At 41.2% G+C, this 144179-nt stretch overlaps 1 long non-coding RNA gene across 1 annotated transcript; it reads right to left on the bottom strand.

The window, feature by feature from the left end:
* Positions 1-34917: 34917 nt before the first annotated feature.
* Positions 34918-116222, bottom strand: LOC309387710. Its single transcript, XR_014174647.1, has 3 exons — positions 116187-116222; positions 106634-106790; positions 34918-34974 (listed from the first exon to the last, which is right to left on the bottom strand). It is a non-coding gene; the product is annotated as an uncharacterized lncRNA (long non-coding RNA).
* Positions 116223-144179: the final 27957 nt, after the last annotated feature.

Here is a 144179-nt window from a genome sequence, read left to right as displayed (position 1 = left end):
AGAATATTCTTCCCCAAAGCTAGTTATGCCCTCGTTCTGGTGTTCCAAGGGGAGAGAGGGGAGAGGGGAGGGAGGGAGGGAGGGAGGGAGAGAGAGAGAGAGAGAGAGAGAGAGAGAGGGAGAGAGAGAGAGAGAGATGGATGATTGAATTTTGGGCAACTGGCAACTGGCTCACCTTTATGGCAGTTGTAGTATTTTGTGGTCATATGACTGTGATTTAAAACATTTGTCCCAGTCTTCAGCAAAATATTCCCAAAGTTTGAAAGCATGCAAATGTGAGTAGATAAATAAGTACCCCTTCAGTAGGAAGATAGCAACATTCCATGCACCTCAGGGTATAATCATGTTGGCTGCATGACCAGGGAAATGTCTTTGGACAAATTCTGGGCTTGTTAAATGAGTTGATGTGCTTTCTTGGTATTTCATATGCTCTGGCAATCCTTACAGCTTTCTCAAGATTTAAGTCTTCTTCCTGCAGCAGTTTTTCCTGGACTTCCTTAGACTTACTGCCCATCAAAATACGGTCTTTAATCATATCTCCAGCATCATAAAAAGCACAGTCTTTGGCAAGCAAGCGCAGCTGGGTTCCCCAATCATCCACAGATTCACCTCCACACTGGTTTCTCTCATAAAACAGTTTTCTCTGCACTGTGGAGTTTTTTCTCGGGTTACAGTATGCTTCAAATTTTGCAAACAGTACCTCTGTTTTCTTTTTGTCCTCTGCAGTGATCTCCCCACTTGCTTGCCAGGCTCTGCACACATCGCGTCCTTTCTGTCCCACACATATTAGAAAGTGTGCTGCTTTTTGCTGATTAGTCCATTTGTCTGCATCAGGTCCTGAAACACAAGCTCTATCAGTTCCTTCCACCTTAACCAGTTTTCAGATATATTCCCTGATTCCAAATCCAGGGAAGGGGTGTTCTTTGTGTTGCTGTTTGCTGCCATGACTCTTCTCACCCCACTTCTGATACCATGTGATGACCTTGGCATAAAATATGGGCCTTCAAGACAATATTTTCAAGACATGGAGTGTGTGAAGAACTGGTGTCTGATAATGGGCCACAATTCTCATGTGCCGAATTCCAGTGCTTCCTGCGTGAATGGGGAATCAAGCACAAACCCACAAGCCCTTATCACCCACAGGCCAATGGCCTAGCAGAGAAATTAACGCGCATCATGTAAAATGTGCTTACAAGGGATCAGAAAGGGTTTTACAATTGTTTGTGATAGAAACGCAAGCCCCAGCCATGCTAGGTCTCAAAACAAATAAAGATATTGGACTTGTGAAGATCATAATGACTGTGGATGGTGGGCATAGAGGTCTGACGGAAGCTGACATTAAACGTGAGTACTGTGATCTATTCAAGGGCCTGGGGTGTCTCCCAGGCATAAGCCATATACGTATAAAGGAGGGTGCACAGCCTGTCATCCATGTGCCAAGGTAAATACCTCTAACTCTTGTGGATAAAGTCAGACAGGAGCTCACTAGGATGGAGAAGTTGGGAGTAGTAAAGAAGGTCACTGAACCATCGGAATGGGTCAGTTCTATGTTTGTGACGGAGAAGAAGAACACAGGTGCAATTCGTATATGCATCGATCCACATGATTTGAACAAAGTAATAATGAGAGAATACTACAAACTCCCCACCATAGAGGATAAAGCACACAAGCTAGTAGGAGCAACAGTGTTCAGTGTACTAGATACCCAGTCTGGTTACTGGCAATTGCGTCTTGACGAAGCTAGCAGTTATCTCACTACTTTCAATTCTCCTACGGGTCGATGGCACTTCACAAGGGTGCCTTTCGGCATAGCATCGGCACAGGAGATATTTCAAAAGAAATCACATGAACTAATTGCTGGTCTACAGGGTGTTGAAGTAATAGTTGATGATTTGTTGGTCTATGGAAAGGATCAAGTAGAGCATGACAGAAACCTTACTGCTTTGCTCAATCGATGTCATGAAAGAAATCTTAAACTCAATCCATATAAAATGCAAATTGGGGTAGGAGAAGTGACATATTTTGGACACCTACTAACCAAAGAGGGTTTGAAGCCTGATCCAAAGAAGATCACAGCAGTTCTTAACATGAAGGCCCCAGCCTCCAGTAAGGAACTGGAGACATCATTGGGCATTTTCAACTATCTATCTAGATTCTCTAAGGGCCTCGCACAACAGACAGCACCGTTATGTGCATTGCTGCAGAAGGATGCCATTTGGTGTTGGGATGCAAACATGGAAAGGACTTTTGACAAAGTGAAGAAACTGATCACTAAATATCCCAGGCCAATACTGAGATACTTTGATGTAAATGCTGACACTGTGCTTCAAGTGGATGCATCCCAGTTTGGGTTAGGTGCTGTACTGACTCAACAAGAACATCCGGTGGCTTATACTTCATGTGCACTGACCACGACACAAGCCAATTATGCTCAAATTGAGAAAGAGATGTTGGCCATTGTGAATAGATGTGAGAAGTTTCACCAGTACATATATGGCCGTCCAGTAGTTGTAGAAACCGACCACAAGCCGTTGGAGTACATACTACAAAAACCGCTAGCTTCTACACCTCCACGCTTGCAGCGAATGATTATGAAATTACAGCAGTATGATCTCACAGTGAAGTATAAGCCTGGGAAGGAAATTCCAATGGCAGATTGCCTGTCAAGAGTGTTTCCAGAAGGACATGAAGCCAGGGATGAACCTGAGTTGGAAGAGCAGGTACATACAATACTAGTCAACATGCCAATATCAGATGTACGGCTGGAGAAAATAAAGGCAGACAGCAAGGAGCTTGAACCAGAGCTCGTCTTTATTCAGTGGCAGCCATCTGTAAACTAACTTCTGCCCTAGATGACATCATTAAAAAGGTTAATTGTTTCCTAGCCTTCTTAAAGAGCTAAGCATAGCAATTGCACTTAAAATATAACATAAAGCATAAACATCATTACTGTGTGTGTGTGTGTGTGTTGAATTTCATTGGATCTTCTGCAAGAGGGGCCACTACTAAAGCCCTGTCCCATTTTTGCATGCAACCTGTGTGCAATACACATACAAAAAGCAGGGAGACTTTGGTCACAGCTGCCATCTTGAGGTTTTTCGACACAGACACCTTCATGGACATTCCTGGTTATGATTATTCTGTTTCTGTGGGTAATGAATTGCTATGTAAACAAACACGTTTTTAAAAAGTCATGATAATTTATGTAGTTACTTACCAAGCACGTCTAAATTAGATTGAAGTAACCAAACAATTTTTACAATTTCCAAGGCACGTGAAAACTTTTGAACCCCTAATGTTTGGAAATTGAAAGCTGAAAAATTTGACACATCCTAAAAGGGCAACAGGCAAAGCATTTATTTGTAAGTAGACTTCAAAAGAAGAGAGATTCAGTATCAGCAATGAGTGCTTAAGGCAAAAAGACTAATAATAATAACAACAAAATACACTTGTGTACTGCAACTGTCCCGCTGTAGTTTCTCAATTCAAAGCTGTAATTAAAGAAAAAGACAATAAAGGTTGACAGCTAGAACACTTCCAAAAGAAATATTCAGTCTAGGGGAAACTGAAAAAGGTGCTCAATTTTTTTTAAAAAAAAATTCCTCCTGGCATTTTCTATGTCAAATTTTGGGCTTGTTAAATGGGTTGCTCATATTAGTGTGTGTGTGTGTGTGTATGTGTGTGTGTGTGCATATGCACGTACACTTTTGACAACACAAAGAGCTCCAAAAGAAGAAAAGATATTAATGATCCAAATAGTTAAGAAAACAACAGCGCTTGAAAAAGAAAGTAATTGTAACTTTTTACACAACAGAATCAAAATGATATTACTGTAAGATGTGAGAAAGAAAGCAGAAAGATGAGTCCAGGGATATTCATAATAATTTAAGTAGGTATGATGTTCAGATTCAGAAAAAAAAAACACTTGCCATTAGCAGAATAGTGCTGAACAATTCATAACCTGAGGACAAATTTCCTAAATATTTCCTGGGTTTTCCAATCCATGCTGATATGTGTACTTGTATGTAATCCTGGGCATGTCTATAGTTTTTAAAACCTAGATTTGCTATTCATTGTTTATTCTGGTGGTAGTTGAGTGTTCTTTGGGCTTGCTTGCTAATATTATCCTTCCCAAAGTTACTTGATTGGGAAGCAGAAAAAATCCCTCCATCACCCCTTCACCAAATAAAATCATATCCTATCATTCCTGCCAACACTCCAAATATTATTTTGCATACAGGGATCTACTTTTGTCTAGTGGTTTACAAAAAGGTTTACAAGAAAATATGTTCTGGGGAGTAGTAGGAAAAAAAAAAACCAAAATGCTCTTGACATAGCAGTTCTCATAAGTAGTAACTTTACATTCAAAAGTCTCTCAGAGAGGAAGTGAAGGAATAAAGGAACCTTAGTCTTAAAGATGAGATAAAGAGAGGGGGAGGGGAGGGGAGGGAGGGAGAGAGAGAGAAAGAGAGAGGGAGAGAACTAATGACCAATGGTACAAAAACCTTAAAACCGACAGTGAAGACACTCAAGAGGTAAATAGGTTCTGCCGTTTAGGATCCAAACTCAACAGTTAAGGAAATATTACAATACAATACAATACAATACAATAGTAGAGTTGGAAGGGACCTTGGAGGCCTTCTAGTCCAACCCCCTGCCTAGGCAGGAAACCCTATACTGTTTCAGACAAATGGCTATCCAACATCTTCTTAAAGACTTCCAGTGTTGGGACATTCACAACTTCTGGAGGCAAGCTGTTCCACTGATTAATTGTTCTCACTGTCAGGAAATTTCTCCTCAGTTCTAAGTTGCTTCTCTCCTTGATTAGTTTCCACCCATTGCTTCTTGTTCTACCCTCAGGTGCCTTGGAGAATAGTTTGACTCCCTCTTCTTTGTGGCAACGCCTGAGATATTGGAACAATGCTATCATGTCTCCCCTAGTCCTTCTTTCTCTTAAGCTAGACATACCTAGTTCCTGCAACCGTTCTTCATATGTTTTAGTCTCCGGTCCCCTAATCATCTTTGTTGCTCTTCTCTGCACTCTTTCTAGAGTCTCCACATCTTTTTTACATCGTGGCAACCAGAACTGAATGCAGTATTCCAAGAGTGGCCTTACCAAGGCATTATAAAGTGGTATTAACATTTCACGTGATCTTGATTCTATCCCTCTGTTGATGCAGCCTAGAACTGTGTTGGTTTTTTTGGCAGCTGCTGCACACTGCTGGCTCATACCACTTGGTAGAGCAGCCATGAAAGCCTTGGACAATTTCGCTATGTCTACAACCATCAGAATTGTGCAAGCACTGGTATTTCTTGTGATATTTTATGGAAGTGAAAGAAGGACTCTGAAGGAGTTAAGAAGATAAAAAGAAGATAAAGAAGATAAAAAGCCCTGTGGAATGACCTCCCTCCGGATATTAGGAATACCTCTGACCTCCGCTCCTTTCGTATTAAGCTTAAGACCCACCTATTCCAAGTAGCTGGCCTGGCTCAACTTTGATCTAACCATATCGCTCCTGACGGGTTTTTAATTGGGTATTTTAATTATATTTAATTATTTAGGGGTTTTTTAATCACTGTATTCTAATTGTTTTTTATTCATCAGCCGACCTCCTCCTTGTGTATGTCTCGGTATATGTCTCTGTTATATGTTTGTTTTGTCCACATATTTATTTCATATGTTTCATTGTACGCCGCCCCGAGTCCTTCGGGAGAGGGTGCGGCTAAGAAATAAATTTTTATTTATTTATTTATTTATTTATTTATTTATTTATTTATTTATTTATTTATTATTAGAATATGGATGCATCTGAACTTTGGAATTGGAGAAGATTCTTGAGAATACATCTTAGCCTTAAAGATGAGAGAAGGAGAAGGAGAAGGAGGGAGAGTGAGAGGGAGGGAGAGAGAGAGAGAGAGAGAGAAACTATCTTCTTAGGCTGCAGTATAGTGCACAGGTTTCCAGTATCAAATAACTTGCCATGGCCAATTTGCCACGGCCATGTTGCCATGGCTGTCTCATAGCAGCCATCTCGCTGTGGCCAATTCACCAATTCACTCTGGAGTAGCATGGCTTCTAAATCTTAGAAAGAAATAATAAATATAAATAAATAAATAAATAAAATCCTAGCCATCTGTCTGTCTGTCTGTTTCACATGGTCCCTGGCAAGCCAGCCTATGGCAGACAAAAAATATCTGGGAAGCTCTAAGGCAAATAATTGGATTTTGTTTTATGACTGGATACATTAACTAAAGCATCTTTAAATGTCAGGTCTACAGGTGATGCTAGATAATTCACATTTGAAATTCTAAAATGTATTCATTTTTCTCGCAGGTTGCTCAACTCAATTTGCATTGGCTGTCTTTTCAAAGGATCCCCAAGCTCTGATAAACGGAGAAGAGGAACTGCATTTGCCTCACTTAGAAGCTTTGATAAAATATACCATGTTTTCCCGAAAATAAGACAGGGTCTTATTTTCTTTTGCCCCCTGAAATAAGTGCTTGATCTTATTTTCGGGGAGATCTTATTATTTTTGAGGTGCAGGAGGTGGTGATCATGGTCACCTCAGGGCTGTTGCTGTGTTGCAATATTTCCAGGGAGGGCTTATTTTCAGGGAAGGGCTTATTTTAGCGCATGCACTCAAAAGCCCGATTGGGCTTATTTATTATTAGCGTTTATATACCGCCCCCTCTCCCGAAAGGGACTCGGGGAGTCCCTTTCGGGAGAGGGGGCGGTATATAAACGCTAATAATTATCTGGGGAGGTCTTATTTTCAGGGAAACAGGACAGCCTACGATCTAGCAAAGGGTAGGTACTTTTTAAAACATGCCTTCAGTAGGAAAATGCAAATCATGTATTAATTTAACAAATTAATTGTTGTTTGGATTGTGCCTTTGTTTTTTATCAACCTGGTTGAGCGTTTCTCCCAAAGTATCAGATCTGAGTTAATTTTCAGCTAATTCAGCTAATCCAGGGGTCAGCAACCTGCAGCTCTGGAGCCACATGTGGCTCTTTCATCCCTCTGCTGCAGCTCCCTGTCACCAGTCAGCTCCACAATTGATAGGGCTTTTGGTAGATAGAAGAAAAGGACATTGTGCTAGCAGATGACTCAATGATGGGGGTACTGGACTTCTGGTCGGCTCCAGAATTGAACAGGCGGCTTCTGGTTAGGACCTTTGTGGCTCTTTGAGTGTTTAAGGTTGCTGACCACTGAGCTAATCTATATGGAATTATATTGATGATGGTGGTAGGGAGATTCTTTGGAACAAGACTTAATGTTGCTTTGAGGGTTAAAGTTTTTTCCAGGGAAGCAGAAACCTGTTGCCTTTCATTATATTGCATTATATGGGAGAATATAGGAAATAGTATAAAATGAATCAAAGTATTTTTATTCAAAATAATTTCATTTATATAAAATAAATTATATGTCACAATTTCTTTGTTAATGTGTTGGGGGGGAGGGAAGAACTGTAAGAAATATAAAGAACATTGCAAAAAAAAATGGAAATGATTCCATTCATTGTACAAAATTCCTCAGAAAGTCAATTTGTCCTTCCACAGTAGTCCTTATTGTCAGGGTTCCAAGTAACACCCCTAACAAAAGAAGACTCTGAGACTTGAGTTTCCTCAAAGTTCCATTTTATTAGAGATGTCATAGTGGAACATCTGGGAAAACCCGAATCTGAAAGTTTCCAGGTGAAAATCCAAGTCCCTGCCCAGCACCCACATGTCTATCCAATGATCCAATCAGGCAAAGCGCACACTCAGCGAACCAGTTGTTACACTGGTTGAATCCACCACTGCTGGAGATGCTTCCCAATCATCTTATTGCAGCTGCTGGGCAAGGTGTCTGAGAAAAGAATGTTATTTTGACTATACATCTCCTGTACTTCATATAATCCCTCCTCCCATTTTCCCACAGTAGAAAATAATAAATAATAATAAATTTAAATTTATTAGCCGCTCCCTTTCCAGACAGGACTCGGGGCGGCGTACAATGGAGTGTATAAAACATAAAACATGTATACAAACACATAAACATACATATATACAGGACATACATGCACGGAGGAGGTAACAAATTACATCACATTGGACAATTAAAAGTCACCATTAAAATACCCCAATTGTAAAAACACAATTTAAATTTAAAAATTTAAAAGAACTGTCAGGAGGAGTAAGAAAAATTTACGGTTGAGCCAGGCCAGATAATTGAAAGAGGTGGGTCTTCAACTGTACACGGAAGGAGCGGAGATCGGAAGTAGACCTGATGTCACGGGGGAGGTCATTCCATAGGGCTGGGCCCATCACAGAGAAGGCTCTGCTCTTGGGTGTCGCCCCCCGACACTGTTTGGCGGACGGCACCCGAAGGAGTCCCTCTCTGTGTGAGCGGATTGGTCGTAGGGATGTATGGGGCAGGATGCGATCCTGCATGTAACTAGGTCCTGTGCCATGAAGCGCTTTAAAGATCATAATCAAAACCTTGAAACGCACTCGGAAGACTACAGGAAGCCAGTGCAGCTCGCGCAGGAGAGGTGTTACAGGGGAGTATCTAGTCCTCCCCATAATCACCCGCGCGGCCGCGTTCTGGACCAACTGCAGTCTCCGAGTGCATCTCAAGGGAAGCCCCATGTAGAGAGCATTGCAGTAGTCCAGGCGAGACGTCACTAGCGCATCGGTGACTGTGCGTAGGGCATCCCGGTCCAATAAGGGGCGCAATTGGCACATCAGGCGAACCTGATGGAACGCCCCCCTTGCCACGGCTGTTACATGGTCATCCATGGACAGCCGGGCATCTAGGAGGACGCCCAAATTGCGCACCTGTTCCATGGGGGCCAGTTGCACGCCCCCAATGGCCAGAGATGGAAGCAACTGGTTGAACCGGGAGGCCGGAAGCCACAGCCACTCCGTCTTGGAAGGGTTGAGTTTTAGTCGGTTGTCATCCATCCAGACCCGTACGGCCTCCAAACACCGGGACATCATTTCGACGGCCTCATTGGGGTGGTTCAGGGTGGAAATGTATAGCTGAGTATCATCAGCATACAGATGATATCCCACCCCAAAACCACGGATGATCTCGCCCAGCGGTTTCATGTAAGTGTTGAACAGGAGAGGCGAGAGCACCGACCCCTGAGGCACCCCACATGTGAGTGGCCTCCGGGTCGATCTCTGCTCCCCTGCCAACACACGTTGCGTCCGGTCAGAGAGGTAGGAGCCAAACCACCGTAGAACGGTGCCCCTGACTCCCAGCCCCTCTAGCCGGTGCAACAGGATACCATGGTCGATGGTATCGAACGCCGCCGAGAGATCTAATAGGACCAGGATAGAGGAACAGCCCCTATCTCTGGCCCTCCAGAGATCATCAACCAATGCGACCAAGGCCGTCTCCGTGCTGTGCCCGGGTCGGAAGCCAGACTGGCGCGGGTCTAGATAATCATTCTCCTCCAGGTGACGTGGGAACTGTTGTGCTACCACACTCTCTACAACCTTCGCTAAAAAAGGAAGGTTGGAGACTGGACGATAATTGACTAGGTCCATTGGGTCCAGGGAAGGCTTCTTGAGCAGGGGCCTCACCACCGCCTCTTTCAAGGCGGTCGGTAGAAGCCCCTCGCCCAACGAAGCGTTCACTAGGCCCAGGAGCCAGTCGCGTGTAACCTCCCAGGATGCCAGTACAAGCCAGGAGGGACACGGGTCCAATAAACATGTGGTAGGTCGCAGACGTCCACGCAACCTGTCCAAATCCTCGATGGCAACCGAGTCAAATTCTTCCCAAAGCGGTCCCTCAAGACTTGCCGCGGGCGTCTCAGCTGGACTACTGAAAGGGGCCCATCCCTTCCGGATTTGAGCGACTTTGTCCTGTAGATATTTCCCAAACTCCTCTGCTCTGCCCTGTAAAGGGGCTTCCCGCGATCTCTCAAACAAGAGAGAGCGAGTCACCCGAAACAGGGCGGCAGGGCGGTTATCTGCGGACGCAATAAGAGCGGCACAATATTGACGTTTGGCTGCTCTTAATGCCACAAGGTACGTCCTCAAATAGGCTCGTGCCTGTGCTCGGTCAAATTCAGAACAGGAGGATCTCCAACGACTCTCTAGGCGTCTCTTGTGGCGTTTCATCACCCTTAGCTCCTCGGTGAACCAAGGGGCCAGGGTGGTTCGTCGCCGCAGGAGAGGCCGCAAAGGCGCCACCCGGTCTAGGGCCCCGGTAGTCGCACTATTCCATGCATCTACCTAGTCCTCCACTCGGGGGCGGGTCAGGTCCACAGGAGGTGGCCCAAGCTCCGTCTGGAACCTATCTGGTTCCATCAGGCGCTTGGGGCGGAACCATCTAATACCTTCCGGTTCCGCCTCCCCGCAGCGGGGTGTAGCACCGGGGAAGTCAAGCCGGAGAAGTGAGTGATCTGACCATGACAGGGGAGTAATAATTGGATCCCCTATTCCCAGATCACTCGTCCACTGGCCAGAGACAATGACAAGGTCCAACGTGTGGCCTCCCTCGTGAGTAGGGCCCTGAATTAACTGGGTCAGGTCCATGGCTGTCATGGAAGCCATGAACTCCCGAACCCCCTCAGACGCTTCTCCCATCGACGGCAGATTAAAATCCCCCATCACTAAAAGTTTGGGGGTCTCAACCGCCACCGATGAGATCAGCTCGAGGAGTTCAGGCAGGGCCACTGGTGTATAGCGAGGAGCCAGTTATACTATCAGCAGGCCCAACTGCCTCCCTGGGCCCCATCTCACGACGAGGGACTCACACCCGGATGTCTGTGGCACAGTGAACTCTCTCGGCTCCAAGTCTTCCCGGATAATCACTGCTACCCCACCGCCCCTTCCCTGGGCCCGAGGCTGGTGAAATGCTCGATAACCTGGTGGGCACATTTCCACGAGGGGTAAACCTCCCTCGTGGCCCAACCAGGTCTCGGTTATTCCTGCGAGGTCCGGCTCCCCCTCCAAAATTAGATCGTGGATGAGGGGGGGCCTTATTGACAACGGACCTCGCGTTGCATAACAGCAGTCTCAGGCCTTGGGTCTGTAGATCCTGACCACCTAGTATGCAGGGGTTGGTACAAACGACCGGCAATGACCAAAAACCCCGGTCTCCCAACCGACTACGCGCTCTTAATCTGTCCTCGCACCTGCCCCTCCCCACGACCGTTGGTATCAGGGAGCCCTGCGCAGGAATGCTATCTTCCCTCTCCTCCCCCACTCCGCTCCCTCCTCCTTCGACCACACCTAGGTGCCTGGCTCCCCCATCCCTCCTGACCTGTTCCCCCCCCCATCCCTATAACCCCTTACAACTTTTAAAAAACATTTAATTAAAAAACCCCTCAACGTGCGCTTGTGACAGGCCTGAAGGCCCAATGTAAAAGTTGGCTTCCAGGTCTGACACTTATCTGTTGTTGTTTTTAAAAACTTCAAATTTAATAAAACAATGCCATAGTTTAAACAAGTTGATTGTGTTTTTGTTTTCCTTCACTCTCATTTCTTTATTCATATACAATATTTAACATTTGTTTATATTGGCATTCTTCTAAAAGATGTACAGTTGTTTCTTAATTTCTAGCAATATCATGAGTTCCACCCACATATATTATCTTTAGAATATCTTTACAAGTTATGTTCACATTTTGTACATCAAGTACACACTAATGCTTCTTTTAAACTATACAACAGATTCTGTGTTAAATTCCTAAAAAAATGCAAGCTATAAATTTCTTTACCACTATATTCTCACCACATAGGGAAGAGTTTCTAATGTAGTAAATTCCTTCTGACAAAATATGCAGAGTGTAGGAATATGACATGCTTTACTCTGTTTTCCCTATATTTTGCAAGTTGCTTGGTAGTACGTCTTGCTAGATTGTTTTCGAATACTAATGGATGGTTATGTACAGAGGTAAGAGATGTAACCCTATATTTTAAACCATATTCTTGGCTCTGCAAAACATCATAAAATGCTCATTTCATAGAAGGAAACCATAGAAGGCAAAATGATGATGTTCAATACTTTTCCCGCTGCCTAACTGGTTCTTCACCATTCCTTGAACTGACAGAAAACTATACTATTACTTCAGGCACCTGATTTCCTTCCAAGCTAAAAGATGAGAAATTCAGAAAGATATTACGCACCTTCAGGCTATCCTTGGATAGTGCTGGAATAAGGAAGAAAATATATTTTTAAAATACTGGAACAGCTAAAAATGACGTAAGCCTTGCCCCTCTTGTGGGATGAAAGCAATTGTTGTTTTTCTCTTGGTTAGGTGCAAATTGGGAAATATCTTTTTAAAAAATATATATTTTTATTGTTTTTACATTTAAAACAGTGCAGTACCACGAAGTCGAAGTGACCATGCAATCACATTATATACAAATAGTCTTATCCATTAACTATTAGTCTACTTAATACATTATCTGTCCTTCTATCCAGTCACATTATTTACAGTTTGTTCCAGTCTTGTCACCTTGTCTTATACCAATAATAAAATCTGTTCCAGACTTCAAAGTATTCCGATTCCCCTTTATTTTTAAGTTCAAGAGTGAGCCTATCTGCTTCCGCACAGGCCAAAATTTTCCTGAATATATCTAACTCTGATAGTGTATTTTCTTTTTTCCATTACTGCGCATAAGTTATACATGCCACAGTTAGTACATGTATAATTAGATCTTTCTTATACCCCTCCAGTTTTATGCCTAGGATAGAAATTTCTGGTTTGAACAAAATTTGATCTCCCACCATTTGTTCCAACCATGATTGAATCATTTTCCAGTATCTTTTTGCCTCATTGCATGTCCACCACATATGATAAAAAGTGCCTGGTGGTTGTTTTGCACTTCCAACAATTGGGGGCCAAATTTTTAAACATTTTGGAGAGCCATGCTGGGAGGAGATGCCATCTGTAGAACATCTTATAGAGATTTTTTTTATACACCGTGGCCATTGCTAGTTTCCGATTAAGTATCCAAAGTTTTTCCCATTCAGCCAATTCCACATTATAACCAAATTTTTTTGCCCAGGCGACCATAGTTTCTTTGACATGTTCTTCTTCAAGTTTATATTCCAACAAAAATCTATACAGCACTTTGATCTACCTGTCTTCTGTCTCTATCAGAAGCTTATCTAATATTGTGTAATCTTTGGCAATACCTTCCTTTTTCCTATCCTGTGCAAACCTTGATTGTATCTGTAAATAAGACCACCATTCTAGCTGTACCCCTTGTGATGCCAATTCTAGTCTAGTTTTTATCTCCCTCTGTCTGTTCAATAACTCTTTGTATGTAACACATTTTTTCATGTTGATTAAATTTGGATGTATGTATGTTTCCATCGTAGATAGCCAAATGGGGGTTTCAGCATAGTGGTTGTGTTTAATTTTGTTCCATACTAATAACAGGGGCTGTCTGATGTACTGTCTGTAAAAATATTTATGTGCAGATCCTTTTTCATACCATAGGAAGGCATGCCATCCTGCTTGAAGGTCATGACCTTCCAATTTGAGTAATCTTTTATTTCTCAACATTATCCATTCTTTTAACCATGTTAGAGTGGCCGCAGTGTAATAAAGTTCCCAACCTGGTACGCCAAGTCCTTCTTTTTCCTTAGTATATTGCATAGCTTTGAGTTTTATTCTTGGCGTTTTGCCCTGCCATATAAATTTAGAAACTGGTTGATTCACAATCTTTAAAAAAAAACCTTTTTTCTAATTTAATGCGAATGTTCTGAAACAGAAAAAGAAATTTTGGCAGTACATTCATCTTTATGACTGTGATCCTACCCATCAGGGACAATTGTAGGTTTTTCCACCTTTCTAAGTCTTTCTTAGTTTTATTGACCAAATTAATATAGTTGTCTTGTTTGATGGACACACACCTCACTGATAAATGTATACCTAGATATTTCACTTTTTTTGATAATTTGAATACCCAATTTCTTCGTTAACTCCTCTTTCAATTCGGATGTCATATTTTTAACCAACATTTTAGTCTTTGTCATATGTATCTTTAGACCTGCTATTTTCCCATACTCTGTCATATAAATATAAATACAAATATGGGGAATATGTCAATTCCTCAATAAGTTTCATACCAGACTTTAGAGGATCTTCTAACACGAAAATTAAATCGTCCACGAAAGCCTGTAACTTAAATTGTTCCTTTTAAATTTCTAATCCCTTTATCTGTTCCTCTTTACGCACATTCCTAGCTAAAACTTCTAGGGTTAATATGAACAGCAGCAGGGATAGGGGACAACCTTGTCTTGTACCTTTCATTATTGCTATACTTCGCATTAATTCACTGTTAATTATTACTTTGGCTCTTTGATTTGTATATATTGCTCTAATCGTGTTTATAAACTTACCCCTTGCCCCTCTTGTGGGATGAAAGAAATTGTTGCTTTCTCTTGGTTAGGTGCAAATTGGGAAACATCTTTAGAGCATAAGTCACTTGAAGATTCCAAATCCAGTTAGTGAAATCCATGTTTCTCCTCCAACAACACAGAGCTGTCTCTGATATACAGAGTATTTGCTCTGATTTTCCCTTCCCTTCCCTTCTCTTCCCCATATTTGTATTTGTATTTATTAGTTTGTCAAATGTGTACAAGATAGCAGGTATAGATATAAACATGAATATGAATGAAAGAAATGAATACAAATAAATGGGGACAGTAGACATGCTGGTTCGCTTATGCCAGGGGTGTCCAAACTTGGCAACTTTAAGACTTGTGGACTTCAACTCCCAGAATTCCCCAGCCAGCCATGCTGGAATTCTGGGAGTTGAAGTCCACAAGTCTTAAAGTTGCCAAGTTTGGACACCCCTGGCTTATGCGCTTTATGAACCTCTTAGGAATGGGGTGAGGTCTACGGTTGACAGTTTAAGGTTGAAGCTGTAAGGGTTAGACATTCTGGGGAAAGAAATGAAAGTGAAAAGCAAAGACTGAAAGCCATACTTTGCATTACAACATCACTCAACATAGATATGTGTGATGCACTTATTCATATATACATACACACAAACCCACACTGGATAAAGTAGAAGACCTCAATAGGCCAAGAGAGATCCACAGGAACACCACACATAAAAAGGAAAAAAAGAAGCATATCTATTTACACCCAACTCTTCATCAACCCACATAATCCTATCCTTTCCCATTTACTTTCCTATGTTTAGGTATTTCTTTTGAACTCTCATTGGGGAATCAGTACAAAGCAGCAAATATGTGCTTGGGGTAATCCTCTTTTCTGCTTATTAATCGTTTTCTAAACAAGTTCTTCCTATAGTATTGTTGCCCACAATAGGAATCCTTAGTTTCACATGCAAACAATGTTTAGTCAAGAGATTTCTTGGGTACTTAGCTGTATGTTGCTGAAATTTAAGAAATAATCATATTTTTTTTCAGTTCCTTTGGGGGACAAGCAACTAAACATGTAAACAATCTCATAAAATAAACTGAAGCTGGTTCTTGCAAATCTGCTATCTCTTCCCAACTCTGCATATTAAGTGTTAGCCGTGCACAATCTAGTTGCAATCATTGTGATTTTTATGGTTGGATTATGGTTTCTCTTGGACACTAGTTGTACACTCCATCATTTTAAAAGATAAATCCTCCCTCAACTTAAGCTCCATTCCTAATGATTTCATAGACAAGTCAATCAGATCATTTTGGCAGCAATATTAAAGTGGTTTGCAATTGACTTCTTTAATTATCCAGGCTGGCCTAAAGTTCGGTGATTTCGTATCCTCCCACGTACAGTATTAATCACATTTGATCCTCATTAGCTTTTTCATGATTGGCCATGTCAGATGGATACTGCCACCTGCTGTCTAATATACTACCTAAGAAGATTTGTTCTCTAATACCTATTTGCTCAAAAAGTCATTTCCTAATCTCCTTGTTTTGTTTTGTTTTGTTTTGTTTTGATATTTTGTTTTGTTACAATTTTCTCTTTAACAAGGTGGCTATTTGAAAAATAGAATAAAAATGACAGCATTAAGGCTACAATCCTGTACTCTCTTATCTGAGAATAAACTACTCTAAAATCAGTGAGAGACTTACTTCTGTGTTTAAATGTATAGGGATGTATTAGAAGTATTTATATCTATGTCTCTTTAAGCTTTTCCCCCCTCATCCTAAAATATCCTAAGCTTCTATAGCAGGGGTGTCAAACCCAATTTCATTGAGGGCCACATCAGGGTTGTGTTTGACCTCGGGGGGCAGTGGGGTGTGTGGCCAGGATGGACATGGCCAGTTTGATGTCACTCATGTCGGGGGCGCCTGTGGTGACCTGAACACTCTGCAAGCAAAAATGGGCTCCCAAGTTCTGTTTTCAGCTGCGACAGCCTCCTGCAACCTGCTGCCAGTAAAAACAGAGCTCAGTAAGGCCGTATGACGCCATCCCAAGCTCCCTTTTCATTGGCGGAGGTACCAAGGGCCAGTCCATCACTGTTTCTAGAGCAGCTGTGCAGGCTAGATCTAAGCACCCCACTGGCCAGATCAGGCCCCCAGGTCTTGAGTTTGACATTCCAGTTCTATAGGATCGATTGGACCATTTTCCTCAGCCTTTTTTTAAGTTTATTTCTCACTGACACACTCAGCATTTTGTTCCTCTTAGAACATGCATTCAGAAGTCTACCAAACTTGTCTTTTTTAATCTTCTTATAGCCTTGATTCATTCATGTGCTCATAGACTTGGAGTTTAAGTTCCTTGTAGAATGTAGTACCATGGGCAATAAAAATTTCATTGTTGTGCTGTATAGTGTCAGGGAAGGAGAAGGGAGATTTTTATTTCATTGTCTCCAAACCTTAATATTCATTTCCTATTTAATATTATGCATGATGGACTCAAGGACTTCAGTACTATCTTTTGCCCAAGAGAAAATATTCACTGAAGAACATGCAATGTCCAAACCTTTGATATGAATTTTTTTTCCATCCTGGGACATTATGAACACTGGAAAATAGAGTCCTTGCTTTAGGACTGTCTGGCTAGTTTCAGGAGAAATTTCAGGAACTGGGCCATTTGTTTATGGAGGAATCAGGCCACCAACAGCATTCTGCCAACAAAGTCATCAGAAAAGGAAACAGCAGCAGAACTAACAGGACAATTATCATAATCCTCAGCGAATAAATTATCATTTTTGGCCACAGGGCCTCTACATGTTTTTCCATCCCTTTTGAAGGGAATGTGTTAATACAAACAAAAATATTTTGTCAGTCAGTAGCATTTGCAGCAGCATAACCAGAGCACAAAGTGATATTGATGAGAATTTGAAGGGATGGGAGAAGAGTTTTATTTTTCTAAAATCTCCCCAGATAAATCTGCCCTATCTCAACATTTATCAGTTCCTCTGCCTTATTGTCTAGTTAGAATGGAAATGATGAGGATTTTATTCTCATACACTTGATGGCAGAGATGACAATGTCAACTGACGCCAGCATTCATTAAGCCTAAAAATGCTGCCCTAGGGTAAGCAACAGTGAGACCAATCAAATTCAGAATTTAATATTTCCTGCTTCTGAGAGAATGAAAAGAGAAAGAAAGAGAGTTAAAATTAGAATGCTGCCACATACAACAAGAAAATAAAACCAGGACAGAAAACATATATAGACTTGAGTAAATAGGGTTTAGAAAATGAGGGACAAATGGTTTGATTCTAAGTGACATTTTCCAATGTTAAGATGAAGATTTCTGGTTTTATTATACAGACAGACAATGTAATATAACACACAAACCAGCAATTGCCTGCTATGCCTCATAGACATATCTGCTCCCAAATCATTCAACAAGTGAGCTCTGTTTTTAGCCTTTTCATTCTAATTGTTTCGCACACAGACTAGCCAATTTTTCTTCCTGCCATCGCTTGCATTAATCTTGGCTCTTTCCTTCAGATTTCCAGCAGTATTTCCAGAGTGCTTCTGAGAAGTCACATTTGTCCTCTCCACCCCCACCCCTCCCCCCCGGCCTAAGAATCATTTTTACTGTTTCTAGCATCTTGCTTGCAAAATGTATATTGGAAAGATTGGGATGAGTTTTGATTTGCTTCCTGCTGGCAGACAGAATTGAAAAGAAAGAGTCTACCTTTGATTTTAGTACAGTTCCACATTTTCTTAAAAACCGATACCAGATCAATTATTGATTGCTAAAAAAAATTCTCAGCCCATCTCATAGCAGGTTAATCTCATCAGAGCATGTGCTATCTGTCTGTCCCTCTGTCTGTCTGTCCTTCTGTTCATCCATCTGTCCGTCCAACCTATGTAGGGTCTCATCAAAACAGCATCTTCCATGCTGACTAAAACTGAGAGGAAATCAGATGGGACATGTCCCACCTTTATCTTTACTGCACATCTGAGACAGGTCCATTCAGTGTCAGCATCTTCACTGGGTTTTTTGCCCCCACAGTAACATGCCATCATGTTCTTCGAGCTTGATTTAGGATCACTTCTGATAACATATTTGGATTTTGGGTATGATATGTACAGGGACTGAAGCCATCTTTTTGCAAGTATATGGTGAAAATAAATTTCAAAAAGGCTACAACTGGAAGCAGGGTCTATGACAATTCACCACAGCTAACTCACCATAGCCAACTCACCACAGTCAATTTGCAATGGTCAACTTGCCACAGGACAACTCGCTGCAACAAGAGTTACACTAATATCAAACAAATGGTGGAATAGGGTCATTTTAAAAAAAGGATGCAAAAGGAGGGACAGAATGAAATGTGAATGACAAAAATGTAAGTAAATATTTCTTTATTTAAAATAAAGAAATACAGAACTTCCGGTGGCGCTGCTGGCCTTGGAGGACGCTCCCTCGGGAACGCCAGCCCTGTGTTTGAGTAACAAGCTGCTAGGATAGCATAAATCAGCTGTCCAGCGGTTTGACCCCCCCCCCTCAGGAAAAAAGGGGGAGGTGAGCTGTCTGGCATAGGGTAGAGGCCCCCAGCAGCCCCAAAAGCAATTCTGTAGCATGAAGGGTGTGAACTCCCCAGGAAGTCTGACAATCTCCTCATCTCGGGATGCTTCTGCCTTTGCAGAAACAAAAGACAGCATCCACCCCTGCTGTTTCAACGCTTATTCTACATCTGAACAAGACGCAGGAGGACCAAACCAGGAGGTCAATATATCGCAAGTACAAGCCTTAACTCCCGTAGGTTATATCTCCTTCTGTAAACTTAAAGGGAACCCTTAAAAAATGGCGCCGGAATAATAAAGGGTGTGGTGAAAACGAAAGTGAAGTGGAAAGCTGATTAGCACTTGTTAAGTGCTTGTTAGTGCTGCTGGAAGACTTGAGAGAATAGGTGGATTTCCTGGACTGAACAAATAGGTTCCTTAAAAGCTTGATTTGAATACTTTGAAATAGCTTCAAAGCAGGCAAAATTCAATGTTTCAAAAAGTGCTGGTAGTTCGCCAGCACAGTCACAAAAGTTGCAGTATTTACTACCTCCGGTGGAAACACAAACACAAACCCTGACACTGGAGGCTCTACAAAATAATTTACAAAATGCATTAAAAGGACAGGCAGTTGTCTTGGAGGGGAAAATTGCAAGTGCCTTTAAAGATGTCTCTGATGAAATATCTGGAATTAAGGATTTAATCCAAACACGTAACCAAGAGATAAGGGAGGATATAGTTGAGGCATTTAAAGGATTATTTTGTTACGTAACATCTCTCGATGAGAAGGTGGAAGAAATTAATGAGTCTAATATAAAGTTGGACAATAAACTTATGGAGGCACAAAGTAAAATTGATAAGTCGGAGGCAGAGCTTACAATGATACAATATAGAACAATGGAATTTGCCTTGAGGATAAGGGGTTTGAAAAAACATAACCAAGAAAATTTAAGAGAGATTTTTGCAGACGCTTTCGCTCAATTAACTGGGGAATCAAAGGTCTAATGTGCCTCTCAAATCGACAAAATTTACCACGTTAATTCATGGATTGCCAGACAAAGACAACTGCCAAGAGATATTGTAATCTATTTTGTCACCAGGAAAATTAGGAATGAAATATTGCAAGCAACCTATAAAAACAAACTGCAAGTGGCAGGTCAAGGTGTGATAGTATTGAAGGAAATACCCCCAAAAATGTTGAGATCTAGAAAGGACTATGCATTTCTAGTGGATGAACTTAGAAAGCACCAGATTCAATACAGATGGGAGACCCCAGCCGGATTGGTGGTGAACTACCTGGGAGAAAGACATCGTCTCAACTCTGTCTGGAAGGCAAAAGATTTTTATAGCATAGTATTAAAGGCAGGATGCCCCCCATCTCCAGGTCCCAAAAAAAGAAAAGAGACAGAGGACCCCAGGCAGCAAGATAATCAGGCACAAACTAGGGTTGTGAATTTATTGCAGGAAACAGAAGAAATTATGGAACAGAGACAAACTCGTACGGCTACTAAACGTAAAGAACAAGAATTAAAGTCTCAACAAGCCCAGATGATAGTCCAAGATAATATAAACACGAGCACAGAAACAGTGGGAGGAGCTAGACCGAAGGTGAAATCCCAGCAAGATTTCCAGGCAGCTCTTAGAAAGCTCCAGCGTGCTGAAGATGACAATTAAATTTCTAACTTAGAACGTCAATGGCTTAAACTCACCACAAAAAAGGAAAAAAAATATTTCACTATTTGAAACAATTTAAAAATGATGTCATTTGCTTACAAAAAACACACATTAGAACACAGGATCAGAAATACTTGATGAACACAAGACTAGGATCGCATTTCGTAGCATCTACTCTGGAGAAGAAAAACGGAATAGTCATATATTTAAGAAAAAACTTAAAGGCTGAATTAATTGAAGCAGATCCTCAGGGTAAATATATTGCAATTGAACTACTAATAGAAGGAAAGAAAATACTCTTAACAGGAGTATATGCTCCCAATCAACAACAAGAAAATTTTTATAAGTTGCTTCACACTAAATTAACACAATGGGGTTATAGATCCTGCGTTTTACTGGGCGATTGGAATGGAGTACTGGATCCCGTTCAAGACAAGAAGAGGCTTTTGCAAAATACCCAAACATGAACAAGATTATCTAAATCCTTTTTTGATATGATGGATGACTTTGAACTGAGAGATATCTGGAGAGAATGGAATGTTAAAGAACGGGATTTCACTTTCTTTTCTGATAGGCACCAATCATTTTCCATAATTGATTTTATACTAATTACAATGACTTTTTTTCCAGGGTGAAGAAGACTAAGATATGCCTGAGAACTTTAACAGATCACAACCCGGTTTGGATGGAATTTGAATATGGAGTCCGACCTAGGAGGTCTTGGAGATTAAATGAAAATCTATTTAGATATGAGAAAAATGTTACGGAATGTAAAAAAACTATTGAAAGAATATTTTGCTTTTAATATGCATAAGGGGATATCTATGGAAATGGTTTGGGACGCAAGTAAAGCATACATGAGAAGTGTTCTAATAAATTTGAATAATATTTATAGGCGCAGACAAAGGGAGAAACAAAGGGAATTAGAGGAAGAGATTAAAAAAAAGAGCAGGAGTTAATGTCTAAACCAGATGATAAGAAGACAAAAGAGGTAATTACTTTATTGTGAGGGCAGATTAACTTGTTAATGTCGGACCAGATAGCCACTAATCTTCTATATGCTAAACATAACACTTTTTGCAATGCCAATAAACCAGGTAGATGGTTAGCATATATGTTAAATAAAAAACAAAGATCTCGTAATATAGAGAAAGTAGAATACAAAGGGAAAGAAGTTTTTCAACAGGATATGATTAAAAAGACTTTTTTAGAATTTTACACCAGATTGTATGCTGGTGACAAAATACAAGGGTCAGACATAGACAGATATTTGGAGAAAGAGAAAATTCCTATACTTACAGATGAGCAAAGGGGAAGATTGAATCAACTTGTAACTACAGAGGAAATCTATATTTAGGAATTTATATTACAACTTCAAATGACAAATTATATAAGTACAATTATGAACCATTATGGCATAAAATACAGATAGAAATGAATAAATGGGAAAAAACTACAATTGTCTTTGTTGGGAATGATAGCAGAAGTTAAAATGAATGTTTTGCCCAAGTTTCTATTCTTCTTTCAAATGATACCAATACTTTAAAAAGATGCAAATTTGGAAGAATGGCAGAAAGGTATTAACAACTTTGTTTGGCAGGAAAGAAACCGAGAATAAAACTTAAAATAATGCAAATTATATTGAATATTGAGGGTTATGATCTGGTATATGGCTGGCATGCTTATCTAATATATGACAAGAAGGCCAACAAGATTTTTAAAAGTCATATTTTAAGGAATGCTTTATTGCGTGTCTGGAAAAAATATCAATATAGGTTAAATGACAAGATACCTATGTGGGGGGTGCCCAGACATGCTATAGAGAACATAAGTATAGAACAAAAACAAGATGTAACTACATATGCAGAACTTCTTAGTATGGATAGAGGTGTACCACAGCTAAAATCTTTGAATGTATTAAGAGAGGAAAGGGTAATTCAAACCTGGTTTCAGTATGGTCAGTTACAGGCTAGATGGAAAAAAGACCAGAAATCTGGTATTATCCAAAATGAGGATAATTTAATAAAACAAATTAGAGACCAGGGTCAAATGCACATAAAAAGGTTGTATAATGTATTGATAGAAATAGACTCAGAAACAGAATTAGTTAAAGATTGTATGATAAAATGGGCACAAAATTTTGAAGAACCAATAATGATGGAAACATGGGAAGAGATTTAAGTAAGAAATGTAAAATTTACACAAGCTCAGAACTTGAGAGAGAATTTTTACAAGATGCTGTACAGATGGCATTTAGATCCAAAAAGGCTAGCCTGTATGTATCCGAATCTACAATCTAAATGTTGGAGATGTGACTGTGTTGGTGCCATGTATTACCATATTTGGTGGACTTGTAAAAAAGTTAAAACATTTTGGATAAAAATATGGTGGGTTACTCAAAATATTTTGAAAAAGAGGATAAAGTTCACGCCCCAGTTGTTCCTGTTAGGTATAGTTTCAGATTGTACTGTTATAGAGACTAATTTGATTTTGAACCTAACAACGGCAGCAAGATTGTTGGTGGTGCAATATTGGAAGAAGGAAGAGTTGCCCACTATCCAAGAATGGACGTTAAAAGTAGTAAACTTAGCAGAGATGGCCAAAATCTCAGCGTATCTGAAGGACTATTCAGATGAGAAGTATAAGCTGGACTGGAGAAGATGGATTGACTATATTCAAAACAAATACCGGACTAAAAAATTTCAGTTATCTTATGAATGAAGGCGTAAGGAATGTTACAATTTATTTAAAGCACAAGAATAGTAACATGTTAAAATTAGTTAGCTTATGTTAGCGTATGGTTGTTAAATGTTTATACCCTGTATTTTGCTCTGGGAGGTCGGGGGGAGGGAGGGACGAGGGGTAGGGATGGGGGAAGAGGGAAGGGTAAGGGGATTAATAATTGTAAAACTTATTAAAAATTTAATTAAAATAAAAAAAATAAAGAAATATAAATTGTCCTGCAGCCAGTTGTCCCATGGTGAATTGGCCACAATGAGTTGGCCTTGGTGAGTTTGTCACAGCAAGGTGGCTTTGACAAGTTGTCCCATTCCACTGGAAGCATATCAGCACCGGTTATTTAAGCTGCCCTCCATAACTCTGAGTACAAAAAAAGTATGTTAAGACTGAAACCCTTTGCCAAGGGTTCAGTCCAAATAGTAAGATATTGCATCCTTTCACTAGATAATTTCCCTATTCTTGTACCCTTTGATCTTTCCATTAAAAAAAATTGCCAGTCACTTTCCTTCTTGTGGATAAACTATCCCAGACATATATCCATGCATGTATGTGCAGTCTTTCTCTCTTTCTGTCATACAGGCACAAATACACACACACACAGAGAGAAGTTGTTTGTGTATGTGAGACATATGCACAAATATACAAACATAAATTGAGTATAGATGCATACAACATCAACATCAAGCAATAGCAATGGCAGTTATATATAGCTTTACATTGCTTTGTTACGGCCCTCTCTAAGCGGTTTACAGAGTCAGCATATTGCCCCCAACAATCTGGGTCCTCGTTTTACCCACCTCAGAAGAACAAAGGGTTGAGTCAACTTTGAGCCTGGTGAGATTTGAACTGCCAAATTGCAGGCAGCTGGCAGTCAGCTGAAGTAGCAGCAGTACTGCACTCTAACCACTGCACCACCATGGCTCATACATGCCTGCAGGTTCAACAAGCTGTTTAAAAAAAACAGTCTTAATGCTCTATTGCTTTCTAATGTTATTTGAAGCTTCTTTTACCATGAATGCTATGATCGCAAAATGGTTATAACTCTTGCTTTGCTAACAGAAAGGTTTGAACGTAATCTTATTATTTCTCTGAGCTACTGCTTTTTCACTCTGCTTTTTAACAAAGAAGTCCAACACTGCATAATTTCACTGTTTGTCCAGTCGCTCAAAGTATAATGGTTTTACTCTCAGTTACCCAATCATTCAAATAATACATGTACAATTTGAAGTTAGCTAGCAACCAGATGACTGGGAGTTCTACTCCTGCTAAGACACAGTTGGCAAAGTGATTTTGGGTCAGTCACTTTCTTCTAGCCCAAGATAGAAGGTCATGGCAAAACAATTCCAAATCACATTGTCAAAAACCAAAAATGTTTCAAAGGTGCATGTGCGCACAAGCACACATATAAACATACCATTAATTTATTTGAGGAAGCATTCCTGCCTCTGAGAAGCAGCCAATGAACTGCTGAGGTTGGTCTCCAACAAGCTGCTATTAGAAATCTAGCGCTTGAGGCAACAAATCATGGAAAAGTGTACTTTGGAAATAGAGAAGTAAAATGCTTCCTGAGGTTTCCTAATTGTAGCTGGGTAATTAACAAATGGTGATGCCATCTGTTTCTGCACTTTTATTACCAGTCTATTCTAGCGACAGAACAATTGGGCAGTGCTGATAAACTCTAAGTACCATAACTTGTCACAGACATGCATTATAGTCATTGACATTTACCAGTATTTACTTTTGCTATTGAGAATTGTTGATTGGAATATAATGCCTGATAATATTCAACTACAATTATTAACATTTAGAACATTCAATTTTGTCTACATCAAGTGCTTCATTCATCCAGATGTTGGACTCCCTCCTATTTTCATTTTCGTTGGAGATAGTAAAGTCGTTGGAACTGTTTCGTGAGGAATAAATAACCTGTAGGAAAGAGCAATTCTTCCAGTACAGGTAGTCCTTGAGTTACAAAAGCTCATTTAGTGACCATTCAACGTTACAACGGCACCGAAAAAAGTGACTTATGACCATTTTTCACACTTATGACCATTGCAACATTTCCATGGTCGTGTGGCCAAAATTCAGATGCTTGACAACTGACTCATACTTATGATGGCTGCAGGGTTCTAGGGCCTGTTATCCCTTTTTCCGATCTTCTGAAAAGCAGTGAAAAGTTAAGATTCACTTAACAACCGTGTTACTAATTTAAGAACTGCAGGGATTCACTTAACAAATGTGGTGGGGAAAGTTGTAAAATGGGACAAAACTCACTTAACAAATTTATCACTTAGCAACATAAATTTTGGGCTCAATTGTGGTTGTAACTTGAGGACTACCTGTACTTAACTTCTGTTGTATCTATAACAACGCAGCTTTTGTCTCACTCCTTGCTTTAAAAAAAAAAAAGCAAACTGAGACCGTCAAATTAGGAAACAAAGAGACCCAACAGACCTATATACGTACTAGCATCTGGTGTTCTAAAAATACTTTCTTGCTACATTCAAGGTATGCTGGAGTAATAATAAATACTTTTTATTAAACGGCACTGGCTCTTTAAAGCAGAATGCAGCAAATAAAATAGAGTCAGAATTCATACCAAAGCCTTGGAAAGAAATGCCATTTCACATCAGTTCATACTTCTGTTACATTAGCCGGGGACACTCAGCTGCTACGTATTTGATGACTTGAAACTGAATGTGTAAATGTTCTTCAATTAAAAGTATGGTGCTGTTTCACATATAAGTTCAAATAATGAGCCATCCTTGGATTCACACTTAACAACTCTCATTGATTTCTAAATACCAAATGAAGAGGAACTTTGAATTAATCTTTGGATTGACTTTCTATAAATGTGGTTCATATTCTCCAAATCCATAACTGGAATTTATTTGATATTAAAAACACTTGACTTCAATTGGAGTAATAAACTACTAGGTAATTTTTATCTGAAATTTATTGTTGAAAGTCTTCTAGGATAAATAACACATTGTATCATAGCCTGGCAAATTGAGATGAGCTTAGCCTTAACACTAGGCTAAAAGAGTTGTTGTGGCCAGCCAGTGGCCAGCAGAGCTGGTGACAGATTCGGACAGTGAGGAGTTTAGGGAGGAACATGGGCCAGTCCTGGAGTCTGGGGAAGGCTCTGAGGAGTGTCCTGTGTCAGAGGCAGAGATGGGGCCAGTGGTATCTGACATTTATCAGCTACCTTCGGAGTCGGAGATAAGTGGGGCAGAAGAACAGCTGGAGCCTGTTCCAGATGTGCACATGCACAGAGCTGTCAGGAGAAGGGAACAATTAAGGAGCAGGGGTTGACTCGAGAGTAAAAGCGCAAGTGGATGCTGAATGGCCCCTCCCATAGGAAATAAATAGGAGCAAAAGGGGAGTGGTGTCTGCAGAAGATTTATTAATGTGAAGATTTGCTTCTCTGAATCTGTGTGTCACAGAAACTCCTTGCCAAGTATTCCATTGTGCAGCATTGCGCCTATAAGTTGTCAGCCTGGCAACTATCCAAGGACTGATAAGGTCTGTTGTTGCAATTCACCCTTGAAAGACTGTTTTCTGGGTCTTTGCTGGATGTGAAGGCTAGGAATTCACATTAGCCAACTAAAAAGGGCTATTTTCAGGATAAGGAGTCTGTTTTGTGATTTGGTGAAGCCTAGGTCAGAACAAGAGTTTGGCAAGGATGTGACCTGGTGTGCCATTTGAAACCATTTCCTGTTTTTTTCCTTATTCAGAAACAAAGAATGGTCTCTAAAAATTGGGATCACATCTTCCTGAGGGAAAGCTTTATATATTCTTTTCCCCTCTGATATTTGAGATGTACGCACACAATTACTCCCACAGTAGTTGACATCAGTTGCATAGACATTATAAAGAGTTGACACCAAACCAATATGATTCCTATGCTGACTGAATGGCTGATAATTCTGTGTGTGGTCTTAGTTGAAGTGGAATAAATAAAATGTCTTGCTTTCTTTCTTTATTTTTTATTAGATTTAGAAGGCCACACAACTCCAATGAGTCCAGACAGTTTAGAAAATTAAAAAAAGAAAAAATAATAATAATAAAAAGAGAAAAGGGCACATTGGTCCAGACAAAATGTCCCAGCTAAAGTTCCCATCAAATCATCATTTTTAATGCAAGAGAAGGAAAATATTGTTAAATGGACAATTATATTGTTTTCAATTAATCCACTTAAAATTTAACAACATGCTACGATAATTACTTTTAGGCTTAAGCAAAAAGTATTTGTCCTGGTCTTGCATACTTTTTTGACATGTCATTCACCCAAAGGGCCAACAGTTTAAAAACAAATAACTGTGAATTAAGGAGAAATATTCTTGAAGAATTATTGCAAAGTAAAAAAAAAAAAAAAACTTCTTGTTTCAAAGTATAAACTATTGATGGAAATAGCAGAATATGTCTGAATGTTAGAAGAAATTTGCTAGTTACTCATCAGAGGTACTCATCAGAGGAACATAGGTGTCATGGATGGTAAGTAAACCTCTTCTTGAGGTATGCAAACTTGATGGTCATTTGTTATGTTTGCAAGATTCTTGTCCAGGGTAAAAAGTAAGGCACAAACACTTCTAAAGAAATTCCAGGAGGCCAGCTTTTTCCATCACCCAATAGGATTCAGATGTGAAATTTACTAAGGTGGATTAGTGGATTTATTCCCTCTATGGTTTGACCAAGTGGAACTTGTAGAGGTGAAGATGGTAGGAAAGCTTCCCCTATTTCTTCATCCAAAAAAAGATAGCAATTCAAAAAGCTAGTGAAAAATACACTAAACAAATAGCTCCAGGCTGCTTGTTTTAACTTAGTATCTTTTAATTTATATGACTTACAATACAATAGCAGAGTTGGAAGGGACCTTGGAGGTCTTCTAGTCCAACCCCCTGCCTAGGCAGGAAACCCTATACCGTTTCAGACAGATGGCTATCCAACATCTTCTTAAAGACTTCCGGTGTTGGGACATTCACAACTTCTGGAGGCAAGCTGTTCCACTGATTAATTGTTCTCACTGTCAGGAAATGTCTCCTCAGTTCTAAGTTGCTTCTCTCCTTGATTAGTTTCCACCCATGGCTTCTTGTTCTACCCTCAAGTGCCTTGGAAAATAGTTTGACTCCCTCTTCTTTGTGTCAACCTCTGAGATATTGGAACACTGCTATCATGTCTCCCCTAGTCCTTCTTTCTCTTAAGCTAAACATACCCAGTTCCTGCAACCATTCTCCATATGCTTTAGTCTCCAGTCTCCTAATCATCTTTGGTGCTCTTCTCTGCACTCTTTCTAGAATCTCCACATCTTTTCTACATCGTGGTGACCAAAACTGAATGCAGTATTCCAAGTGTGGCCTTACCAAGGCATTATAAAGTGGTATTAACACTTCACGTGATCTTGATTCTATCCCTCTTTTTTTTTGCAGTCTAGAACTGTGTTGGCTTTTTTGGCAGCTGCTGCACACTGCTGGCTCATATTTAAATGATTGTCCACTAGGACTCCAAGATCCCTTTCACAGTTACTACTATTGAGCAAGGTACCACCTATACTGTATCTGTGCATTTCGTTTTTGTTGCCTAAATGTAGAACCTTACTCTTTTCACCATTGAATTTCATTTTATTAGATAGTGCCCAATGTTCAAGTTTGTCAAGATCCTTCTGTATCTTAAGCCTATCTTCTGGAGTATTGGCTATTCCTGCCAGCTTGGTGTCATCCGCAAATATGATGAGTTCCCCATTTATTCCTTCATCCAAATCATTGATGAAGATGTTGAAGAGTACTGGGCCCAAAACAGAGCCTTGGGGTACTCCACTGCATACTTCCCTCCATGAAGATGCAGTTCCATTGAGGACTGACTGTACACCGCCCCGAGTCCCTTCGGGGAGAGGGAGCAGTTTATAAATGTAAATAAAGTAAAGTAAAGTAAAGACTACACGTTGAGTGCGGTTGGTCAGCCAGTTACGAATCCATCTGGTGATGATGCTGTCTAACACACATTCTTCTACTTTATCTAGTAGTAGGTTATGGTCTACCTTATCAAAAGCCTTACTGAAGTCCAAGTAAACTATATTGATGGCATTCCTCTGGTGCACTAATTTTGTCACATTATCAAAGAATGCAATAAACTTAATCTGGCATGACAAACCCATGTTGGCTTTTGGCTATTACTTTGTTTACTTCTAGGTGTTCGCTAATTCATTGCTTGATTATCTTTTCCAGAATCTTTCCTGGTATTGAGGTCAGGCTGATAGGTCTGTAGTTTCCTGGATCTGTTTTTTCTTTTTTTTTTTAAAGATGGGAACCACATCAGCTCTTTTCCAGTCCTCTGGTAGTTCCCCGGTGCTCCAGGATCTCTGAAAGATATAGTTCAGTGGTTCTGAGGTCTTGTCTGCCAGTTCCCTCAGAACCCTGTAATCCCGGTGTAATCCATCCGGTCCTGGTGATTTGAATTCGTCTAGGATAGACAGGTGCTCACTTACCATTTTCTTCCCTACTTCAACTTGTGTTCCTAATCTGATTTTTGTGGTGCTGTTTTTGATAGGTTGGACAGTTTTATCCCTTTGTGTAAAGAAAGATGCAAAACATGAGCTAAATAGTTCTGCTTTCTTCCTGTTGCTTGTCACCTTCCTGCCACTTTCTCCCAGCAATGGACCAATTGTTTCCTTGATTTTTTTTTCTTGTTTTTAACATGTTGGAAGAAGCTTTTTTTGTTATTTTTTTATTTTGTGTGGCAAGCCTTTCTTCATTGTGAGCCTTAGCTTTCCTCACTTCATCTTTACATGCTCGGGCTATTTGCTGATATTCTGCCATAGTTATGTTTCCCCCCTTTCCACTTTTTATACTTATCTTTTTTGTCTTTCAGTTTGTCAGATAGTTCTTTATGCAGCCATGCTGGTTTCTTTTGGGAGCTGTTATTTTTCTTCCTCATTGGTATTGTGCTAAACTGGGCTTTTGTAATGTCATTTTTCAAAATTTCCCAAGCTTCTTGAGTTGTTTTCCCCTTGAGGATTCTCATCCATGGATTTTTTTCCCAAGCTCTCTCTAAGTTTATTGAAATTAGCTCTCTTAAAGTCCAAGACTCTATTTTCACTTTGTTCTACTACTTGTGTTTGCATAATGTTGAATTCCAATATTGCATGGTCACTTGTCCCTTGGGTTCCTGTGGCTTCAACACCTTCTATCATTTCCTCTCTGTTAGTGAGAATTATATACTTGTCTTTTCCTTCTTTACTCAAGACCTAGTTTCCAAGCCAGCTAAGACCTCTTTCCCTTTGTCAGGAGATGAGCTGGTGTGCAAAACACTAGATTGTTAGTATATTTTTTCTCCTTTCTTTCTTTCTTTCTTTCTTTCTTTCTTTCTTTCTTTCTTTCTTTCTTTCTTCCTTCCTTTCTTCCTTCCTTCCTTCCTTCCTTCCTTCCTTCCTTCCTTCAACTTGTCAGTTTTGAAAAGAGCTACCATCTTGAGGCAGAAATTCCCAGTTCAACAAAACAGCAAAGACATTATGGAATTTCACACTAACAGAAGTCAAATGATGATGTTATTTAATCACCAAGGGACTCCTTCTGCACTGTGCACAAACATAAAGTCTACTAATCATATAAGGCTTTGTCTATTTTTGAAATGCTAACTTTATATAAACCCCACCAGTGTGCCATGCATGAACTTTCTCTAATAGGTTAATAAAGCTCTTAAATTGGGGGAAAGTGTTTTGGGGAGTGTGGGAAGTGCACCAATGGTGCCGACCAGAGAACTAGTTCAGGGGCATGGCAGGCCTGGGTTGCTGCCAGTTCCAGGGACCCATGCCGCCATACTATTGCTGGTTCAGCTGAACTGGGCCAAACCAGTAGGAACCTACCTCTGGTCAGGGGTCAGCAACCTGTGGCTCTGTAGCGGCATGTGGCTCTTTCATCCCTCTGCTGTGACTCTCTGTCATTGGTCATCCCCACAGTTAGGGCTTTTGGTTAGGACAGGTAGAGGAAAAAGGATGCCATGCTAGGAGGAGACTCTATGGTGAGGAAGAACCAGACTTCTGGTCAGCAGAGGAAAAAGGATGCCATTCTAGGAGGAGACTCTATTGTGGGGGAACTGGAGTTCTGGTTGGCTCCAGAATTAAACAGAGGGCTTTTGGTTAGGACCTTTATGGATCTTTGAGCATTTAAGGTGCCGACCACTGCTATGGGTAGATCATGTCAACAACCTGGGCAAATATGACTATAGACATTAGAAAAGCAAACTCCATCTTCAGGTGAGGGAGAGGAGGAAGATCCTGCAAGCAACCCAGCCTTCAATATATGCATAAATAGGCAGGGCATATAATGATCTGATTCCTATCAGAAGCATGATTAGAAATGCTAGTTTAGGTTAAGGGCCTGTTCCCAGTGTGTGAAAAGAATGCCAACTGAGTACGTATGTCTTTGTCTCGGTTTTCAAACCAAAACTCATTTGTATCTGTATTGCTATTTGAATCCATTTCCTGTCCTAATTAATAGCTGGCTAAGTGGAAGTCCCCAAAATCCCTGCCTTTGTTTCAGCACAGGCATTTCCAAAGTTTTCTTTCAAGGCACCATGAGGACAAAACACCAGCCAAAGGCAGCAAAGAGCCAATTGAATAGGTCTTGCTTTCAGATCCAGCCAGAGAATTTAAAGAGACAGGTTGAAAAAGAATTGCAACCTTGTTGGCTATTACCATTAGTGTTAAACATAAGGAGGCTGTTTTCATAGTTCTGAAGACACTGGTAGCACTCTGAGTTTGCTCTGCCATGAATGTGCCTCCCAGAGCAGATGCCAATAACCTAGAAAAATGAGTTTTCCCTATTTTCTTTAGAAGAACCCCTGGTCTCAGATTTGGGTGGCTTGCTCAACAGTGCTGCAGTAACATCATTCCTATTCAAAGTCAGATCAAATACCATTCTGGATCCATTCATCAGTGTTCCCACTGACCTAACTCTTTCTTTCTTTCTTTCTTTCTTTCTTTCTTTCTTTCTTTCTTTCTTTCTTTCTTTCTTTCTTTCTTTCTTTCTCTTTTTCTTTCTCTCTCCCTTTCTCTCTCTCTCTTTCTCTTTTTTCCTTTTTCTTTTTCTTTGTTTCTTCTTTCCTTCCTTCCTTCCTTCCTTCCTTCCTATACCTGTTGTATGATTTTACTCTGCCTTCTGTTCTTTGAACAGTCCTTCCTATACAGAGCAAGGAAAAATAAGAAAGATGGAAATCTCCAGATTTAAAAATATGTGACATTATTCTTCAAAATACGGAAGGAAAACAAAACAACAGGTCAGTTGTTTAAGGATTCATTACAAAATTGTGTCTCAGTTCAGGTCTCCTGCTTCCTACCGACGATCCCAAATCGTTTCTGATACTTTTTTTATTTTTAAAAGGCTACATAAACCCTGCTTTTTAAATTTATCTACACAGTGTTCCCAATTTTCATTCTGCCCATTGCTTGTCTTGCCTGGCTGAGCTGTAGATGTTGCTATGTTCCAATGGGAAAAGATGTATAAAATATTACCATAACCCCTCCGTAGGACAGGCAAAGGCCTTTCTTTGCATTTGGATCTTCTACAAGAACCTTCAGCTGGGGGTGGTGGGGTGGAGGGGAGAAGATAAAGTTTGCTATTGTTAGCTCACAAGTGGCTCAGACTTCCTGGCAACTGAAATGAATTACTCACCTCCTTTATGCAGGGCTTCAGAAACAGTTCACTGTTTTGTAACAAAAAAGGCATTCAGGCAAGGGAAGATGGCCTCACTGGGCTCTGAAAAGCTAGCTTTAAGACAGTGAATGGACATTGGAGCCTCCCAGCTGAATGACCACTGTGGGAAAAAGGGAATTATGTCAGCCCAGATGCATTTCCATCTATTTGTCCCACTTTTCATTACATTTGTTCTCTCTCTCTCTCTCTCTTTCTCCCTTCTCTATACTCCTTTCCTGTCCTTTTAAGCAATTTTACAAAAGTTTAGATCCACTCAAATCAACCCCAATGGCTCATTTTCACATTATTGCCATGGTAACATACACTTTTTTTTCTTAAGAAAAAAAGACAAAGAATAAGAAAAAAGCTTTTTTTAAAGGCAAAAGTTAATTTGGCACAGTGAGTTGTTGCTGAGCAGAATGAAGAACATCAGGAATGAATCGGCAGCAAAAAAATCTCCGTGTCTGTATTGATATGGAGGGAAAAAGATATAGGAAAGGAAGGGGTTTTTTTTTTCCCTGCCAAGAAATCAGAACAATTCATTTTCAGAAATGAGTGAATGGTGCTTTGGGAAACATGATCAATTAAAGTTTAAGGGGAAAAGGTTTTGAATGCTTCTCTGTGTAAAGAGAGGAAAGGAAAGGGGAAAAAATGAGTTATTCCACCCACTACGCAAGAGAAACACACAATCTATGAAATAGGAGCCCAAGAAGTGAAAAGCAGGGATAGTCCCCATTCAAATACAGTACGTTATCTGATTCATTGATTGGTGTATGGTACATACTTTCCAACTTTCACCATATTCTTAGGTCATCAATATTGTATTAAGACGTTTCAGGACATCACTGGTTGGACATTGCCCAGGAGGAACTGAAAGAAGCATTCATTACAACTTTTTTTACTTTGTGTAAATGATACAATAGGCCTTTCAAACATGCCTGCCAGTCTTGTCTCCCCACCCCACCCCTATTCCCCTTGCTAAGAATAACCCTAATGTTTTCTTCCTGCCTTTCATGAAATGTTTGCTATTCACCCTGGTAAACATTAGCAGCTCCGGCTAAGGCAATCCCATGGCAGCATGGTGACATGGCAATTTTATGCAAAGTTCTATTCAGTTGATCTCAGAGTTATGAAGAAACCTATGCTGAATAAATATATTGTCCCATGGGGCAAGCTGATGCAAGTAGAGGGCCTTGGACAAAGGCCACATGCTGGTATTCTGTTCCCTGAACTGGAGGACCCTGTATGTGGCTTCAGGCATGATTAGATAAAATTTTAGCATACATCTATCTGCAGTATAGGGACATGGTGGCTCAGTAGCTAAGATGCTCAGATCAGAAGGTCAGCAGTTCAGCGGTTTGAATCCCTAGCGCTGTGTAATGGAGTGAGTTCACGTTACTTGTCCCAGCTTCTGCCAACCTAGCAATTTGAAAGCCTGTAAAAAATGCAAGTAGAAAAATATGAACCACTTTGGTGGGAAGGTAACAGTGCTCTGTGTGCCTTTGGCATTGAGTCATGCCGGTCACATGATCACAGAGACATCTTCAGACAGCACTGGCTCTTCGGCTTTGAAACAGAGATGAACAGTGCCCTTAGAACCGGAAAATGACGAGCATGCATATGCGGGGGAACCTTTACCCTTATCTGCAGTATATATGACTAAATCTCTTGTTGGAAAACCTGTTCTATAAATAAACTGCTTTTTCAAGTTACTTATCTGTTTTAAGTGAGATGAAGAAACTATTTTGTCTCTCAAGGCAAGGATGGAAAATCTCTCAAGCTTGTTTCCGATCCATGATTCTCATCTTTAAATTTACATTTTCAACTAGCCTACTTAGCTAAGTTAATTCTGGTCAGTATTGTTGTTTTCATTCATGTTAAAAAAATGGAAAAAGAGCAAGGGTGCTCTTTAGATCGAGGCTTCTTCTCTCAGCTGTTTTAGGAAGAGTATTCACACCTTTGAACTTTTGTGTTGGAGAAGACTCCTGATGATATCATGGATAGCCAAGAAAACAAACAAATGGATTATTGAACAAATCAACCCAATCACCCATGGAACAAATGATCAGGCTCAATGTATTCTACTTCAGACACATTATGAAAAAACCCAGCTCTCTGGGATAGGCTCTATTACAAGAAAGGGAAGGGAAGGAAAAGGAAGGGAAGGGATATGCAGCAAGGTACATGGGTTTTGTTTCATTTACTTAATTAAATTTATTTCCCGCCAATATCATTATTGAGCAAGCTCCAATGCCAATGAGGGCACCATTGGTAGACTTGAAAGAACAGGTTAGGGAGACTACCTACATATAGTCCTTGCTTCACAACCACTTCAAGTTGTGACCTATCCAGCTCTTCGTCAGTTATACAATAGTGATCCAAATGCTTGACAGCCAGTCCAGATCTATGAGCTGTGCAACAACCATGTGTCACACGATTGTGATTTCCAAACTCCCTTGCTGGCTTCCCACAAGCAGTCAATGGGGAAGGAAGCCAGCAAGAAGACATGTTCATGTGAAGGCCTCATTTAACCACCCATGGCGATTCATTTAACAATGGCACCTGGGGACTGCTGGGATTGCTATTGCTAAGTAATGCAGTCATGTGATATTACACTTTATGACCAACTGCTTAGCAACAGAAATTCCAGAGCCAATTACTGTCATTAAACAAGGGCTACCTGCACATAGTTGCTAGCTGAAAATGACTTGAGGACATGTAAACAATCATATGCACCCATTCACAAATTCCTCCAGAACTTTTATTCATATTTATGGATGGTGTGAAATTATTATTATTATTTATTATTTATTTATTTGTGCTTCTAGACCGCCCCCTCTCCCAGAAGGGACTCGGGGCGGTGTACAGTCCATAGAGAATATCACAAAATACAATAAAAAATTAAATATGTACAGTTTGGAGGAGGTTAAAATGCAATTAAAAGAACTGTACAAAGCTAAATAAATATATATTTTTTAAAATCCCTAAAACAGACACAACAGATTAAAAAACCCTAAGATAACCAGATAATAATACATTTGCCAGGAGGGACAGTTGTAATTATGCCAGGCCTGCTAATCGGAACAGGTGAGTCTTCAATTTTTGCCGGAAGGAGCGGAGGTCAGAAGTGGTTCTAATGTCGGGGGGGAGGTCATTCCAGAGGGTTGGGCCCATCACAGAGAAGGCCCTACTCCTTGGTGTCGCCCGTTGGCATTGCCTAGTGGACGGCACCAGGAGAAGTCCCTCCCTGTGTGAGCGAATTGGCCGCAGGGATGTATGTGGGAGGATGCGATCCCGCAAGTAACTAGGTCCCGTGCCATGGAGCGCTTTAAAGATGGTAATCAGCACCTTGAAACGCACCCGAAAAACCACAGGTAGCCAGTGCAGCTCGCGCAGGAGAGGTGTTACGTGGGAGTACCTCGTACTCCCCATCACAGCCCGCGCGGCTGCGTTCTGAACCAACTGCAGTCTCCGGGCGCGTCCCAAGGGCAGCCCCATGTAGAGAGCGTTGCAGTAATCCAGGCGGGACGTCACCAGCGCATGAGTGACTGTGCGTAGGGCATCCCGGTCCAGTAGGGGGCGCAATTGGCGCACCAGGCGAACCTGGTGGAACGCCCCCCTCGCCACGGCTGCCACATGGTCATCCATTGACAGCCGGGCATCAAGGAGGACGCCCAAATTGCGCGCCCGTTCCACAGGGGGCAATTGTTCGCCCCCTATGGCCAGCGATGGAATCAGCTGGCTGAACCGAGGTGCCGGTAGCCACAGCCACTCGGTCTTGGAGGGGTTGAGTTTAAGTCTGTTGTCCCCCATCCAGACCCCGACGGCTTCCAAGCACCGGGACATCACTTCAACAGCCTCGTTGGGGTGGTTTGGGGTTGAAATATACAGCTGAGTATCATCAGCGTAGAGGTGATACTCAACCCCAAAACCACGGATGATCTCACCCAGCGGCTTCACATATGTGTTGAACAGGAGAGGCGAGAGGACTGACCCCTGTGGCACTCCACAAGTGAGTGGCCTCGGGGTCGACCTCTGTCCCCCTGTCAACACACATTGCCTCCGGTCGGAGAGGTAGGAGCCGAACCACCGCAAAACGGTACCTCCGACTCCTATCCCCTCCAACCGGCGCAATAGGATACCATGGTCGATGGTATCAAAAGCCGCCGAGAGGTCTAATAGGACCAGGATAGAGGAACAACCTCTATCTCTGGCCCTCCAGAGATCATCGACCAACGCGACCAAGGCTGTCTCTGTGCTGTGCCCAGGTCGGAAGCCGGACTGGCGTGAGTCTAGATACTCCGATTTGTCAAGGTGTTGTGGAAACTGCTGCGCCACCACATTCTCGACAACCTTCGCTAAAAACGGAAGGTTGGAGACTGGACGATAGTTAGCTAGCTCCATTGGGTCGAGTGCAGGCCTCTTAAGTAAGGGTCTCACCACCGCCTCCTTCAAGGCGGCTGGTAAGGATCCCTCACCCAATGAGGCATTCACCAGGCCCAGAAGCCAGCCTCGGGTCACTTCCCAAGATGCCAGTACCAACCAGGAGGGACACGGGTCCATTAAACATGTGGTGGGTCGCAGCCGTCCACGCAACCTATCCAAATCCTCGGGGGCAACAGAATCAAACTCCTCCCAGGATGGTCTCACAAGACTCACTGTTGGCGGCCCGTCCGGTCCACTGAGGGGGGCCCATCCACTCTGGATCTGAGTGACTTTATCCTGCAGATATTCCCCAAACTCCTCTGCTCTGCCCTGCAAGGGTGCCCCCTGCGTCCTCTGTGACAAGAGGGAGCGGGTCACCCTAAACAGGGCGGCAGGGCGGTTATCCGCGGACGCAATAAGAGCAGCGCAATATCTACGTTTGGCCGCCCTTAATGCCACAAGGTAGGTCCGTAAATAGGCTCTTACCTGTGTTCGATCAGATTCGGAGCGTGAGGACCTCCACCTGCTCTCTAGACGTCTCCTATGGCGCTTCATCACCCTCAGCTCCTCGGTATACCAAGGAGCCCGGGTGGGTCGCTGCCGCAGGAGAGGTCGCAAAGGCGCAACCCGGTCCAAGGCCCCAGCCGCCGCCTTATTCCAGGCGGCCGCTAGGTCCTCCGACCGAGCGCGGGTCAGGGCTACAGGTAATGGCCCAAGCTCCATCTGGAACCTATCCGGCTCCATCAGGTGCTTGGGGCGGTACCAGCTTGGACCATCTGGTCCCGCCTCCTCGCGGTGGGGGGTAGCGCCAGGGAAGTCCAGCCGGAGACATGAGTGATCCGACCATGACAGGGGTGTAACAACAAAGTCCCCTATACCCAGATCACTCGTCCACTGCTCAGATACAAAAACAAGGTCCAATGTGTGTGGCCACCTTCGTGTGTGGGGCCCTGAATTAACTGGGTCAGGCCCTTGGCTGTCATGGAAGCCATGAACTCCCGAGCCACCTCAGACGCTGCTCCCGTCGACGGCAGGTTGAAATCCCCCATAACCACAAGCCTGGGGATCTCAACCGCCGTCTCCGAGATCAGCTCGAGGAGCTCGGGCAGGGCCGCTGATGTATAGCGAGGAGCCAAGTATACAATCAGCAAACCCAACTGCCTCCCTGGGCCCCATTTCACACCAAGGGACTCACACCCGGATATCTGAGGAACAGTGAACTCCCTTGGCTCTAGACCTTCCCGTATAACTACCGCCACCCCACCACCCTTACCCAGGGCCCGAGGCTGATGGAATGCGCGGAAACCTGGTGGGCACATTTCCACGAGGGGTAAACCACCCTCGTGGCCCAACCAGGTCTCCGTTATCCCTGCAAGGTCCAGCTCCCCCTCAGAGATCAGCTCATTAATGAGGGGGGCCTTGTTGGTTACGGACCTTGCATTGCAAAGCATCAGCCATAGGCCCGGGCTCTGTAGTTCCTGGCCACCTAGGTTGCGGGGGTTGGTACAAACGACCGGGCGTAGCCAACAGCCACGGTCTCCCAACCGACCTTGTAATCTTCTTTTGTCCTCGCATCCCCCCCTCCCCGCGACCGTTGTAATCAAGCAACCCTCTATTGGAATAACTTGTTCCCTCTCCCCCCCCACTCCGCTCACTTCCCTCCTGGACTCACCTGGCACTGGCTTCCCTCCTGGCCTGGTTATCCCCCCCTCCCTTCCCAGAACCCCCTAAAAACAATATAAAACATTTAGCTAAAAAGCCCCTCAGCTTCCTCTTCTTCCACCTCTCGGGGTTCACAAACCCGTCATCAAGGCTGGCCCCTGAGAGAGCCAAGGGCCATACCTGCGAAAGAGGGGCCTCCCGCAGGCGGAGCAGATCAGACCTCGAATAAATTAAAACGTTGTAATAGTCCCAGTAGGGTAGGGGTGCAGATGATGCAAAGTTAGTAATTAATAGAGTCTCGGTGGAATGGAGGGTAGAAAGTTAATAAATAGAAGAGTCTCAATGGAGGGTAGGGGATATTCCAGTGTCCAGGTGGTACTTGGTACTTGGAGGCAGGGGGGGGGGCAAGAAATGATTAAATATCCCAGGTGGTAGGGGGAAGGCAAAGGTAGCAAAAATAGTGGAGGGTAGATGAAAGTTCAGCTTAGCTGTTTCCAGGTGGATACAGCCCCCCCCCCGATGGATGGGGGGGCCTGGAGGTGTATGGGAGCAGCCAGGAATGATAAAATAACCCAGGAGTCCCTGGCTGCGGCTCCCTCCCTTCGTCTGCCGCCGCAGGCATCTCCCTTTGATCCTCCGACTGTCTCTGCCTCTGGCTGCTTCCCAGCCCTTCTCACCTATCAGCTGATTATTCCAATGTCCTGTTGCATCCCGTTGCTCCCCCTTAAGCCCTTTGATGTCTCTGGGTCTCTGGGGGCCTCCGGAGCCTCTCACCCCCTCTTCCTTACTCCTCTTCTGGCATTTCTGGCTTTTCGGCTTCTCCTTTCGGCGTTTTCGGCGCCAGCGCCGTCTGCGCAATCGCACCACGCCATCGCCATTGCTCTCTCCTTGCTGTTTACAGCCCTCCGAGCCTCTTTCCTCTCCGCTCTTCACCGACCACCCTGTCGGGCTAATATCAGCCTGAAACATGCCTGGGTGGTCGGGCTGTCCAACTCTCGACCCCCTTCGATGGTATGGGGGCCGGCAGCAGTCCCTACCCGGTCGGGAGCTCCATGGTGTTCCTGGAGCTCAGAGGACGACCGCCATTCGTAGGAAGCTCCTCCTCCGTCTTATTAATAAAAAAAATTAATTGGGTGACTTTGTGACAATTACTTGCTAGGAAGTCAAAATGCATCTCTCATCCCATAATGGTCCAGTATGTTGGATTATGGTGCATAATCTTCAATCTTGCAGCAGACTGATTTAGGCTAAATAGTACCCATACCGTGAGTTCATATCAAACCTTCAAAGAGGCCATTTTAATCCAGACTTTAATATGAATCATTTAAACCATGTTTGTTAACCACCTAATAACCGATGGGATAACAATAAATAAATTTAGCATCTCAATACTGGCTTTAAAAGGATCAATTTCCATTTTAGGGTATTAAAGATTCAAAAGCACCCTACATCTCAAAGATATTTTTTTTAAAATTTAAAATTAAAATTAAGCCAAATAGCTTCCATTTGGCGAGTTCCCAGTACACTGGTTCATAAAACCTGAAGCAATAAAATATCCCCACCCTCAATGGTAGCCTAATTATCACTCCCTATTAAGCTACCTTGTACTTCAATCAAACCAAGTAGAAAGCACCAGGGAATGTAGTCTTAAAAGAAAAAAAAGAAGGAAAGGAGAATGGGGATAATCACATGGACAGGTCTTTAAATGTCAGCACTCTTATTTTAGGTGATAACGTCAGCACTGAGGGAAAATTTGACAGCAGTAACCTTGATAGCACTATGGAAAAGCTTGCTAAGGAATTTACAGAAGGCCTGATCTGCTTGGCCAAGAATTAGGCAGCCCAATTTCAATCTTGTTATTCTTCAAAGATGTAGATAAAGATGATAGAGTTACAGATGTATAGATATAGATATCTGCATCAGACATGTAATTATAAGTCAATTAAGTGCTTAAAATGTACACTGCTTTCTATTTTACTTTCATCCCGTGTTTCTCAAACTTGCTGGCTGGGAGTTGAAGTACTAACCCATCTCAGAGTGGCAGTTGAGAACTACTTTAATCCAATGAAATTGTTCAAGTTGTCCAATACAGACCAGGCCCGCCATGTGTAAGGAGGAATAAAACACTCATCCTTCCCCAGTACAGGTAGTCCTCAACTTGCAATCGCAACTGAGCTCCAAATTTCTGTTGTTAAATGAGACATTTGTTAAGTGAGTTTTGCCCCATTTTACGACTTTCTTGCCACCATTGTTAAGTGAATCACTGCAGTTGATAAGTTAGTGACCTGGTTGTTAATTGAATCTGGTGTCCCTTTTGACTTTGCTTGCCAAAGGCTGCAAAATGTGATCACATGACCTTGGGACACAGCAACAGTCCTAAGTATGAACCAGTTGCCAAGCATCTGGATTTTGATCACATGATCATGGGGAGGCAGCAATGGTTGTAATTGTGAAAAACCGTCATAAACCCCCCTTTTCAGTGCCATTGTAACTTTGAATGGTCACTAAATGAACTGTTGTAAGTCAAGGACTACCTGCATTTTAAAACTCTATTCTGTCCCCCATGAATTGCAAGTGGCTTCCATCCAAGTGGGTGGCAGGGGACTACAACCAAAGAATTGCAGCTTATGTTTTTTTCTTGTATGATGATCCTGGTCAGACTGAACCACTGTGCAAACATAAACAAAATAGAACATAGAATGGTACAAAACAATATGAATTTTACATATCAACTTCGTATTCAGTTACTAAAATGAACAATAATGAGCATCCTAACAGAACACTGATATTAAATCTCTGATGTAATTTCCTCTTTTCTTAGATGTCCTCCTATATTCCTAATCCTGCAGCATGAGAATATACAATCTAAAATGATCCCTGCGTTCAAGAAAATGACATTTGTTTAAGTAACCAAAAATGTTTGGCATGAAAATACCAAAGGCATGTTATTTTTATTCTACTCCCTGCCTCCCATACGCTCTTCTTGCCTTCGTATTTTCAGAATTTCAGCCCTTCTTTGCATTCATAAACATGGTCCCAAGGTCCCCAATTCTCATAAGCTTTTGGTCCCCCAGAGACCTCAAAATGTTCTCAGCAAATGGCCATTTTGAATTTGACAGAAAGGGGCAATTGTTAAAGACGGAATCAGAGAGAATCAACACATTAATTATGCATAATTTAAACCGTTTAAATAAATTGTAATTAAAATCGATGCAATTAAATGAATTTAAATGAAATGTTATTTTTACCCTACTGTGCCGCAAATGCTGAGAATGGCTTCCGGTCCATGCAAAGTTGCCCTACAGAAGATTCCTGTTTCGCTTTAAAAAAACAAAACAAAAATCAAACACTTCTTTGGCATTTGCTTGTTTCCTTCTTTCTTTCTTTCAACTGTTGCCATGTTCAAAACGTTATTGCTGCTTGAATCGGAGGAGATCAAGGCCATGAGACAGCTGCTAGACAGCAGCATTTGGCAACTTAGCAATCATTTGACAGCTGTACAAAGGCTGTAGAAGGGAGAGCAAATGCAAAAGTCAAACACCGTTTCTCCATTAGGACAGAGTATCTGGACAATTTTTTTTTGCAAAGCACATGGAACAGCTGACAAACACCCTGGACCTAACTAGTAATTACTTTCAAGTTTCTGACCTTCTCTACTACTGCAAAGGTCTAACTGAGCCTTTGTCACACAACAAACCATTCATTATGTTAGTCATGTTCAAACAGCTTCCAGGAAAGATGACACAGCCCTGGGAAAGACATTTGTATTGTCCCATGGTGTCCAGAGGATTTTCTGAGCTCTTTGTCATCATTCATAACTCTCAGTATCTTCTCTGCCATTCCCTTGGCCCCTTCACTAAATGTTTTTAAAATGTTCCTAACAAGTATTTTGCTCCGTCCATTGTTATTTCAAAATAAACTTGCTTGAGCTTATTGTCACATACATATAGATGTTCACAAATATATATAACCAGTTATATAATGCAGATAACCACTATTGCCAGAATATGTTTTTAGTGAAAAGACACTTGCTTCCATAACCTCTCTAGGATATAATTATTCTGATAAATTGACATATTCAGGATCATCCAACTAACAATGCAGGGGGGGGGATTCTACTGGTTCGGATTGGTTTGGGTGAACCTGTAGCTCTGAAGAGTAGCTGGGCGCAAACCAGTTCGCTCCCATGAGCAAGTGGTCCTGCCCACCCGCCCCTGCACTTTAGCTACCTTTATCTTCTCAGCTGTGTCGTGTAGATTGCCGCAACTCAGCTGTTTTCCTTCCAAAGCAGCAATCCGGAAGGTAAGTATACTCTGAACTGTGCATGCACCCAAAGTGTACATTAAGTAAACCGGTAGGATCCCACCTTAGCCAATGGCTAAGAAATTTGTTATACCTCACTTTTAAAATGGCAACATAATTGTTTTGAATTTAGATTTTATGGGATGGATTGCAGCTCAAAACATACAAACTTATAAAATGCACCGGTTAGAGTAAAGGCATGCTCTGAAAAAGAAAGCCCACAAAAAGGTTATACAACAATGTGTAAATTAGAAGAACAGCAAAAGTAATGCATTGTTAGACATTAAGAATCAAATGCCAAACTTATGTTTAATATCAAATATCAAGCACATATGTTCTGATAAGATGATTGAGGGTGTGTGTGTGTGTCCATAATAGCTTTTAGATGCTGGAGAAATAATTTCCAGTTAGATAGCATTAGAGATATACACATTATATAGAAAATTAAGTCTCTTTAGAATGCTTAACAAGGTGCATGATTATTTCAGTTCAAAATATATTAAAGGCGTATATTAAACAAAATAATTCTAAGCCTCCTTTTTTAATGTCTTCATTTCTCTGTATATATAAGGCTGGGAGTGATTTAGAAGAATTTGTGTCATGCATTCTGAATCGGTATAATCACAAGAATTGTGATTTCTTTTTTGAATGTATAGATCATTTCAGTGCCTGAACATATGTAGCCTACTGAATGTTGCAAAGTGAGAATAGATTGCCATTATTTTTGGCATACCTTTTTACTATACTCCTTGGTTCTAGCTGCTAGTACAACATTGAGCAAATAAGTATTTCTTTTTTTTTAAACAAAATTTTATTGGTTTTTAAAAAAATAAACAAGGAAAGGGGTAGTGGAACAGGTTACAAATTTTGGCAGTTACATTATGCAGGAGACGCCCCCCCATTCTCATAACTTTCATTTATTAATACATTAGATTATTACTACTTAGTACTTTTGTCAGCATATAAACTTTTATCTTCAAATAATTTCAATCATTTTATACCAAACAGATTTTCTTGTTCATTTTTGTGATCTGAGTTTTCTCGATGTTGCCCCTTCTCCCCCCTCCAGCAGAGCTCCGGCCCCTCCCATGTCCTGTATGTCCGGTGTAGTATCATCAGGTTTGTCTAGGGGGACTTTATTTTTTTTCCATGAAGGCCTGAGCCTCTGTGGTTGTATTTATTCTAACTCTCGTGTCCTCCCAGAATATTAGCATACCTTCCAGCATCAGCCATCTAAACCACACCCCTTTCTGGTATAATTTCTTCTCTAATAGCGAATAGTTTTTCTTTTATCTCTCACTTTCTTAGGGATCTGTTTCAGAATGGCTATTTCTCTATCCTGGTATTTTAGTGCTTGCCCCCTTTGTGCACTCAGAATCTCATCTCTTGTGGTCTTTCTAAGAAATTTAATGTGTACCTCCCTTGGAACGTTGTGTGTTCTGGCATATGCTGAGTTTACTCTATAGACCAGATCCATGTCCCACCCCATCTGTTGCTTGTCTTTTTTAATATATTCAGCCAATAGATTTGTCATAATATCCCTTAGATCTTCATCATCAGCCTCAATCACATTTTGAAATCTAAGAAAAAGGGACATCCTCTCAAATTCCATTTTTATCTGGTGGTTCTCAAGTTCTTGGTTCCCTTTCTGCACACTCCTCACCTCCCCCCTCATCTCAGCCGTTCCCTCCTCCAAAAGTTCCAGTCTCTGTGAATTTTGGATCGCCCGGTCTTGGTTCTCTCTAAGCTGCTCGTTCATTTCTTTCAATTGGTTTTTTAAATCCTCCTGCCCCTTTAAGAGTTGTTCAAACATCTGTTGAAAGTCCACCTCAGAAGGCTTAGGCTGGAGCAAAGAGGTTAAAGTCTGTTGTCCACTGGGGCTGGATGTTGAAGAAGTTGGGGCGGAGACAGCAAATCCCGGCTTCCCCGGGGGGTGGTCTTTTGGATGGCATTGTAATAAGCAAAGAGATAACAATACAGAGAGGAAACAATTAGGGAGGAAAACCGCCAAGAGAGGTTACGAGGCAGAGAGTCCAAGCAGATAGGAACATTTTCTGAATTCAGCTCCTGGCAATAAAGCAATAGGGTCCTTTGTTCCAAGCCCAGGGTACAATGTAGGAAGAGATTTATCTGAGTGTCACGGAGACAAAGACAAGATGCCGGCAGTTTCTGTGGGTGGAGTCAAATTTCAATGTCTGTGAAGACGACGGAAGTGTGTCATCTTGCCCTGCCAGCTCCCGGATCCGTGGGCAACAAGCCAAAAGTTTTCAAAGTTTTCAAAGTAAAACAGATCATCACCTCATTTTCACAATTGCAGTAAAAAATCTGCCTTTCCTATGAGCGTGATTTCATTGCTGGGCTCCCCCCCTCCTCTGGGGGCAGGGAGCAAAACAGTTTAAAGCCGCTTGTCCAAGGGGGGGGGAATCCCCCTCCCTTCAATCACACTTCCCAAAAGCAAGTTGAAAGTTAGTTCTAAAAGGCTGACAGTCTTTTTTTTTCTTTAGTCAAGAAAGGGAACGGGGGGGAATTTCCACCTCACCGCACAGCAGCTGCGTCCTTCAGATCTTGATTTTCTTCCAGCTGCCACATTGCGAAGACGCCGCGGCGCCTCCCCTCTTGCCTCCCATTGCCTAGGGCAATGCGGGGAGCCCCCCGGCCGCCGCCGACACAGGGGGTCCCCCGCTACGCTGCCCCCTCAGCAGGAGCCCCTCCAGGGTGTCCTGTGCCCCCCGGATTAAGGGAGAGCCCACCAGGAGTGCGCAGGGCGAGCAGAACCTGCCCGTCGCGATCCGCAGCCGGAACCGGAAGTCGAGCAAATAAGTATTTCTGCTGCCGTTCCTCCATTAACATGGCTAAAAAAGCAGAGTTGTCTTCCTGTCATTCAAAGCTAATCAAAGTTTAACTATGGAGCCAAGATAAAAAAAATCCAAGGAAAAAACAATAAGTTTCTACTACTACACTTTGAGGTTAGATCATCTTCCCTTTAAATGCGTCTGAAAAATATTGAGAATCATGTATGTCAGGCCTATGTTTACCTAAGCACTTCTAAATATAACACAATTTAGCTACTCTAGTGCATGGGTGTCAAACTCACGGTGCATATTGCTGTCACATGATATTTTGCGATGTTTTTCTCCATGGAGCTGGGGTGGGAGTGGCCTGTGCATGATGCATCCGGCCTACGGGCCACTAGTTTGACACTCCTGCTGTAGTGCCTTTCAGGTGTGTAGCAATATAGTTCTTATGGACTAAGTTAGGTCAAAGTAATGGAATTGAAGCTTAATGTGTTTGATGGATAACAAGCAGATCAGCATTGAATTACAAATAATTAACAAGGATTTATAATGTCTATTGGTATTAGACCCTCCTGGACACAATATTTCTTTGATGAGGATCCTTTGGCTAATAAGCCTAGGGTACTATAATTTAATACAGTAGGTATGTTTGCTACTTTGTATTCATTTTATAGAATATGTTCCTAATTTGAAATTACTATGCATTGTAATCTGGAAAGTGGATCCTAACTACCCATGATTTCACCAATAATCATAATCTGAATGAGAGCTATGGTTCTCTCTGGTATATCAGAGATGTTAGATCTGGGCAACGAGAGACAGACTGCGGACACGAAGTGACTTAACAGCTCTTTATTAGTAATAATAGTGATCCAGCTTGTTTGGTAGTCGGAGGGTTCCCCTTTTATAGGGATTGGGCACGCCCCTCGACCAATCAGAGGGATACCTGTTTCCCGCTGTAGGAGCGGACCGGAGGGAAGACTTATCCCGATATATGTTAATATCTAACACCCCTCCCCTCCTAGATGGGACGTTACGGTAGGTGACATAGTCCTTTAGGTAGGTGGGTGTTTGTCTTGCTCGGGAGGAACGTCGTAGTTCAGGTTGGGTTGAAGTGTTTGCAGGACCGGGTGCATGTTGGTTCGAAGTAGTTGCAGGATCGGGTGCTTTTCCTTTTTCCCGTTCTGGAGGTCTTTCGCTTTCGTTGCTTGGGCATTCAGGAGCTAGTTCGGCTGCGTTGACTGGGGGTTCTTCAGCTGCGTGCGTGTTGTCCTGTTCCACGCTTAACTCGCCGGTGTCGTTGTTCCCTGTGATGGAGTTTTCCTGCGGTTGGCTCTCTGTAGACAGGAAACTTTCGTCTTCATCCCTAATGTTGGAGTGTGCAAGGCGACCTCGAAGTTGATCGATGTGCCTTTTCCAATTTCGCCCATCTTCTAGCTCCAGCAAATACGATCGAGGACCCGTGATGCCAATGACCTTTGCCGGCATCCACAATGTCCCCCCTGTGTAGTTGTGAGCATATACTGAGTCCCCTACTCTGAAAAACCGGACCTTACTTGTAGAGTCTGGGGGAGCCGTGGCAGAGTAATTCGGGTGGAGCCGGTCCAGGTGAGACCGTAGGCGGCGACCCATGAGTAGTTCAGCGGGGCTCCTACCCGTCGTTGCGCTCGGGGTAATGTGTTGAATGAGGAGGTAATGGTCAATGCGTGTTTGCCAGTCACCTGGACCCATCCTCGCGAGGGCCTCTTTCGCGAATCGCACCATTCTCTCTGCCTGACCGTTGGATGCTGGATGGAATGGCGCGATGAGGGCATGCCTGATTCCCAACCCCGCTAAAAATGTTTCAAACTGCATGGCCGTGAATTGGGGCCTGTTATCGGATACTAAAAGATCTGGTAGACCATGAGTGGCGAAGAGCCGCCGAAGAACCTTTATGACTGCCTCTGCCGTGGTTGACGTCATTAAGACTACATCTAGCCATTTAGAATAAGCATCTACAACTATGAGGAAGGTTTGACCCTGGAATGGCCCTGCAAAATCAATGTGTATACGTGACCAGGGTGCCTTGGGCTTCTCCCATTCTGTGGCGGGCGCTTCCGGGGGTGCTGGTCTCGACTCCTGGCATGGGTCGCAAGTGGCCACCCACTCCTCTATTTCTTTGTCCATGTTTGGCCACCACACGTAACTTCTCGCTAACGCTTTCATTCTCACAATCCCCGGATGACCCATATGTAAAGCATCTAATACATTTTTACGTAAAGCATGCGGAATAACAACTCGATCCCCCCACAACAAACATCCTTGTAGTACTGAGAGCTCGTCCCGTTTCGACCAAAACATTTTGAATTCCGGGCCCACATTTCCCTTTGGCCACCCCCTCCAAACCCAAGTTTGAACTTGTTTTATTAAATTGTCTTTAGAGGAGAACCTTGCAACATCGTAGGAAGAAACCGGTCCCGAATCCAAACAGTCAATGAGCAATACCGGTACTTCTGGAGTGGGGTCTGGCAGAATGTCAGGTAATGGGCAACGGCTGAGTGCGTCTGCGTGTCCAAGAGTGGAGCCCGGTCGATGTATCAATTTGTATGAATATGCAGCCAGGAAAACAGTCCACCTGGTCATGCGAGGAGAAAGGGAGACCGGAGTGGGGCGGTTTCCCGCCAAAAGTCCCAACAGCGGTTTATGATCTGTGATCAGTTCAAAATCGCGGCCGTAGAGGTATTCGTGGAAACGCTTTACTCCCGCGACGGCAGCCAGCGCTTCCCTGTCCATTTGGCTGTAATTTCTTTCGGCCGATGAAAGAGTTCTGGAGTAGAACGCGATGGGTGCTTCTTTTCCGTCGGGCATCCTGTGGCTGAGGACTGCTCCAACTCCGAAAGGTGATGCGTCGCAGGTCAATACCAGCGGTAGGGTCTGGCTGTATTGAACAAGCAATGAGTCAGTGGTGAGTAGACGCTTTACTCCGGCGAAAGCTGCAGCTTCGGATCGTCCCCATTTCCATGGTGCGTTCCTCTGGAGTAGACGGTGTAGTGGCTCAGCAACGGTCGCTTTCTGCCTCAGAAAAACGCTGTAGAAGTTAAGTAATCCGAGGAAGGCCTGTAACTCGGTCTGATTTCGTGGTGTGGGGGCGTCCTGGATCGCCTTAATTTTCTTTGAAGTGGGGTGTATTCCCTGACCATCGATTCTATAACCCAGGAATTCTACGCTAGGCACGTTAATTTGGCATTTTTCTTTTTTAAGGCGGAGGCCCTTTTCTCTGATTCTGGCCAAAACAGATCTGACTCTTTTGTTTAATTGCTCCTCATTTGCAGCGGACACCAAGATGTCGTCAAAATAGGGGACGACTCCTGGTATCCCTTGCAAAAGTCGTTCCATGACGCTCTGGAACAATCCTGGGGCAATGCTTACGCCAAATTGTAGCCGGTTGCATTTGAATGCTCCTCTATGCGTCACTATAGTTTGGGCCTCCGCTGTGGCGCTATCCACTGGCAGTTGCTGGTAAGCTTGTGCCATGTCTAACTTTGCAAATATCTTTCCTGGCCCCAACGAGTGCAATAAGTGCTGTACTACAGGCACAGGATATGCGCTCTGTTGTAGCGCGACATTAATTGTGCATTTATAGTCCGCGCAGATGCGGACTGATCCGTCTGGTTTGACTGGGGTCACGATGGGCGTTTCCCAGCGCGCGTGATCTACCGGCTCAAGGATTCCTTGCTCCACTAATTTATCTATTTCTTTATCTATTTTTGGGCGGAGTGCAAAAGGCACTCGTCTTGGTTTAAGTCGGATTGGCGCCACTTTGGGGTCTAAATTGAATGATATTGGTTTACCCACATACTTACCAAGACCGGGGCTGAACACATCCTCGAACTCCTTAAAAATCTGTTCAGCGCTGCTGTTTCTTACGGCGTTGATCCCGGTGACTTCTAACCCCAGGGCTTCAAACCAATCAAGCCCCAGAAGGTTCTGCAATGGCGCGCTGGCGATGGTCACGGGCAGCTGGGCTTCGATGTCCTTGAAACGGATGTGGAATGTGCCTTGGCCCACGATGGGGACTTGGTTCCCCTGGTAGTCTCGTAGCAGGACGTCTGGAGCGTGTAGTTGGCTCTTTCTGAGGCTAGGGATAGCCTGTTTCATGGATGCCCATGAAATGATCGTCAGGGTCGATCCTGTGTCGACTTCTAGCTCGCAGGGTGAGCCCTCCAAGAGGACTGTGACTCTCAGCCTTTTGGGCCGCTTAGGGCGGACCTGATGTATTGTGGTGAGATACGTTCGCAACTCCTCTCTCTGGGTCAACTCTATCTCATCGTCAACATCCTGCAAATACTCTCGTTGAGCGTCTTGATAGAACGCTCTTTCAGCTCTTTGTGTGTATTCTCTCTGGGGATACGCTCGCTCACTTCCTTGTGAGTAATCTCTCTGGGAATACGTTCGTTCAGCTCTTTGGAAATTTTCTCTCTGGGTAAACACTTGTGGATTTCTCTCTGGGCGCCCTTTTTGATTTCGCCAAGCCCCTGGGTTGGGCTTCTGTTGGCGGTACATGGGTGGCTGCCGTGAGGCAGGGACTCCGCTCCGGCACACTCGTGCGATGTGCCCAAGTTTGTTGCAATGCGAACAAACAACGTTCCTGAACCTACAAGTAGACCTGGGGTGATTCCCTCCGCAACTTGCGCAGGGCGGCAAACGGGATCCGGGTCTCCCCCCAGGCCTCAAGTGACTGCTCTGCATCAGGTGACTGTCCTCGAACTCGGGATTCTCGTAGTCTGGGCTTGCGTCCTCGTAGTGCACTCTGGTTTGCCTCGGTGCTGGCTGGTTTACGCTGGCCCCTCGTTGTATGGTCACCGATGATTTCTCCGCTGATTCTGACGCTCTTGCTTCGTTTAACGCTGTCTGTAGGGTTAAACCCGGGTTTGCCAACAGCTTCTTTTGCAACGAAATGTCTCTTATCCCACAGATGAGCCACTCTAAGATGTGCTCTTCCAAATCCCTGTATTCGCAGTGAGCTGCTGCTTTTCGTAGGGCTGCAACATATTGATTGACGGATTCTCCCACCTTCTGGGTCCTCATGTTGAATTCCTTTCGGCAGACATGGCGGGAAGGTTTTGGCGCGTAATGAGTTTGCAGAGTTTGTTGCAACGTCGTCCACGATACTGCCTGTATTGGAGTAGGCGCAGTGAGGTCTCTGGCCGTATTGAAGACTTCCTTTCCGCAGTAGCCGAGGAAGATGTTTTTCTTCCTTGCATCGGTGATCCCCGTGTATTCGTTTGCTTCGAGGAAACACTCGAAACGAATCATGAAAGCTTCCCATTCGTCGTTTTCTGGGTCGAAAGGAGCGGGGGGAGCATGCATCGCCATCTTCTCAGTTTGAATTTGCCGCGCTGCGGTGATCTGAGATGGCTGTCGGAATTGCTGCCGAATTCCTGGGCTGGATCAAATCCGGAGATTCTGGAGGTAGCGTTCTTCGTCCTATCTGTCTCTCGATCCCACCTTCGTCGCCAATGTTAGATCTGGGCAACGAGAGACAGACTGCGGACACGAAGTGACTTAACAGCTCTTTATTAGTAATAATAGTGATCCAGCTTGTTTGGTAGTCGGAGGGTTCCCCTTTTATAGGGATTGGGCACGCCCCTCGACCAATCAGAGGGATACCTGTTTCCCGCTGTAGGAGCGGACCGGAGGGAAGACTTATCCCGATATATGTTAATATCTAACAAGAGAAGAAAAAAGCCAGATATATTTCCTCCAGAATGAATCAAGATGAATGTTAACATGTTGATTTGAAATCCATGAACTAGGATATGGGGTTGAATCCCATGATAATACTGCACAAGACTGCCCAATTTTGTTCTGTTTAGGGTGTTTTTTCTCCACCTTTCTTTTATGCCATGCAAACTGCAAATTGGTGACAGCATAACAGCTTTGTGGTTTGCTGTCATGATGAACAATAGTGGGAAAACATTTCATAGATGAGTCTCCTTCACATGCAGTCAGAAGTTAGGCATACCAGGAATAACTTTACTACATGATCTCCTGTGTATGTTGATTTAGTGGCCTAGAGACTCCAAGCCTATGCAAGCCAAAGTGTCTTATTGAAAATGCATCTAATGAAAACTGAAAAGAAAAGGACTTGCTTGTGGGTAAATATAAGTTGCCAAGGGAAATGTGGGAAATAAAGCTGGAATGACAAATGAAAGATGACCATGAAGATGGGGGCAAGTTGAAATGTCAGTATTTGGGAAAGTAATGGAAAGGAGAAAGCTTTTCTGTATTTAATCTCAGGTAAAGGGGGGGGTCTTTTTAAATGAATGTGTTTCTTCTTTTTCCTAAATTAAGATCTGTGCCCTTTAGTTATTTTCTTGTAATGCACTTCTATCCAAATTGATAATCAATATTGGGGCTCAGCTTTATTGCCCTAGAAAAATGCCTCTCTTTTTATTCCCATTTGGGGAAAAAAACATTGCAAAGAAGGTGAAAAAGAAACAATGTGGAGTATCAATTTAATACAGTGGCTTTTCCCCATCAAAACTTTATAGGCTTCATCAGCATTGCCCTGGTCTTCGTAAACTGCAGCGTACTGTATAATAGGAAAGTTTCAATAAGCAATTTGCATTTCTCTTATAGAGAGGCTGCAAGTTATGGCGCTCACAACAAAGACATTTATATTTTTATAAGTATAAATGTTCCTAACTATTGCATTTATATCTGAAGAATTTATACGTAAGCTCTTCAGGAGAGCTGGTAATGCATCCCACTGTATTTTCCCTGTCATTCCCTAGAAAATTAAATCCAAACCCAATAATCAAGATCTTTTTAAAGTGCATATAAAACTTCACATAGGCAGCCCTTACCATTCACTTCATAGTTACAAGCTGGGAGACAGAAGCACACAGTTGCAGAAAGGCTTCCAGAAGTATTGTGGTGATTCACATGTTTTTAAAAACATAATGTAGATGTTTCCCCAGAAATCATGAAATTCTGGAAGGCTGAAGGTTAGATTATCATGATCCAAATCATTAAGGAATCAAGGTTTTCTGGAGGCTAGCAAAGTAATACTATTTTTCACTAATCACTCATATTAAATTTATTTATTTATTAGTTTATTTATATATTTATTAGTTTGTCAAACATGTACAAGATAGCAGGTATAAGTATGCACATGGACATGAACAAAGGAAATGAATACAGATAAATGGGGATAGCAGGACAGGGATGGAAGGCACGCTGGTGTGCTTATGCAAGCCCCCTTTACGGACCTCTTAGGAATGGGGTGAGGTCCACAGTAGACAGTTTGAAGTTGAAGCTGTGAGGGTTTGAGGATGTAACAACGGAGTCAGGTAAAGCATTCCATGCATTGACCACTCTGTTGCTGAAGTTGTATTTTCTGCAATCGAGTTTGGAGCAGTTTACCTTGAGTTTGTATCGATCGTGGTTGAACCTGAAGTAGTCGTTGACAGGTAGGACATTGTAGCAGACAATTTTGTGTACTATGCTTAGGTCCGACTGCAGGTGGCGCAGTTCCAGATTGTCGGAGCCTAACATTTTGAGCCTGCTGGCATAAGGGATTCTGTTGTGAGCAGAGGAGTGGAGTACTCTTCTCATGAAATACCTCTGGACCTGTTCAATTGTATTAATGTCTGATATACAGTGTGTAGATGAGCTGTATTCAAGAATTGGTCTGGCAAAGGTTTTGTATGCCCTAGTTAGCAGTACTATGTTGCCAGAGAAGAAGCTTCACAAAATTAGGTTAACAACATAATGCCTTTTTGGCAATGCTGTTAACAGTGAGCTCTGAGGCTTGGATTAATTGCTATCCAGTTTGGTCTAATAGTGAAGGGAGCACATTAGAAGCTAGGAGATCATGAGTTCTAGTTCTGCCTTACACCAGAGGTGGTGAGTAACTCTGAGTGGTTCACCCTTTCTTACCCCGGGAAGCAGGCAATGTCAAACTACTTCCGAAAACATTGCTAAGAAAGCCTAGGGAAGCGCCTTGTAGTCACCAGATGTCAGTGTTGACTTGTGATTCTTCTTTACCTCTAGAAACTCTTTTCTGCTCAAGTTGACCCCAGAACCAGGGCCGGATTTTCCTATAGGCTAACTAGGCTTCAGCCTAGGGCCTCAAGATCAAGAGGGGCCTTTTATTTTTATATATTATCCGTGCCACATTTTTTATAAAGATTAGTACCAATTACAACATGTTTCATTTAATATATTGATATATATCACAGTAATGATGTATTTTATTATCTCTCATGTAATTTACAAACTTAAAAATGGGAGGTGAAAGGGCCCCATAAGTGGAATAGCCTAGGGCAGGGGTGGCGAACACGCGGCTCGCGAGCCGCATGCGGCTCCCGGCCAAAATAAATGAGGCTCTTTGCCTCTTATCATTATTTAGTATACTGTGGCTCGGATCGCGCGCTCCCTTTCGGAAGCTGGGGAGGTCCTTTGCAGGCAGCTAGAACGGGCCGCCTGCAAAGGACTTCCCCAGACTTGCTTTGAGGAGCACGGGGCGACTGAGGCTAGTTGTGAAGCCCCAAAGCCCCCACCGCAACCGGAAGAACTGCTGCCACCTCCTCCTCATCCTCCTCTAATAGGCAGCACTGCCGGATTTGCCGCCCGGCGCTGCGGCTGAGATGAAGCCGCCAAAGCTCCAGCCGGCATCTCCGCGCGTGGCAGCGGCGCCTCCCCTCCGCTCGGAGCAGCTGAGCTCAGTCAGCGCTGGGTTACCCCTGCCCCCTCCTCCTCCGCCGTGCTTTTGAGGAGCCATGAGGCTGCAGGAGCCAGTAGGAAGGCCGGGGGGGGGAGCAGGGGAAAAAAAGCCTCATGGCTCCTCAAAAGCACGGAGGAGGGGGAGGGGGCAGAGGTAACCTAGCGCTGAGCTCAAGAGCAAATCTGGTGATTCTGTTGGAGGAGGAGGAGGAGGAGGTAGCAGCAGTTATTCTGGTGGCAACTCGTACTCGTCGGCATCTTCAGCAGAAGCCCTGCCCACAATGAAGAAAGCAAAGATGGAGCAGATCCACGCAGATGACATCGCTGCAACATGACTGGAGGAGGAATTCTGGGAGTTGAAGTCCACAAGTGTTAAAGCTGTCAGGTTTGAAGACCCCTGGGGTTTTTTTTCCCTAAAGGGTTAGGGGTGCAAGGGTCTTGTAACTTGACAGCTTTAAGAGTTGCGTGCTTCAAATGCCAGAGTTTCTGAGCCAACATTTTGGTTGTTAAGCAGGAGCGTTGTTAAGTGATACTGATATTATATAACACTTTGAATTAAGCGGGTACCTTGAAGAAACATAACTTTGAGTTTCAAATAATACTGATTTCGTTGTTGTCTTAGGTGGCATCTGTGAAAAAAATTCGGGTGCTCAGGCATGAAAATGTGCCGCTCAAACACTATACTTTTCTGCTCACATCGAAAAAAAATTAGAGGGAACATTGCTTCCGGGTCTGTTTTGGCAGGTCACTGCGTGGTGTGGCTCTCTGACTCTCACAGTTTAAAATTTTGGCTCTTTTTGTCGAACTTGTTCGCCACCCCTGGCCTAGGGCCTCTTTTCATCTAAATCCGGCCCTGTCCAGAACCAACCATTTTTCACACAGTGATTAACTGTCAAAAAAGCATTTCAAATTTATATTGTGTGGAGGGGGGGTGAAAAGGGGGGAAATTTGTTTGTACAAAACTCTTTTAATAAAAAAAAGCATTTCAAGTGGATCACAGTTTGCAGTGTGTGTGTGTGCGTGCGTGTGTGTGTGTGTGTTGCACTAATTGCATGATGAAAAAGATTTCCCTATTTACACTTTCAAATGCAAACTGTAGAATCTAGGTTACAAAGAGGCAGACGATGTCACACCCATGATTTTCCTTATGACCCACAAACACTCTCAAAATCTTATTTTATAGCAAGGTTGCCGTCATTTCCTGATCTGAATAGAATTTTATACAGGCAAACCCTAGTGTTGGGATTTGATGTGGCAGGTTTGTTGTTGATGCTACAATGCATTTATTTTACTTTATTGTAATTACAATGGATTATGATTATAATTATTCGATTATAATTAACAATAAAATATTAAAAGACAGTTCTGAAATTCATTTTTTTTAGTACCGGTTCTGTGGGCATGGCATGGTGGGCATGGCAGGGGAAGGATATTGCAAAATTTACTAAACATTGAGAATGGAGTATAAATCTTGAAACACTCTTTTTTATGACAGTTGTTTTCCACATAGCAAAAAGGCAGATCTGACAATGCACCATCTTCAAATGGTCTTTCCTCCATACCTTAATAACCATTTAAGTGCCTACTAGCTAGGTTCTGAGAACAGCAATGTTCACAATGAGCTCAAGGACATTGTCAGGCCTGCAGCCATCTTTTCCTGTGGCTCTATGGCCTGCCACACTTTCTATTATTCTACTATGCATTTTCTATTGTGGGAAAATGGGATGGGGGATTGTACGGAGTTAGATGCTATGTAGCCATAACAAAATTCTTTCTAGAAATCCAAGGTCATCCATTGTCTTTGCACCTCTGCGCCTGACTGGAACTGGATGGGTGGAACTGCCGGCATTGCAGTGGAAGATTGGATCATGTGATCGACTTGTGGGTGTGGGGGCAGGATCTTGAACTTTCAATTGGGTGGGGAAAACTGGGAAGCTTTCAGATTTGGGTTTTCCCAGATGTGCCAACATGGCTCTCTTAATAAATCGGAACTTTGAGCAATACTTTGCCTTGGACACTGATTTACTTTTGTATGCTATTTGGAACCCTGACAGGCATTGCTACACACTGTTTTTGTGAGATGTGTCATTTTTCCTCCCCACCCTGCTCCTATAGCCTCCCCACCACTCACCAAACTTATTCAAACCTATGAACCTTCACTGTGCAAGATATGAAACTAAAGAAAAAGAGCCTTGCAAGCCTCTATGTTCTGGTCTCCCTTCATTAAGGCTGCATTTTAGCAGTGGGATCCAAAATTTGACACCACACCTATATTACCTGGCACCATACAAATAGGGATTCTGCCAAACAAATTCACTTTTTCTCAGAAGCTGCATAATTCTTGGTTTTGAAAATAAGTTTATAATAATGCAAAAGAAAATGATGGATTGTTTCAGCTTGCAGTTTAAATAGTTTAAAAGTACATGATTGCTTTTTTACTTAACTCACATTCAAATGTCCAGTTAAAACACTTTTAAAAACTTGGCCATAGAATTCACATTTATTCCCAAAGAACATGTAGCTCTGTCTTATTCATTTTTGTAATAATCTTGGAAGTAAAGGGTAATTGTTCTCATTAGGCAGATAAGAAATGAAAACAGCAGGGAAAATTCTTCTGAGATGAAAATAGCTCCAGAGTTGTAGAGAGGAAGAAATTATGAGGGCCCCAATAAGTACAGTATATCATTTGACTTATTAATTTGGGAAATGTAACATTCCTAGTCTTTTCCCTTCCTTTTCCCATATTGTTTATTCAGATTAAAAACCCCAGTTTGCAGGCTCAAGTGAGAGGGAATAAACTTTTTAAGATGTAACCAATCAATGAAAGCAATCCTGGGAATTCCGTAAGAAGCTGAATTAATAAAGCACTAAACTGAGTGATGCATAACACTCAATTATGGGCAGCAACACTACCAGGGGTTCTACCCCCACAATCCTTCAGAAGCAATTTGAAAACCTGCAGACATTCTCACCTCTGCCAACTTCAGAATGCAGAATGCCACAGGTCAATTAATACTTTGCCCTCTTTCACTTCAGTTAAGCCTTAAGAAAATGCAAAGGATGCCTTCCAGGCATCCAATCAGCTTCCTGTCCTCTGAGCTGTTGACTGTCTTGCAGTGACATGCGGTGAGGTTTATGGCTGGTGAGGGCTGGTGATGTCATCAGCGTGAGCCGCGGTCCCCTTCATTTTGACTCAGGAAGGCGGGGAATGGGACAACGTGTGCAGGAGGCTGAAGCTGCTTCAGCCTCCTGCACACGTGGTCCCATTCCCCTCCTTCCTGACTTCTGAGTCAACATGAAGGGGACCACGGAGCGCGCTCCGTGGGACCGTGGCTCACGCTCTGCGGTCCCCTTCATGTTGACTCAGGAAAGCGGGGAATGGGACCACATGTGCAGGAGGGAGGCTGAGGCTAGAGGAGTGCAGAAGGCTCCTCAGTGCCTTTTCCCTTTTCCCTTTTTTTTTAATTTTCATGATGAGAGCGGTGAGGCTCTGCCTCCCCTGCCTCCCCTGACCGCACGTCCCTGCTGTCTTGGTATGGCAAAAATCCCCTTAGCTTCATTTAAATGAAAAGGAAATAAAATGACTCACCAAGGGCATCTGTGGGTGGTGTGGTGGGGGTAACATCTACAAGATGTTTGGTGACGTTTGGTGATCAAAGCTCCACCTCTTTGTACACTCAAAGGGTGGAGTTTCAATCGTAATTTTATTCCAGCTATTGGGCAACTTTTGCAAAAGCCTTTTGGTCACCCTATGTCCCTTTACATTTTCGATGTATGATATGGGGAGATTTGTCTGAACATTTGCAGAATTCTACTTGGAAAAACCATGAGGATAAAGTTAATTGTAAACATATTAAAGTCCTTGATGCCACATTGCAGACTCCTTTTTTTTATCTAGAAGCTAAAGGTAGCAGAAGGAACCAGGCCTATAAGCACTAATGGACTTGTTATTAAGGGAGGAAATGGGAGTGGAAGTAGAATTTGGAGGAACCTCGGGAGAGAATGGCCATGTGATCCTAGCATTCACCATATCTCAGGCAGGGAGAATTGAAAAATAGCATTCTTGAGTTCAAGAGAACTGACTTCAATAAGGAAAAGGAAACGGTAGGAAGGATTCCTTAAATGGGAGGAATCCTATAGAAAGCAAAAGCAGTTCAGGGGGCTATAAAATAAGATAATTAAGCCCCAATTCAAACAATATTTTTAGTCATAACTTGGCATTCTTTTCATCATCATTTTGCATTCTTATGGTTATTGTTTTATCTCTTTTAATGTTGTAAGCCATCCAGAGTTGCCTTGTATCAAGATGGGTGGCAAATAAATTTAATAAATAAATCAATAAAATAAGAAAATACCAAAAAGGAGAAAATGGGGCACAGAAATTTGAGACTCATGTAATTGCATAGAAATTCACTGAGGTACAAAAACGAAACATTTAAGAAGCGGGGAAAGAATGATGTAACAAAAACAGAATATCAAAAAGTAGTCCAAATCTGTAAGGATGGATCAGAAAAGCTAAGAGGAAGAATGAGCCCTCTTTGGGTATGTATGGACCAGAACCTCTTTCATGATAACACTGAAACCAGATGGATTTGCAGTTAGTTGACAACCATACACAATACGTGATCCTTCATAGAAATCTGATATACTGAGAGAGGTATAAAGTCCTTCGTAGTTCTGCTCTGGGGTCAGCGCTCTTCGACATTTTATACATAACTTAGCTGAGGGAACAGAAGGGATGCTGAGCAAATGATCCAAAATTGTGGAGGGGGGGTATTACTAACTCTGCAAATGAGAGGCTTCAAAAGGATCAAAGGTTGAAAAGGACTTTGATAAACTTTGAGCCTGCAGTGTGCTGCAGCTGCCCAAAAAGCCTATGCAGTCTTGGGCTGCATCAACAAGGCATAACATGAAGATCCCAAGAAGTGATTGTTTTGCTCTATACTGCACCATTCAGATCACAACTGGAATATTGCATCTATTTCTGACCACCAAAATAAAAGAAGCATGCCGATAAACTGGAAAGGATACATAGAAGAGCAACAAATGAGGGACATAGATGCTCAATCCTATGGACAATAGTTAAAGGAACTTGGTATGTTTAAAGAAGGCTAGGGGGAGGCATGACAACATTCTTCTAATACATAAAGGGCTGTTATTGGGAAGAGGGAGTGGATTTATGTTTCATAGTGCCTGAGAAGGGAATCTCCCCCTTTAAAAGGAGGATTCAAATTCAAACTAAGGAAGAATTTCTTGATCGTGAAAGCTATTAATCAGTGGAACAATTGGCCTCCCAGAATAGTGAGAGCTCCATTTCAAACAAATTTTGGACAGCCATTGGCTTGGTGATGGTCTGAGGATTCCTGCCTTGTGCAGAGGGTTGGACAAGAAGACCCTTCTAACTCTATGATTCTATGAATTCCCAAAGTCTTCCCAGCTGCCCAATTTTCATGTCTCACTAAATGCTACTGTGATATCTGAGGGGAAGATGATAACAGAATGCTTTGAACCTCTATGAGGAGGGCAAGAAGAGAATTATGGTAAGTTTGAATCCAGGATGGAGGAGATGGGACAAGGCAAGGGAGGGAAGGGAAGAGTTCTCTCTTGCAAAAAATCAATGATCTGCAGAATCAAACCGGTTAGAGGAAAATATCAGCTTCACTTAAGTTTCCTGTGTGCCAGAGCAGGGAAAAAATTGATTTAACTCCTAAAAACCACTGACAATCTGAGATTGATCAGCTCTGGAACTAATCCCAAAGTAGTGCAAAAGTTATGTATGGCACGATACGTGCAACGTACTCTGCAGAGGAATGCAAACCTAGTTGCATACTGCTCACTAAACTCTGCCTTAAGACTGGCTGCCGAAAAGGACACAAGGAGTAATACCTTTACTCTTTACAAACAATTCTGCATCATAGCCATAAATGTACTGCATGGTTGACATTTTTGCAAATTCCAGGGTTTTCATACCTACTTGCTCCAAAACTGACACTGTTGAAGTTGGACATTAATTGTTCTTTAATAAAAAGACAATCATAAAACATGCAATTTAGTGCTTCATTTCTTCCAATTTTCAGACTAGAATCAAACTGTGCTAAACCAAAGCTATAATCCTCTTGGTTCTGCCTGTAACAAGCACTATAGTCTGTGAAGGGTTACCGACCCATAACAAGTAAATTAATAAGATTCAGTAATTATATCTGGGTCACTTTATTTTAAACCATGAAATCAAAAGCTCTCTCCCTATTAATGCAATAACGCAGGAACTGTTGTACCTGGTCATTGGTGGTCCCTTGATAAGCCATCTGTGAGTATAATATACTGAAGCATTTTGGTGGAAAAAGCTTTGACTATACTAAAGGAATAAAAACATTTGTTATTATCAATGATGGGCTGAAGGCATTTCAGGTTTTGTTGCTCCCCAGTTGTGTTATCAGTTCTTCCATTCTTCTCATGAACTCTGTCCACTCAAAATATTTTGGCTTGTTGCCTCTTCTTTCAGGTTGAGTCAGTTTTACACTTCCTAAACTAAATAGCCTAGCTAGGAGGCAGCATTCTAAATGACCTTGAATGATCTTGAAAAGTCCCTTTTTGGGAGAGGGGGCGGTTTAAAAATCTAAGAAATAAAAATAAATAAATAAAAAGCTAAGCAGGGCCAGATCTGGTTAAGCTAAGGCTCACAATGAAGAAAGGCTTGCCACAAAAGTAAAAATTAACAAAAAAAGCTTCTTCCAACATGTTAAAAACAAAAAAAAAGTTAAGGAAACAATTGGTCCATTGCTAGGAGAAAGTGGCAAGAAGGTGACAAGCAACAGGGAGAAAGCAGAACTATTTAACTCATGTTTTGCATCTGTCTTTACACAAAGGGATAAAACAGTCCAACCTATCAAAAGCAGCACCACAAAATTAGGAACACAAATTGAAATAGGGAAGAAAATGGTAAGTGAGCACCTGTCTACCCTAGATGAGTTCAAATCACCAGGACCGGATGGATTACACCCCAGAGTTCTGAAGGAACTAGCAGACGAGATCTCAGAACCACTGAATTATATCTTTCAGAGATCCTGGAACACCGGGGAACTACCAGAGGACTGGAAAAGAGCTGATGTGGTTCCCATCTTCAAAAAAGGGAAAAAATTAGATCCAGGAAACTACAGACCTATCAGCCTAACCTCAATACCAGGAAAGATTCTGGAAAAAATAATCAAGCAACGAATTTGCGAACACCTAGAAGCAAACAAAGTAATAGCCAAAAGCCAACATGGATTTGTCAAAAACAGATCATGCCAGACTAATCTTATTGCATTCTTTGATAATGTGACAAAATTAGTGGACCAGAGGAATGCCGTTGATATAGTTTACTTGGACTTCAGTAAGGCTTTTGATAAGGTAGACCATAACCTACTACTAGATAAAGTAGAAGAATGTGGGTTAGACAGCATCACCACCAGATGGATTGGTAACTGGCTGACCAACCGCACTCAACGTGTAGTTCTCAATGGAACTGCATCTACATGGAGGGAAGTATGCAGTGGAGTACCCCAAGGCTCTGTTTTAGGCCCAGTACTCTTCAACATCTTCATCAATGATTTGGATGAGGGAATAAATGGGGAACTCATCAAATTTGCAGATGATACCAAGCTGGCAGGAATAGCTAACACTCCAGAAGATAGGCTTAAGATACAGAAGGATCTTGACAAACTTGAACATTGGGCACTATCTAATAAAATGAAATTCAATGGTGAAAAGAGTAAGGTTCTACATTTAGGCAACAAAAACGGAATGCACAGGTACAGTATAGGTGATACCATACTCAGTAGTAGTAACTGTGAAAGGGATCTTGGAGTCCTAGTGGACAACCATTTAAATATGAGCCAGCAGTGTGCAGCAGCTGCCAAAAAAGCCAACACAGTTCTAGGCTGCATCAACAGAGGGATAGAATCAAGATCACGTGAAGTGTTAATACCACTTTATAATGCCTTGGTAAGGCCACACTTGGAATACTGCATTCAGTTCTGGTCGCCACGATGTAAAAAAGATGTGGAGACTCTAGAAAGAGTGCAGAGAAGAGCAACAAAGATGATTAGGGGCCTGGAGTCTAAAACATATGAAGAACGGTTGCAGGAACTGGGTATGTTTAGCTTAAGAGAAAGAAGGACTAGGGGAGACATGATAGCATTATTCCAATATCTCAGAGGTTGCCACAAAGAAGAGGGAGTCAAACTATTCTCCATAGCACCTGAGGGTAGAACAAGAAGCAATGGGTGGAAACTAATCAAGGAGAGAAGCAATTTAGAACTGAGGAGGAATTTCCTGACAGTGAGAACAATTAATCAGTGGAACAGCTTGCCTCCAGAAGTTGTGAATGCCCCAACACTGGAAGTCTTTAAGAAGATGTTGGATAGCTATTTGTCTGAAACGGTATAGGGTTTCCTGCCTAGGCAGGGGGTTGGACTAGAAGACCTCCAAGGTCCCTTCCAACTCTACTATCGTATTGTATTGTATTGTATTGTATTGTATAAATAGTTGGTTGAGAAACCAACCAGGAAATACCAAGGCTATAAGCTATACTTGGAAACCTGATGGGAAAAAGAGATTCCAGAACAAGAGAACGATAAACCACTTCCAAATAGTTGCCAATGTCATGTGCCTGTTGTCTTCAGAAACTGAACTGAACTCAGAAGAAGAGGATTTACTCAATTATGGCCAATAGAACCTTGGTAGAAGTAGAACTTGGATGGAAAGATCAGGGACAGCAGTACTGAAACCATAATGCTTTTGCCAGTTGTATGTGAGAAAAGTAGCTGTAATTCACGGTAGCAACATAAGATGTAACCAGCCTAAGCTTGTCAGCTGCTGCACACCACACAGCTCTAGCTCTTTTGAAAAATTGTTCTTCATGCATGAGGAGAGATGGTAAATTATGAATCTCAAGGAAGGGGCATCTACTCACCTTCAGCTGAACATGCTCAAAGTTGGCAAAACCATTTAGGCCACAATGACAAACACCTCACTTAGTTCAGCATTCTTGACAAATGGTTGAGAAATCCTTTCCTTCTGCTGATACTTTATGCTTTATGCTGCCAAGTGTTCTTGTATCCTTGGCTGCAAATTTTGCAGAAAGAAGGGGAAAATCCTTTGGATCAATTATCTGGAAGGAATGTTCACCATCTACCATTTTAAAAATAAGAATAAAAAATGTAAGTTGGAAATCATTTGAACAGAAAAGAAGCTGAAAACTGGCAGCTTTGTCCATCCCTTCTAAGTAGCAAACTCTTTTGCTTACCTCTCTTACCTAGTACATAACTTCATCGACACACCATGATCTTCGAACAGGTGGACTAGACTCCACATTATACAGGTTAACATATGTGGGGGCCGGGAACCCTAGTAAATTCCATCCCAGTTTCTCCTTATAACATATACTGTGAACATTGTTGTTCATGGTAGAAATATGTGCATGTGTGTGTGTGATTGTTAATCTATATTTGTAATTATAACACATTCCCTTATGCCTTGACTGAAGCTACTGAACCAATATTTGTTATCATTTCGTTGTCACAGAACAGGTTTTAAAATTAGATCGGTCAAACACCACGTTTATTATAAAGATTATTTTTAGCCACTGTTTATCTGCTTACACTAGAGTGCAACTTTTAAGAAACTTTGGAGACCACCTTGAAAGCCTCTTGTGTTTAATAAGACTTCTAAATGAAGTCAAAGTCAACAAATTGCTTCTCACAGTAGTAGGCAAATCAAGCAATACCATGTTTCACTGGCCACAATGGGAAATGTAAAGATTTGTTTTGGAGACCAGCTATGTTGAGCCCCTTGACCTTTTCAATCATCATTCAGGAACAGGCTTGCCATATACTTTCCTCAGGGTCTTCTTATAAGGTCAGCTGGGCCTACTTACCCAGAAATCCCCAGGAGGGTTTTGAAGCAGTGACACAAAACTTTCAAGCAACTGTTGCAGATTCATAATTTTAAGGAGCAACCCATGAGCAACGTGTCCTCTCAAATGAGTAGCAGAAACTTTCATCTTGGCTCTTAGTTCATAATCCATACAATTCATAATTTTATAATTATAAATGAATAATTAAAAGCCCAACCAGTGGTGGGATTCAGCCAGTTCGCAACACTTCAGGAGAACTGGTTGTTAAGTTTCTGAGCAGTTTGGTGAACTGGTTCTTGGAAGAATCATTAGGGCAGAGCAATGGTTGTTAAATTATTTCAATCCCACCACTGAGCCTAACCTTTCCATTCAGAAGTTAAAGACAGCATACACAATACTGCCTGTCCTAGGTTATCTTACAGCAGAAACCCTGTCAAATACATTAGCCAAAGAGAGTGGACAGAACCTGATGATCATATTCCTACTCCAATGTCTTACAACACTGCAATTGCAATTGCACTTAGACTTATATACCCCTTCATAGTGCTTTACAGCCCCCTCTAAGCGGTTTACAGAGTCAGAAATATTGCTCCCAACAATCTGGGTCTTCATTTTACCATCTCGGGAGGATGGAAGGCTGACTCAACCTTGACCCTGGTGAGATTTGATCTGCCAAACTGCTGGCAGCCAATGATCAGTAGAAGTAGCCTGCAGTACTACAATCTAACCACTGCACCACCATGGCTCTTAAAACATTTCAAACTCCTATTGAAACTAATTCAAATTTAAAAGTTTTGACTGAAGAGTGGTAAGAGTAAGTGCTGCGTGCAATGCTATGGTGAGTCACAAATTCGAAGGGTCTGTCCCTGTTACCTGCAAATGCATCTTAAAAAGTAAGCAGTGCTTCCGCCCTATGTCAAAATTTGGATATTTTACTTTATTTCATCAAGACATTTTTTTTTAATCTGGAATTGTTACCTCCCTACTTTTTTTTCCCTACTGGCTTATCAATTCAGAGAAATTGAATTCAGTCCAGAAATAACATTCTTCAAATGGGTCAGTTGGAATAGGAAGGGGGAAGAGTTGGGGGGGGGAGAGAGAAAGAAAATAGCTTAATTCTTGTGTGTCTCTATTTCTCTGTTTTAAAATTAAAAGGAAGGACGGCAATCAATTATTTAGCCGTTTCTCCCAGAACTTGTCTTTTATGTAAGACACAGAAAAGTATCCGCAGGACAAAGAGATAGTTTGCAATGTGTAGAGAACCACTGGCTGAAATATCTTCTTGTAAAGTATTCTGGATTTCTTCCAGCATAGGAAGATGCAAGGTCACCTTAATCTTGTTTGATCCTGGTGCACTTTGGGAAATATATTTTGATTTAAAAGGATATCAAGTTTAACTACAGGAGCCTTGTCTTTTAGCCTTTGAGAGCCATACAATCCAGGCTGTGATCAAACAGCTCTTCCTTGAAGAACGCTGCAAAGATCAGTCGCAATATCCCTCCTTCCTCCTGTGGCTTTTCCTATGGAACATTAGAAGGAAACATTATCACATGATAATTCAGGCTGGGAGCCTTTTTTAAAATATGTATTTGCATTGGGATGGGATTGGGAAGCTCCTGCTTATAGCATTTACACACAAACCGTAGCTATGCTGCGTAAGAGGAAACACTACAGTGTTGTGAAGTGAAATATTATTGCAGTTCTTAGTACATTACATATAGCTGGGGGATGACAAGGGAAGACACTTTGAGTGCTTTAGAGATATATGTGGAATTTCTTAGGAGTGAAGTTGAAGTTTGTTTTCTACTGTGTCAGAATTTTAATAACTGAAGCAAGTTATATAGCCCAGATACAAATAAATCTAGTGTCTGTTAAGTTCTTCATTTAAACAGTGATATTCCTAATAAATACAATTCTTGTATTTCACAAGCATGCATATCTGATGCCATAATTTAAGGTGGTTAAAGGAGGTGAAAAAGGAAATCCCAAATATGTACATGTTGCTTTAGAATGCTTCTTGGAAGTTATCACAAATACATTTATTCCAGAACTAATAAAGGAGTATATTTGTAGTCTCTTTGGTTGGGCTGTTTGTTATTGGGCTGTTTGCCAAGGAAGCCAACAGAAAACAGCACAACCAAAGGATCTCTAAGACCACTTCCACCAATACTGACAGGCAAGCCACCAGCATATAAACTGACAGCAAACAGCATTCCTTACTAGCACTGATGACGTTACCCAGGTTGAGTAATGAAACGTCTGTAAGAAAAGAAGCAAGTTCAGAGAGCACTAAGCATCATTCCAGAACCATGTCTTGCAGAGTTGGGTTCCCACCAGTTCGGCCCGGTCGGCTGGGTAGGTAGTAACTCAGTCCACCATGCCCCCAAACTAGTTCTATTGGCGGTGCTGTATGCACCACCATCTTGTTTTTTTTACTACTGTGCATGCGTGCATAATGCGCATCAAGCACGCACACACAAAGCACATCCCTGAGCGAACTAGCAGTAAAAAAATCCGGAATTCACCCCTGATGTCTTGACCCAGCTCTTTATGAGTAAAATTATATTGCCTAACCTTCTGTTCTTTTTAAACTTTAGAACCATAGGGTTGGATATAGCATCAGAAGTCATCTGGTCTGATGAAGGCATAGAGAACATTACAATTTATTCAAAGTTAGTTTAATAAAGGGGGAGTTAAAGCATAAGAATAGGAACGTGTTAAAATTAGTTAGCTTATGTTAGCATATGGTTGCTAAATGTTTATACCCTGTATTTTGATCTGGGAGGTCTGGGGGAGGGAGGGTGGGAAGAGGGAAGGGTAAGGCGGGGTGATAATTGTAAAATTCATTAAAAAAATTAATTTAAAAAAGTCATCTGGTCTAACCCCCTTTGTCCATGTAACAAAATCACCATTTATTCGGTTGGTATGATTTTATGATTGACAGATCCTATTTCCCTTCATATTCTAGTTTCTTTCTTCAACCAATCCTGGACACATTAATGTTGACCAGAGTTCTGATGATAAATCAGAGCCCAACAGCCTTGGCATGATATAATGGAAACAGTAGAATTTGTGGAACTTGCATCTAGATGTTTTGGATAATTGGAATGCCTGAAAGGAACTTTGCCCAAGAACAAACTCTTTGAGTCGTTTTGATCTGAATACCTTGACTTACGACCACAATTGAGCTCAACATTTCCATTGCTAAGCAAAACAGTTGTTAAGTGAACTTTGTCTCATTTTAAGACTTTTCCTGCCACAGTTGTGAAGTGAATCACATCAGTTGTTCAGTTAGTAAGATGGTTGCTAAGTGCATCAGGTTTCCCCAATAACTTTTCTTGTCAGACGGTCACAACAGGGGATCACATGATCCCAGGATACTGGCACTGTTATAAATATATGCCAGTTGCCAAGGGTCTGGATTTTGTTCATGTGACCATGGGGAGGATGTAATGGATGTAAGTATGAAAAATGGCCCCGTCACTTTTTCAGTGCCATTGTAACTTTAGTCGGTAAACAAATGATTGTAAGTCAAGGACTACCTGTAATACAACAAAATTTCAGTTCCTGTACTACCTTTTATAGAGTCAATCTTCAGCAGGTAAATAAATAGATCTACTTCATGCTGGGCATTCAACTTAAAAGACCCCAATTGTCCTAACAAAGTGTCCTAACAAAGTAGCATGCATGCTTTGAGAAAATATTTCTCCTTGATGGGCTTTCAATAAATATCTTGATATAACGATCAAGCTTTTCTCTAAGCTCGGAGAATAGTTTGCAAATTGGAGTAACAGGTTTTATAGCAAAACAGCCCCCAGAGACTGTATACCAGCTGGAAACTGATCCCAGGAACACTCTCCTGAGGTGGAAGAGTGGCTCCAACAGATCCCGGGAATAACGTCAGAGCTCTCTGTCCAAGAAGAGTCTAATGCAGTGGTGGATTCTGGATCCTGTTCCAACTGGTACGGTTGGAACGGGCTTGGTGTCACCCACAGGGACCCATACGTTGTACCTGCCTGCGACGCCTCTGCAAGACTCTGTGATGCTCCAGCTGCTCGGTGGAGCATCACTCAGGCACTGTACGTGCCATGCACATGCACGGAAGTGCCAAAGGCTTAAAGGACAGGTAAGGAGCTCAGGCAGGCAGGTGGGCCCTCCAGAGCACCATACCAGAATTGTACCCGATACTCCGGGCAGGCTCTGGTACACCCCTACCGGGGCATACTGCCTGCAACCCACCATAGGTCTAATGCTAGGAACAGGTAAGATCCTGCATAGGACCCTCAAATCCCCAGACCTCTTTTAGAGGACCTGAGATTGAGAAAGATACACAGGTGTGTGTGTGTGTGTGTGTGTGTGTCTGAGAAAGAGACAGCAGTGGGATTCACTTAGGTTTACCACCGGTTCGCAACTGTGAGCGTGTGCATGTGTGTGCACCTTCCGCACATGTGTGCTGCCTTCCACGCATGTGCTTTGCACACACGCATGGCATGCACACATGCAGGCAGCATTGAAAATGAAGCTACATAGGATGATTTGGAGCCCACCCACCTACAGCTACCGGTTCGACTGAACCACTCTGAATACCACTGGTGTGTGTGTGTGTGTGTGTGTGTGTGTGTGTGTGTGTGTGTTGTTTTTCAAAAATATAGTGTGGTGCAAGTTTTTTTTAAAAAAAATACTAAAACACAGTTACCCTTGGATGAAGCTTGAGTACTAGAAATTTATAAAAAAATTATCTGAGAAAATGTTTTCTTTTCTTTATCTAAATCCAAACTAATTTACAGCCTCAATGAAGTCCAGCTTCGGGAAAGTATTATTCCTTGTCAATGGAAGGTAGAAAATTTATTCCCTCTGAGGCAGATAAAAACAATATATAATTCATTGCCATTCCACATAGCAAAACATTCTCTTTTGCATTAATTAGAAGTCTGGGGGAAAAAAAACAAAGCTAAGAAAACAAAGTATAAATGCATTTTTGACTGGAAATGTAATTTGAACATTTTCAACCACAGAGAGAATTTGAAATTAAGTGCTCCTGAAGGGAGAAGAAAAACAATATTCTTGGCTTTATTTTAATTTGAGAAATTAACAAGGATTTTTTTAAAGTGTTCACGGAAACAATTTTTTCACTCTAATGTTAACAAAGTCTAAGAGAACTATGTATGATTTATATTTGCCACATATATAAATGTGTTGTACTTCTGTGCAAAGAGAGCATTATTAGCTACCTCAAATAATAACAACCATTCAAGAGCATGGCACGTAAAGAGTTATAATTAAATTCAGATATCTAATTCAGAAGCAATGCTCATTTTTCCTGATCCTCAAATGGAATTTGTTTCTGATGTGTCAGAACTTCACAGATAATAAAGTATAACAAAAAGCTGCTATTAAGGTACAATCATAAACTCTCATTTATTTTACAAACAGATCTGCTGCTCACTGCCAAACGGTTTTTGTCAGCTTACAAAAATACAGCTGGTCCTTGACTTATGATCACAAATTTTGATCCAAAAATTTCTATTGCTAAATGAGACATTCTTTAAGTGAGTTTTCCCCCATTGTTCAACCTTTCTTGCCACAGTTAAATAAATCAGTACAGTTGTCAAGTTAATAACATGGCTGTTAAGTGAGTCTGGCTTACCCATTGATTTTGCTTGTCAGAAGATCGCCAAAGGTGATCACATGACCTGGGTCACTGCAATATCCCCAAAATATGAGTCAATTGCCAAGCATCTGAAATTTGATCATGTGATCACAGGGATGCTTCAATGGTTGTAGGTGTGAAAAAGGATCATAGGTCACTTTTTTCAGTGCCGTTGTAGCTTCGAACAGTCACTAAATGAACTATTGTAAGTCAAGGATTACCTTTATAACTGTGTAGACACCCCTAAGTCAGGAGTGTCAAACTCAAGGTTGGGGGCTGGATCTGTCCAATGGGTACTTAGATCTGGTCTGAAGGGCCACCCTGGAAACAGCGAAGGACTGGCCCATGGTACTTCTACCAGTGAAAATGGAGCTTGGGTTAGGGGTGGGTTCCAGCTTCTGTTACTGGGGGTTCATTCAGGGATGCACTACACGCACATGCACAGAAGTAAAAAAATTGCTTCTGCGCATGCGCAGAAGCAAAAAACAAGATGGTGGAGGTTACAGCACTGCCGATAGAACTGGTTTGGGGGCGTGGCCAATCGAGTTACTACCTACTTAGCTGAACTGGTCTGAACTGGTAGAAACCCACCTCTGGCTTGGGAGGACTGTGTACACTCAAGCAACCACAGGCGCCCTCGCCATGAGTGGCATCGAGCTGGCTATGCCCACCTTGGCTATACCCACTCTGGTCCCCCAAGGTCAAACACAACTCTGTTGTGGCCCTCAATGAAATCACGTTTGACACCCCTGTCCAGTGGTGGGTTTCAAAAATTTTTAGAACCTCTTCTAAAGGTGTGGCCTGCTTTGTGAGAGTGGCTTGCTGGCCATGTGACCGGGTGGGAGACGCTTGCCGGCCATGTGACCGGGTGGGAGACGCTTGCCGGCCATGTGATCGGGTGGGAGTGGCTTGCCAGCCATGTGATTGGGTGGGCATGGCCAACTTTTAAAATGTGGTGAAACTCACTTAACAACGCTCTTGCTTAGCAACCAAAATGTTGGCTCAGAAACTCTGGCATTTGAAGCACGCAAGTCTTAAAGCTCTCAAGTTACAAGACCCTTGCACCCCAACCCTTTAGAAAAAAACCCAGGGGTGTTCAAACTTGACAGCTTTAAGACTTGTGGACTTCAACTCCCAGAATTCCTCCTCTTGCTCTTCATCTTGATGATATGCGGATGGGTGGGGGAAGGGAGCTGGAACCGGTTCTAAATGACACTGTAGATTTGTGGAACCTCTTCTATAGAAGTTGTTAGAACTGGCAGGAACCCACCCCTGTCCCTGTCCTAATGTGCATTCAGTTCAGGAACTTTGTGGGTTTCACTATGACTCTCAAAGTTGGAACCCAAAGTGGAAGGAATGTAAAGAAGAATTTCCAGAGCTCAATATTATGAGATATGTTTTTGACGTGGAAAGTCAAAGGTTTGATTAATGGTCACCTGATAAATATTTGCCAAGCATCAAAATGATTTAAGACTTTTGAGAACTGCTACTGGGCTGTCACTAGTAGGAAAAGAGAGTGGATTTTTATGAATTCATGTGTGAATCATATATCCATATGTTTACTTAAAGAAATTATAAAATAATGAAATAAACCAAATAATATCTCTGCAGTTGGTTCTAGAAAGGCAGCATTATAATTTACTGACAATGCATCTTTTAACATGCCTGCTGAGATCAAGTTCACTGGGGCTTCCTCCCTGTAAATGTGCATGAGAGAATGCAGTTTTAGAGGAATTATGCAAGACAAAAGTCTACTTTTGTCATTTCATTGGCATTGGCATCCTTCAGTCTCAAAAGACTATGGTATTGTGCTCTGGAAAGAAGTAAAAGCAGGAGTGTCCTCTCCATCATGAGGCCTGGGTAGATTAATATGGAGGATAGACTGTTACCCAAACAGCAGATCCCCTCTCTCCACGTCACTGAAATAGTCCAATGGAATGGCAGAACCAATACGATTGGTTCCAACTGCATTGCAAGAGTTATCAGAACGTGGTTGTACACGGTCACAAACTGCTTCCAGGACTCTGGCTCTGGATTTTGCCTTGAAGTTGACTCCTGAAGCCTTTTCCAGTAGTGGATATAGCCACAAGACAGTTGAGGTTTGTAATCAGAGTTCCCTTTTCCTAAAAGATGGTTCTGCTGCTTTATCTGCCATTGGGGTGTAGAGACCTCTTCCACCTTCAAAACCATTGACCATCTTCTCCTGTAACCCTGGAAAGGGGCCCTTACGAGGTGCTTCCAGCTGGACCAAGGTGTTTTTAAGGAGGTGTTGCTCCTCCATCCCTCAACCTTTGTACTGGCTTGTGACAGGCAAAACCTGGATTCCCAAACATTGGGGCCCAGGATGGTGGGTTTGTCATTTAAAAATCCATAATTGATGTTAATATTTCCTATTCTTCTAACAGCTGGAAGATGAAAAGATCTATGCTAACAGAAAGATACAACTCTCATGTAAGTTGCTGAGCTAAGATGTTATTCATATTTAGTGAATATTAAAATAGAATTTTTTTAAAAAAAATATTAGTAACTCAAAATCCAAGCTGAAAGTCCTTGGAAGAAAGCTTCTCATATTTTGTGGATTTATAAATAAGCATTGCATTGATCAAGGTTGGATAATTAAATATATTGGAATGTAAATTAATGAGACACTTTCTTGGATGCATCATGCATAAATAAGATCACATTTCTTTTAAGCAATAGATGTCAAACTAGTATTTGGCAAGTGTGGATTTTTTTTTAATAAATGCAACTTTAGAATATTAATATTAGCTTAGTTTTCCTTGGAAAAGATATACATACATACCTACATATTGCAAAACTAGACAATTTGCAAAATTCTTTAAAGGATATCAAAATCCAAAGAGAAAAGGGTAGATTTTTCTTTTTTTGTTTCATGAACTTTGCAGGTTTTGATTCAAGCACTGAATGGATTCTCTTCAGTTAGAACTCATTTATGTGTCACCAGGCTCAATAATCTCAGGAAGTGGAAGTACTTCTTTTTTATGTTTGTAATTTCCAGAACCAAGCATTTATGAGATTTTATTTCTTGGAAGATTGCACTGACCTTTGGTGAAAAGCAATAATTGATTAATAAGTAAGTTTCAGTTAAAACAATATATCTCAAAATGGGAAAATGGGAAATGTTCAGGAAATTTTGCTTGTGCATCTGAGAAATTTCAGATTATACTTTTCCCTAGTACTATGAAAATGTCATATATTTTTAAAACGTTAAGTTTCTTCCAACAAGCTAAGCAGAACAAGTTAAGGTAATCACCAGTGATGTGCAGTCAGGTGAGGCAAGTGAGGCACAGCCTCCCACTCTCATCATGAAAAAAAAAAGTAAAAGGAAAAAGCTGAACTAGTTGCTGCCTCACCGTGGATGACTCTGCTTAACCTCACTTGTGCTCTCCCTCCCCAAGTGTAGTGACTTCCTCCCCAGGTCCCCATTCATTTCTCTCTCTCACACACACAGCTGGATAAAACTATATAAAAATCTAGCCCAGCTTCACTGATTACAAGTTTGAAAAGGCAACGTGGCTCCACCTGCAATCAAACTACACTTGGGGAGGGAGAGCACAAGTGAGCACTGAGGAGACCACAGGAGGAGGCAGGAAGCCAGGCAAAGAGCCATGCTGTAGTACGCACACTTCCCCCCAGCCTCTTTCTTTTGGAAGGCTCGGCTCGGCTCCCCTCCGGCTTCTCTGCCTCTCCTCTCACTCCAGCCTGCCAGCAGGAGGTGGTGGGTGGGCTTTATTGTGTTCCAGGCATTTCCCACCCAGACAGCAGGCTGCATTTGCAATGGTGGAGGTGTTTGGGAAAGGCAGCAGGGGAATGGGGAGGGGGGTGGGGTGGCAGAGGAGCTGCTTTCAAGCCACTGGAAAAGATATCCAATCCAACTTTTGTGTGTGTGTGGGGGGGTTTGTTTGAGAGTGAGTGAGAGAGGGAAGGGGTAGGAGAGATAGTCCAATCCAACTTCTGTGTGTGTGTGTGTGTGTGTGTGTGTTTGAGAGAGGGGGAGGAAGGGAGAGAGGGAGGAAGGAGGGGAAGGAGAAGAAAAAGAAAGAAGGAGCAAAGGAGAAAAACAAATGCTGTCGCTTTAAATTGGAACTGAGCATGCCTGGCTGTGGAATTCTGGGAGTTGAAGTCCACAAGTCTAAAAATATTTGAAACCCAGCACTGTGTCAGTGCCTCACCAGTCATAAACCTCACCGCACGTCACTGGTAATCACTATATCTATTTTCTGGCTCTTTGACAACTCTCCTGTAGGACAAAGATATGCCAGATATGCTTTGCATATAAGCAATTTATTCTCAAGTTTTCCTTACATACTCTTCATCTAGTTATTCCTCCAAATGAGTCAGAGTAGTGTAATGCAGTGTTTTTCATTCTCAGCCACTTTAAGATGTGTGGACTTCAACTCTCAGAATTCCCCAAACAGCATGTTGATCAAATCCCCATTCAGTCATAAAAAGTCACTGATAACTTTGAATGAGTCACTAGCACTCAGTCTAATTTAACTCACAGAGTAAAAATGGAAAAGTGTTGTGTAAGCCTCATTGAGCACCTCGAAGCACCTAGAAGTAGAGAAATGGAATGAATTAATAAATAAAGAGCAGAAATACCATTATATACATTTCAGCTATGAGAACCCCACACCTTAAAATTTTATCCTCTTAAGCATCTTCCCAAAATTATTTTTTGTTGTAAAGTAAATTTAGTAGATTAAGTAGATATGATTGAACTCAGAGCTGCTTATATGTAACCAGTAAAGCATTCCATCCTGACACTTGATTATTTTGGAGTCAAATTTTAGAGCTGAATAAAGCTAAAACACTTTCTCGTCTATGACACATTTTTGCTCCCATGTCCAAGTTCCTGGCTTGTGTGCCCACAGTGCTCAGATGTTTCCATTAATATAGGTCCTGATTTCTTCTCTTTATCCATTGTTATAGCTTCCCTGCCTTTTATCTTAAGTCAGTTTTTCTTATTACCATCAGCTGGATTTAGCTTCATCCTTTCTGAAAACCTGTCCTCTATATTTTAAAAGTCTACCCTTCCTGTCTGCCACCTGCCACCTGCAATCATTTCATCTCCTTCAAATTCTCTTCTAAGAGCTGGTTTTCCCACAAAGCTGTTCTCTTGTCACTGCTTTGACATATTCCCCAAAACACCATTTGCCTGGATAGGAGGAGAATCAATGAAGAAGGGCTTCTTAGAGTTGTATGCCATTGCAATTTGCATCTTCTTTAGCACAAAATATCATACAGCATTCAAAGGACACTAAAGATCTTAAGGAGATTATGACTACAATACTAGCAGAATACATTAATAGAGATAAACAACAGCTTTGGTGGGATATTGACCTGATTTATAGGATTAATTCAGCCTATGCAAGAACGCACAATGTTCCAAGGGAAATTCATGTTAAATTTCTTAGAAAGACCACAAGAGATGAGGTTCTAGGAGCTCAAAGGGGAGGACCACTAAAATACAAAGATAAAGAAATAACCATTCTTAAACAGATCCCAAAGAAAGTAAGAGATAAGAGGAGGAGGAAATATTCCTTCTTAGCAAAAAAATTATATAATAATGGGGTCTGGTTTAGGTGGCTGTTACCAGAAGGCATGTTGATTTTCTGGGAGAGCAGTAGAATTAGAATCAACACAGTTGATTTTCACGTGTGAAAGTTGTGAGACTTGGGGGAGGCTTCTCTCCCCGTATGATGTAGCTGTCAAAATGTTTTATAACCTTTTAACCTTTTTCCCTGTAAAATTTGTAAAATCAATAAAATTTGAACAATAAAAAAACATTCAAAGGACACTAACCTTCTTCCATTTTTATTATTGAGTATTGTAGATAACAATAGCCGCAGTCCCCTTCATGTTGGCACAGGGAGGAGGGGAATGGGACCGTGGCTCGCGCTGACCTTAGTCTAGTGCTAAGGAGTCCCCTGCAGAGCATGGCTCTTCTCTGCCGTGCAGCGGAAGGAGTTGCTGTCCCCGCCACCATGACCCTGGGGTATTTTACTTGCACATGCAAGAAAGAGATGAAAGAGAAAAGGGGAGAAAGAGAGAGATAGAGAGAAATGAAAGAGAGCTGGAAGGAGAGAATGGGAGAGAGGGAAAAGAGAGGGAAACAAATTAGAGAGAGAAGGGGGAGAAGGAGAGAGAAATGAAAGCGAGCTGAAGGGAGAGAATGAGAGAGAGAGAAGAGAGGGAAACAAATCAGGGGGAAAGAAAGGAAGAAAGGAAGAAAGAAAGAAAGAAAGAAAGAAAGAAACTTTCTCAGACCTATGACGAAAGCAATGGCAAGCTAGATCTCTTGCCAAGAAAACTGCACTTTGCCAGAAGGCACAAATTGGAAGCAAGTCTGATTTTTTAAAAAGAAAATAACAGATGGCAAAAAAATGCATCTGAAAATAAGATTATTTATAATTTTGGATAACGTATTATATTGTCAAACTCAAAAGGTTTTTGATACTTAATTGTAATCATCATCTCTCTCTCTCTCTCTCCTCCCACTCCTTGGAGGGACTGTCCTCCCTTGTGGAAAACACAACAAGGAACTCCTCTGCTCCTTGCTCCCCCCCAAATCTCTTTTTTGTTGTTGTTGATGGCCACTGGTGGTCACCGCATATGGTCCTCGGCGATACGCTCTTGCCCACCAGCCCTTCAAAACACGCAAGGATAGGACAAAATGGCACAGATCCTTTTATTAAAACCCCCTGTATTACAAAGGCATTTTAATAAAAAGATTGTAATGACATCAGTGCCTCACCAGCCATAAACCTCATCACACGTCACTGGTGCCTACACTTACATGTACTACATATGCATGCGTGACACATATTAAAAGCTGTTCATTTTTTTACTTGGCTGCCATATTGACTTATTTTGCCATACCCTGTGGCTACAGCAGTACAGCTGCATGGTCTGATTCCCAAGCAACCCTATTAATTTAGGTTAAGCAGATTCAAAATGGTCAGCATGTATGTCAAAAGATATAGGCCAAGGTTGAACAAGCTGAAAACTGCACTAAGTTGAACTTGTTCTCCTTGCTAATCCTTATCATGCCTCTGTTGGCAGTCATTGCAAGTCTCTTGACTACTCTCCAAGGAAATGGCAATCAAGCCTTATGGGCCCTTTGAGATAACTTTTGAACTCTGTCTCAATGTGGAAGGCAATACTACTTTAACATCTGTACAACTAAGAACAACTTAAGTCTTCCTGAGATGAGATGAGATGAAGGCTCAGCCATGGAGGAAGGTGTGGGGGGGGGGGAGTTTTGCCTGTGCATATTTGTGTCATTATAAGGTAAAAGTCGGAATGTGATTTTAGGCAAGAAAACAGTTTTTAAAAATGCAAGAGTGTGTATCTGGGTATGAAATCTAAATTGGGAATGGATTCAAATGGAAAGGACAGATAAAAGAATTTAAACTGATAAAAAGAGAAGTGAAAGCAAATGCTCTTGAGAAATCCATTGATAAGGCAGTGTTAACGAATGTAAACTAAGCCTCATCAGCTTTAACTTTCATTCCAAATCTAGGATATACTAAGCTCCCAATCAGATAATCCTTCTAACTCCAGGATCTAGTCATAGCCAATTAGGTAATCCTGGCAATCAGATACTGGTAGCGTTAATACTTTTATTACCTCTTATTTAATATTACTTGCTCTGGGCTTTTCTTTTAATTGTATGAAAGTTTAATATAAAAGGTGTGATTGCAGATGTAAATTAGGAGTAGGTTGTGGTGAGAAATATAGGGACTCTGTTCTTGTGTCCCCTGAACTATGAATTAGAGCAATCTGAATTTGCTTATTTGGGGCTATGAAAAAAAGGAATAGCTATGGGGGATTTTTGCAAAATAAAAATGGTATAATTGAAAAAGAATTAAAGAGAATTAAAGCTTAAACAAGCTTTCCATTCCAGAATGCAAATTCTAATTAGAGATTGGTGTATCTGTCAATTGCACTCTGTCTTTGACCTTTTGGTTCACAAATCAGCAGAAACAAAATTACAGAATTATCGTTGTCACTTTTTATGAACACTCTTCATGCATTCATTTTTATACTATTCCTGATGTGTGCACCTTCTGAAAGACATATTTTGTTTAAAAATTTAAAAAATGTGTTAATCTTCATATGGTTTTCCACAACATCTATTTCTATGCATGTCTTTTACACTGCCAATTATATCCTGAAATTCAGGGGTATGTGGATTACTGATTTTACTATATCTAACAAGTCTCAAAGTCGTATATTCATCTTTAAAATGTCATTGGTTGAATGGCTAATCAATCCAAAGCTCTAGAAAGATTTTGTTTTTTGGAAAGAAAGTATTCTCTATCTCAAAAATAATTGCAACTGAATGTTTCCTAAAATTACACTGAAACACTTTGGCAAATCTGAGGTCAAAAGGCAGATCTCAACTGAGCAGAGAACATTAGGCTGTATCTGTACTCAACCAGATTAGAAATTTTCTATATACTCCATTGTAAAGAAAGGTGATAACCAGGAATTTAGTTTACTTAGCATTTGCCTAATCAAGGATTAGATTTAATCTTCACAATTATCATTATTGGTGAAACCTGTACATATCTCAATTTCAAACTGCTTTGCAAATTGTTTCTAGAGTAAAATTGACAGATTGATCAAATACCAATTTGCAGAGTGTTTTTCAGCATTGGAAAAATATCTAAATTTATAGAAAATTAGTAAGAATGGATGGAAGAATCATGTGTGTCAATTTCATAAATATTCAATCAGAAGAATATTCTGTCCACTATTGTCAAGAACTGCTATGTTGAAAAAATGTTTTAGGAAACTTTCCAAATTTTATTCAGATTCTGTGTCTTGAATTGATTTGTAAATGGTCAACTAGTCTTTTTCCCCCCAAATTGTATAATGTATTCAATCATGATAAATGCAATCTGTATAGTCTAACCTTCTCTCAACTTTAACAAACTGAGATTGATGTCCACAGCTCTCTTTGATTGAAGAGCCCTCCCTTGAATTGAAAATATTCCTTGTTCTTTACTCTTCTGCCACTTATGGGATGATCCAAGAAGAATATTTTTGTCCCATCTTTCAAAAATGGAATGACTTTGCAAGCATTAAAATAGTGGGTGTAACTAAATAACTAAAATATTTAGTTATTGATTAAGTTGCATCAGTGGTGGGATATGACTGGTATGCCTTGGTACAGGTGTACTGGTGCCTGCTGGGAGCATCAGGTACCGTTCCGGTATGGTGCTCCAGAGGGCCCACCCACTCACTCACCCTCCATAAGTCAATTGGGGCTTATGTGCACAGAGCATACGGTGCCTGCGTGACACTCCGTCGAGCAGCTGGAGCATTGCAGAGCAGTCACGGAGTGTCATGGGCAGTAAGTACGCATGCCTGCACTGCATGTGTGCTGTGCATGTACATGTGGTGGACAACCAGCCCCATTGCACCATACCAGTTGCAACGGGATCCGGAACCCACCACTGAGTTGTATCCTTTCTGTGTGGCATTATAGCATTATGGGGTTGGAAAAAACTTTTTAAGACATGAGGTCCATCCTCCTCCTTAGTAGAAGAATCCAAATTAAATGAAACATTGTGACAAATGGTCATGCAGTCTCTACTTGAACACATCAAGTGAAAGGAGTCCACCATTTCTCTAGGTAATTGATTCCGTTTCAAAACTGCTCTTACAGTTAGTTTATTCTGAAGTACAACTGGAATCTTTCTGTAGCTCAGGACTTTTATTTCAAGTCATGCGTTGGGGAACAATGAAGAAGGAGTCTTCCACCTTCTATGCGATTCTCTCACAAGTATTGGGAGATTGTTGCTGATTGCAAAGTTTGTACCAGCTGAACATTTTATATGAAAGTTATTTGAAGAATCATATATAAAGTACTGGTTCTATATTATTTTTATTTTTTATCCATAGTGGAAAAGCTTTTGATAAAAGCAAAATAGGAACAAAAAGTCTACTTTTATCTCCATATGCCGTTTCTCCACAACATACACATTTTTCAGTCAACTTTCCTAATAAATCCACATTTGTACAAAATGTTTTGTTGAGAACAGTTCAGAACAGCACAGTCCAGAGCTGCATCCTGACTACGATATTGCCCCAGGAGTCTGGATTAGGACGTGTCCCTTGAAAATGTGCAGCGAACAAAATCAGTTCACATCTCCAGCTAAATGAGCATTCATTTTCTAACTGAGAAAATTTCACACAGTAAAATGCCCCATATGATGCTTAAGCATATCTTTTTCTCAGTGATCAAAATTGCCTTGACTTTCAATACATAAGTATCTTAAATTCACACACACACACACACACACACACACACACACACACACACACACACTAAATTACTCTTCTTAACTAAAAATTAAGTTATTTATAGACATGATTAAAACTGGCTAGAGGAAAGGGAGTTCAAATCAAGAAAACATGTTCACTTGGATCAAAAGGGCTAACAGGTAGTTGTGGTTGTATATTATTTGTGAATTTTTAATGTGACCTATCTGAAGAATAAACATATGAAATGCATTTAATTTCAGTTAAGTAGTACGGTAAAAAATTAGCTTGGGTTCCACTCATCTTTTCTTTGCAATGTAGCCATTAGTAAGCCACTCAAGGGTTCAAGTACAGCCCACAGTCCAGAAAACATGCAGCCATGTTAATTGAGGTTTTTTTTTTTTTTTGACTATCTTCAGATGAAATTCTGGGGAATTTCAATTAAACCAGAATAATTTGGCAGCAAATAACAGGAAGTGTCTACAGATCCTCGCACTATCATTATAGTATTGCAGGGGTGTCAAACTCGATTTCATTTCGGGCCGCATCAGGATTGTGCTTTACCTTGGGGGGCTGCAGTGGGTATGGCCACAGTGGGCATGGCCAGCTCGATGTCATTCATGCAGGGGATGCCTGTGGAGGCTCGAGTGCTCTGCCCATGAACATGGGCTTTAGGGCTTCGTTTTCAGCTGTGATGTCCTCCTGCAACCCTCTGCCAGTGAAAACGGAGCTCGGGAGACTTCCTGAGGCCCTCGCAAGCTCCATTTTCTCCTGTAACCCTCTGCAGAGACTCCATGGGCCAGTCCTTCACTGTTTCCAGGGTTGCCCTGTGTGTGTGAAAGAATTTCAGCGAAAACCTTATGACACCACAGATATGGGAGAGTAATACCATGCACCTCTAGGTAAGGATAGCAGGAGATCTCCCTAAAGGGAAATGTCAAAAGGAATTTAGTAACCGCTTTCTTAAACAATTGAAACTATTCTGAGAAAAATGTGAGAATTCCAGGGAGTATTTTGATGAAATGTTGTGAACTAAAATCTCATAGATGGGGTTTCAGATCTCTGTTATAAAACATTTTATGCTACCCCACAGATAACTTAAAGCTTTGGTGCATAATGCTTTTGATACTATGACTGATTCATTATAACCAAAGGAGTAATTTAGTGCCAATATCTATTAGTGTTTTAAGTGTTCTTAAGTTTTAAGCAAAAATATGGAAAATACATTTCAGAGATGATTTTTTTTTTGAGAATGAGACACGATCAAACACTGACAAAGCCTAGCTTACTAGATATTAGACATATCTATCCTGTAAAGAATAATCCTATAACCTATGAAAAGAGATTGAGATCATTGTCTTTGATTTCTGCTCTAGATGTCTGACAAATATCTTTCAATGATTGAATAGATCAGTGATGGCGAACCTATGGCACGCGTGCCACAGGTGGCACGCAGAGCCATTTGTCAGGGCACGCGAGGCGCTGCCCTGTCAACAGGCCAGCGTGGATGTGCATGCTGGCCAGCTAATTTCACCCTTTTTTAAAGCCAATTTTTCGCCCGCCCCAGGCTCCAGAGGCTTTATAGGAGCCTGGGGAGGGCGAAAACAGCCTCCCCTGCCCCCTGGAGGCCCTCTGGAGGCTTCAGGGACCGTCCGGAGGCTTCCCTGATGCCTTTGGAATGCTTAAAATGATCCTCCGAGCAAACCAGAAGTGACTTCCAGTTTGCTCGGAGGGTCGTTTTAAGCGCTCCGAAGGCTTCAGGGAAGCCTCCGGACGGTCCCTGAAGCCTTCGGAACGCTTAAAACAACTCTCCGAGCAATCCAGAAGCGACTTCCGGTTTGCTCGGAGGGTCATTTTAAGCGTTCCGAAGGCTTTAGGGAAGCCTCCGGACGGTCCCTGAAGCCTCTGGAGGGCCTCCGGGGGGCGTGGGAGGCTCTTTTCGCCCTCCCCAGGCTCCTATAAAGCCTCTGGAGCCGGGGAGGGCGAAAAAAGCATGTAAAAATAGGGGGGGTCGCGCCTGTTGTGCACACATGCACACTGGGGGGGCGCATTGCATTATGAGTGCGGCACGCCCACACATGATCCCCCTGTGCTCCCCCCACTTGTGGCACGCGAGCCAAAAAAGGTTCGCCATCGCTGGAATAGATCCATGGAAAAGCATGAACTTTTAACTGTAAATATAACCAAGTAGCAGACCAATAATGTTACATTGTAATATGTCTACATTAAGAAACAGTCCTTAAATCAATGCCTATTGAGATACTCAGATCTAGTCACATTTATCTTCCTTCCTTAATAACAAGGTAAATCTTTGAAAAGATGTCTCAATTCAGATAGGGCAATGCCCTCTACATGGGGCTTCCCTTGGGACGCGCTCGAAGACTGCAGCTAGTCCAGAACGCAGCCGCGCGGGCTATTTTTGGGAGTACTAGGTACTCCCACGTAACACCGCTCCTGCGCGAGCTGCACTGGCTGCCTGTGGTCTTTCGGGTGCGTTTCAAGGTGTTAATCACCATCTTTAAAGCGCTCCATGGCTCAGGACCTAGGTACTTGCGGGATCGCATCCTACCACACACTTCCCTGCGACTGATTCGCTCTCACAGGGAGGGGCTCCTCCGGGTGCCGTCCACTAGGCAGTGCCAACGGGCGATACCTAGGAGTAGAGCCTTCTCTGTGATGGGCCCAACCCTCTGGAATGACCTCCCCCCCCGATATCAGAACCACCACCGACTTTCTCTCCTTTCGACGAAAACTGAAGACTCACCTGTTCCGTTTAGCTGGCCTGGACCATTCATAACCTCATCATACCTCTTGGCAGATATATTTTAATTGGGTAATTTTAATTGGGTATTTTTTAAGATTGTTTATATACTGTTTTTATCTGCTTTACCTGTACAGTGTTGTATTGCCTCCTCTTCTATGTTTTTATGTTTGCATGTTTGTAGTCCATTTTATCTATTTCATTTGACTGTACACCGCCCCGAGTCCCTTTGGGGAGAGGGGGCGGTATAAAAATTGAAATAAAGGTAAAGGTAAAGATAGAGGTTCCAACCTGAAATTGGCATGCTAAAGTTAAAGATATAGGTTTCCCCTGTCCAGCGATGTCTGACTCTAGGGAGCGGTGGTCATCTCTGTTTCTTTGCTGAGAGAACCATTGTTGTCTGAAGATGTTTCTGTGGTCATGTGACTATATGCCAAAGGGTACAGAACATGGTACCTATTTATCTACTCACACTTGCATGCTTTTGAACTGCTGGGTTTGCAGGAGCTGGGGCAAGTAATGGGAGCTCAGTCCATTGCATAGTGTTTGGACCACAGACTTAACTGTCAGCTTTCCAGTTGACAAGCTCAGTGTCTTTAATTGCTGATTCATCATGACCCCCTATGTTAAAGGTGCCAATGGACAAGTAGCAACTGATTCGTAGGAGATCAAAGGAAGATGGAAGGAATAAACTGAAATACTATACCTGCGATGGTGAACCAATGGCACACACGCCAGAGGTGGCATGCAGAGCCCTCTTTGTGGGCACACACGCAGTTGCCAACTGATCTTCTGGTTTCCAGTGCACATTTGCATGTTGTCCAGCTGATCTTTGTGGGCAGTGGAGCATCAGAAAATGGCCTGAAGAACTGCTCCAAATGCCCCCAAAAATAGACCATTTTTGGGGCTGTTCTCAGGACATTTTTGGGGCCAAAAACAGCCTGAAGATGGTCCAGATAAACAGCCAAAAACAGCAAAAAAAACCAGGCATTTATGCACTGGCCAGCTGATCTTTAGGTTTCTGGCACTCCAGCGCATGCACGCACGTTCCGGTTTGGGCACTTGGTGCTGAAAAGGTTGCCTATCACTGTAAAATACATTAAAGATGGCAACTCCCAAAATAACTTGGAACATATTTCCAATTTACAAGAACTTCCAGTACTAGAACATAAAATTAGATTGGCATGCTGGTTATTATCAAGTTATAAAATTGCAGAAACTGATGAAATATCCCCAGAAATATTGTAAGCAATAGAAACAGAATCAGCAAAGCGAAACTCCTAACTAATATATACGATTATACCTTTTATAAGGGAAAAAGGCAGTTCATGAGATTAACAAAGGGGACAAGGGAACATCACATTTTAAAAGGCTTGAAAGGATTCCATCATTTCTTTTAGCTTCAATTCTCTACTTATTTACCTAAGGCTAAGACTAATGGACCACAATACTACCTAATTCTAAGTAGACACATGTAAGATTATATTTCCAAACTAATCTTGAGCTTATATAACCAATCACTCTTTCAAATCTTCTGCATTTAAGTATCAGCACCCGTTATCTAATTGGCTGGATATACAATATATACATATATCCAAGAGATAGGACTAATAGATTGTATCAAAATTTTCACCAGAAAGAAAGGGTTTGATTCATGGATGCCCAAAACGGGGAAAAACAATGATGAACTTGTGTTGACACCATCACAAAAGTTACATAACAACACGAATACATAATTGTGGCATTTGCATGATTACATCCATCATCTGCATATTATTTGTGCATCATTGTGGCTTATTGTAGTTGCTGCTGTTTTGATTTGGAATTTGAAAGAAGTGAATTGGTATCATTTAGGTGCTCTGTGATAGAAGGATGGAATAATGGAAAACGAGAGGCATTGACCTTCCAGAGGTTAATAGGCTACAAATCCCATCATTCCAAGTCCATGTTGATAGTTGATGGGAAATGGCATCTGATTATAGATTTCCCATCCTAAGGCAAAAGCACAATTGTGCAGTATATGTTTTTTATTGCAAAAGTACCAGATTCTTCCCACTACAACTTTGACTCTAAAGCAGTAAATCAGGGAAGTTAAACTTTCAATCACATCTGAAACAATTCACTGCTTCTAGTCATAATGACAGCCACCCACAGATGTCTGTGAAAGAAAAAAAGGAACATATTTTTCTGCAGTGAAGGTTTATAAAAGGAACTATTCTTTGATTAAGGCAGACATGAAAAGATGATAGAAAATTGGACCATTTATGTCTTGGGTGTTACTTATGAAAGCAGCTTCACATAGATGTCTCGACAACAAACCTATTTAAAATGACTGAAACATGTCTGAAATACCTCAGATTTAAAGCTATTTTTATTTGTTTAATTGTCATTTTTGTTTCTCCCTGGATTTATGCTCATTCCATTGCTTCTGTTCTGTTTTCACCAAGTTATGTTAAGAGAAGTCTCTCCCTGATCCAGACTCAAACTTTATAAACTCCCACAATTTCTCCACTGAACTGGCCTGCATGAAACAGAACTCCAGATCTGTAAAAGAATTCAAAACTAAACATCACAATTCAGCAAGATGGCTATTGTTGTAGCTCAAAGTTCATTTTGTAACCAAACAATAGTTGAACATTTTAAGTATCCACGCAACCTGATTCATTTCAGAATTCGACTCTCTTTTCTCAATGCAGAAGGAAAACAATTTGAAAAAGATTCTCCACAGCTGACTGTGAAGCTAATTTTTAAAAATCTTTTCTTTCATTTATAGAAGGAATGTGTAGTAGGCTAGTAGTTAGGATCCTGAACCTGGCCATATACAAGAGATCTGACGTATAATGTGTATTGTGTATACCAGGGGTCATGAATCTGCAGCTCTGGAGCTGCATATGACTCTTTCATCTCTCTGGTCCCTGTTGCAGTCAGCTCCACAACTGATAGGGCTTTCGGTTAGGACAGGTAGAGGAAAAAGGATGCTGCACTAGAAGGAGACTCTATGGTGAGGGAACCGGACTTCCAGTTGGCAGAGGAAAAAGGATGCCACACTAGGAGGAGACACTGTGGTGGGGGAACCAGACTCCCGGCTGGCTCCAAAATTGAATGGGGGCTTCCGTTTAGAACCTTTGTGGCTCTTTGAGTGTTTAAGGTTGCCGACCCCTGGTGAATACTTTGCAACCCTATTATATTTTATATAATTCTATAACTGTACTATAATTTGCAATCCTAAATTGCACTAAATGAAACCTGGCTACATCCGGTGTCCGGGTTCAGAGCTCAAACAGTATCTTCTAAAATAATTCATCCATTCTGTCTTCTGGTTTCTTCTCCAACAATTAATGAGCTTTTTGTAATTACCGAGCATGCCTTCACTAGGTCACTTGTGTAAACGTTGTCTTAAAACAAAACAAAACCTGTTAGGTTTCCCTAAATATAATTTGTGTCCCTCTTAGCTGGAATGGTGCTATTTTTGGTATGTTTGAATTAGTACTTCTAAAATTGATTTTATCATTAATATATAAATACCAGGTTCTTCCAGATTGCAGATAAAGTGGACTTTAAGAACTATAACTGGGGGGTTATTTTTTTTTTGATGCTGGGGGTGCTGTACTGGTCAGGAGGGAAAATCAATTGCTTTCCTTAACTTGGTCAGAATTGAAATCATGAAAACAGCACCACTTACTAGCCATGTTACTGAGGGAGAATGTTCAGTGCTAATTGCTGAGCAAAAGGTGAGGCCAATGAAAGCTACAAGCTGACTTTACATAAGCCAAAGTTTTATGTGAAAACATTGTTTTTTCTGGCATAAAAAAACTACATATCTGGGCATATAAGTCTAATGCTCTTGGTCATTGTACATGTGAGTGCTGCAGTTTCTATATTTAAAAGTCAGTTTCTATAGTCATTTGTACTGTTCAGATTTTGTGTATGATTCAAAGAAAAAAGCTAATTGAAATACCCTAAATGAGATTCCCTCTTAACAATTAATGGATAGGAAAAGAAGAAGCTACTCTTGCTTTTATAATTAAAAGTGTTTATTTTAATAAATTACTTTCAGAAACATTATGCCAAAATCATACTGCTGGATCATTTTTCATATTTGCTACAAATGTATTGGCTCCAAGAATCTAACATTCACTAAATGAAGCCTTTAGTTCTGATGCTGTGTGTCCCCTTTCCATCACCTCAGCTTCATCATCTGATTCATGTTTTCAAACATGAAAGAAATCTTTTCAAGAATAGCTCAAAAGCAGTAATCAAATGCTGGAGTTTGTGTTCATATTTAAAAGGAGAAATAGTTATTAATCTTCTTTGTTATGCACAAAGCCACCATTAATTTTAAAAGTACTGTAGGAGGAAATCTGCCAATTTCCCCAAGAGTTCCTTTAAATCAAAAACTAGCAAACAATTATGTGGAAGGACAAATTGTTTGCTATGATACTCAAGGGAGCAGAGGCTAATCTAAAGAGGGCAAGATTTTAGCCATATATATACTAATCACCTGTATATTGAAATTTCCATTGGCCTATATACACATTATGAGGTGTGTGTGTGTGTGTGTGCTGTGTGTGTGTGTGTGTGTGTGTGTGATTTGTACACTACAATAAGAAATGAAGCCTACAAAGGCAATAGCTCATTTACTTGGACAAACCTGTGTTTTTTAAAGAAAAGTTAATATTGATGTGTTATATTCTCCTTCCTCTTATTACCTACCACCTTGTTTCCCAATTAATGTTTTTTTCCTTCATTAAATTAGATTAGAAACTTAGAAATTAAACTTTTGTGGCCAAATATGCATGAACTGATTAGTTTTCCCTTCCAGAAAGTTTGAGAAGGGAATGATTTATCTGCCTTAGGTAATGCCATTTTCTTTCTACTTCATTTGAAAATTTTGGCTAATATTTATAAGTCTCTGTTGCTTCAGCAAATCATGATATTCACCTCAGTTTAAAGATCTGAGCTGGAAAGTGAGACAGTAGATTAGATACAGTGAAATCCTCCTGTGCGGTGGGAGTAGAGGGAACGAGGTAATAAATGAACAGGGAGGGAAAGAATATTATCAACTTCTCTCACTTGTTTACAGCTTATTTAACATCCCTCTTCAAAAAAATGTAAGAAGGAGCTTGAGTCACCTTGTCCTAGAATTACAGTGGCTTTAGGATTAGGGACACCAGACAAATTAAAATTGGGATAAATAGCCTTCTCCTGCCTTTCCTCCATCAGGTAGCTGAATTTCAGCCAAGGATATTCAACAACTTCCATTCCAATTCAAACACAGACAGTTATTAACATTACATATAGTAAAATGATAAGTACAAGACTGCAATATGTTGTAAAACTGCCGAGGTGCCTCTATCTTGTGCTTCTATTTTGTGACACTAGGATAGTGTCACAGCCTGACAGCCTTTAGTGAATACTAACTCTGTTTTGAAAAATTGCAAGGAAACCATGAATCCTGGGCTACTAAAAGTTTGACATAAAAGCAATTCCCATATTGTTGACTTTGCATTATAACTCCAGTTGAGCAACACATTAATTTTCTGCATATGCTACTTACTATGACAAGATAACAGCAGAAGTGACCTTTGGATGGTCCAGGGGCACATCCTGAAGCCAAACCTCCAAGTTAAGTACACAAGTGACTTAATGTACCCTTTTTTTTTTGGTATACCCTTTGAAAATAATATCCAGAATATCAAGCGGGAATGGTGAAATAGTAATAATTATTTTTTACTCAGGAAGTACCCCTCTGGAAGACTTTCTTCTGCTGTTTCTTTAAAACACTATTGAAAATAAACTGCACTATTAGTGTAAGTATGCCAGTTTACATGTTCCCATTACTACTACTTCATATGTGTTGGAAGCACCTAGCAAAGAACTTATGGGTTCAATAGATTAGCCAATCACCATTGCCCAGGGGATGCCTGAGGGGACTCCATTCATGTCCCTGTTATTTTTCCACCGAACTGATACCTTTTTATCTACTTATATGTGCATGCTTTCGAACTGCTAGATGGACAGTAACTAAGGAAACTGATGGGACAAATTGCAAATTAGTGCTCCATTGTCTTTAATAGAAAACAGAAGAAGTGGGATTGAATCATAAAGGAGCAAGAGAGCACTTATCTCATGAATTTGAGAAATGTGCACTTTGAAGAAGACCAAAATATTAAAAATAAGAAAGGCCAAATAAGGACTGGGTGTGCTCAATAGCCATGGGACTGATGGGCTCACAGACACACACATATACAGTATATATATCAGTAGCAGAGGTGGATTGCTATTTTTTTTACCCAGTTCAGGTACACTCCCATGCTTGCGACACTTCTGCACACCACCACCACCCCGCCACTATAACCTGTTAGCCCGATCTGGGCAGCAACCCACCTCTGATCAGTAGCATTGCTCTACATGGGTAGAACTGCTTGAACCAAAGGCTTCTTGGCAAAGGATGAAGGAACATGGCAACATTTTGCTCTTGATCCCATTGGATTAGTTCTAATGAGGATTGTAAATATTCTCAATTTTTTCTTTCTTTTTTTGCACATCCCCTTTACTCTCTCTACTGTTGCCCAGGCTAAATAATTTTGTCTCAGAAAACCAACTGCTTTGTAATCAAGAATTGCAGACTTATCTCTAAACTTGGCCTTCAGTGAGAAAGATCGATAAGTGGATTATTATTTCTCAAGCACACCATTTTTGATGCTGTATTTCTCACGGAGCTGGCTCATCTAATCATTGCTACTTCAGGAACTTCTGCAGCCATCAAGTGGTCCTTGAGTTCAATAGAAGGAACTGATATAAATTGTTGGAACTACCAAGCCATACAATCAGCCAAGGGATAAGGCAGAGCAGTTAGCAAAACTGTGCAGCACAGTAAACAGATGGAAAGAATAAGGAGAGGAGGACTTGGCAAGAATGAAGGCAACCCCTCCATGACTCCCAATAAAATTATTAAATGTGGAAATTCATTTCTAGAGCGTTCTCCTGGAACAATTTCTATATCTAGTTATATATTTAGGCTATGTAATTTCTATAGGTAGACACACTTAATACAGAAAGTTTGTAATGTTTTACTGGATAATGTTCTTGATTTAAATGTTTAAATGACCACTTTGCATCATATAGATATTTAGAAAGCAGAACCAAAAAAAAAAGACTTTAATCAAGGAATGTGTATAATATAAATTGTAGATAGCTGAGATTGCAACAGTTCTGGACTTGATTTGTGTTCAGACTATGCCCATAATCCACATACCTAAAACCCATGAAGGTATATCACAGTTGTTGACCTTTGTGGTGCATGCTTCCCTTTCCTTTTTTTCGCCCTTCGGACTGAATTTCCAGAATTGGTGAAAAATGTCCTCAGAAACATGATATGTCATAGAAGAATATTTTATTTGTTCTCAAATGCTATTGTTATTCCATTTGCTATGTTTAATGTCTCCATATTATTATTTATTTAATTTATATGCCACCCATCTCACTATCAAGCAGCTCTGGGTTATTAAACTACTACAATACTGAAGCTCAAAAATTATATTTCAAATTTGACTGACCCCTGTGTCTATTTTAAACTTTCTTAAGTTAAATTCTTTTCAAGCTTTTTGGTTTGATCTTAATGCTTTTCATTGTTTAATTTAAATTATTTAAATTATTATTGTATATTTTCTTTTACCTTTAAGCTGAAATAAAGGATCACTCACTAGGTTCTTATTTTTTTGCTGCTACAAATCTTTTAACTGACAAGTAATTATAACTCAAACGTGCTAAAGAAGTTTGCTCTATGAGTTTGTTGACTTTTCCATGGCATCCAGTGCTCAAACTCACTAGTTGACTGCAATCCTGCAGTCTCCTCATGAGACGCAGCCACCCAGAGCACAAGTGAGCAATTTCTTAATCTCTCCTTTGATAATGTCTTAGCCCATCACTATTTCATGAAGAAGCCATATGAAAATACTTCTGAGGGGGAAAACTATTTTTCTTTAATTTCTGTCCTTCAACTCACATGTGAATATCATAAAAGTCCATATTTTTTTAATCTACCTTTCCTCACCACTTGCCTCTTTCTAGCAGATTATTGTAAACTGTTTTTTTAAAGCTTGTCTAACATATTCATAAACCTTTCTCTTTTTTGTAAATTATTTTCATTTTTTAAAATCTATTTTTCCTCAGTATTTGATTAGTGATGAATAAGATAGCATCAGAAATTTTTGTGACAGTTACAATGCAGAAATATTGCATGGATTGGGTTATCTGATTTTGAGAGGATTGAGACCTCCATTTAACAAGGATACAATGGCATCTTTAATGAAGAAGCATTTTATTTTTCTGTTCTGTTCAGGAACTTGGAGTAATGCAAAGTCATGGAGATCTTCCAACAGTATTCTTCCTATATTTGCTTGCCACAAGTTCTTATCTCAAAGTAATCCACCTTAAACCAAAGCTTTTAAACCCAGAGCCCTGACTGCACCATTTTGAATGATTTAATATTCTGCTTTAAAAGAAAGAACTGGTTTGGATGAGTTAATTTATGCCAGATGTTCACAGTCTGAGCCTTCATGCCCAATTAGTCAAATTAATCTAACTGCACCCCATCAAAGTACACACCTGCATCTTTTGACTGGTTTCAAAATACCATCCTGACCCATCCATAGTAAGCACTCTTTATTCAGTGTGTATGCCTAAGTGTTGGCACTTAATTTGTTGATTTAGGTTGCTACCTTGAGTTAGCAAAACTTATTAATAAACTTATATTTTATATAGTCTGGTTATTTTCAAAAGTTATTTACTACTATAGATTTTTCTATATAAATTGCTGGTTTTTTCTATAAAAATCAGATTTTTCTATAAAAATAATTGAAATGCTAATAGAAACTGAAAGCATGCCAGACTCTTATGATTTTAGATGGCTCAATAAATTTTTATTAGAAATAACTTGTACTTTCACACACAGACTCTATCCATACCCACAAACATATTCATGAACAAATACATTCAGTATCAACAATTCCCTTTATCAAAAGTTTGTTTCTTGCACATGTACAAGTTCTATTTGGCTACCATTATATTCTAATGATTGAGTATTTTATATACAAGTAATTGAATGTTTTGCACAGAAATTCAACGTTTTTTGTTTTTGTTTGATTTTCAACAAATGAAATGTTTCATTAAAAATTGTATTTACTTAGAACTTAGTACGCTTTCTCCTATGTATCAATGTATTAACTTCCCTTTCTATCAAAAACCTTTGTGACACATTTTATACCTATGACAGCTTGTACCATCCTAGTGATGTCAATATATTGTTGGTCTTCAGTTTTTTGAATTCTCAGCCTAGGACTTATGGAAAGTCATCCCAACTGGATACTTTTTTAAAAATCTTGTATGCAAGGAATAGAGGTTATTCCAATGCTGAATTGACTTGGAGTTCCTCCATGAAATTTACAAAACATGATTGATATTTGTCTTTTCTAAACGCAGTTGGATTATAGATTTGTTTCATGGAATGTCTTGAGTGGCAAAAGATCAAATATATCAAGATGACATCCCCACACAGCAGGTGGCATATGAACATAACTAGTCTCCAAGGACAAATCACAACATCTCAGATTCGGCAAAGGAGAATATTGTTGGGCATTCTTAAAGTAAAGAATGCCTGAGGGTTTTAGTTTTTGTAACATTAATACAAACATACTCTTTCAAACGTCATAGGCTAGCATGTGGGCTGAAACTGAGTTATTCACTTCTACGGATATGTCCTGAATGTTTAGTGCCGTTATTAACTCAAGAAATGTGCCAATATATGTTTCACACTTTAGAGAGAGAAAGTAGATAGACCAAATCAAATATTAGGCACAGCATAGATTCCAGAAATGTTTTTATTGTAGGAGCTAACAGAAATATTGAAAGCTTTCCCCTGTTTCTTTCAACCACATCTTATGCAAAGCAAAATCAAGGTGATCTAGTTTTGTTTGTTTGTTTGTTTTATTGGATTTATATGCCGCCCTTCTCCCAAAAGACTCAGGGTGGCGTACAACATTAAAAAACACATATCACAAAAGTTAAAAGGAAATTAGATACATATCCAAAAAAAAAAAACCCAATTAATAGGACAATAACATTTTAAAAATTAGATAAAATTAACAGGCCAGGCTGGCTTTGAGTTTCTTTCTCATGCTTTACTTTTGTCTCTCTGTAACCTTTTCTGAAAGTACCTCCATAATGACTCACTGCTCCTTCTTTTCCTATATTCAAGGCTAAATCTAAAAATTTTGAAACCACTTTTCCTATCACTGCTCCCACACATAAAGACGGTCCTGACAATTCTCCAAGGGCAATGACAAATTTGGCAAAGAAGAACTAGACAGAGTTGGAAAATGCCCCCTCTTCTTAAACAACGACCAGGTACAAAGAATCTATTTTTTTAAAAAAAAAAATATCCTGAAGGGATGTGGTTGCAGAAATTTAAGATAGAATGGGTGATGAGGTATGATACATACACATCTGTTATCCTCTCCCCTAACCTCTCCAATTCAGGACAGTCCTTCCACCTTAAGTGTCCCTATATCTAGAATCCAGAAGACATTCTACTTTATACTCCAGAATCAGGGTAAGGGGCCAGAACAACAGATGCTGAACAGATGGGGCAGGGCAGCTCCTCATGAAGAGGAAGCAGCTGGTGGAATATCAAATGAATCCTCATTGAATCAGACAATTGCAGGTGGAAGGATACTTGGTCAACATGATTTCTAATTAGGAAGAAATCAATAAATTTTGAACCCAGGTTCTTGAATAGGTAAGAGGAAGGTAAAAATTTTACAGAAACCCACACTGAACCCTCCATCTTGATCTTGTCTATTCCTTTCCTTGTCCTTTAAGAGAAGAAGAACAGCCTAGAGTATGTCTTCTGGAAAAAGAGAATCCTGAGGAACAAGGGAAGCAGAGCTCCAAAGGGAGCTGTAGTTCTAGACCGTTTGAAAGAGTGATGATATGATAGAAGAAGGCTGCAAGTTGTTACAAACTCTGCAAAAGGCAATAAACTCAGTACAGTTTAACTAACAGCCTAAAGTTCTGCTCAATTAAGATATTTGTCTTCTTTTATTGTCTGTTGGATGCCAGATGATGAGAGGGTGACAAATGAATGTGAATGTTCAGTAATGAGAAAAACTCCTTCCAAAACCTGGACATAAACTGAGAATCATGATCCAAGATCACATGATTAATTAAAGCTCTTATACCTATCATTTGAGGCAATGTTACTACTTCACAAGGAATAAAAGGTCAATACCTCATCAGGGATAAAATGAGCCATCTTGATAAACAAATCCACTTGTTGATGATATTTAATGATCCCTCAGAACTTGTTCTGCAGACAGCAAGGTGCCTTCTGTCACTACATTCAAGTTTCAATGCCTCCCTGGTGATACAGTGGTGAGAGTTTCAAGACTACTGTAAGTCTATTGAGGTCAAGAATTAAGCATGTCAGAGAATTCTCTTTATTGTAGAAAGGTAAAGAAAGCTTATTCAAGGGCAGAGAATGATGACTGCTGGATATCTTGGAACAAAAATACCAGCCTTATTTAGAGCCGAGTATGGCCATGGTCTGTTTTTTCATATAGCTAGTCCATGACTTAACCATTCATTCAATGACCATTCTAAGTTACAACAGTACTGAAGAAAGTGACTTTTGACTGTTTTTCACACTTAAGACTGCTGCAACTTCCTCTTGATCACGTAATCAAAATTCAGACACTTGGCAACTGGCACATCTTTTATGACAGTTGTAGCATCCTGGGGTCATGCAATCACCTTTTGTGACCTTCTGACAAGCAAAGTCAACGGGAGGCCTGATTCACTTAACAACCATGTTAGCAATTTAACAACTGCAGTGATTCCCTTAATAATCGTGGCAAGGAAAGTTGTAAAATAGGGCGAAGCTCATTTAACAACTGTCTTGCTTAGCAATGGTAATTTTGAGCTCAGTTGTGGTCATAAGTCAAGGACTACCTGTATGGAGTATTTTTGTATTGCTATCACTCATGACATCTCAAAATAGATTGCAAAGGTGCCTAAGAGTGCCAGTCGAAGTGTATTTCACACAACCAGAGCAAGCATGGAGAGATTTGATTTATTTGAAAGGCTAGGAATAACCCATTTTCTGATAACACTGAGGGAGGAAAGCATAACAAAAATCTCTCTATACCCTTTGACATTAGCCTTCTCTCTATGGAAGAAGACATAGGGAGTCACTGCTGCTTTATTAGATGCATAGTTTACCCAAACATGCTTCAGGCAAACCCACTCAGTCAGAGATTGTCCCTTCTTGTATTTTGTCTTTTTCCAGAGAATAGCAAAGGCAGAATGTAGAGACAAACAATCCAATATTTTTTGGGGGGGAAGGAGAAAAGCACAATGAGAGGGATTTGAGGGAGGGACCTGTGGTGGGGCCAGGTTGTGGGACCTGCTGGTTGAAGATTCTATAATGGTCTATTATAGACTTTTCATACATTATAATTTCTTTTCAGGTTAATAAATTTTAGAAGCTTTACTTAAAAGTAAAAACTGGGAATGGTACAATGTATTTTCTGCTATTTATTTAGTAGGTAAAATGTCCAATTGATGTGTCATTTCTCCAGCAATATTAAAATCTTAAGACTTAAAGAAATGCAATTGTTTCCCGTACAATTTTGGGAAAAGCTATCAAAGGGCTTAGACATAAAACAAATGTATTAAAGCAAAACTTGGATCTGTTATGTACCCATTTGTGTCCTCTACTGTCCTGCTTTTATTCTTTCAGGACATATTTTCATTCTTGTGTTTTGGCACCGCATAACATAAATGTCTCCTTCCTTTTAAAATTCTTTTACTAAAAGGTCAAATCTGGGTTGGCAATCCTGCCACAGATGTTTTGAAGGGTTTCATATTTCAATAGCCATAGACGTTGAATTTGGTGAGCCAAACAGATTCTGTGCTATTTCTCCTGTTATGTTTTACAAATATGAGATGGTATTGACAGGAGCAATTCACATGTCCTCAAAGAACCTCACTATTTTTGTCTGAATCAGTAATACATGGATCTGTATTTCCCGCAAACCCATGAAATATGAAGATATTATACGACGTTACTGCTCACAGCTAAGTGGAGGATGCTGACAAACATATCTGTTATTTAGACAAGAGTCTGACTTGGTTTTGTAGATATGAGAATGATTTGTGCTCATGGTTTCAATCCCTACCGTCACAGATTTTAGCAGTTTATATTCAGGATTACATCTGATGCTTTCAAAATGTTATAGATGTATCTTTCTTTAAATGTCTACATGTCAAGTCACATTGAAAGATAGCATAAAAACTGGAGAAGGGTCTGCAGCTTCAGAGAACCCTGGAAGATCCTGTTTCTTCTCAGTCTCTCAGAAGTATTCATGAGAGACTCCTGGACCAATTTAGGGGACTGGGAATGAGAAGCATGATATGGTGCCATGGTTCTCCTTCCAGGATCAGTTCCAGAAAGTTTTGGCAGGGGGGGAGAGAGAGAGAGAGATCTAGCCTAAAACTCTTCTTATGTAAGGACCTTCAAAACTCTAATTTCTCCCTGCTCCTATTGGGTAAAGTCATTCATCAACATGGGGTGAAGTATTATATCATCAGTTCAGTGATTATGCTCATATATCTCTATTCTAGACCAACTAAACACTGCTTTTGGAGTTCTTATTTAGAAGCTATTGTCAGGCCTGCAACCATCTTTTCTTTTGGATCTTTGGCCTGCCACACTTTCTTTTATTCTACTATGCATTTTCTATTGTGGGCAAATGGGAGGGGAAATTGTATGGAGTTAGATGCTATGTAGCCATAACAAAATTCTTTCTAGAAAGTCAAGGTCATCCTTTGTTTTTGCACCTCTGCACCTGACCGGAACTGGATGGATGGAACTGCCAGCATGACAGTGAAAGATTGGACCATGTGAGGGACTTGTTGGTGTGGGGGCAAGATCTTGAACTTTCAATTGGGTGGGGGAAACCAGGAAGCTTTCAGATTTGGGTTTTCCCAGATGTGCCAACATGTCTCTCTTAATAAATTGGAACTTTGAGCAATACTTTGCCTTGGACTCTGATTTACTTTTGGATGCTATTTAGAACCCTGACAGCTATAGAGTTCTCGATAGGGAAGAACAGGCTTCAGCTCAACACTAGCAAAATTCATTTAAGTTTTAGACTCCTGGATCTCAAGTTTTTATACCTTTGTAGATGATAGATGGATTACCATTGCTTCCATCCAAACTGGTACACAATTTGAGAGACCTCCTAGATTCATGGATACTGTTTGAAGAATAGGCAGCAACCAAGGACAGGTAGGCTCTTTTGCATAAATTCATCTGTGATCCATTCATCTGGATCAGGAAATCCTGTTCATGGTAACTCATGTCTTAGCCATATGAAAAGATTACTACAATGTGCTTTATAGCAATAGCAATAGCATTTAGGCTTATATTTATTTATTTATTTATTATTAGCACTTATATACCGCCCCCTCTCCCGAAAGGGACTCGGGGCGGTGTACAGTCCGTATTAAAAAACACCAAATAAAATACATGTATGCATAGGAGGAGGATAAAATAGACCAAAACTGTACAGCTAATAAATAAACAATATAAAATTTAAAATATCATACAATTTATACACTATCCCTCTAAAAGCCAGTAAAAAGTATATGCCAGGGGGGGGTAGACGTTGTAAATTATGCCAAACCAGCCAGTCGGAACAGGTGTGTCTTCAGTTTCTGTCGGAAGGAGCGGAGGTCAGTAGTGGTTCTAATGTCGGGGGGGAGGTCATTCCAGAGGGTTGGGCCCATCACAGAGAAGGATCTGCTCCTAGGTGTCGCCCGCTGGCATTGCCTAGCGGACGGCACCAGGAGAAGGCCCTCCCTGTGTGAGCGGATAGGTCGCAGGGACGTGTGTGGTAGGATGCGATCCTGCAGATAACTAGGTCCTCCGCCATGGAGCGCTTTAAAGATGGTGATCAATACCTTGAAACGCACCCGAAAGGCTACAGGTAGCCAGTGCAGCTCGCGCAGGAGAGGTGTTACGTGGGAGTAACGGGTACTTCCCATAATAACCCGCGCGGCTGCGTTCTGAACTAGCTGCAGTCTCCGGACGCGTCCCAAGGGAAGCCCCATGTAGAGGGCGTTGCAGTAGTCCAGGCGAGACGTCACCAGCGCATGAGTGACCGTGCGCAAGGCACTCCGGTCCAGTAGGGGGCGCAATTGGCGCACCAGGCGAACCTGGTGGAATGCCCCCCTTGCCACGGCTGCCACATGGTCCTCCATTGACAGCCGGGCATCAAGGAGGACACCCAAATTGCGCGCCCGCTCCACAGGGGACAACTGTTCGCCCCCTATGGCCAGCGATGGAGTCAGCTGGCTGAACCGTGGTGCCGGCAACCACAGCCACTCGGTCTTGGAGGGGTTGAGTTTGAGTCTGTTGTCCCCCATCCAGACCCCGACGGCCTCCAAACACCGGGACATCACTTCGACAGCCTCGTTGGGGTGGTTTGGGGTTGAAATATACAGCTGAGTATCATCAGCGTAGAGATGGTACTCAACCCCAAAACCACGGATGATCTCACCCAGCGGCTTCACATATGCGTTGAACAGGAGAGGCGAGAGGACCGACCCCTGTGGCACCCCACAAGTGAGTGGCCTCAGGGACGACCTCTGTCCCCCTGTCAACACACATTGCTTCCGGTCGGAGAGGTAGGAGCCGAACCACCGCAAAACGGTGCCTCCGACTCCCATCCCCTCCAACCGGCGCAATAGGATACCATGGTCGATGGTATCAAAAGCCGCCGAGAGGTCTAATAGGACCAGGATAGAGGAGCAACCCCTATCTCTGGCCCTCCAGAGATCATCGACCAACGCGACCAAGGCTGTCTCGGTGCTGTGCCCGGGTCGGAAGCCGGACTGGCGTGGATCTAGATAATCGGATTCGTCTAGGTGTCACGGGAGCTGCTGCGCCACCACATTCTCAACAACCTTCGCCACGAAGGGGAGGTTGGAGACTGGACGATAGTTAGCTAGCTCCATTGGGTCGAGCGAAGGCCTCTTGAGCAAGGGTCTCACCACCGCCTCTTTCAAGGCGGTTGGTAAGTATCCCTCACCCAGTGATGCGCTCACCAGGCCCAGGAGCCAGCCTCGTGTCACCTCCCAGGCTGCCAGTACCAGCCAGGAGGGGCACGGGTCCGTTAAACAAGTGGTGGGTCGCAGCCGTCCACGTAACCTGTCCAAATCCTCGGGGGCAACAGAGTCAAACTCCTCCCAGAGTGGTCTCTCAAGACTCGCTGTTGGCGGCTCGTCTGGTCCACTGACGGAGGTCCACCCGCTCCGGATCTGATCGATTTTGTCTTGCAGATATTCTCCAAACTCCTCTGCTCTTCCCTGCAAGGGCGCCTCCCGCGTCTCCTGCAACAGGAGAGAGCGGGTCACCCTAAACAGGGCGGCAGGGCGGTTATCCGCAGACGCAATGAGAGCGGCACAATGCCTACGTTTGGCCGCTTTCAATGCCACAAGGTAAGTCCGTAAAAAGGCTCTTACCTGTGTTCGGTCAGATTCGGAGCGTGAGGACCTCCACCTGCTCTCTAGACGTCTCCTATGGCGCTTCATCACCCTGAGCTCCTCGGTATACCAAGGGGCCCGGGTGGCTCGCTGCCGCAGGAGAGGTCGCAGAGGCGCGACCCGGTCTAAGGCCCCCGCCGTCGCCCTATTCCAGGCGTCGACTAGGTCCTCCGACCGAGCGCGGGTTAGGGCTACAGGTAACGGCCACTCCATAGTACTTTACAACATTGTCTGGGTGGTTTGCAATGTAAGCATTATTTGTATGTTGCTCCCAACAATCTAGGTCCTCATTTTACCAACTTCAGATGGATGGAAGGCTGAATCAACCTTGAGCCCCATCAGGATCAAACTCCAGGCTTTATATGGGGTATCTTTGAAGATCACTTAGAAATTGGTCCAGAATGTGGAAATGCGAGCAATTATGAGCAAGTCTCAATCTGCCCATCTTACATTCCTTCTCGGCAAACTGCAATGGCTCCCAGTAGGGGTTTGGGTAGAATTCAAAGTGCCAGTTAACTGTATAAAGCGCAGGTCCAGGTCATCTGTAGAACTAATTCTCTTCAATTGAATTTGCCCATCCCACTAGGTTCAACAGGTTAGGAATGCTCCAGCTCCTGTCTGTTAAAACAATATCATCTACAGGCCTGCAGAAATCATATATTTTCAGTTGTAGTATTCTGGATTGCTAAACTATCTGAGATTTGTTTAGGCCAACACCACTTTTGTTTTTAAGACTTGAAAACCCAGATATGTCTTCAGGCATAATATGTGGACGTGGTATAAATCCATGTACATCAGGGGTGAAATTCAGCAGGTTCTGGTAGTTCTGGAGAACCGGTAGTGGAAATATTGAGTAGTTCAGAGAACTGGCAAATACCACCTCTGGCTGGCCCCAGAGTGGGGTGGAAATGAAGATTTTGCAATATCCTTCCTCCAGGAGTGGGTTTTGCAGTATCCTTCCCCTGGCACACCCACCAAACCACGCCCACAGAACCGGTAATAAAAAAAATGAATTTCACCACTGATCTATATGATTGTTTGGTTTTATAGATTTATCCTAGAGTGGCCATAATTCTACTTCTATTCTTCTTTTAGCTAGTTCTTGTTCCAATTTGGATCCTATGTTCTCTATCCAGAGTCACATTGGTGAGATGGCTAACTCTAAAATTAATGTGATATAATAAATTCATGCATACATACATAGTGTATTTATGCAGAAAATAAATGTGGAGCAGCCTTATGGGCACAGTGTAAAACAGAAGTAGGAATTAACCAATGGGAGGGGGAAAAAGATAAAATAATTAATTTGATTCACAAGCTTAACTCTCCTAAAGGTTATAATCCAGTACATCAAACAAGCCTAATTGCCACGTATAGCAGCTCACTAGAGGCTCTAAATGAGAGAAAACAGTCCCTAGGATGCTTAATGGGCAACTCCCCAAAAGATAACACTTGACCTTCTTGAATTTTAATAAGTTCTCATTGGAATCTAATAGTTCTGATTTTGGTTAAGATCAGAGTGTGTTGTAATGGCTTTTTTCTTTTTCAGCTCCACCATCTAAGGCTTTTGGGAAATCTTTTTGCACTTTGAAGTCACTTCAGTTTTGTTTTCCCTTGCTAGAAATCATGCTTGGAGATTCATGTCTAAAGGTCTCCATAAGACCTCCTCCTCCACTCTTTAGCTTAAAATTCCCTGTTTACATTAAGCCTTTGTCTCATTTGTCAATGTTCCAAGTAATACATCTGAGACAGGTAGATTCCTCAATAGTTTTATTGGATATATCATATTGGCACAGGCTGGTGAAAACCGACTCTGAATGTTCCTGTGGTTTTCACCTAATTAAAAGTAAACATTTTATCCCTTTCTCAAACAATCAGTCACATGGTCCAATCAGGGTTCTGTTCAGTTGCCTGGTAACTTCACTTCTCCTCTCTCCGACCACCTGTGGGAATGTCCTTGGTTCCCAGGAAAAAGTATTTTGTCTTGGCTACAAAACCCCAGCTATCTCTATTTCCCCCTCCCTATCCCTCAGCTCCAGTGTGGCAACACTGAAGCATCAAAATAACCATGGTTAAGTCAGCATCAGGTTTGATATCATTCTTTCTTCAGCCAAAATTAAATAAATTCAATAGTCATTTTCATAGTGAAAGGGATAGCATATAAATTAAATAAATATACGTAATTTGATTAATATCTATCCTAGCCCTGATATTTCTGCTTTTGTTTTCTTCTCCTTTATCTTATGTCATAGTTCACATTTGTTGCCATGTACAATCTATGCCAGAGACACAAGGAGCACAAGACTTCAATACTTGATTTCATTTGATTTAACTGTAACCAAAGCTCTCATTTCATACACAGTAGTAACCAGCAGTAACAGAATTCTTTTCTAAAATTTCCATCAACTGTGCTTCAGGAAATATATCGCAACTTTGGGATCCTTGGAAACCTATTGCAGTGTGTTGCTTAGTCAGTTGAGAGGAATCTAGCATTCTTGCTATTACTTTATTCCTGCAGCTAATAGTTATGATTGACCGTCTGGGATAGCTTATTGGAATCTCTACAGAGAGTAATACAATAATAGGACAGCATAAAACACTGACAGGATATTGTTTTCATGGCTGAATACATATTGATAATACCAAAATGTTAGTCTGACGAACTTCTGGACTATCCCTCAGCAAGACTCTTCTAATTCTTTTAATATATCAAATGCTGACATTATACTCTACTTCATTAAATAAAATCTTCTAGTAGTCAAGGAAGGCATACACCAATTCTATATTTGCAGGATATACGTATCTGACTGAAACCTTCTTTTCCTATGAATTAATTTAACTGTATGCCGGCAGTCCGGAATCTAGGGTATTTTAGGCAATTGTCTTGATATTCATGTTTATAGTTCTCACAGCTTGTGAAATAGAACACTGTCACTCCTCCTTATAGATTTAGATTTTTATAGTTGAGATGAGAAAAACAACAACAACAGTCTGATGGCCAATCAGGAACAATGCCATCATGGACCAAAATAGAGGGCCTGGACCTTTTGTCTTTGCTTTAGCGTCATGGAGATGTACATGAAAGGGAAATGGTGACAGATATAATTCCTAGAAAGGACCTGTTTCCAGGAGGAGTCATTGGGGTAGAAGCTGGACAACTCTATTTTAAAGGTATCTTCCAACCATTATATTTTACATCATTCAAGACATGATTTTAGGCTGCTGATTGGGTTATTTTAGAGGTTAAGAGTTAGTCCCTCTGAGTTGCTTAATCCAGGGAGCTTTGCACAACATGGTAAACTAGAATTAATAAAACACAACTGTAGAATTTATAAAATTCTACACATTTGAAAATTGCTGCTGTAGCTCCCTAAGGGAAATGGCAAAAATCAGTCTCACAACAGGCTGAGTGACAACCTCATTTTAATCAAATCTAGTATGTTGTGCCATCCCATTCATAAAGAAAGGTCCTTTATTCATTCATAAGGTCTTGTATTCATTCATAACGGAAATGGCAAAGAATAGGAAACAGACTTGTCAGTCTGTTAAATGGCTCCTTAGCATGAAAAAAGATCAAGTGTTATAAGATCACTTAGCTAAACGCTTCCCAGGGCACTTCTCTGATTAAGGGTTTGCAAGAGTTATTGAATTTTAAATTAGGAACCCGTTAATAAAACAGTAGAATGTTCTTATCTGATTGCCCCAGTATTGATTATACTAAAGAGAGTTATCCTCAAATCAAGGCCAATAGTTTTACATATACTTAAAAGAAACATGATTCACTGTTAGAATTCCTGTAAAGTGATTTTGCTCATTAAATTTATACGACATATTCACAGAAAATAAAGAGAGACAATTAAGAATGTTGTCTTTTTCTCTCCCCCACTCCCTCCCCAACAAAATATATCTATTTATCTCTTATATTTGTGATCCACTACTTCTCGTGGTCTCCAATGGCCACACAAGGAAAATCTCCCTTTAATGGAATGAGAAAATGAAAGCAAAGAGTGTTTTATTTAGATTTACTTAATCTGTTGGAATGAACAAGGTTATCACTATCAGTGGCAGAGTTCTAATACCAATAGCAATAGCACTTCCATACTGCTTTACAGTGCTTTATGGCCCTTTCTAAGTGGTTTACAGAGTCAGCATATTGTCCCCAACAATTTGGGTCCTCATTTTATTGACCTCGAAGGATGGAAGGCTGAGTCAACCTTGAGCCTGGTGAGACTTGAACTGCCAAATTGCAGTCAGCTGGCAGTCAGCAAAAGTAGCCTGCAGTACTGCACTCTAAGCACTGCACCACTACAGCTAATAATGTAATAATAATGCCTTCTAAAATATTTCCAAAAAATCAATGAAAAATAAAACCTATGTCTCCATGCATATTTAATTCAATTAACCTGAATGCACAATATTGTGGATGTCCCAAAGGAGCTTTTTCAAGAGGCAAATGGACTTTCTTGTTTTTCTTTGAAAATGTTACACTTCTCACCCAAGAAGTTTCTTCAGCTCTGATAGGATGATGAATGGAAAAATTTGCATTCTTTTAGGCCACTTGGAGGTTTGTCTATATCTTCAGGGTCACCTGAGTAGTGCAAATGGGTGTGGAGCCTTCTTGAAACTGCTGAAAGGACTGTATTGTGGAGTTGTGCTTTCTGCAGGATGTTTTCTGCCCTGTGTCCCTTCACTGCCAAACACAGGCACAGGTCTCCAGGGATGAGTCTGTATTGTCTGCATCTCAAGCTGAAGCACAAATAGTTCCTGTAGTCTGCAATTCTTCTGGAAATCTGTTCATTCCTCCACACCATTTGAAGGGTGCTCATCCCAAAGTGCATAGCTAAATGTTTATGGAGATTCTTAGTCATCCAGGTCATGATTGTCCCAAAGGTTCTTTTTCAAGAGGCAATTGGACTTTCTAATTTTTCTTTGAAGACATTTCGCTTCTCATCCAAGAAGCTTTTTTTAGCTGTGACTGGATGGTGGGGGATGGAAGTATTCATGTTCCTTGTAGACAGCTGGTCATTTGCATTCTTTTAGAGAGTTGTTGAGGCCACTTGGAGGTTTGCTTGTGTCATCAGGGTCCTCAATAAATTTGTACTCTACATGAACCATTCACACTTGAGTTTGAGATGCAGACAATACAGACTCATCCCTGGAGGCCTTTGCCCTTGTTCGGCAGTGAAGGGACACAGGGCAGAAAACATCCTGCAGAAAGCACTGCTCCATAAACTGTCCTTTCAGCAGTTCCAAGAAGGCTCCACACACATTTGCACTACTCAGGTGACTTGAGGACACAGACAAACCTCCAAGTGGCCTCAACAACTCTCTAAAGGAATACAAATGACCAGCTGTCTACAAGAAATATAAATTCTTCCACTCCCATCATGCAGCCAAGACAGTGGTGGGTTGCGGATTCTGTTCCAACTGGTACGGTTCGAACGGCCCCAGCGTCACCTACATGCATGCGTGCGGCGTGCATGTAAATGTACGTGGTGCACTCATGCGTTGTAGCGGAGCATCATGAAGGTGCTGTACACGCCATGCACATGTGCGGAAGCCCTGCGGGCGGCTGGGCCCTCCAGAACACCATACCGGAATGATACCCGGTGCTCCGGGCAGGATCTGGTACGCCCGTACCGGGGCATACCACCTGCAACCCACCACTGAGTCAAGAGCTGAAGAAGTGAAAAGTCTTTTTAAAAAAACCAATAAAGTTGAGTTGCCTCTTGCAAAAGCACCTTTGGGACAACCATGGGCTGCATGACTGAGAATCTCCATAGACAATGCTGTAATTGAAGTATAACATGCCCTTTTTAAAATAGAAACTTGAATATTTATCATACCTTGGGATGGATGTAGGAAAGCTTCAAGGGGAGTCCTTATGCAACTAAATCAGTGGGAAAAGTTCTTGAAAATAGTTTTCAAGAGAGTCTTACACTTCTTGGAAGAGATTTCTTCCAAGAAGTGTAAGACTCTCAATGAGAGGATCTTCTGACTCCTCATATGTATTCCAGACATGCAGGAGGATTCATCTTCTATTTAATATCTACTCTTCCTTCTGGTTCTCCATCCAGACATAATTATAACTATGTGTAAGATAATTATGGGGCTTGGAAGTTTGGTTTTCTTATTTGTCACTGACTATTATTAACACTGAAGTAACACTGCAGTATGGCTGTAGATCTTGCTAGATGTCCAGAGTGAATTTTAACACTTTCAAAATATTTTAAGTAAAAACAAACATTCATCTTCCACAGCTTCATCATGAATCAAGATACTGATCTGGTTTGCATTACTAGTTCATGAATGGATGATTTAGAGATGTATGTAAGTAATTTTCCTTCCCTGGATTCTCAATGTACTCCAGACTGTAGAAAAGGGATATTTTATGGGAACTTTCAGATGTTTTTTGCTGTACCTTGACTCATACAAGATCATCTTTCTGACTTTACTGATTTTGGCAGGATTTGCTTCCTTTAAAAAAATAGTGAGATAGTTGTATTAAGTCAAAATAGGCAAAAAATTGTTATGAAACTACCTTTCTACTCTAGATGAATTCAAATTGCCAAGATCAGATGATTTACATCCCAGGGCTCTGAAGGAACTGGTAGATGTGAACTCAGCACTTCTTTCACAGTTCCTGGAGCATGGGGGAAACTGTCAGAGGACAGGAAAGGGGTTGATATGGTTCCAATCTACAAAAAAGAAAAAAAACATGGAAACTATAGGATCAATCACATCAATAACTGAAAATCCTGGAAAAGATAATCAAGCAGTATATTTGTGAGCATCTGGAAATGAACAAAGTGATTATCAGAAGCCAGCATGGGTTTGTTAAAAACAGATCAAACCTTATTGACTTTTTCCTTTTACATTACAAAATGAAATTCAATGGTGAAAAGAGTAAGGTTCTACATTTAGGCAACAAAAACGGAATGCACAGGTACAGTATAGGTGATACCTTGCTCAGTAGTAGTAACTGTGAAAGGGATCTTGGAGTCCTAGTGGACAACCATTTAAATATGAGCCAGCAGTGTGCAGCAGCTGCCAAAAAAGCCAACACAGTTCTAGGCTGCATCAACAGAGGGATAGAATCAAGATCACGTGAAGTGTTAATACCACTTTATAATGCCTTGGTAAGGCCACACTTGGAATACTGCATTCAGTTCTGGTCGCCACGATGTAAAAAAGATGTGGAGACTCTAGAAAGAGTGCAGAGAAGAGCAACAAAGATGATTAGGGGACTGGAGACTAAAACATATGAAGAACGGTTGCAGGAACTGGGTATGTTTAGCTTAAGAGAAAGAAGGACTAGGGGAGACATGATAGCATTGTTCCAATATCTCAGAGGTTGCCACAAAGAAGAGGGAGTCAAACTATTCTCCAAAGCACCTGAGGGTAGAACAAGAAGCAATGGGTGGAAACTAATCAAGGAGAGAAGCAACTTAGAACTGAGGAGAAATTTCCTGACAGTGAGAACAATTAATCAGTGGAACAGCTTGCCTCCAGAAGTTGTGAATGCCCCAACACTGGAAGTCTTTAAGAAGATGTTGGATAGCTATTTGTCTGAAACGGTATAGGGTTTCCTGCCTAGGCAGGGGGTTGGACTAGAAGACCTCCAAGGTCCCTTCCAACTCTACTATTGTATTGTATTGTATTGTATTGTATTGTATTGTATTTTTTTTCATGATGACAGTGGTGAGGCTGTGCCTCCCCTGCCTCACCTGACTGCACGTCACTGGTAGGTAGGTAGGTAGGTAGGTAGGTAGGTAGGTAGGTAGGTAGGTAGGTAGGTAGGTAGAAGGATAGAGAGAGAGAGAAATAGAGATAGAGAGAAATACAGTAGATAGGTAGGTGTGTCTGCTGGCACAGCACTTGATCAATGTAATTCTCATCAATCAGTTAAAGAGCTTTCCAAAAGAGGAAAAAAAGGTTTTTGCATTCTGCAAACCACCCAAAAACGGTCCGTTTTTCACAAAAATGGGCTCAGTTTTTTTTTCCAAAAAAAGCCATGAATAGACTTGGGGGGGGGGCTTGCAGAGTGCTCCTGGGGGTCCCCCCCAAAAACAAGCAAAAAATGGCCCATTTTTCGCAAAAATGGGCCCATTTTTTGTCAAATAAATTGCATGCATAGCCTTATGGAGGCTTATAGAGTGCTGCTAGGGGCTGGGGGGGCAAAAAACAACCCGTCTTTTGCTCATCTCTGTCCTTCCCAGCCCCCAGGATCTCTCTGAAAGCCTCCATAGGGGTATGCACAGCCATTTTGGTGAAGGGGCAGGGCTTCGGAAGACAAGAATGCTGTATTCGGTGTATAAGATGCACCCATATTTTCTGCCTCTTTTTTGAGGAAAAATGTGCATCTTATACTCCAAAAAAAAATGGTACTTCTTGGTAAAACTGAACAATATGGAATAGACAGTACCATCACCAGATGGATTTGCAGTTGGCTGACCAACCACACTGTGTAGTCCTCAGTGGAATTAAATCTCCATGGAGGGATGCATGCAGTGGAGTACCTCGGGGTTCTGTTTTGGGGCTTGAAAATATTGGACAACTATTTTTCCAAGATGATATATGGTCTTTTGCCATGGTAGAGGATTGGACTAGAAGCTCTCCAAGGTCCCTTACAGTCCTATGATTCTAGTCTAGTCTAGTCTAGTCTTTCTGTAGCAAATCTTTTCCGCATTTCCAAATTACTCCCTATGAAAAACTGAAAGGGCTGAAAATCTAACTTCATATCTCTTGACGTTACTGCCATAGTGACATGCTCTCTTCTGCCCTGGAAGGAAAATATATATCCATATTTCTAGGTAGACTATCATCCTCTTCAGTTCCTTGACTAAATTCTATTTTCAGGGAATTAACCAGATATTGGGCAATTTGAAAGTGTTACAATTTTGTAGGTATGATATACAGGGTTGCTTGAAAGATTCCTTTGGAAACTTTTGCTCCAATCCCAACAACATCAATGAGCCATGTAGCAATTCCACTTTCTTCATAGAGTCAGTTCTTCAATTTTTTACACATCCTAACATTCTTAGATTTGTGCAAGTTTTGCCAAATTTGCCTTCAGGTTTGTGTGTGAGCTCCTGAAAAAGATCACATAATTGGGGGCTGTCATAATAATTATAATATCTGTAAGATGATCTATCATAGAGATCATGCATTCAGTTCAAGATCCCCTAAAATATCTCTGGCACATAATCACCCTCTGTTTGAAGAAACATAATCATAAAATAAAGAGAAAACTCAGGATTTAGAGCCAAATCAGTGGTTGAGATCTATAGTTTAGGAGTATTTCATGTCGGTTTTCAGTTTATGAAATAGGAATTCTTATAAAATATGTCTGCTTTCATTCATAGCACTTTGTATTCTGCAATGCAAGTGTTCCATTAACCTAATTGTTAAAAGAAAATTATACAATGTATTTGGAACACATGCAAAGCGTATTAATAAAAAAGCTAGCTTGTAATAATACATGTTGGTGACAAAAAGCTCTTAACATATATAGGAAGGAAATTACTGAGAGGATTTTGTAAGAAAGTATACATATACATTTGTGCATACAAAGTTGTGAAAACTGTGCATGGTGGAAATGTGATAAGCAAATGGTTTTTTTTAAAAAAAAAGTATCCTTAATTTATTTTAATTTATTTTCTGGATCTTGCACAAGGCCTTCAATAACCTTCTTAGCTGTAAAATACTAGAGCTGCAAAATAAGCCTGTCCATGCATAGCAGATTTTTTTTTTTGAATTGCTGAAATTGGAAGAGCTACAGTTTTTGAACTTCTGGGGTAAGAGAACACAGATATTCCTTTCTGAAACGTGAACTAAGCTATGAAGGAGCTTTCTTTTTCTTTTTGACAAGTCTGATACACAGTTATCTTGGTGTTACTTTATATATTTCTAATTTCCCAAAAAACTTGGAAGTGTCTGTTTTATAAAACCATAAATAAGGGAGAAACTTCAGTAACCATCTCTTTTCAGTCCCTAGGAGTCACTAGCATCCTTCATGGAAATATAGCTGGCACTTTTTCCTCAAAAACATTAAGTGAAAAATAGTTGCACGGACTTATGAAAAATTGCTGTGACATCCTACTTAAGTTAGTAGTTACTTAAGTATTTAATGCACCTTTAAACTCCATTTAGTGATGGAAAAAATACCCTCAGCATGCCTTGGAATAAATTGGGTCTTATCAACCATTTCTTGCAAAGCTTTTTCGTGTGGGTGTGTATGGATGTGTGTATGGGTGTATGGATGTGTGCACACACACACATATACAAACAAACACAAACATAAGCAATTATTTCCAAGTTTCTACGAAAGAGCCCACCTTCCCAAGCAAATTTATGTTCGCAATATCTTGTGGATTATTATAATTTTACATGAAGAGCCCCGAGCATTGCTTTATAATGGAAGAATGAGATTTAAACATGTTCACAAAATTAATAAGCAAATGTCCATTACATAAATACATGGGCTTCTCTAATAAGAGAGCTGGTTTAGTCCAGCATAAATTTTGTGTAAGTATTTAAAATTAATTTCGAAGGTCACCACAAAATAATGCATGGAATTTAGTCAACTGTTCCTTTAGTTTCTGTCATTGAGGGTTTTTTTATGTGACTGTTTTATTTCTCATGTGTTTTTCTAAGGTTACATGCACTTTAGCATTTATAATATTTATGAATGTTTCTAGTGGGCTTTACTTTTTCCCTTGTGAATTTCTTGTTAATCGATTTGATGCACCTTGGATTAAACTACATGTGTTTTTCTATTGTTTTAATGGTGTTTGTAAACCCCTTTTAATAATTGTTAAGATAAGACAGAAGGCTAGCTTTACCACTAGGTAAAGTAAGGCACCAGTTTAGGTCAATAGAGCTGTTCCAGATGATATTTGAGGGGTAAATGGTCTCTCATATAATTGCAACTATTTTATTGATAACATACTGTTCATGTTGATTCTATGTTTTTAATCATATCTTTTTATGGTGTAAATTACTAGGGGTTGTTGTAGAGTAGACCTATTATTAAGGGGTAAATTTCAGGCATCAAATGTAGGGAATGCCAGTGATGTGTTAGAGACCAATGTGTGCCTTGTGGCTCAACCTCAACCCTTTAATGCCATGAAATAAGTTTTCCTGTTCCTGCTAGTTTTGGTTTAGATTTAGTGCATGTAATGTAACAGTAACTGATAGCACAAGTGGCAAGATTCCAATGATAAGCAAGCCTGGGATTCACAGGCCAGCAGGGAATTAGGGTAGTTCGTGATCAAAGTATCTCCCCTGCCAGGTAAGAATGCTCAAAATACACTATATTGCCAAAAGTATTCGCTCACCTCCCTTTACTCGCATATGAACTTACTGTAAGTGACATCCCATTCCTAATTCATAGGGTTCAATATGACGTCGGTCCACCCTTTGCAGCTATAACAGCTTCAACTCTTCTGGGAAGGCTGTCCACAAGGTTCAGGAGTGTGTTTATGGGAATTTTTGACCATTCTTCCAGAAGCGCATTTATGAGGTCACACACTGATGTTGGATGAGTTTATGTGGCCTACCACTTCGTAGCTGAGTGTCAGGCCTGCAGAGGTTCCTTTAAGAATCTTTGGCCTGCCACACTTTCTTATAATTTCCTATGCGTTTCATTAGTAGTTGGGAGGGGGGAATAGAAAGGAGTAGGATTATGGAATGTATTGTTGTGATTCTTCCTAGAAGCTCAAGGTCATCTTTTGTCTCCGCACCTCGACACCTGATCAGAAGCAGAGGGTGTAGATGCCAGCGTGGAAGATGATGATTGGAACATGTGATGAATTATGGGGTGTGGGGATAGATATGAACTTTCAACTGGGTGAACCCACAGGATGTACATTAGAGTTGAAATTTCATAGCATAATGCCAACATGCCTGTATTATTAAATTGGAACTTTAAGGATGATTCTGTTCTGGATTCTGATTTACTTTTGCATGGTATTTGGAACGCTGACACTGAGTTGCTGTCGTTCCCAAACACTTCCACGTTCTTATGATACAGCTGACAGTTGACTGTGGAATATTTAGGAGTGAGGAAATTTCACGACTGGATTTGTTGCACAGGTGGCATCCTATCACAGTTCCACGCTGGAATTCACTGAGCTCCTGAGAGCGATCCATTCTTTCACAAATGTGTGTAAAAATAGTCTGCATGCCTAGGTACTTGATTTTATACACCTGTGGCCATGGAAGTGATAGGAACACCTGATTCTGATTATTTGGATGGGTGAGCGAATACTTTTGGCACATGTCAGAAGAAAGCAGTGGCAAACTACTCCTGTACTGCTTCCAAGAAAACTGCATCAATATATGTATATACCAGGAATCAAGCTGAACTCAAGGGGGAGGCAACCTACAAAGAATGGGAGGAACAACCTTTGCCTCAGGTAGAAAAAGATCTTGGCAGAGCCATGTGCAGGATTGGGTTGGATTAGATTAGATTAGATTAGATTAGATTAGATGATGGAGAGGTAGAGATAGATGAGAGATAGATGAGAGGTAAAGAGAGAGATTGAGAGAGATATGATAGTTTCTCAATGGAACAATCAGTCTATTACATTTAGGGTTAAATTTACAGTAGGACTTAGGTTTAGATTTACGTATAGGTTGAAGATTAGGCTGAGACATCGGTTTAGGCTTAGGTTTAGGGTTAGAGGTGGATTAGGGTTGTGGTAGTGATTAGGGTTAGAACTAGGTTTGGGCTCAGGTTAAGATAGCGATTAAGGTTGGTCTTGGGTTTGGGTTAGGGTTAAAGTTAGGATTGGGATGAGTGATGGGATTCAAATAATTTAACAACTGGTTCTCTGCCCCAATTATTTCTTCCAACAACCAGTTCACCAAACCGTTCAGAAAGTTAACAACCGGTTCTCCTGAAGTGGTGTGAACTGGCTGAATCCCACCACTGGTTGGGATTAGAATTAAGGTTAGGGTTAGGGTTAAATTAGGCTCCATGAATTTGGAGAATAAAATAAGAGATTACAAATGGATTCATAGAATGGTGGTATAATTAGGCATTTCCTGGTAAACTACTGTATTTTTCGGAGTATAAGATTCTCTCAAAAAAGAAGCTGAAAATCTGGGTGCATCTTATACATCGAATGCAGCATTTTTTGCCTCCCAAAGCCCCACCCCTTCACCAAAATGGCCATGCAGAGCCTGTAGAAGGCTTTCAGAGAACTCCTGAAGGCTAGGAATGGCAGAAATGAGCAAAAAATGGGCCGGGTTTTTTGCTCAATTTTGACCCTCTCCCCCAGGAACACTCTATAAGCCTCCATAAAGCTATGCATGCAATTTGCTTGACATAAAATGGGCCCGTTTTTGTGAAAAACAGGCTGTTTTTTGTTTGTTTTTGCCCCCTACCCTCCAGGAGCACTCTACAAGCCCCCCAAAGGCTATTCATGTCTTTTTTTTAAAAATGGGCCTGTTTTCATGAAAAATGGGCCATTTTGGGGAGGTTTGCAGAGTGCAAAACCTTTTTTTCCCCTTTCGGAAAGCTCTTTAGTTAGGGCAGAAACAAAGTCTTAGGTGCTGCAGATTGTCAGCAATTTCCTTCTCCAACACATGGATAAATACACCTGGAAACATCTACCTACCTACCTACTTTCTCTCTCTACCTACCTACTGTATTTCTGCCTCTCTCTCTTTCTCTCTCTCTATCCCTCTGTCTACCTACCTACTCTCTCTCTCCCTAACTACCTACTGTATTTCTCCCCCCTCTACCTACCTACCTACCTACTCTCTCCCCCTACCTACCTACTGTATTCTCTCTCTCTCTCTCTCTCTCTCTCTCTCTCTCTCTCTCTCTCTCTCTCTCTCTCTCTCTCTCTCTCTCTCTCTCTCTTGCATTTGTACTGATAAATAAATAAAGGGAGACTGGTATAGATCTATTTCAAGCTATTTAGCTCTCATCAGCTAGCCATACCCTTACTGGGAATCGAACCTGGGCTGTATTACATATCAGGCAGTTGTGTTAGCCACTAAGCCACAGGCTCTCCTCCTTTATCAGCTAAGCCAGGAAAATAGGTATGTATTGTGTCACAACCCCTGGTATGCCCAAATATGGAAGGGAGCATACTGCTTCCCTTTTTTCTTTCTTTTGGCTCACCCTAGGAGCCATCCAGGCAGAAAACCATTTTTTAATATAGCCTTTGTTACATTTGTGTTGCATTTGTGCTGATAAATAAATAAAGGGAGAACTAGTATAGTCTATATTTGGGCATACCAGGGGTATTCCCATGTGGTTCACAAATAAAACAAAAAATAAATTAAAAAAAATTGCAACATCAAGTTTTGTCCTTGACTCAAAAAAGATTTTTTTAACCCTAACCTCAACCATATTCCTAATCTTAGTTTAATTTTCATGTGTACTGGAGTTTTCCCATGCAATTTAGTGTGATTACAAATAAGTCATAACAGAAAGCTGTCACCCTGTCGGTTTTCAGCTCTTACCACAATATCTTCATTTCATTCTCATTTGATTTACATGCAATGTGTTCTGAAAACTATCAACTAATACAATTCATTTTGAAGCTATTTCATTTCCGTCAAGGAACAGTGAAGTGCAAAGTGTCGTTTCTTTTCTTAATGGAAATGAAGTGGGGAGATTACATTCTAATCAGCTCACAAAATATTGACAGAAATCAAACAAAGATTGAAAAGTTGCGAGCCACAGATGAACATAGATTTGCCAGCTGGCAAGTTATCCCGATCTTTGCCAAGCCGCACACTTAGTTTTAGCTCATTTTATTAAGGTTCGAAAAATTAATTGAAAAAAATGAAGAGCTGAAAATTATACCCGAAATTAATCTTTTTGTATTGAATCACATCACATCTGACTTATTTTTTTTGCTCTACAAATCTCTGTCAAATTATATTGACTACAAACCATTGGAGAGAAATTGTAAGTTTCTTGACATCTTCAGGAAACCAATTTTGTTTCCAAGAATGATGAAACTCATAGCCCAACAAAATCAACTCTTTGTGTGCATTTCTTCATCAGCCGAGATTGTCTGATATGCCCACCCCTAACTTGCATTTTGCCTAGCTCACTTGGGGGGGAAAAAGCCCTTAAATGCAATTTTCCAGGCATGTGAATTTGCAGATATGCTACACTTTTAAGGATTTGCTGAAAAATAACACTTCGCTCGCAAGGCTATTTTGGCTCCATGGAATGATTAAAGCTTTCAGAGTCTCTCACTACATTTACTATTCAAAGACAATTTTCCCAAGCAAACGTCATCGGGCCAACCAACAAATAAGGCTTAAAAACACTTTCTGTGTGCTCCAAAGCTGACTAATATTGACAGCAGTATACTGAAAGTGCATTTTTTAAATTTGTAGATAGTGAGGGCAAAGTTGGCTTTAAAATTCACTGGGATGTCTTGCAAATGGGAAGGATTGTGATATAGTGGATTTCACTGTTTATCTATTTTTTTCCTTAACTGCTAATCTATAAAGTAGTCACTATAGTTCCTTGCATAGTTTCCCAGTCCAAAAACAATAATACATTCAGATTCTACTTTGTCTGAAATAAATTTGGAATTTGTGAATTACAGAGGAAGGAAGGAAGGAAGGAAGGAAGGAAGGAAGGAAGGAAGGAAGGAAGGAAGGAAGGAAGGAAGGAAGGAAGGAAATACTATGTATGAGTGAGAAGCATAACCATCAAACTCAGCATTCCTTCAATGCAAGCAAAAGAAAATAGTAGCAAACTTGTCATTCTATCTTTTTTAATTTCCTTGTTGCATGTAATATGACCTTCTTAGAATCTGATGTATCCAGCTGTCTGCACAACAGGCTCATTCATGGCTTTGCAGAGAAGGAAGGGGAGGGGGAAATAAACCCATCCCGTAGAACTACAAACACAGGAAAACTTCAACATGTCCCCAAGGAAGCTTTGTACACCTACCAATTCTTGACAAAGGGCATAACTAAATGCACGTAACTAAATGCAAATGAGTGGCAGTGGAGTTGAAATGTTTCATTGTTTTATTCAAGGAGGAAACCCACCGACCCCACCCCATCATATGTCACTGGAAAGAAACAAAAATAGAATAGACACTTACTTCCTCTCTCTCCAATTCCCTCTTGTTGTTTTCCTGCAACTACAATGAGGTCTTGCATACAGTATGCTTAAGGAATTCAGTGGACTTCCAAAATCAGTTCTAACAGGAAGCATGTGTCACCACACAATAGCTGAGAGCACTTGCTTTTTGTTTCAATATTTTTAAAGGAATGATGGCTGGGGGTGGGGGGTGGGGACACTTTGAAAACTAATCGTTTGCAGTTCCCCAGGGACCTAGCTTTTCTATGAAAGCCAGGATTGGGCTGTTCAATCAATCAGTCAGTCAATCTCTAAAGATACACAGCATGGATGGCGAATGCAAAGAAAAACCCAACACAATAAACCCAGTTAGTTGTGTAGTAGCTTCCCCAGATTTGTCACCCTCCAGAAGTCTTCAGATTTGATCACTTTAGCTAGCATGGCATCATCTGGAAATTACTAAACTTGTAGTTCCAGGTTTATGGGAGTCACCCGGATGAGAAAAACTGTTGATAAACAGGGCTTAATCATACAGCACCACACTTCTTTTTATTGCTTCCTGGAATGTTGTGTGATCATTCCAGGAAACAATGGAGAAAAAGACAGAAATATATCTCCAAAGGACTTTAGAATAAAAAAGTCCTCTTGGCTTTTTCATGCGTTTTTTTAATGTCAATGTGATTTTTGTCCATCTCTATTCAGTCTGACCATTTTGTTTGCTTGTTTGTTTTTATTAAAGCCAAGCCTTGCAAAATCTTTGTTATAGCACACATTAGGAACAACTAATTTTTAAAGGATTGACAGGTCACTACTCTCTCCTATCTTTCTATCTTGGCATATTTCTGAGCCCCTGAAGTAAGCAACAGCAATAAGACTGGAGAAAGTATTCAAAATAGATTTCCAATCAAATATTAAGGCAGAGTACACGTATTAGTGTATCTTGATCAATATATGTTCCCATACATTTGGAGGGTTATAAAAGCATGCAAACGTTACTATTTTCTGGCTACTTTTACCTGCCCAGTTTTAAAACCCATCTAAGATTTTTCACACCTGTAGCATCCCACAGCAGAAAACTTAATTTTGGTTGAAGATAATCTTACTGCTTTAAGGTAACCTACTGAATAGAACCTTTGAAACCACATTACTGCCCCCACAAAGGTCAGAAGACTCTATTATTGTAATCTAAAGGCTATTCAGTCAGCAAATGGCATCCAAAATGCATTTGGCAGCTGAACTTCAGTCCCTAGTGGGAGACTGCCTGTTTTATCATGAATTCATGCATTTAAACTGAACCAGGGTTATTGAAACTGTAAACATCTCTGACCTCCTCATGGAAATATTTGGTCCTCAGAAGAAGTCTTTGTCACTGAAGCTGCAGTATCAGTTTTAGGTCAACCCTTGGAATGTGACTTCTGGAAGCAAAAAGATTTTGCCCAGCCTTGCAGAGATGGGAAGGAGAAAAGCTTGACTGCCAAAGAAGTAAGGAATTCAATAATTGTTCTCAAGTGGAAAAGCATATGATGATGATGGGTGACTCATTGTTGAGAGGAAAAGAGTCAGTAATCTGCAGACCAGACAAGGAAGTATGACATCTCCCAGGAGTAAAGATCTAGGATATCATGGGAGACTGATCCGACTAAGGAAAGCCAGTATATTTTTCTTCTGTTTTATGTTGAGAAAAATGATAGTGTCAGAAAGATCCTGAAACAAATATTTAGATACTACAAGGAGTTAGGCGAGAAGGCAAGAGTTTTCAACACAGGTAGTGGTTTAGTCCATACTCCATACTGAAGGTCATTGTCCCAAAAAGGAAAAGAAGATTTTGGAAATGAATTGCTGGTTTAAGGGATGATGTCATCAAGAAAAAAATAATTTTGGCCCATAATCTATACTATCTGCAGGAAGGGTTTCTGATAAAAGATGGGCTTCTATTATTGTTACTACAGGCCACCAACCAAGAAGAAGTTGTAGATTAAATCTTCACACATTTTTAGATAGCTAAAGTGTCCAGGAACCATACCACTATAGCAGTGATGGCTAACCTTTTTGTTGTCGTGTGTTGAAAGCACATGCAAGCCCTCCTGCATGAACCCCCCTGCACACCCTGCCCCCCGAGGCATGACCCTTGCACCCCCATTTGGGCCTGGAAGGCCTCCTGTACCAACCTGGAAGCCAAAGTGAGGGCCCTTCACAAGGCCCAAAATATAATGTGAGTACTCCCTTGCATAAACCCCATCCCCCGTGCATGCACCATGCATCCCTGCATGCACCCTACCCTGCATGCAAGGTACAGACCTAGGTAGGAGGCACACGCGCATGCGTGGTGGAGCTGGGCTGGGGCGATGGTTGGTGTCCCCGCAGAGAGGCTCTGCATGCCACCTGCGGCAGGCGTACCATTGGTTTGCCATCACGCCACTATACTAATGGAGTATTTTAAGTAATCCCAAATCAATTGAGAACCAAATTCTGCAGAAGTTGAAAAAACAATAGTTGCTTGAGATGATTGCAGACAAGTTAATTGTCCAACAAGTAGAGAAAGGAATCAGAGGATTGGCAGGGAAGAGCAGAGAAGAAAGGTGAGGAAGTTGTAGGAACCTTGGGAAAGAGTAATCATGTGATCATAACATTCACTGTATTGAAGGCAAAAAGAATTGAAAGTAGTCAGATTATGTTCTGGAATTCAAAAGATCTGACTTTAATTAAATGGGGGGGGGAGGACAGGAAGGATTCCAGGAATGGAAATCCAGAATATCTTAAACTTATACTTAAACTTTCGGTTCCATCCAACAAAATATTTTTTAAAAATTATTTGAAAGTATTACTAAACATGTAACTCTGTCCATGTTAATCTGCCAGTAAACCCTTTAAAAGTTCATCAGTCTTTTTTCATAAGAATTTTTAGAGCATATGTAGATAGAATGGAAGTAAAAGTATGTTTTCTTCTTTCAATTATATCAAGTTTATGAAATATTTGCTTTTTATAGGATATTTATTTGAAATGGGGGGACTCTTTTTTTTCACAGTTCCCCTAAATTCTTCTAGATTCTATGCAAAATAAAGTCAAAGGAGCAATAATAGGTATTTCAGACATCCCCAAAGGTTTAACATTGCAATAGGCACACACACACTTACACAACACAAAGCAATTGCTTAGCTAGTGTTGATAAATTAATTCACCACATTTTGCCTCCTAAGGCTGGGATGACTTCAGCATGTGCACTGTAGAAGCTAAAAAGGTTACAGAGATGGCAATAAAGTATTTTCTCAAAAAGTCTACCTAAAGTCCATTTTGGTCCTGTGGCTATTTTCATATCAGTAATTAACTTTATAGGTTTTCTGACCTAAGCAATTCTATGTGAGGTGTTTGCCTGGTCTAGATGTTTTCTAAAATGCTACCAAACGATTAAACATAAAATTCTTAAATGAAGAGAACATATTTTATTAAATATCCTAGAGCAGTACTGTTTGCCTGCTCTCATGCCTATGTCTGGCTGCCAGCTGATAAACGCCTTTGCTTTAAGATATTACTTATTAGCATGCCTGTATATTTCTACCTCATGCTGTCACCCAAGGGTGATTGCTATCTGTTAATTGAATTCTATGCCAGGAACTATGTCTTTGTGTGCCTGCCATTATAATTTCTGAGGATTGTAACTTTATTTCCCATTTTTAAGTTGTGCAAATAGGTGTCTACGTATTTAGTTAAAGTGTGCTTATGCATATAAGGCACAGAGGAAAGAGTAAGACATAGACACATGCACATAAAACTGCACTGAATACTTTCTCTCTCTCTCTCTCTCTCTCTCTCTCTCTCTCTCTCTCTCTCTCTCTCTCTCTCTCTCATTTATTTTTTCCATTTACTCAAAAAAAGACAATTACAAAATTAGCACTACAAATGACTATTGAAACTCCCTCATTGAAAGGCTTTAGCAATGACTAACTGTGGCCTAGTCTGGGAATTGAATATAATATGTGTGGTTTGTCAGTGGAAATCAGTGTTTCTGAATTTTCATAGCATTTTCCTTTCTGGTGATCAAGCTAGTGTACAGATAACTAGCGTCAGTTGGTACGGCTTCTGGATCAGAATAGCAATAGAACTTAGACTTATATACCCCTTTACAATGCTTTACAGCACTCTCTAAGCAGTTTACAGAGTCAGCATGTTGCCCCCAACAATTTGGCTTCTCATTTTACCCAGCTTGGAAGGATGGAAGGCTGAGTCAACCTTGAGCCTGATGAGATTTGAACTGCCAAATTGCAGGCAGCCGGCAGTCAGCAGAAGTAGCCTGCAGTACTGCATTCTAACCAATGTGCTACCGCGAAACAAATACTTGCATTTTCTATGTCATATATTGAATGTATAATCATTTTTAATACCTACCTACCTACCTACCTACCTACCTACCTACCTACCTACCTACCTATCATCTATCTATCTATCTATCTATCTATCTATCTATCTATCTATCTATCCATCCATCCATCCATCTATCTATCTATCTATCTATCCACCATATCTATCTATTTATTAGATTTGCTTGCTTCCCATCTCAGGGTGATTCTGAGAGGCTTACAACATTAAAAGCCAATATAACCATGAAGAATAAATATTTCTAATAATGGTCAAAATTACAATTAAAAAGATGGGGAGAAAGAGAGGAGGATAAGCAGGGGAGGTGGTGAGGTCTTCTTTTAACCCATCAATCACCGTCAGCTTAATATACCTGTTAGATTCGGGCAACGAGAGGACAGACTCCAGATGGTAGTGACATAACAGCTCTTTATTAGTTAAGTAGTAGTGATCCATCTTGCTTCGGGGTCGTGCAGCTCCCCTTTTATGGGGAGCTGGCAGACCTCCTGTCCAATCAGAACATCCCCTTGTTCCCGCCCTAGTGGCGGACCTGAGTGGAGACTACAGCAGTTTATGTAAATATCTAACACCCCTCCCCTCTTAGATGGAGTGTTCCGGTTAGTGACAAAGTCCTGTAAGTATGCGGGTTTCTGCCTCGTTCGGGTGGACCTGCGTAGTTCTGGTTGTGCCGGAACGGGCGCAGGATCGGATTGTCCTTTTTGTTCCACTGTCCTGGCTGGGGATTGTAGATTCCCTTCGCTCGGGGACTGCTCCGTTCTTTCGTCGGTCTCCGGATCCACCCCTGGCTCCGCTGTGCCGTAGTCGTCTGCGATGTGCATGTCGGGTTGTTGTGTTGGCAATCTTTCCGATGGTATGAGTTCTTCGTTCGATGATCGTAGGTTGGAGTGTGTCAGACGGCCCCGGAGTTGGTCGATGTGTCTTTTCCAGTTCCTGCCGTCTTCCAATTCTAACAAGTAGGAACGAGGTCCGGTGATGCCTATTACCTTTGCTGGAATCCACAGTGTCCCCCCTGCATAGTTGTGGGCGTATACATAATCCCCTATGCTAAAGTTCCGAATTTTGCTTGTGGAGTTTGGGGGCTATGTGGCAGAGTAATTTGGGTGTAGACGGTCTAGGTGAGACCTTAGCCGGTGACCCATGAGGAGTTCAGCAGGACTCCTACCCGTCGTGGCGCTAGGGGTAATGTGTTGGATTAAAAGATAGTGATCGATTCATGTTTGCCAATCACCCGGGCCCATCCTAGCAAGGGCTTCTTTTGCAGCGCGCACCATTCTTTCCGCCTGACCATTCGATGCCGGATGGAATGGCGCAACGAGGGCATGCCAAATTCCCTGACTAGCTAGATTCGAATTGCATGGCCGTGAACTGGGGCCCGTTGTCGGAGACCAGGAGGTCGGGCAGGCAGTGCGTGGTGAAAAGTCGCCGTAGTACCCTGATTACCGCCTCTGCCGTGATCGAGGTCATCAGGACCACTTCTAACCATTTGGAGTATGCGTCCACAACTATTAAAAACATTTGTCCCTGAATTGGTCCTGCGAAGTCTATGTGTATTCGCGACCAGGGTGCTTGCGGTTTGTCTCATTCCATAGCGGGCACTTCAGGGGGGGCTGGCCTGGACTCCTGGCACGGATTGCAAGTGGCCACCCATTCCTCTATCTCCTTGTCCATGTTAGGCCACCACACGTAGCTCCTCGCCAATGCTTTCATCCTTATGATCCCTGGATGCCCTACATGCAAAGCTTCTAATACATTTCTCCGCAGTTTGTGCGGTACAACAACTCGATCCCCCCACAATAAACAACCTTTCAAAACTGACAGTTCATCGCGCTTAGACCAAAACAATTTGAATTCGGGTCCCACAGTCCCTTTGGGCCACCCCCTCCATACCCAAGTTTGTACTTGTCTGATTACGTTGTCCTTAGCAGAAAACCTAGCAACGTCCACAGAAGATACTGGCCCTGTGTCCAAACAGTCAATCAAAAGGACCGGTATTTCTGGAGTGGGGTCGGTCAACAGTTCCGGTAACGGGCAGCGGCTGAGCGCGTCTGCATGCCCCAATGTAGAACCTGGTCGGTGTACCAGTTTGTAGGAATACGCAGCCAGGAAAACAGTCCACCTGGTCATGCGCGGGGAGAGGGAGACCGGTGTGGGACGGTTTCCCGCCAGTAAACCCAGCAATGGTTTGTGGTCCGTTATAAGTTCGAAATCGCGGCCGTAGAGATATTCGTGAAAACGCTTGACTCCAGCCACAGCGGCTAATGCCTCCCTGTCCAGTTGGCTGTAGTTGCATTCCGCCAAAGACAATGTTCTTGAGTAAAAAGCGATGGGGGCTTCGTTTCCGTTTGGCATTCTGTGGCTGAGTACTGCGCCGACGCCGAAGGGTGAGGCATCGCAGGTCAACACCAGCGGTAGGGTTTGGCTGTAGTGGATTAGCAGAGAGTTGGCCGTCAGTAGGCGCTTGACTGCGGCGAAAGCAGCTGCCTCGGAACGTCCCCAGGTCCATTTTGCGTTCTTTGTTAGAAGTCAATGGCTCAGCGACGGTAGCTTTCTGTCTGAGAAAGACGCTGTAGAAGTTAAGAAGTCCGAGGAAGGCCTGCAACTCGGTCTGATTTCGTGGTGTGGGGGCGTCCTGAATTGCCTTAATTTTTTTCGATGTCGGGTGTATCCCCAGTCCATCGACCCTGTAACCCAGGAATTCTACGCTGGGCACGTTAATTTGGCATTTTTCATTTTTCAGGCGGAGACCCTTTTCTCGAATTCTGGCCAAAACAGTTCTAACTCGCTTTAGTAATTGCTCCTCATTTGCAGCTGATACCAAGATGTCGTCGAAATAAGGGACGACTCCTGGTATGCCCTGCAGAAGCCGTTCCATGACGGTTTGGAACAATCCCGGAGCGATGCTTACGCCGAATTGTAAACGGTTGCATTTAAAAGCACCCCTGTGTATCACTATTGTTTGGGCCTCCGCCGTGGCGCTATCCACTGGCAGCTGCTGATACGCTTGTGCCATGTCTAATTTTGCAAAAAAAATTCCTGGCCCCAACGAGTGCAATAGGTGCTGTACTACGGGTACAGGATATGCGCTTTGTTGTAGGGCGACATTAATTGTGCATTTATAGTCCGCGCAGATGCGGACTGACCCATCTGGCTTAACGGGGGTCACAATTGGGGTTTCCCAGCGAGCGTGATCCACTGGTTCGAGGATTCCTTGCTCTACCAGCTTATCAATTTCCTTATCAATTTTGGGACGGAGCGCAAAAGGCACTCTTCTAGGTTTGAGCCTGATAGGCGCCACATTTGGATCCAAATTAAATGAGATTGGTTTGCCCACATACTTACCAAGGCCGGGGCTGAACACATCCTCGAACTCCTTAAAAATCCCTTCAGCGCTGCTGTTACCCATGGCGTTGATTCCAATAACTTCTAGCCCCAGGGCTTCGAACCAATCCAGTCCCAGGAGGCTTTGCAGTGGCGCGCTGGCTACGGTCACAGGCAGCTGGGCTGTGATGTCCTTGAACTGGACTCGGAACGTGCCTTGACCCACGATGGGGACCCTGTTCCCCTGGTAGTCTCGAAGCAGGATGTCTGGTGTTCGTAGTTGGCGCTTCTTTAGGCTCAGAATCGCCTTTTTCATCGCTGACCACGAGATGATCGTCAGTGATGATCCTGTGTCTACTTCAAGCTCGCAAGGAGAGTCCTCCAGGAGGACAGTGAGTTTCAGCTTTTTGGGTTGCTTTGTGCGGACCTGTCCTATCGTTGTGAGTGGTTCTTAGTGGTTCTCTCTGGGAATACTCTCTCTCGGCTCTCTGGGAATACTCTCTCTCGGTTCTCTGGGAATATTCTCTCTTGGCTGACTCCCTTGGTTCTCTCTCTGGGCGCCCTTTGTTTTTTTGCCAAGCCCCTGGGCTGGGCTTTTGTCGGCGATATGATGGCGGTTGCCATGTTGTAGCAGGGGCTTTGCTCCGACACACCTTTGCAATGTGTCCGATTTTGTCGCAACGCTGGCAAACAACGTCTCTAAAACGGCAGGTAGACCGGGGATGATTCCCTCCACAGCTTGCGCAGGGTGGCAAGCGGGATTTGAATTTTCATGCTGGTTTTGTGTGGCTGCTGTGCATGCGGTGGCTGTCTTCGCACTCGCTGTCCTCGGTCTCCTGATCGGTGGTCTCGTGATGCACCCGGGTCTGTCTGGTTCCGGAGTGGGGTGCGCTGTACCCGCGTTGCAGCGTTTCCGTAGATCTGTCCGCTGATTCCGAAGCTCTTGCCTCATCTAGTGTAATTTGCAGGTTTAAGTTGGGTTTGGCCAACAACCGTTTCTGCAAGGAAATGTCCTGTAACCCGCATATGAGGCATGCTAGGATGTGCTCATCCAGGTCCCTGAATTCGCAATGCGTTGCTGCTTTTCGGAGCGCTGCAACGTACTGGTTGATAGATTCGTCCGCCTTTTGGTTCCTCATGTTGAATTCGTGGCGGCGAACGTGGCGGGAAGGTTTTGGCGCGAAGTGCGTCTGCAGCGTCTGTTGTAGCACCATCCATGTTACCGCCTGTATGGGGGTTGGCTCCGAAAGATCCCTGGCCGTCTCGAAGACCTCTCGACCGCAGTAGCTCAGGAACATATTCTTTTTCCGGGAGTCCGGTACTCCCATGAGATCGTTTGCCTCGAGGAAGCATTCGAATCTCATCATGTAGGATTCCCAATGCTCGGCTACTGGGTTGTACGGGGTTGGTGGAGCGTGCATCGCCATCTTGTCCTGCGTTCGAATTTGCCACACTGAGATGGCTACCGGAATTACCGCTGAAATCCGGGGCTGGATCGAATCCGTGGATTCTGCTAGTAGATCTTCGTCCTATCTGCCTCTCGATCCCACCTTCGTCGCCAGTGTTAGATTCGGGCAACGAGAGGACAGACTCCAGACAGTAGTGACATAACAGCTCTTTATTAGTTAAGTAGTAGTGATCCATCTTGCTTCGGGGTCGTGCAGCTCCCCTTTTATGGGGAGATGGCAGACCTCCCGTCCAATCAGAACATCCCCTTGTTCCCGCCCTAGTGGCGGACCTGAGTGGAGACTACAGCGGTTTATGTAAATATCTAACAATACCCCTTTGGACTTTTTCAAGCCAACCGGCAGAGCCAGATCTTCAAACCCTTAGCGAAAGTCAGAAGGGTGAGAGCAGATTTCACCTCTGGCAGCAAGATTTCCAAAGGGCAGGCACCACTGCAAAAAAGGCTCCTGTCCTGGACCCTGCCAGACAAAATTCCATGACCGAGGAGGCCTATAGCACATCCTTTCTGCTGGCACAGATGGAGCAAACTAATCCTATTGAAATGAGGTGGTTCCTTAGATACAGGTATATGTATCCTTTTCTTATTCTCTGAATCCTGTTGTACTTTGTATGCATCTTCCATTATAAGGAGTAAAGGAGTTGAAGAATGCAGACTAAACTATGAACTGACACTATTAAGAGCTGACACATGGAAAACAACTCTCTCAAGTTTGAATGGTCAGCACTAATTTTTAAAAAGAGTCTTTATTTCCTCGAAGGGAAAAAACACATTAAAGCAAGAAGGAGGGCATTGTGTACATGTGTACATGTGAATAGATGCTATAGAACATGGGCCATAAAGCCGAGGTGGGTTGCTGCTGGTTCGGCCCGGTTCGGCCGAATCGGTAATGGAAGTCAGGCCTAGGTTACAGAACCGGCAGAGACTGAGGCCTGCCATGCCCCCGAACTGGTTCCCTCATTGGCGTTGGGCCGGTGACAGTTTGGATTTTAGTGACTGCATATGTGCAGTTCACTCTAAATTGTTTAATAATTAAATAATTAGTTAAATAATTTAATAATAGTTAAATAATTTACAATGAACAGCGGACGTATTTGCAGCACATGTCTGGCATCCGAAGGGGTTGTGAACCAGTAGTAAAACTAGCAGCAACCCACCCCTGCTATAAAGTAGCTAGGAAATGATGAATTGTGCTTCTGGGTTCTTAGCTACAATCTTTGGCATTTTGCTTGTGTACTGCATATAATATTCAGCTGTTGCCTTAAATTAACAAAGAAAACCTGAAGGAACAGCAGCACATATCAAAAAGAAAAAAACAAAATTTCTTAACCGTTAACATTTTGTTGGGGAGGTTAGGCTTATTTTACTTTCATGTGTTTGTTTTAATTTTGTAAGAATAAGATGGGATGTACGTAATCCTTTCCCTTCACTAAATAAACATAGGCCTAGAACTCAGGAAAAAAAAACCTGAAACGTAGGCTAGTGGCTGAACCCTTTTCTTACCTTGAAAACTTGGAGAAAGGGTGGGCAGTTGAGGGATATTCCATAACAACAAGGCTATTTGGAAATAACAGCTGGGTGATCAAAGTCTTCCTATGAGACATCTGTGGAAAGATGTCAGCTGCAGAAACATGCATTACTTTGGAGGACAGGTGCCTTCTAAATATGTTTCATGGAGATTAACAGAAGCAGCTATCTAAATTCAGCCAGTAAGGAATTTCTGCAAATAAGAGACAAAATTCTTTTACTTTAAGGAAACATACATGATACTCAAGCCAGCTGTGTTCTTTTTTAAACAAAATCATGCTTGTATCTGCCACCATATGGTCATCTATATCTGTCGCCTCTGTATGCTGTAATGATTGTAGAATATTTAGGACAACATTAGCCTTTAATTGGATTTCCTTTGAAGGTTGAAATGATTTAGCCATTTCATAGATGTGTTTAATCTGATAGCCATCTTGCTGTTAGGGGAGCTTGCACATTTAGAGGTGAAGAAAAATCAATTTTCAGCTTCCCAAACATGAAATCAATGTCCTATTCTCTTATGGAGAGACCCAAATATATAGATGGTATTCATTTGATAACAGATACCTAGAAAGTTCTGCCAGCTTTCTCTCTAGTGGTTTGGACTGGAACCAGTTAATGCAAAGAACACTTTCACAGAGTTCTGATCAGTAATATGTATTAAACAGAAGATTCAGATCACAACAGAAAAATTGCAGTTGAGAAGTTTCTTTCTCCATAAAGCAATCTAAGGCAACGTTATTGTCCATTTTTACTTTGGTTCAGGAAGGACACAGCTCTCCTCTTATGAAGTCAAAACAATTTGCATTTGCATTTGTACTGTCAATTGCAATTTGTATTGTCTCTTTGTTAATATGAGAAGTGAATCTCATAATTCACAAGCTAAGGATTGAGAGGAAAAATACAAGGCTTGGTTTGCCAACCGACTCACTGACCTTCAAAAACAATCTTAAATTCACTCAGAATCTCACATTCTATCTGGGACTCAGATCAGAATCTCTGAGCCTCATACCGATTGTTACTGAAAATTAACAAGTAATTCTAACTTTTTTGTTTAACAGAATTGAAAGATTTTTAATTTAATTAGGCTAACGCATACAACACCATTAAAGGATCAATATAATTGCTAAATCGATAAGCATAGCAATACCTTCTTTAAGGGGAGGAAATTAAGGGGAAAGGGACTGGAAATTTTGTTATAAACAAAACAACTCCCAAACCTGCCCATGTTAGATCCCCTTTCTTTCTTTCTTTTTTAAAAAGAAAATAAGAATTCAAATGTTGATTAAAAAATTCATATTAATTCATATTTAATAAATGTACATACCAACATGGCTCTATATTAGCTTTAGATTTTTTCTTTGGGATATTAATAATTCCTTAGCTAAAGAATCCATAACTTTTGATATCTTCATAGGTTTTAACTGTTGATGGCATAGCAAAGAACATATCAATCCTTAACATGTAAAATATCGTTGACAACTTCAATTAAAGAAGACTAAGAAAATTATTGACCTGTAAATTTGAGAAACAGTTAGCAACCAAGGCTGAGTCAACTTGATGGTCAGTGTGCTAGTCATTAAGACATGGTGGTCAACGCCAATATAGATAAGGTATTGGAAGGGCAGTGGATTTAGAGAGGCTAGACTAGGAACCTATCTTGACAGCAATGTTTTCTTTTTCTGTATATCATAGGTTTTTCACTACCTTCTTAAATGGTTTGGGCAAGAAGAAGGGAGGAAGTGGCAAATAACAAATAACAAAAATTATGACACAAATAGTGTGACTTACATTTTTAGAATGTAAGGATGCGATTTGATGTTATGACACCAGTATTTTTGGTATCATTCTGGTTTATTATATGTATCAATAATTTCTCATTAAAATGTAATATTAAAATATTTGGGGAAAGTTTTAAAAAGCCATAGCATTGCATTTCTTTTCTTTTTTACAATCAGCATGATTTTTTTAAAAAAAATGTATTAAAAATTACAACTGTAATTAAAAAAAACCAAAGAAAAATAGAATATACAAAAAAGAAAAAAAAAGAATACAGTAAAGAAGAAATGATTTTCCCCTGTGTCACAAATATAAATTTTTTTAGCAACTTCTCTTGCTCGTTTACCTTCACTTAAAATACAACAAATGATCTCTTCTTCCTATATCCCATCTCTAATCTATAAACAAATCCTTAAAACCTCATCATTTCAGTCCTAAGCAGCAAAAATACTTTAAGGGTTCCCAGAGATAACAACATATTTATTTCAACTTTGATCAAATAAACCAAGTTTATATTTCTTCTTTTACTGCTAACAACTTTGATCTTTAATCCCTTTATATAATGACCTAGCACTTGATTTCTTTTCATTTTTTCTTTACACCTTCTTAGTTTTAAGAGAGTTGTCTTTAGTTTTAAGAGAGTTGTCTTTAGTTCATCATTTTGTCCCCAGAAATCCTATATCAGTGTGCATTTTTTGTATAGAATTTATAATCATTCATAACTTATTCCATTACATGTACCATACTACTGTTTAGATATTACACTCTCAGTTTAGTGGGAAACTCTCATACACACACATACACACACACATTTTTGAATATTTGCATAATAAGCTATTTAAATGCAAGAATCTCGCATATGTAAACAATTGGGGTAAACTGTTTTATTTGAAATGCTAAAGAAAGATTCAGGAGTCATCCACAGCACATTCTCCAGAGTTTGAGAATTATTTCATATGTGTGTGTTTGTGTGTGTGTGTGTGTACACAAAACAACTACTATATTGGATCTGGTAAAACCAAAAGCAGAGATTTAATAAAGTGGCTTTCATTATTTTGCAGAATAGCTGCTAGGTATTTGCCTGATCATAAAATGGCTGCAGTAGTGGAAAAGTAAGATATCATTTAAAAAATGCTCAAAAGAAAATAAGAATGTTCCTGTCATCACCTCCATTTACCTGAAATGTTCTGTATCACCTTAGTATATCTTCAAAATTAATCTAGGCAAGTGGGCATGTTTCAAAACTATGTTTCACTCAAAGAGCAGTTGCTGATTTATTTTCTCTTCTTTTTTTTAAGCTTGCCAACAGTTCATGAAGGGAATGGAAAGCATGAAGAATAACTGTAGAAAGGCAGGTGGGCAGACTCGCCTGGAAAACAGCCCCAAGAAACTGAAATAGGAAATGTGCAATGTGGCCTTTGCTGGCCATCTACTTTGGACCACTCATCATTTAAACTGGAACTGCAAATTGACCAGGAACAAATAATGATAGACATCTCAAAAGCAGAATTCAGCAGGTGAAATTTACTATAGGCTCGGAAGAAGAAACCTTTCATTTCCGCTTGGAAAGATCAAAATATTATTTCAAAATAAGGTTCCTTTTTAAGAGGTTATCAGTCAGAAAAGGCTTGTTGAGATTTCCAGCCAGCATTTGTCACCAGATTTATCCAGGAATGGCAAGAGAATAAAGATTATTCTACACCACATAGATAAATCCAAGTTTATCTATCTGGTAACTATTGTCAGGGCTGTCATCCTGCTACATCATGCATTGCTTGCTGTTCACCTGACATACTCAGCAGCGAGTGGGGGGGGGAGACTGCTGGGTGGGATAAGAGCCATGGTGGCACAGTGGTTAGAAAGCAGTATTGCAGGCTAATTCTGCTGACTGCCAGTGGTTCGAATCTCACCGGGCATTCCAAGGTCACACTATGGAATGCAGAATCATCCAGCTCACGAAGACAGGGACTGTTACCCAAACAATTTGTTAGCACCTAATTGGACACTCACAGATGAGCAGGGGGGAAGCTGGGAACAAGGGAAAAGTTAACCATATGCTTTGGGTGTGAAAATCCCAGATGTGGCTTTGCTTCTTCTGTAACCACTTAACTTTAGTAAAGTGTACTTTCACTAACAATGGATATGAGAGGTTTTTTCTTCTCTAACTAACCAAGTTGAGATGACTGACAACTGTAGCTTTGTCTGAATTCCTTCAGCACATATTTTCTCAAAAGAATTTAGCATGAAATGAATGTAGGATGAGGTAGGACAGGCAGAAACACAGACACATGTGAGTGATGGTGACAGCAGTGGCTGGACAGGATTAGAATTTGTAGCTTCTTTTGCAACGTGCAACCAAAAATGTTTAGGGGAGATAGATACAAAAGTACTAAATGGATCATTCCCTCAATGCATCTCTCAGGAAAATGAGTTCTTTGAATAGATGAGGGTGCAATCCCCCTGTGGAAATCATAGAAAAGGTTCTGCCGTTATGAAGTAGGTGATAAAAGTTCTGCACCACTAGCTGCTTATAGTTTAGTGATAGAAGGTCTAATTGAGACCGCATAATTATCTCCCCACTATGAAGTAAAGTATGCTTTTGTTCATTGCATAGCACTAATGAAAAGCCAAAAGGGAAAGGCTAAAACATGCAGCCCAGTCAAATTTATTGTTAAAAGCTGTTAACATTTATACCATATATTTTAATGGTAGGCGGAGAGAAATCCTTTCTCAGGTGCTGCATTATGATAAATCATAGGTGATGGTTGCATTTTCTTAGTTTAAAACACTAGTACTGTACTCCAGTATGTTTAAAGCAAACATAATATCCTTAGAATAATTTTCAAGCCTGTAGAGCAGTGCTTTTCAAATTTGGCAATTATAGGATGTGTGGATTTAAACTCCTGGAATTCCCCAACCAGCATGGGAGTTAAAATTCACACTTTTTAAAGTTTGAAAACACTGTACTTGATTGTGAAGTTATATATTTCATTATGTGGATCTATAGCCTGAACAGCCATTTTAAAATATTTTTTAAAATGTTGTGAAGTAGCATTTTGGGGCCCAGTGAGTAGAGTAGGCTAAAGAGAAAAGGAGATTTAGTAATAATCACTGGATCTGTTCCACAGAAGTAGGTGGTCACAGAATTTAACAAACTTACACAGATCAGTGCGTGCATCTCACATGGCTTAAAATTTGTTTGCTTTCTATTGTCAAATCGTATATATTTTGCACACACAAGGGCACATTGGTTTATTTACTTTTTAAAATCCATCTTTTATTATTTTTATAAATAATTTAAGGTGGTGAACATACATAGTGCATATTCTTCTTTATATTTTTCCCACAATAGCACTGTGAGGTACATTGGATTGAGAAAGAGTGACTATTCCAAAGTTACCCAACTGGCTTTTATGCGTAAGGCAGGACTAGAATTCACAGTTTCCTGATACATTCATATTATTTTCTCTCTGTTAATATAAACAAACAGAAACACACACACACACACACACACACACACACACTAAAAGGTATCTATTTCTGGAGCTTGCTAATGCTTATCTTAGATTCATTAGGGTTCACCAATGATATAATAACAAAATGCTGCAATTTGTCATAGAAAATGGTGATCATTTTGGTGATCAGCAAATAGTGAATTATCCCTGTAAGTTTCTTTTCACTGATATTTATGAATGAAATAACTTAGACTAGTTCAACTATCAATTCTTACTATCATAATGAATAATGAAGAAACTGTCGTCATACACTATGATGATGATGATGATGATGATGATGATGATGATGATGATGACATTTTAACATGTATTGTATAATATACATAATATCACTATTACTGTGTAACAAGTTAAAATAAAATATGAAGAAGACCATATTTAAATAACAGTTCAAAGAGATATTATTTGGTAAGTGCATTTAATTTCAAATTTAGAATCTTTGTGGCAGACAATAACAACAACAACATCAAAACCCTGGAACTCACAGTCCAAGCCTGTGGTTTCTGCTCTTGGATTTATTTAGCGTGGGAGTCTGAAGTAGTAAAACTGATATTCTTAAGCTTGCCAACAAACCATTTTTACTTCATTTCAGTGCTTGCAGCACAATTACTTATTGTCCAAAGAGATAAATGGTGTTTTGTTCTTGCCAATTGCACACCTCTACAGCTTCTCTACACACAAAAAAAGGTTGCCTGCTATTAAAACATCAGTGTTGTTACAGAGAACTGAAGAAAAATAATTAACTGGAGACTTTTGGGGTTATCTTTGTCCACCACCCAACCGCAAAGGGTAATGATTACTGATCACACTTCGGGAATGGGGAGTGGAGATTCTAATGCTTTGCATGTGTTTCCTAATTCGATGTGCAGTGCAGACTCAGGTGGCTTTGTGTCAACATGACAGTCCCCTCTTGTGGTATCAGTGGTGCGGGCATGCTTTCCAACTAATCAGGTTCATTTTTCAATGACAACTGAAGAGGACTCGAGATCATCAGAGCTCACTAAAATATAGAAACACTTTCCATCTGCTGAAAGGGCTGTAGTGAAAAGAAGCAACGGCTGTAGCAATAGTTATTTCCGCAGGAACAGAATATCAGAGTTCTGTCCTCTTCTCAGCATTGCTGAGATTTCCATTACTCTTCTCTGGAAGATTTCTTTTCTGGAGGAAAAGCTGGAGCTCTCTGAAGCCAGAGACCACAAGTAGAAACTCTGAACTTAATCAGACACATCCTAAACGTTTGAGGGTTTTAAGATCCACTTGTCAGAGAAGGATCTTAAACTATAAGAAGCTAAGCTCTAAGCTAACAGAGACTGCACATATGCATCAGAACTGCAATAAACTATTTGCCGGTATGGCGGCCAAAAATGTTTTTCCGCGCTTGTGCCCTTTTCCATCTTAAAAAGTCTGCACTTGCGCAAAACGTTAGAAAAGAGGGGGAAATTACATTTCTGCAGTGAAAATTGTTCTGCTCATGTGCAGAACCGAAAATCAAGATGTCGGTGCTGGAGGAGAACCAGTTTGGGGGTATGGTGGGCATGGGTCGCTGCTGGTTCCTGTGACCCAGGCCGCCAAGTTACTACCAATTCAGCCAAACCAGTCTGCACCGATAGGAACACATCTCTGTATATGAGTAAATAATTGTGAGCAAATAATTACTCATAAATAAGGCTGTCTTCACAAATACGACATGAGGACCCAGACTGTTGTGGGCAACATGTTGACTCTGTAAACCGCTTAGAGAGGAGTGTAAAAGCACTGTGAAATCTAAGTGCTATTGTTATCTTCATGCAATCTCTGCAGATGCCACATTAATCTGACAATGTAATGCTGGGTTGTGTGTGTGTGTGTGTGTGTGTGTGTGTGTGTGTGTGTTTCTTGATCCTTGGCTTTTCTTCAGATCCTATTTCTTGGAATTATGATTAGCCCAAGATTGAACTCCAAGTAGCCTTTAGCTACTCTTTTTTTTCTTTAACCACACATATTTTTAAGTACCCTATTCCCAACATATTCAACTTTCATGTTTCCCCTGATTATTCCATTCTCACTTTTATATAAGACAGAAAGACACTGTCATACACAGCCATTCAGGCACATTTGTTTCACTCAACACAAGTTCATTTCTGACAATTGATTACATACTATCTGCCGACTTCATACCAGCAGCATTTGCATATATTTCTGCATCAATGTCTCCAACTTTGGTAAACATTTTAGCAAGATATAAAAATGCCACCTGTGCTATTTTTTATTTATTTTTTGCTATTTCTGCTGCTGCTAGTTCCATTTCTATTGCCCTTTCACTTGCCCCCTGCCTGCAACCTTATCAGTCTTGTTTTTTTTATTTAAAATATATCAAATTCTTGTTGAATGTATGTATATATCTGTATATGTTTGAAGTAAGAAATAGTATTTCTTCTGATATTGGTATAGTAGGCAATAGAGGCTTCTTTAAAGAATGTAGAAAGAAGTAGCTCAAAATAATGGGAAAAGAGAAACCATTATATGCAATGTTCTCTGTGAAATATAATTCACAGGAGCAGATTTTTCAATGACTGGTTAAAAATTGTTATGTTGTTCTGTGATCGTATGACATAAGAACAGCTGGAAGCACTTCATCTAGGCTTGATACTTTTCATCCACATAGAACTTCCTTGCCAAGAAGCTTCCAAGTTTCCTTACATAGATTCATTGTTTCAACCCTCCTTTTCCCCAGCCATCAGGTGTTGGGAATTAGGTGCATTCAAAGGTAATTGTGGAAATGAAATCTTTTAACACTATGAACAGCTATGATAAACTCCAAGATGTTTCGTTCCTATCTATCCTTCCATACATTTTTAGAAACTTTAGTATTAAAAACTGCACTGTTTTATGGCCTGGTAAAGATGAAAAAGGCAATGTACTATTTTCAAAGAATATATGCATAAACATGTACACCACTAAACCATAGTGGCGTAGTGGTTAGAATGCAATATTGGAGACTACTTCTGCCGACTGCTGGTTGCCAGCAGTTTAGCAGTGTGATTCTTACTGGCTCAAGGTCAACTCAGTCTTCCATCCTTCTAAGGTCAGTGAAATGAGGACCCAGATTGTTGTGGGCAATATGCTTACTCTGTAAACCACTTTGAGAGAGCAGTAAAGCATGATAAAGTGGTATATAAGTCTATGTGCTATTGCTACTGCTATGCACATACACACATACTGTACATATGCATATATCCATTGTCCTTAGTTTTGAAAGCATTGTGCCCTCGACAAGTATTGGCATAACATTGGAAAGCCTCTTTGTTTAATCATCATTAGATGTTTTCTTTTTATTAAAAAGCGTGGAGTCTTTTTATAATAGCTAGTTAACACTTTCAGAAACTAAGCGGCTGTATTAAGAGCTGCATTTTAGCAAGGGCAGAACTGATGGTGGCAAAAAAATGTGAGAAAGGTGGGAGAAAGATTACAGCTCAGATGTATTAACTCCATAGATTATAAGTAGATATATGGATGTTGAATATGTGGGAAGATACAATACTAATGAAAAGGTAGAGATAGTCATAGACCTATCATAAGCCCTCCTGAATTTGACCTTAATCTTATTTCACCATTTTTTCCAAGTATGAGAAGAAGACTACCCCTTTTTGACTATTGTTCCTTGGCACTGGTATTTGGAGGCATGCTGATTCCAACCTGCAGAGGTCAATGAGTCTCCAAAATGGAAAAGCTTCAATAGTCCAGTCCTCCATGAATTTATCCCTATTTAAACCCTCCATGTTAGTGATTGTTGTCCAAATTATCACCCGGGAGCAGTGGTGGGTTCCTACCAGTTCAGACTGGTTCAGCCGAGTTGGTAGTAGTTGGGCAGCTGGGTTGCTGGAACCAGCAGTGACCCAGGCCTGCCACACCACTAAACTGGTTCTCCCAGCAGCACCATAGCAGCTGCCATCTTGTTTTTTGCTTCTGTGCATGAGCAAAGCAATTTTTATTGCTCTGCGCGCACACATGCAGTGCGCCCATGAGCAAACCGGCAATAGTGACTGCTGGAACTCAACCCTGCCGAGACCATACTATAGTATATGAAGCACCAAGAGGGGTGTTCTGTTAACACCCTTCACATTTCCTTCATGCCAAATTTACTCTTATTCCATTTCTCATCGTAAGTCCAAAGTGTCTCCTTAGTTTTGAAAAAGTGACCAACAAAACATTCTTCAGAACTTGAAATAACATGCTTAATTTCTGATTAAGAGCTATACCTTGTAGCTGTAACCAATTAACCTAAAAAAATATTTTAGTTTATTGTGACACAGAATCATTGACAAAAAACAAATCCATTAATAGTTTTTCCCTTCCTCCCACAATTCCCTTGCTTACAAATGCTGCTTTGAAATAATTTCTGCTTTTCTCTGCCTCACCCCTCATCCCTATCCTGGCTCCTTGTTGGTCCTTGGATGATTAATGAGGATATGACACTCCCACGCTCTCAGTACATCACCCACATTCTTGCTGAATAATACATTTCTAGGTCTGAAAAAGTTCAAAGCAGGTTTAATTTAGCATCAATTCCCCTCTCCTCCTCCTCCTCCCTTACTGCCACCACTTAAATGCCTTTGCTCAAAACTACTGCTTGTTATTATGATATGATCACCAGAAGCTCATGTTACCTCCCTGTAAGCTGCCCATGACTTTTAGAGGTCAGAATTGTGTTATCCGTCATCTTGTCCTGTCTAAGCAAAAGAAAATTGTGTTCTACTCCATGCCCAGATTCACCTCTGCTTGCAGAGTTAGTAACCGACAAGCACATGTATAATGGGGACATGATATACTAACAGAAACGGCAGCGAAGACGTAAAATAAAATAAAACCTTTGCAGCTCTTGACTTTGGATAAAATTGCATTGAAAAGGAAATCCTCTGGGGGTTTTTGCTTGTAAAATATGTAAAATCAAAAAGTCCAAACATGATACTTCTATAATTTTTAGGCAGCGTCTGTGTACATATACACATTTTAAATACATTTACACTGGAAAATATACATTTGAAGACAAGCCAGACATCTGGTAATAGGATATAGAATAACTGTACAATAAAAGACCATCTTGAACAGAAAAGCAAGCAGTACATCTCCAGAGAATACACAGAAGCATCTGAACATGGCTTATTCAGAAGAAGGGACTGTGATAGACACATGCTAGTTTCAAAAAACAGCAGACAAAACAGCTGTAGTAAGAATGATAAACTCCTCCTGGCAGGACTCAAACTGTTCCCTTCCCCACCTTTTTTTATTAAGGTCCCTATTCATTAGGATTTCTGCATTTGTAGCAGGGGTGGGTTCCTGCCAGTTCTAACCTCTTCTATAGAAGAGATTCCACAAATCTTCAGTGCCATTTAGAACCGGTTCCAGCTCCCTCCCCCCGCCCGTTCGCACATCTTCAAGATGAAGAGCAAGAGGAGGAATTCTGGGAGTTGAAGTCCTCACGTCTTAAAGTTGTCAAGTTTGAACACCCCTGGGGGGTTTTGTTTCTAAAGGGTTAGGAATGCAAGGGTCTTGTAACTTGACAGCTTTAAGACTTGCATGTTTCAAATGCCAGGTTCTGAGCCAACATTTTGGTTGCTAAGCAAAAGCGTTGTTAAGTGAGTTTCATCACATTTTACAAGTTGGCCACTCCCACCCAGTCGCATGGTTGACAAGCCACTCCCACCTGGTCACATGGCCAGCAAGCCCCTCCCACAAAGCAGGCCACACCTATAGAAGAGGTTCTAAAAAAAATTGAAACCCACCACTGATTTGTAGGTATAAGACCATGAAGCAAATAAGATAAGGTTTAACATCTATGAATTCCTGTAGCAGTAACTGAAACAAAGCTCTGTGTGAGTTTGAAGAGAAGAATAATTTTTTAAAAATCTTTTCACATATATTTGGTTTAAGTCTAAATTGTTTCCAACATAGGCAGATTCTGATCCCCATTTGTGCTCCACTTTAACTCATTATTTATTTATTTTTAACTGAAAATGGATAAATGGTTAAAAATGCAAAGCTTTCTAGAAACTATTTTGTTAAATTATTCACTGTTTTTTTTAAACATATTCATTTTTTTCATATTTATATATTTTAAAATTACCCAGAATTTGATCTTTTCAGATAATGTACAAAATTCTGAGTCTTGGAATTCCACCATTTAATTGGCCATAAGCTTTTGTGAAATTTAGTGAGATTTATTGCTAAATACATGTGCAGAGGAATGTAATCTCATTCTTGTAGCTTAACTGGACAGTAAACTTTCAATTACATAGAAGGTTTAAGGCCTTAACCAATCATTTTAATCTTGGTTATGATTATCAACAAATGATTCATTGTTCTATATGGTACAAGGTTTTGAAGAGAGAGAGAGAGAGAGAGAGAGAGAGAGAGAGAGAGAGGGAGGGAGGGAGGGAGGGAGGGAGGGAGGGAGGGAGAGAGAGAGAGAGAGAGAGAGAGAGAGAGAGAGAGAGAGAGAGAGAGAGAGAGAGAGAGAGAGAGAGAGAGAGAGAGAGAGAGAATGAATAAGAAAGAATGGTATTAAGAATGCCTCCATAAAATTGCTACAGGAAATTATAGCAATTGTCATATAGCAATAACAACATGGCTATTTCAGTCCTGGACCTTTCTAACCACAGAAAATAAGGTCTTGCATTCTTATAAGCAATCCTACCTGTACAAAATCTTGGTGTTAACGCTAATTATTTTGAATAGAATAATGTACTGCAATATCCCTAATGTCAAAACAAATATATTCTGACAAGTATAAACAGGAAGTCATAGGTACTAGTTGTATACATTTCTGCAGTAAATATGCACACTCACTCATACACACACATATATATACACACATACATACACCAGTGTGTATGCATGTGTGTGTGTATACACACGCAAATATATATGTCTATATAATATATTCACATACATACACTAAAAATGGAAGTATGCATGTACACATACATGCATGTATAATGAATGGAAGCTTTCCATAATAAAGAAAGCAAGATAAAGAACCAGGGACATACCGAATGTTCTAGCTGCCAACTCTGATCAGGTCTAATCTAAATGATTAATGGTCAGAAAGATTTGAATGTGTAGTCTAACAATATCTGAAGGACACTAGAGAAGTATTAATATATTCTTTTTAATATGCTACCATTTTAATTTCAGAAAAGATGATCCACACCTGATTTCTAAACACTTACAAATAAATGCATTAAATGCTACATTCAATTAATTTCAACATCAAGCTATGTCCTTCCTAATTTTGATACTCATCTTGTCAGGTGCGAAATACCAGTGTCACACATAAGTGCCAATTAAACTGATTTATTGCTCACGTATATGTGCACCATCCCTGTACTTCAAACCATAAGAATCTAATCAACTAATGATCAGCACTATTTTGGTGCTAGATAAAGGTTAGCAGAATTCAAGAGGGGTTGGTCTTAGACCACTTGTGGGAACAAAGAAACTCCAGGCTGATTCTTCTTTTGACTCCACCCCAGATTCCACCCCTTGTCCTACAAATCTAACTTTAAAATAGAAATGGTATAAGCCATTACTCTAGATTGAGCACAATACTAATGGTTTCCAAGCAAAGTTGTTCCTTTCTACTAGGGCCAGCTTGTTTCTGGAATCTCTGGGTGATTCACTGGCCAAATAAAGGTTTCCAAATAAGAAGCTCTGAATATACATTGGGCTTGAATATCTTAGCACAATGAATAGATTTAAACTAGTGTTTCTTAAAGTCTCCTGGGCGAACCCCCAAAACATTTTCAACGGAGATCTAAATTTTATATACATTTGACAGATGTTGAATATGTTGACAAAATTTTAAAACAATGTTACCCTTCTCATGATCACTTCTCGTGCATCCTCCTAGCACTTTAAGACCACATCATTTAGAGTCAGCAATTCCAGTGCCAATTGCCTTTGTAAATAGAGGACTGCTTATATTTATGTACGTACGTACGTATGTATGTATGTATGTATGTATGTATGTATGTATGTTGCATGTATGTATGTATGTACATGTACACTATATACACTATATAATGTGAGTGTGTGTGTGTGTGTGTATGTATATATGTATGTGTTCTGACCCCCCCTCTTCATACACCAAAATACGCCGAGACAAACATACTGCACGATGATTTATTAACACACAGACTAGACCTTGGCAGCAATCCAGCACAGACGAGACCTTGGCAGCAATCCAGCACAGACGAGACCTTGGCAGCAATCCAGCACAGACTAGACCTTGGCAGCAATCCAGCCTGCCAAGAGGACAACACCCGATAGCTTCTCCAGCTCTGGTAAATATGTGGATTTCTGCAAACAGCTTGCGGAAGGTCCCTTCTTAAATACAGTCTTTTTTTTTTTTTTCAAAAAATTTTATTGGTTTTTTAAAACATTTATGAGGAAAAGGGTAAGTGGAATGGTTACAAATTTTGGCAGTTGCAAGTGTGGCAGACGCTCCCTCCCTCCAAACTCATAAGATACATCTAAGTATAAAACATTAATACATAATCATAAAAAATCAGCATATTAATTCTAGAAAAAAGAGTTTTCAATCAATTTATATAGATATGATATATAGTCTAGATATAATTTCATTATTACTTTCGGTCTGTTTATAACATTGTGGTTTTCTTATTCATTTTTGTGATCTGAGCTTTCTTGGTGTTGCCCCTTCACCCCCCGCTGGCAGAGCTCCGGCCCCTCCCGTGTCCTGTATGACCGTTGTAGCGTCTTCTGTTTTTTCTAGGTTCGCTTTATTTTTTTCCATAAAGGCCTGTGCCTCTATGGGTGTATTGATTCTGATTCTTGTCTCCTCCCAGAATATCAGCATACCTTCAGGCATCAACCATCTAAACCACACCCCCTTCTGGTATAGTTTATTCGCCAATTGCAAATAGTTTTTCCTTTTCTCCCTAATTTTTTGGGGGATCTGCTTCAGGATGGTTATCTCCCTGTCATGATATGTCAATGCTTGCCCCCTTTGTACACCCAGAATTTCATCTCTTGTGCTTTTCCTAAGGAATTTAATATGAACCTCCCTGGGTACATTGTGTGTTCTGGCATATGCTGAATTCACTCTATAGACCAGATCTATCTCCCATTCCATCTGCTGTTTATCTTTGTGTATGTATTCAGCTAAAATATTAGTCATAATGTCCCTTATATTTTCCCCATCTGCTTCTATTACATTTTGAAATCTAAGATAAAAGAACATTCTCTCAAACTCTGTTTTCATTTGTTGGATATCAAGTTCTTTGTTTCCCTTCTGTAGAGCCTCTAACCCCCTCTCGCCTCCGCCACCCCACCCTCCACAAGGTCCAGTCTCTGTGAGTTCTTATAAATTTGGACTTGATTCTCTTTAATTTCTTCCTTCATTTCTTTTAATTGTTTCTTAATTTCTTCCTGGCCCTGTATGAGTTGCTGGAGCATTTGTTGCAAATCCATCTCTGTACTCTTAGGTTGCATCAGTTCTGTGATCTTTGACTGTGTGGCAGGACTGGATGTTGCAGATGTCGGTGCAGAAGTAGCAAAGCCAGGTTTTCCAGGGGGTGGTCTTTTTGGAGACATGGTTTATAAAACAAAGAGATCAGTCAGTGTAGAGACTGGGCAGCTGGAGAAGTAGAGCAGGCAGATGAGTCCAGGAGGCAGAAGATCCAAACAGGTGGGAGTTTCTTTAATCAGTCTAGCAATAGATTAAAGTTTTTTCTCCAAGGAGTTCAGGAAATAACAATCCACAAGAGATTCCTCTGGGTGACACGGAGACAAAGACCGGAAGCCTGAATTTTAAAGGTGGAGTCAGGTTTCACAGTTCATGAAGACAACGGAAGTGTGCCATCTTGCCCTGCCAGCTTTGGGCTCAGAGGCATAGGAAAAATTTTAAAAGTTCACAAAGTTCTCAGGTCATCAATAAGTTCTGGAACTAAGTCCAATGAAAAAGACTTTTACTGGGGTGAGGCATCATTAATTGACTCTCCCCCCTCCTCCTTCCCCTGGGGGCGAGAGCAAAAATTTTTCAAGCTGCTTGTCCAAGGGGGGGGGGAAATCCCCCTCCCCTCCAGCCGCTCCTCCAAGAAAAATCCGAAAGATTAACTTTTAAAATTACTGAAAAGTCCATCAACTCAAAAATAAGGGAATGAAGAGAGGAAGCATCTCACCGCACCGCCGCTGCTTCCTCTTAAATACAGTCTTGAGAGGAGCCTAATTACAACCACCTGAGTTCAATTATCTCCTGTAACTGCGTAACTGTTCTTTACGTCTATTAGCCCTTCATTGCCGGGCATCCAGAACCACCTCCCTTGTCTCCTCCCCACTGCTCCAAGGCATGACTTCAGAAGCACACTCCCTTTGGCATTCACCGCTGCTCCATGCCTCAGGCACCTCCTGGTGGCCAACCAGCCTCCCTGATCCCTGCTCGGAGTCGGAACCCTCCAGGGTCCTCCACATCTTCCAGAGCCAACTCATAAGGCCCCACACTGTCGGAGTCTGGTTGCAGCTCCAACAGCTCCTACTGGCCCACAACATGTATGTATGTATGTATGTATGTATGTATGTATGTATGTATGTATGTATGTATGTATGTGTCAGGGGTGGGTTTCAACCGGTAGAGACGGGTACAGCCGTACCGGATGGTGAAATTTAGCATGCCTTCCTGTACCTGTTGGTCAGGAGGCCCCATACTGAAACGCTCCTTCCCCTTGTTCACTCTTTCATGCGCCCCACCCATCTGCATCATGCTACCAAAAAGTTCTCAGAAGAAGAACCAGAAGAAGAAAGAACTGATGAGTGGCTGGGAGGGGGGGGGGGATGTTGGGGAAGAGGGAAGAGGCAGAGGGGCTGCTAGAAGAGTGTATGCATGTGCATAGGCTGTCTTTAAAACTCACAGCCTGTGCACTCGCACACACTCTTCCACTCTTTTAAAAATGTCTGAGTGAATCCAGGAAAAGGGTAGAGGCAGAGGGGCTGGAAGTGTGTGTGTAAGGTGGTCAGTAATTTTGAAGACCGGCAAGGATAGCCATATTTCCTCTGTAAGTAGCTGTTTTATTGTTTTGTGTACTTATTTTATTCTTATTTAAGTAGTAAGTGCACAAAATAATAAATTTCCTTTTTTTATATCTTCTTTTTGTAGGTCATTCTTTGGGGCAAAGAATTCAGTGACACCGACTTGGCTACTCCCACCCAGTCCCATGACTGCCAAGCTCCTCCCACCCGGTCACCTGGTCACCAAGCCATTTCCACCTAGTCACATGACCACCAAGCCACTCCCACAAAACAGGCCACACCTACAGAATAGGTTCTAAAAAAAATTGAAACCCACCACTGATATGTGTATATGTGTGTTGTGTGTGAATATAAAAGCAGCAACTATCAATCAGCAAAGAACATACAAGCCCATCAATACAGAACAAAGTGGCTTTCCAAGGCAATGGCAAGCCATGGGACAGTTATTGCAGTCTATTGGAGGTGGGCCTGATCCTGGAACAGAATGAAACTAATGGGTTTAAGTTGAATCAGCTTAGTTAAAACAGTTTTGAATTGAAGATGAAAAACATAGATTTGGAATAAGAGTGGGAAACTTATAACATCCATTCCTGCAAGAAGTGAGTCAACTGTAGTGATGGTGAGTCAAAATAAAACACAAATCTGCCTTCAGGCTAAGCAATGATGGGTGCAACCTTGTTGGATTGCACCTTCAATGTTGGACAATTTAGGATCTCCTTGTCTTGGTGACTTCTTTACTGCATGATTGGGGGAAAGGTTGTTGGAGATTGTAGAATGTATATCTGTGAGGCTATTGCCCTCAAGCACCTCAATAAGTGAAATTTCATGACTCTAACAAGAAGGACATTGATTTACAGGAAATATCTTTTAGACTAGGTAAAACCATACACCTAAGTAACTACATCCTCTCCAGTGGTGGTTTCAGATCCTGTTCCAACTGGTATGGTTGGAATGGGCATGGCGGGCCTCAGAAGAGCATTGCACTGTGCGCATGCACGGAAGCATCAAAGA

This window comes from Natrix helvetica, assembly GCF_964273705.1.
Source record: "Natrix helvetica genome assembly, chromosome: 2".
NCBI classification, from domain to species: domain Eukaryota; kingdom Metazoa; phylum Chordata; class Lepidosauria; order Squamata; family Natricidae; genus Natrix; species Natrix helvetica.
The sequence above is the reverse complement of the archived record's forward strand: the minus strand, read 5'-3'. Positions and strand labels throughout refer to the sequence as shown.